General features: G+C 51.5%; 9 protein-coding genes and 1 long non-coding RNA gene across 24 annotated transcripts in view; 3 read left to right on the top strand and 7 right to left on the bottom strand.

Moving 5' to 3' along the window:
• Positions 1-3431, bottom strand: part of PGGHG (protein-glucosylgalactosylhydroxylysine glucosidase) — an 11956-nt gene extending 8525 nt beyond the window's left edge. For 2 of the 5 annotated variants that reach the window (XM_045892921.3, XM_045892923.3), the window contains exons 1-5: positions 3032-3157; positions 2253-2536; positions 1728-1938; positions 1217-1652; positions 187-306 (exon numbers count right to left, since the gene is read on the bottom strand). In XM_045892921.3, the coding sequence (XP_045748877.1) occupies positions 187-306; positions 1217-1652; positions 1728-1938; positions 2253-2511 (1026 nt within the window). In that variant the 5' untranslated portion in view covers positions 2512-2536; positions 3032-3157. Of the gene's footprint in view, positions 1-186; positions 307-1216; positions 1653-1727; positions 1939-2252; positions 2537-2769; positions 2792-2830; positions 3009-3031; positions 3158-3305 lie in introns of those variants that run through there. The other 3 variants (XM_045892922.3, XM_054511741.2, XM_064575907.1) reach the window with 3 other exon arrangements.
• A 2801-nt stretch (positions 3432-6232) lies between these two features.
• Positions 6233-11773, bottom strand: NLRP6 (NLR family pyrin domain containing 6). The gene is made up of 5 exons (XM_054511740.2): positions 11053-11773; positions 8981-10739; positions 7951-8043; positions 6629-6799; positions 6233-6506 (listed from the first exon to the last, which is right to left on the bottom strand). Exons 1-5 carry the CDS (start codon positions 11771-11773, stop codon positions 6335-6337), a joined length of 2916 nt encoding a protein of 971 aa, XP_054367715.2. The 3' UTR covers positions 6233-6334.
• A 31620-nt stretch (positions 11774-43393) lies between these two features.
• Positions 43394-45093, top strand: LOC123856800 (uncharacterized). Its single transcript, XR_006793744.2, has 2 exons — positions 43394-43561; positions 44922-45093. It is a non-coding gene; the product is annotated as an uncharacterized LOC123856800 (long non-coding RNA).
• A 327-nt stretch (positions 45094-45420) lies between these two features.
• PSMD13 (proteasome 26S subunit, non-ATPase 13) lies at positions 45421-58648 on the bottom strand. 5 transcript variants are annotated; one of them, XM_064575903.1, is made up of 13 exons: positions 58515-58648; positions 57318-57396; positions 53712-53791; positions 53571-53626; positions 53288-53331; positions 53019-53105; positions 50518-50689; positions 49247-49326; positions 49042-49167; positions 47396-47458; positions 46701-46781; positions 46420-46536; positions 45421-45965 (listed from the first exon to the last, which is right to left on the bottom strand). In XM_064575903.1, exons 1-13 carry the CDS (start codon positions 58607-58609, stop codon positions 45756-45758), a joined length of 1290 nt encoding a protein of 429 aa, XP_064431973.1. In that variant the 5' UTR covers positions 58610-58648; the 3' UTR covers positions 45421-45755. The 5 variants fall into 5 exon arrangements, with proteins under 5 accessions (XP_064431973.1, XP_064431974.1, XP_045748875.1 ...); XM_064575904.1 differs by having other exon boundaries at positions 45421-45883; XM_045892919.3 differs by having other exon boundaries at positions 53712-53746.
• Positions 58649-58662: 14 nt separating this feature from the next.
• Positions 58663-80235, top strand: SIRT3 (sirtuin 3). 5 transcript variants are annotated; one of them, XR_010406735.1, is made up of 8 exons: positions 58663-58927; positions 63397-63544; positions 64544-64735; positions 64833-65065; positions 67319-67419; positions 73739-73900; positions 74562-77035; positions 77461-77594. XR_010406735.1 is itself a non-coding variant. In XM_045892914.1 (8 exons), exons 1-8 carry the CDS (start codon positions 58663-58665, stop codon positions 79709-79711), a joined length of 1332 nt encoding a protein of 443 aa, XP_045748870.1. In that variant the 3' UTR covers positions 79712-80235. The 5 variants fall into 5 exon arrangements, 4 of the variants coding, with proteins under 4 accessions (XP_045748870.1, XP_064431971.1, XP_045748873.1 ...); XM_045892914.1 differs by lacking the exon at positions 74562-77035 and adding an exon at positions 79691-80235 and having other exon boundaries at positions 77461-77670; XM_045892917.1 differs by lacking the exon at positions 74562-77035 and adding an exon at positions 79691-80235 and having other exon boundaries at positions 58739-59281; positions 77461-77670.
• On the bottom strand, positions 66173-66922 carry LOC123856795 (ATP synthase F(0) complex subunit C2, mitochondrial-like). The gene is made up of 2 exons (XM_064575878.1): positions 66909-66922; positions 66173-66758 (listed from the first exon to the last, which is right to left on the bottom strand). Exons 1-2 carry the CDS (start codon positions 66920-66922, stop codon positions 66251-66253), a joined length of 522 nt encoding a protein of 173 aa, XP_064431948.1. The 3' UTR covers positions 66173-66250.
• A 671-nt stretch (positions 80236-80906) lies between the features above and the next one.
• On the bottom strand, positions 80907-86722 carry RIC8A (RIC8 guanine nucleotide exchange factor A). Its single transcript, XM_045892912.2, has 10 exons — positions 86508-86722; positions 86187-86234; positions 85512-86099; positions 84976-85067; positions 84266-84416; positions 83083-83178; positions 82855-82999; positions 82635-82779; positions 82105-82224; positions 80907-81693 (listed from the first exon to the last, which is right to left on the bottom strand). Exons 1-10 carry the CDS (start codon positions 86589-86591, stop codon positions 81573-81575), a joined length of 1590 nt encoding a protein of 529 aa, XP_045748868.1. The 5' UTR covers positions 86592-86722; the 3' UTR covers positions 80907-81572.
• Positions 86723-88118: 1396 nt separating this feature from the next.
• BET1L (Bet1 golgi vesicular membrane trafficking protein like) lies at positions 88119-92298 on the top strand. Of its 2 annotated transcripts, none has more exons than XM_045892911.3 (4): positions 88119-88274; positions 89352-89443; positions 89723-89779; positions 89925-92298. In XM_045892911.3, the coding sequence occupies exons 1-4, from the start codon at positions 88256-88258 to the stop codon at positions 90090-90092; spliced, it is 336 nt and encodes a 111-aa protein (XP_045748867.1). In that variant the 5' UTR covers positions 88119-88255; the 3' UTR covers positions 90093-92298. The 2 variants fall into 2 exon arrangements, with proteins under 2 accessions (XP_045748867.1, XP_064431976.1); XM_064575906.1 differs by lacking the exon at positions 88119-88274 and adding an exon at positions 88291-88570.
• Positions 92299-93703: 1405 nt separating this feature from the next.
• CIMAP1A (ciliary microtubule associated protein 1A) lies at positions 93704-96987 on the bottom strand. 2 transcript variants are annotated; one of them, XM_045892520.1, is made up of 6 exons: positions 96879-96987; positions 96176-96376; positions 95640-95741; positions 95326-95447; positions 94398-94538; positions 93704-93793 (listed from the first exon to the last, which is right to left on the bottom strand). In XM_045892520.1, exons 1-6 carry the CDS (start codon positions 96985-96987, stop codon positions 93704-93706), a joined length of 765 nt encoding a protein of 254 aa, XP_045748476.1. The 2 variants fall into 2 exon arrangements, with proteins under 2 accessions (XP_045748476.1, XP_045748477.1); XM_045892521.1 differs by lacking the exon at positions 94398-94538.
• Positions 96988-98659: 1672 nt separating this feature from the next.
• On the bottom strand, positions 98660-99980 carry SCGB1C1 (secretoglobin family 1C member 1). Its single transcript, XM_045892519.2, has 3 exons — positions 99926-99980; positions 99095-99294; positions 98660-98692 (listed from the first exon to the last, which is right to left on the bottom strand). Exons 1-3 carry the CDS (start codon positions 99978-99980, stop codon positions 98660-98662), a joined length of 288 nt encoding a protein of 95 aa, XP_045748475.1.
• Positions 99981-136696: the final 36716 nt, after the last annotated feature.

The following is a 136696-nucleotide window of genomic DNA, read 5'->3' as shown; positions in this document are numbered from 1 at the left end:
CACTGAGGCTGTTGTTCTTACCTGTACAGTGCAGGCTGGGGGACGCTGCTGAGCCCCTATAAGAATCCAGGAATCCCAGCCCCACCCAGAGAGGAACCTGCGGTGATGGGTGCAGGCCTAGGAGGGATGTGGGGACATCAGGCCCTTCAAGGGGCTCTGTAGGGGGCGTGCCCAGGTCCCCCTCACCTGGTAACCCAGCTTCTGGGCATTGTCTTTGGCCCCACCCAGCGTCCGGACACGGTACTCCAGGAGGGCCCTGGCGGCCTCTGGGTGGAACATCAGGATATTCGGGAACATCCAGAGATCCTGAGAGCAAGGAAGGGCCCCTTGTTCGGGAGCTCTCACACCCTTCTCTCTTGTCTGCCTGCCCACATTCTGCTTTGGCCAGAGCTGGTGCTGCTCATGCTGCCTCCCTGAGCGCCCCTCTGTCGCCTTCCAGCTTCTCCCTCTGCTGCCCACCCTGCGTCCATCCTGGGCCCTCCACACCTGCCCATCCCACGTCCCGGTCTCCAGACTAGATGCTCCTCGGGTCTGGTCCCCAGCCCAGTGCTTCACCTCCCCAGCAGGCATCTGGGTGCCCCCGGCAGCTCAGGCTGGAAGCTGCGCGTGGAGCACCATTGCTCACTAGCTGCCTGAACTGGAGTGAGTGACTCCGCCTCACCAGAGTGGCCACAGCACTGGCTTCTGGAGGCATCTGATGAAGAGGGGTAGCATCCCGGGCCCGTCCCACGCTCAATGGACACCAAGTCCCAGTCTCTCCTGGCTCCCACTCCTGTCCGAGGCCTCAGCCTCTTCCACCCATGCTCCCCTCAGCAGCTGCAAGGGTCCTCCCAGAGCACACCTCTGTTAGTGTCACTCCCCAGTTCAAGTCTCCATGGCTCTTACAGCCCCCCTCTAGCTGCTCTTCTTCCTTGGTGAGGTGCCGTTTTGCCCCTGCAGATGCCACACACCCTCTCAGCTCTGCTGTGTGTACCCCCTGGTCCATCTGCCTGAATCACTCTTTTCCACCAAACTCCTATACATTCTTTGGCTGAGATCCCACCTCCTCCAGGAAGCCTTCCCTTCTGCCATGGCCTCTGTGATTCCCCAGCCACAGCCCCCATCCCTGGTAGGGCAGAGACAGCAGCCGTGCCCGTGCCCTCAGCCACGGCGTACTCCACGCCTGTGTGCTGCCCCATCTGTGGCTGCTGTGTGCTGAAGGGGGGATGGTGCATACCTGGTCCCAGAAGACGTGGCCCCAGTAGCATTCCTCTCGGCTCCCATTGGACAGGCCCCCGGGGCTGAGGCCATGGCAGGTATATCCTGGGGCCCCAGGCTGGGGCAGGGCACTGAGCAGGTAGTAGAGGGCGCCACGCAAGGCCTGGCGCAGGGGCAGGGGCCCCACCACATCCAGGCCACAGCCAGCCCAGAGCTGGGCCCAGGCCTGGGCGTGGGCCGTGTACAGAGTGCCCTCTGCCTGCAGCTGCAGGGCCTCGGTCAGGCAGGCTCGGGCCTCAGCCTGGCTGCCACCCACCACGGTCAGGAACTCCCAGGTCTGGTCTTCCTCACTTTCCCCAAGGGTCAGGGCTGGGGGCACTGGTGTCCACAGCATGTGTACTTCCTGCTGGGACCCCTCAGGTTGCTCCGGGGTTAGTGTGTGGCCATAAAGGCACCTGCAAGAGTGAGGCCATGTCTGAGGGACCCGCTCCCTCCTTAGTCTACCTGGCCAGCCCTGGCCCCCTCCTCACCGGGCTCCTTGGAAGTCAGGACCCAGATGCAGGTCGAGGTCTGGGCTTTCTGGGGAGAAGGTTGACCGCAGCAGCACCGTGATGGGCCAGTTCCCCACGGCCACACGGGTGATGGACACACTGAAAGCCATGACGTGAGGCAGCGTGCGGTGGGCGTAGATGCGCTGGGAGGCCCGGAAGCTGGGGCCCTCTAGGGTGTGCAGAAAGGAGCCTGGGAATGGGCAGAGGGGGTCAGGGCAACTCGCATGCCCCACTTAGGGCCAGTGAGGACAGTTACAAAGCTACCAGCCCCTCAGGGGGGTGGATCCACCCTCTGAGCCCCAACTGCCCTGTCTGGAGAGCTATGGTTGCACAGAAGACCCCAATCTTGTAGCAGTTCAGGAGGCCCGCAGGGCTGAAACCCTGCTTTTCTTTGTGAGTCAGGCACCCTGAGTTGGAAGGTGTCAGGATGGGACTGCTGCTGTTGGTTCCCCCACTCACCTAGAACAATGGCTCACATGGGGGGAGCAGGACAGTGGTGGTTACCTGTGTTAGTGTCCAGGACAAAGGTCTTGGTCAGCTGATCTCCTGTCTCTGCAGGGACCTCCAGCTGGACATTGAGGGGACTCGGCAGAATGGCCCGGTGTGTGTCCCTGCAAGCCCCGTTGTACACGCCGCTCACATGCAGTGTGTCATGATACACACGTGTGCCCAAGTATGTGTTGGTCATGGTGGCCAAGAGCCGGGGGTCACTGGGCAGAGAATGGGCAGTGAATATGGTGGGGTCCTCAGTGGCATCCTCCATGGAAAGTCTTGCTCAGCAGAGTGGCCTGGAAAATGGGGAGTCAGTGGCCCCCACAATTGGCTGGGCCTCCCTCTTTTGACTGTTAAAGCCCTAAGCCTCCCGCCCCACGAACTTGGCTGATGCCTCTGACAGCTGGTGGGGAGGGTGTGGGCCACCTGGGCAGGCCCGATTTTTCACAGGCCCCACTTTCAACGCTAAGAGATGCTCAAACTCCTAATACTGATCTCCAGAGACCCAGCTGGGTCCCCAAACTCCCACCTTAGGACCTCAATTCGAGTCCTTCCAGCTCTTTCCAAGCCGCACCCCCACGGGCCCCGACCTGTTAGTGGGGAGTGAGGAGGCCTCAGTCGTCCGGACAGTAGTCCTCAAGAAGGCTCGCTTGGGGGAGGGCTGGGGCGTGCGCCGGAGCGCGGTCCGGGGCGGTGGGGGCGGGGGGTTGCGGAGGCCAGCGACCCTGGGCCGGGGCGGGGAAGGAGCCGGAGCTCCGGGAGGCAGGCCGGGGAGGGTCTCTGGGGCTCACCGCAGCCCTGCGTGTCCCCAGGCTCCAGCCCGCTCGGCGCTGCCCTTCCTTGGCCAAAGGGAGAAGTAGCCTGCGGCCGCCCCGTCCCCGAAAGGCCTTGCGGTCCCCGCCCCCAGGGCCGCGCAGGGCGGGGCAGCTGGGCCCCCACCCCCGGGGCGGAGCAGCTGGGCAGGCGAGCGGGCCGCGTGGGTCCGCGTGCACACCGGGGGCTGCGGATGTGCACGCGGGAGGTGCTCGCAGCCAACTGCGGGAGGAGCACAGTTTGAACGCTGACCTCAAGGACGTGTCCAGGGATGGATACGAGGCGGGTGGGGGCCTTTGGTTTGCGGTTGCCCCTCTCCGGTCTCGGCTTCCTCTGTCTCTGCGTGAGCTTCCGTGTCCCCCCTTCAGAGAGGTGGCGCTGCCGGTCCCCCTCCAGGAGAAGTCCCTCCCTTTGCTCTGGCCCCACCTTCCGGCTCTCCCCAGCCGCTGCTCTCAGACTCCGTTTCCCCACCTGCCCACCTGGACGCTCCAGGGCTGGGCCCTGGGCCTGTCTCCTTGCCTCTCTGGCCCTGGCCTGACCCACACGTCTATGCTCTGACCACTGGGCCCCGCCAGAGACACTCAGATTCCACGTGTCCCTCAAAACCAGCTCTTCTTGCAACCTCCCGCAGGAGACTCCTCCTGTCCAGCTGCTCAGGCTCCCTCTGTCCCCACACCCACTTCCAATGCACAGGTCCTGTTGTTCTGCACTTGCCAGATCTCACCATCGCCACTGCAACCTCCGAGGTCAAGCCGTCCTTTTGGATAGACACAGTCCACACTCTGTGCTTCTGCTCTGCCCTCTGCAGTCCTTGTTAACACAGCCACAGGCACCCTTCTGCCCCGAAGCCTGTGGTGGTGCCCACCTCACTGGAGGACCGACCGGCAAGCATCCCTTGCCCCCCCTAACCCCTCCCCTAGTCCACTGCTGCCACTCTAGCTTCCTTGCGGCTTCTGCAACAGTCCAAGCATGCTCCCTGTTATGGACTGGGTGTGTGCCCCCAAATCCATCAGTTGAAATCTAATCCCCAGTGTGACCGTATTTGCAAGTGGGGCCTTTGGGAGGTAATTAGGTCAAGAGCTGTCAAGAGTGGGATTAGAGACCTTACAAGAAAAGGCCCGAGAGCTAGCCTGCTCTCTTTCCACCATGTGAAGAGACAGCAAGAGGACAGCCCTCTGCAACCAGGAAGAAGGTCCTCACCAGATGCCATATTGACTGGCACCTTGACTTTGGACGTCCCAGCCTCCAGCACTGTGAGAAACACATTTCTGTGTTTGATAAGCGCCCCAGTTTACGGTATTTTGTCATGGCAGACGAGCTGGTAAGACACTCCTCTTCATGGCCTTTGTACTTGGCTATTGCTTTGCCTGGAACACTTTCCGTCAAGATATTCTCAGGGCTTGATGCCTCACATCCTTCTGTTTTCAAATGCCCTGTCCTCAGTTAGACTTCTCCAGACCCAGTACTTGTAACTGGAAAGCCTTGGCTCTGTTGTCTCCCTGCATTTTGCCGTACTTTATGTTCCCCCAAAGCACTGGTTGGCCCCTGTCTATGTCTATACATGTTTATTGTCTGTCTTCCTGTCAGGTTAAGGCGGGGGGGATTTTGTCCGTTTTGTGGAATGAATGCCTGGATTTGAAAGGTGAGTATGGAAGGGAATTTCCCCCGAGAATTGAAGGCACTGACTCCCGTGGTTTTCATCTACCTGGACTGAGGTCTCAGGAGCCGGTCAAGCCCTGAAGCTTTGACCAGAGACCTGAGGATTCGGGGGCTGTCCACTGCTGGCCCTGTTCGTCAAACCCGGGCCTCGCCTCAGAGCTTCCTGCAGTCAGTCTGTAACCCTGAGCCTCAGTTCCCTCATCTGGGAAATGGGGAATACAACCCCACCCCATACAGGTGGATTGGGGACCAAAGGAAAGATTGTGAGCGCTTGCTAGGATGCTTGGCCACGTGCAACAGAAATCAACAGAAGTGAATCCAAAGGAGAATGTATTATCAGTGCATGGGGTGGGGGGGCAGGCTGCCTGCTGCCAGAGTCCCAGCTGCTACTCCATCTCCCTCTCCCCTGGTCTCCATCCCTGAAGACCTAGATAGTGAATGGACCCCTCTGGACTGGGCCCACACAGCCTCAGGGATGGCTTTGCTCCCAATGCCAAGATACAAATTCCTGGGGTGGAATGGTGACCTGCCCACCTTTGGTCAGGGGTCAGCCCCTGCTCGATGCCCTGTGACCAGGGGCAGAGTTGTTGGGGCTGTGGGGCCCATAGTGCAGATGGGGATGGGATCAGTGCAGGGGTCGCTCTGCACTGAAGAGACCAGGTAAAGGCCAACACATGGTAGGTGCTTGATGCCTGGGAGCTCTTGACATCATTATTGTTGCTGGAGGCATCTGCAGGGGGAAGGCTAGAGGGCCTTAGGAGAGGAAGGTGGGTGGAGGAGAGGTCCCTGGGTTTCTAAGACAGAGATGTAACCTGTGCCCAGGGTGTGAGGGGAGGGGCATATCCTGGGACCTGTCCCTGGCCAGGTAAGGGACCCTGTGTGTCCTCGCCTCCCGTCTGCCTGCCCCCAGCTCCTCAGGCTCAAAAGAGCTGACCAGAGCTGAGAGCAACATCCTCCTGCCCTTGGGATGAGGAAGTCTACTCCGTAGGGCTGACTAGAGTCCTCCCCCTGGCCTTCGGGGCCTCAGAGGGCACTGATGAATCCTTTGGGAGGCTCAGGGGGACTGTCCAGTGCCGGGTGGGTGATGACCAGACCTGGCTTTGCCGTCTTCACTGTCTGCAGCTCCTTCAGTGACTGCTCGCTCAGCTCCACGGAGGTCAGACTGTAGCCATGCACACAGAACACAAGTGGGAGTAGGTTGGGGAAGCTGAGGCCAGGGTGGGGGGGCAGTAACAGGGCAGCGGGGGGGGGCAGTGATGGGGCTGTTGGCCTGGGCTGTGCTAAAGCACACAGTGACAGAAGGTGTTAGGGGCGTCAGAGGCTGGGAAGAGGGGTTAGGGGCTGGGGGCCAGAGCCTTTCGGGGAGTAAAAGGGTATTGGGATCACTGGCCCAGACTTGCCATGGCACCAGATGACAGATGGACATTTGGTCTGGTAGAGTGGCTGAAGCCGAGAGCTGGGGCCAGCGCTTTGGAGCACGGGTCTCCAGGGGCTGGGTTTGAGTGTGGTCACTCGGGCGGCCTGAGAGGGGCTCCACTTCAGGGCCCAGGGGAAGTCCCCAGGCACCCAGCCCAACCCACGGTTGAGGGGCTGAGTCCCCAGCACGTTTCCCGCCCCTGCCTCTACCTGAGGCTCTGTAGGCGGCATCCTGGGTGCTGTAGGGCTGCACACAGGTAGGTTACCATGGGTCCCGACAGTTGACAGTCACTGAGATCCAGGGTAGTCAATGCTGGGCTCTGCCTGAGCATGCTGATGAGGTACTGAAGCGCTTCCTGGAGGCAGGGCTGCTGCACCCTGGGGGCGGGGTGAACCTCAGGACTGCTGTGGACAAACTGCAACCCCCCCCCCCCCCCCCGGCCCCTGGCCCGCGGCCCTGCCCTTGTCCCTCCCTTGGTCTCTTCCAGGCCAGGTCTTACCGGAGCTTCTGCACCCGGCACTGGGGCCAGGCCAGGCCCTCACTCAGCACACGCAGGCCTGCCTCGGTGAGCCAGTTGTGGAGGAGGCCCAGCTCCCTCAGGGCAGGGGCCTCCTTCAGGGCCCCAGAGAGGTCTTGGCAGACGGAGTCAGGCAGTTTGCAGCGGCACAGCCTGTGGTCAAGAGGCACACGGGTCTGTCTTCAGGCCCCCTGGCTGCTTTGCTACACCCCGGCTCCGCAAACTGCCCGCTCCTTGGGCGGCTGAGGTTCAGTCTGGCGATATGCTGGCTCCACAGGAACAGAGTTTTCTCCGTCCTTTGTCACCACATGTGTTCCTGAGGCGCCTTGGCCATATATGCAAGTGCTGGACTGCACTCCACTTTCCCTTAGGACACAATTCTCTACCAGCTTTTTGATGAGCCAATTTAGATCTTACTGTCCACATGTTTAATTGCATATCATTGTCCATCGAGTTAAGGTAGGCCATAGTTTATTCAAGTAGCCAGTCCCTAACAATCGGGCAGTTGTGTTGTTACTACTTTTTTGCTATTATAAATAATGCTGTGATGAACGTCTTCATGCATTCAGTTTAGGGGCAGAATCGATGGGCCAAATGTGCCGATCACCTTCTTGGCCCCCTATGTTTATTTCCAGGTTGCTGGAATACCCTCCTGTCAAGCTAAGTAACCATGTCACTATGCCCCACCGGTACTAGTTCCTACAGTTTCTCTTACCTTCTGCTTACTTGGTGATAGGTCATAGACTCAGTGTTGCCACATTAATTCTCATACCAACCCTCTGAGGCAGAATCTCTTGGCTCCATTTCATAGGGGAAGAAACAAGCTCAGATAGACTGACTTGCCCAAGGGCTCAGAGGCAGGCAACCTGGACTCAAAGCCTGTGTCCTGAATACTCCCTTCCATTGCTTGGAAGAGTTCAGAGGGGCTGCCCAGCACTTTCCAATAGCACCTAGCAGCCTTCCTTCCTTCCTTCGTTTGTTTGTTTCCTTTCTTTGGAAGGAAAATATGTTCTGGTCTTCTTTATCCCTCCCCCAGAATGCTTAGCCGCACCATGCTTTCCACTCAAACTGGGGCCAAATGCTCCTTCCTAACTAACACCGAAGCTGATGATGGAGCCCCTGCCCCCATCCCCTCCTCCGTTCTGTGTGGGCACAGCCTGTTGACCCCAGCCCGGGACACCAGAGGCCACAGGCTCTCAGTCTGTCCCCTCAGCCGTTTCCAGACAGGGCTGTACCTCTGTCCCTGCCCAGAGTATCCTGCTTTGCATCCCTTCCAAGGGAGGGGTGGGGGCATGGTCACTCACGTCAGGCTGTTCAGACCACAATGTTGGTCAGTCATGGCCTCAAAGAGTGAACGTAGTGGAGAGGCCTGGGGTTTTCTCATGGTGGCTTGTGAACTGCTAGGAGAGAGAGCAAGGTGAAGCCCACCTGTCCCCTTCCGGCTCCTCGGCGCCTTCCGGAGCTTCAGTCTCTTCGGCCCCCTCAGGTGCCGCCCTAGGGCGGCCCTGGCCCTGTTCCTGCACCCACCGCAGGACATCCTGCTTCACGCGCTCTGAAACCACGCCGCCCAAGTGGCCCTACCTCTTTCCTGTGGTCCTGAGGTGTCGGAGCTGCCTCTGCCCTCAACCCCAAACTGAGCCAGGACCCCTCCACCCTCTTCACTCTAAACCCAGTGTGAAACCACTCATCTGGGGCCCCATGCACCTCCCCGCTGAAGCAGTCTATGTGAGTCCAGCCGGTGGGGGAGGATGTCACCCGCATTCCGAGGTGGGTCTACCCTTGCACGTGCAGTGGGCGTCCCCAGCCCCAGCCCCTGCCAACATCCTGACTTTCATTATCTCAACAGATGCTGAGCTCTGGGTCAAGTGCTGGGTTGGAGCTAAGGCAACTCTCCCTGAAGGAGCTGAGGGTCTAGTAAAGGGGATAGACATGGGTAGATGTCATGGCATACAGTGGTCTATGGGGCACTTCTGGGGCCAATGGGGTCTCAGGCCAGCTGGGGGAGCCTGGCAAAGCACTGAGCAGGTACAAAGCTCAGGGCACAGTGGGCATAGTTATTCCAGAACTTACTAGAAAGCTGGGCCTGAGCCACACAGCCATGCTTGGAGGTTTGCCTCACCTGTGGACAGTTGGGAATTGGCATGGCAAGGGCATCCTGGGGAAGGAGATGGACATTGGGAGGCTGCCTTGCAAGGGGGTGGGCTCCTCCTCTGGCGGGGGTGGGGGGGGCAGGCGTCCGCTGTGGACGTGCTCCCCCTGCCCACATGGATGCACGGGCACACATTCCCCCACGGAGGGCCTGTGAACCGGGGCCATCTTGCCCTGTAGACTCACGAGCTGCCGCCCAGGCTGCCATGCAGTCGCTTTATCAGGCTCTTCCTCTTTTTCTTGTCCTGTGCGGGGACCAGTCCACAGCTCACCAGCCGCAGGGCCTGCCCGGCGGGGCAGCACCTTATGCAGTAGCTCAGGACGGCCAGGTCCATGCGGCTGAAGCGCACGCGCTCCAGCTCCAGCTCAGGCCAGCCGCGCAGGGCTTGGTGCACGAAGGCGCCCTCCTGCGTCTCGTACAGGCAGTACAGCAGCTCCAGCGGGTAGTTGAGCTCGCCCTCGTCCTCTTCCGGCTCCTCGGCGCCTCCCGGAGCTTCGGTCTCTTCGGCCCCCTCAGGTGCCGCCCTAGGGCGGCCCTGGCCCTGTTCCTGCACCCACCGCAGGACATCCTGCTTCACGCGCTCTGAAACCACGCCGCCCAAGTGGCGCTCGATGTCGCGCATCCGCTCTGTGTTCAGCAGCCCGAAGAGGAAGCGCGTGGTGAGCGTGAGGTGGCAGCGCCGCTCGGTGTCCCCCCGCAGAAGCGCTCCTACGCTGTCAGCCGGTGCCGTGAGATCTCGCTCATCCTCCAGCAGGTAGGACAGCGCAGCGAAGAATTCCTGGAAGCTCTGGTCCATGAACTGGTAGGTGACCTCTGTCTCCAGCACGCCTGGCAGCTCCTTCTTGCTGAGAAACAGCGTCTGGACTTTAGAGCCGCGGAGTTCCAGTCGTTCCAGATCCTTCTCCGCGAACTGCGCCCTGTGCTGGAGGATGCCTTCACGGGCCAGGCGGCACAGCTTGCGCAGCTCGCCCTGCATCTGGGGACCATCTGCCGCAGGCGCCGAGCTCAGGACGCTGGCGGTGAAAAGCAGGTACACGGACGTGGTCGTCTTGGAGGTGCGCGACAGGTCCTGGCCGAGCTCGATCTGCTGGCGCAGAACAGTGCACACGATCCAGCACACAAAGGGCACGAAGCACAGGGCGAACAACGTCTCATTCTCCTTCACGAAACGGTAGGCACGCTCCGCCATCCGTTCGTCCCGAAAAAACTTGTGGAAGTACTTCTTCTTGTCCTTGTCGGAGAAGCCGCGCACCTCCGCGCACTGCGGTGAGCACAGGAGGCCCTGCAGCCTCCCCGGGGCGGTGGCGCGCGCCGTCACCAGCAGGCGCGCGTCGGGCAGCAGCGTCTTGCTCATCAGGCCGCCCAGCACCCGCGCGCCGTCTGCCTCCTCGAAGGGGTCTGTGCAGGGCCTGGCCTCGGAGGGCCCCGGCGGCGGCAGCAGCTCGTCCGCGCCGTCCAGGATGAAGAGCAGCCGCTCGGACCGAGCGAGCATCTGCCGCAGGGGCGCACTGCGGTGGGGGCACTGGTCTAGGATCAGGCCGGCCAGGCTGCGCGTGCCGGGTCGCTCCAGCAGCTCGCGGCAGGGCAAGAAGAAGGCGAAGTCCACCTGGTCGTGGTACAGCTTGCCTGCCGCCCAGTCGTACAGGATTTTCTTAGCCGCCATGGTTTTGCCGATGCCCGCGGGGCCCTGTAGCACTACAGTCAGAGGCCGCTGACCTTCTCCGTCGCGGCCGAAGAGGCGGTTGAAGGTGTGGGTGTCCGAGCGCCGAGCGCGCTCTGGCCCCTGCTCCTCCGCGAGCCCCGGAGCCTCGTCCACCAGCGGGGCGCTCTCGCGCGCGATAAGCAATTTGGTGAAGCGCTTGTTGATCTTCACCGAGCGGCTGTTTCTCTCCTTCACCTTGGCATGCTGCTGCAGGACATGCTCTCTGTACTTCTTTTTGTACTCTGGTGGGGGCCGGCAGAGGGGACCGGAGGGAGTAAAGGGAACGCGGTATGTGTGTGGGGAGGACAAGGATGGGACGGGCTGCGTCACTTGACCCTCTCGGGCCATTCCCCAACCCACTGTTTCCCCAGCTACACCCCAGCCCCTCTCCCCTGCAGCCTTCCCACACACTCTCCTCCCTGGGACCAGCTGTCGGGAACCTCCAAGCAGTGTAGAGGACACTCGTGCTGCAAACCTGAGGGTCACCGTCGTGCCCCCACCCCCCACCCCGCCCCGACAGCTTGGGGCCCGTGTTTCGTGCCTGGAGAGACCTACCGGACACGGAGAGCAGAGCGGGGGAGCTGGGGCCGAGCCCTGGAAGGGAGACCTGTGGTGAGGCCCTGCTGAATGTGCAGGGGCGGGGCGGGGGCCGCAAGAGGGAGTTGGGGCCACCCTCAAGAGCGCCCAGGATCCGAGCCCTGGGGCTGGTGAATCTGCGGACGGGGAAGCGGGAAGGATGGCGGCTCGAGGCCCAGACTCTGCCCAGGCGGGAGCGAACGGACAGGCAGGGGCCCTGGCAATCCCCGACCCTGCGCTCACGCTGCAGCCGCTGCTCCTTGAGTCGCGCCGCCACGTCGCGCACGTCCGCCCTCTTCAGGGTCTTCCGGGTCACGTCCAGCGCAGGCTCTGGCCCGTAGAATTGGGTCAGCTGCATCGCGAGGTCCACGGCGTCCGCGCGCTCCAGCCGCCCCCACGGGATGCTGCGGCCGTCCAGCGGCGCATCCCGCAGCTTGAGGCGGAAGCGCTTCAGCTGCTCCTGGCTCAGATCCTCGAGCGCGGCCTGAAGCAGATCTCGCGCGGCAGCCGCGCGGGACTCCGTGCTGGGGGCGGTGGGAGTCAGCACGTGTGTGGCGACGGTGACCCCAGCCCTGCCGCGCCCCACCCTACCCGACCCCGGCGTCGGGGCGCCCAGGACAGCCAGCGAGTCAGAGGCGCCCCGTTTCCCCGCGTGACTCCAGGCCAACGCTTGGTAGCGCTCCGCGGGGAGGGAAGTCATGGAGGAGGTGGGTGGGCTTTGCTCCGAGGCTTTGCTGCCTGGCGGTGAGTGGGGTCACTCCGCGGCAGGCACTGGCCACCGCTGACCCGAGCGCTAGGGGGTGCCTTCCTGCTCTGTACCTCCCTTCCTGTGTTCCTCCCACACACATGGCTAGGCCAGGTCAAAAGTCTACGATGAGGCATCTACAAGGGCCTGCGCTCTCCCCTTTCGTCCCTTTCCCCCTTCCCTTCCCTGGGAGCCTCGAGCAAAGCTGGCCTCAGCGGAGAGCCAGACTCACCACTTGGCCCAGACTGTGTTCCTCAGTTCCCCATGATACTCATCGCCCTGCACCCTTTGGTGGGGTCCAGGCGGGGGGCCTTACACCAGGGGCTGAATCTGAGCCGCTCCTAGGGAACAGACCCACCGGATGCCTTCTGTGCAGATGGAGTCCCTAGAATCCTGAGCCTGGGGGGTGCTGGGGGAAGGTTGTGGATAAGGGGGTGTGAAGCCCAGGGAGTCAGCAGCCTTAGGTGAGGCCTTAGAGGGCTTCCCAAGTGACCACCCTGAAAGCCAGCACTCACCTGGAGCAGAAGGCCTCTGGCTGGTCCATGGAGTCTGGGCCCTAGGACTAGCACTTAGGGGCAGATGCAGGGATCAGAAAGGTGACCTCTCTCCAGGTTGCCTGGAGCCAAGTTCTAGGGGAGCTGTCCAGTCTCAGCCATGCCGTAGGCCCAAGAGCTCTAGCTCAGCCAGCACTAAGATGTCCGTCTACTAGTCACCAAGCTCCCAAACTCAGGCACTGGGGCACGTGCACACAGCCACCCTTTAAGAGTTTTGCTGGGTGACCTTTGATTTTCTTCTAATCTTTTTTCCCCTTTACTGTACTCTGAAAACCCATAGGGTGTGGCCTCGAGGCAGAGCTGTGAGCAGGTGACTGCAGAGCAGGGTGGACTGTGTGGAGGATGTGGCTGTCTCAAAACGAGACCTTCAGCTTTAAGGCCTCGAGATAGGTTAAATTCTGAAGGCAGCAGTGAAGAAGGGCTTCTTAGGCAGAGGGGACACTGGGATTTGCATGATATTATCAGGGAAAGGAAGGCTGTCACATGGGCCAGGGAAGAGCTCTGTGGCTTCCCAAATCTGGCTTGAGCAGGCTGATGAGAAGAGGTTTGAAGATGAGGAGTGTGTGTGACTGATGTGGGACCATGTGTGGCCAAATGAATGTGGGGTTCTACTGACAGTATCTGCCTGTGTGAAGTGTGTGTGTGTGTGTCTCGGTCTGTCTATGTGACCATGTTTGTTTGTTTTTTTTTAAAGATTTTATTTATTTATTTGACAGAGAGAGAGAGAGAGAGAGAGATCACAAGTAGGCAGACAGGCAGGCAGAGTGAGAGGGAGAAGCAGGCTCCCTGCTGAGTACAGAGCCCAATGTGGGGCTCAATCCCAGGACCCTGGGATCATGACCTCAGCCGAAGGCAGATGCTTAACCATCTGAGCCACCCAGGCATCCCTATGTGACCATGTTAATACTGTGTTTGTGTGAGGGTATCTGTGGTCAGCTAAATAAAAGACCCCAAAGATACCAGGTCCTAATCTCTGGAACTCTTGAAGGTCCCCTTGTATACCAAAAGGGGCTTTGCAGATGTGATGGAATTCCAGGTCTAGAGATGGGAAGATTGTCCTGGATTATCCAGATGGGCTGTAAATGTCATCTCAAGTCTCATGGATAGAGGCAGAGGGGGATTTGGGCCAGAGGAAGGTAATGTGACACTGAAGCAAGATGCTAGGCTGCTGGCCTTGAAGTGGGAAGAAGGGGCCAAGAGCCAAGGGAGCGCAAGGAACACAGCACTTGAGGCTGGAAATGCAACTCGAAAAAAGCAAGGTGAGGACATGTCCTCTAGAGCCTCTGGAGGGAGTGTGGCCGACCCAACCCATGGAACTCAGCCCAGTGAAACTGATTTTGGACTTCTGGCCTTTGGAACTGTGAGAGAATAAACGCGTGTTGTTTTAAGCCAGGTTTGTAATAGCTTTTACAGCAGCCACAGAAAATGAACACAGTAGCTTTCTGAGCATTTCTGGGAAACTGTCCGCAAGAACAGGTGTTCTGGGATTGTCACCGCCTTTCTGGCCATAAGCCATCCTGTGTTCAATCCTGCGTCCACCAGGAGCCCTGAGAACGGCCCCCTGGGGAGAGAACCCAGAGTCCTGGGATCCTCTTTTCTGGTTGCCCCCTCCACCAGGAGGAGGGGACTCACAGAGATGCCCATTTGTCTCTGATTTTTTTTTCTACTTAAGACAAATAGACCCCATGTCTCCCTGAGGTGGGCTCAGGCTTTCAGAGGTATGGCTCTGTTAACCACACTCACATCTACCCCAGGGTAGCGCCCTCCTTCTCTCCTACTCCCCAAATTCCTGACAGGTCCCCACCATCTAACTTGACTGCCCTCCACACTGGTAAGCCTCCTGGACACAGGGCAGGGTTGGGAGCAGAGACCCTGGAGGGGCTGCTGCCAGCACAGAAGGGCAGGGGCCACTTTGTGCTTTGAAAGAACTCTCGTGAACATGAACACGGCTCACTGTCCCCACAGAGCACTGAAAGGTAGGGGCAGTGCACCTGCCCTATGTGGTGAAGCGGCTTCACCTGGGGCAGGCCCAGAGTGGGGACAAGACCTTTATTCCAGGCCATGGTGAGGGTAACACCCAGCAAAGCAGAGGAGTGGACTGAGTGTCCTTGGAGTCAAGGTCCTAGGGACAAACCCTTAGCAGAGTTGGGCCTCAGCTGCCAGGAGAGGTTGGGGGTGGGGGGTGCTACTGTCATGAGCTCTCTACGGGGTCCCAGCTCCCTTGACCTACTGGCTCCTGACTTAGCTCCTCTGACATGGCTGGGATTCTGCAGAGGGAAAGCAACAACAAATGGACAACAAACGTAGGCGTGTCAGGGCTCAACCGTGGACAGAATGTGGGCCTTGCTCAGCTCGGTGGGCATTGCAGGGCCCTGGGCCACAGGCCCACTTCCAAAGACCCCAGTGCACCCCTCATGGACCCCTCACTGAACCCCGTTCCAACCCCGAGACACTCCACACACCCTCACTCCTCCAGGCAGAGACAGATGTCCCACGTTGGCTGGTGTTGTGTTTCTCCGAAATGAACATTCACTTTTCCTCTCCACAGGATAATTTCTTGAAAGCAAGTTCTCTACAACTGCACTGTCTCCCTTCCATTGTTTCAGACAGAAAGTGCCACCATCAAGAGCACAATCTCCTAGCCAGAACTTCGGGGATCAAATCCTGCCTCCACCATCCAACAGCTGGATCACCTTGGACAAGTTACTTAACCTCTCTGTGTCTCTGTTTCCTCATCTGCAAAGTGGCATGGTAATGGCACTCCAGCGTCAAGGGTGGAGAGGAGTGAACCTGTAACACATGCACTTGCCCATTCTAGGCATTGGTTGTTACCACCTCTCCAGTTCTGTGAAGTTCTGTTTTCTGGGTCACCGAGAGCATCCTGATTTCTAAACCCACTTCAGTTCTGAGTCCACTCACCTCTCCCTAGCACTTAACACTGCTGACTATGAACTTTTCCTTGAAATGCAAGCTCTTTTCCTTCTGTCAAAGGAACTGAGAGGGGCACGTCAGAGATAGCATAGGGTTGGAGGAAGGGTGTGCATCTGCTCTGGTGTGTTCTGCCATAATCAGCATGGGAGGGGCCCTGAGGGCTGTGATTTCGGGATGTCAAGGTCATCCCCATCTCCTAAGATGGACCCTCCTTAAGTGGACTCTGTGTCCCACAAATTCTCAGCAGCTGCTGATAACAGCCCTGGAAAAGGCTTTGATAATGGGAGCCAATATCAGGGAGCCTTGCCGTGAGCTGAGTTGTGGAAGCATGGGGATGAGGCGAGGAGGTTGGGAGCAGGTGGAGGGGTGCACTTGGGGGGTGGAGAAAGCCAAAGGCTTTCTTTCTTAGAAGGGGTAAGCAGGCAAGGAAAGGAATTGGGGAGTGGTGTGGCAAACAGTGCCTTTTCACTCGGATTTGTGTCATCTACAGGTGTAGCTGCTGAGCAGGGCCACTTCCAAAGTCACAATCTTGAAATCTTTTCCAAGTAATTTAGACTGCACTCTGAAATCCCTCAAACGTTCCTCCCACAGGAATTTGCTACCTAGGAAAACTTGAGGAAAACCTTTGAGCATTTCATCCTCTCTCAAATTTTGTCCTCATGGCGGCTGCTAATGAGGTCTCTCTGGTGTCTTCAGCATCACCCACTCCTCCTTTGGGGGTTCCCTTCCCCTCAGTTCTCCTGCCTTTGAAAAGCCTCATTCTTGAGTGCTTATACCCTCAGCAGAATGCTTCCTTCCCTGTTCTGAGCATTCCAATTCACCTCTTGACCTCAGAGAAAGGACCATTTCTGGAGGAGTGGGAAAGATGAGGAAAAAAACGGACTTACAGCTGACCCCCTCCTCTGTGTGCTAATATTATATAACTTGGCTAAAATGGACAAATTCCCAGAAAGACACAAACTACTGAAATGGACTCCAAAGAAAGAATCTGAATAAATCTTCAAGTAAAGAGAATGAATTAATAATAAAAAAAAATTCCTACAAAGAAAAGTCCACACCCAGATGGCATCACTGTTGATTCTATCAAACATTTAAAGCATTACAAACACTCCTTCACAAACTCTTACAAAAAATATAAATGAGAAGAATACTTTCCCAACTCATTCTGTGAGGCCATATTACCCTGATCCCAAACGAGGCGAACACATCACAAGAAAACTAAAGACCATTATCCCTGATAAATATAGACACAGAAAATCTTCAACAAGCTCCTAGAAAACAGAATCATTAACATATAAAAAGAATTACAAGCCATGGCTAAGTGGAATTTATCCCAGTAGTGCAAGGTTGGCTTGACATCCCAAAATCAATTAGTGTAACTGGGAAGTCCTTGCTGTGCCCACCCAGTAGGAGCTGGCCAGGCAGCCTGGGTGGTTCTCATTCATCTTTTCTCTGATGAGGGTTTTCATTGCAGTGATTCTGTTCCTTTTATACTCTTTTTTCCCTGTTCCTTTAATACTCTTGTATACTGGGAGTTTTGGAGGTAGATGTCTGGGTCTCTTAGGCTTCAGAAGGTCTAGTGGCTACAAGCTCAAGATCAAGGAGTCAGCAAGGGTGGTTTCTTCTAAGGCATTTCTCTCACCCTTGTAGACAGTTGTTTTCTTCCAGTGTCTTCACATGGTCTACCTCTGGGTATCCAGTATGGATTTTAATACATCCTAACCTACTGAGGGAAGGAAAATATTCAGTCCCAACCCTCTCCAGCCTTCCTGTCTCATTCAAAGAAGAATTTTGAAAGAAACCAGAGGGAAAGAAAGCCCACTAGTAGAACAAAGATACAAATTACATCAGACCTTTCTTAGAAATCATGCAAGCAAGAAGAGAGTGGAATGGGATATTTAAATTGATGAAAGAAAAAATCCACCTACCTAGAATTCTGTATCCAATGACATTATATTAAAGTGAAGGAAAAATAAGAACTTTCTCAAACAAACAAAAATTGTGGAAATTTGTCACCAGAAGATGAGCCCTGCAAGAAATGTTAATAGGAGTTCCTCAGAGAGAAGAAAAAGAATATTGTGTAGATTCAGATCTACATAAATGAAGAGGATTATTGAAGGAATAAATGAAGGTAAAATAAAATATTTTATTTTTCTTATACTTAACTGATCTATTAGTTTGTTCAAGATAATAATAGCAATATATTGGTTGAATATAGCTTGTGAGTAAGGGAAATGTGTGACATCATGCCATAAGGAATGGGAGGGAAGACTTGGGAATGGCCTGTTACAAAATACTTGCACTGCCTAGGAAGTGGTACAGTATTATATGAAAGCAGACCTAGAGTAATTGTAAAGGCAGATTACAAATTCTAGGGCAATCACCAAAGCATTTTAAAAAAGAAGTATAATTTGGGTGCCTGGCTGGCTCAGTTAGTTAAGCATCTGACTCTTGATTTCTGCTCAGTCATGATCTCAGGGTTTTGAGATCGAGCCCTGTGTTGGGCTCCACACTGGGCCTCAGCCTGCTTAAGATTATCTCTCTCCCTCTCCCTCTGTCCCTCCCTCCCCGCTTATGCTCTCTCTCTCTCTCTCAAAAAAAGAAAAAAAAAAGCATAATTGATATGCTAAGGGAAGAGAGAAACCAGAATAATATAAAATACTCAAAACCAGAGAAAAAGCAGAAAAAGTTTGGAAGAAAAAAAGAACAAGAAAGTGAGACAAAGGGACCAAATAGCAAATGGTTACAAATATGATAAATACTAATTTAACCATATCAATAATCACTTTAACTGTAAATGACCCAAATTCCTTGAAAGACCTGTAAATAGCCCCAAATGACCTAAATCACTTTAACTGTAAATGACCAATTAAAAGAGAACGACTATCAGAGTGGATAAAAAACATGACCCAACTGCATGTTGTTCACAAGAAACCCACATTAAATATAAAGACACAGATAGGTTAAAAGTAAAGGGATGGAGAGAGATATACCAGGCTAACACTAATCAAAAGAAGACTGGGTGGATGAAGGTGGTCAAAAAGTACAAACTTCCAGTTATAAGATAAATGAGCACTAAGGATGTAATGGACAACATGGTGACTGTGGTTAACATTGCTGGATGGCATGCATATGTGAAAAATGTTAAGAGAGTAAATTCCTGAGAGTTCTCATCACAAAGAAAAAGAAGGACCTTTTTCTTTTTCCTTTTTTTTAACGATTTTGTTTATTTATTTGACAGAGAGAGACACAGCGAGAGAGGGACACAAGCAGTGGGGAGTGGGAGAGGGAGAAGCAGGCTTCCGGCAGAGCAGGGAGCCCAATGTGGGGCTCGATCCCAGGACCCTGGGATCATGACCTGAGCCGAAGGCAGACGCTTAACGACTGAGCCACCCAGGCGCCCCTTCTTTTTTTTTTTCTTTTGGTATCTATTTGAGATGATGAATATTAACTAAACTTATCTGGTAATCATTTCACAATATATGTTAGTCAAATCATTATGCTATATACCTTAAACTTATACAGTTTGTATGTATGTCAATTATATCTCAATAAAACTGAGAAAAAAACCAGAGTAACTTATTAATTTCAGACAAAGCAGATTTTAGGGCAAAGAAAATCATCAGAGATAAAGAGGGGCATACATAATGATAAAAGGGTTAATTCTCCAAGTAGACATAACAATCCTTGATGTGTATGTACCTAACAACAAGAGTGTCAGATACCTGAGGAAGAAACTGATAGAATTTTAAGGAGAAATAGATGAATCCACTTTTATATTTGAAAACATCAATACCCCCTCTCAGAAATGGACAGATCCAGCAGGAAATCAGTAAGGACATAGTTGAACTCAATGCCATCAACCAACTGGATATAATGGAGATCCATTGACTACTTCAACTGACAGCAGCAGAACACACATTCTTCTTAAGCTCATATGAAACATTCACCAAGATAGGCCACATTCTGGGCCATAAAACACGCCCTAACAAATTTAAAAGAATAGAAGTCATACAATGTCTGTTCAGATCACAATGGAATTAAACTGGCATTCAATAACAGAAAGATAACTAGAAAATCCCCAAATATTTGGAGATTAAACAACATACTTCCAAATAACACAATGGCCAATGAAGAAGTCTCAAGAGAAAATTTAAAATAATGTTAACCAAATGAGAATGAAAAAACAACTTATCAAAATTTGCAAGATTCATCTAAATCACTGCTTAGAGGAAAATTATAGCATTGCGTGCATATATTAGAAAAGAAAAGTGCTCTAAAATCAATAATATAAGAACTACCCTAAGAAAATAGGGGGGAAAAGGCAAATCAGATCCAAAGTAAGCAGAAAAAAAGAAATAATAAAAATTAGATCAGAGGGGCGCCTGGGTGGCTCAGTTGGTTAAGCGACTGCCTTCAGCTCAGGTCATGGTCCTGGAGTCCCGGGATCGAGTCCCGCATCGGGCTCCCTGCTCAGCAGGGAGTCTGCTTCTCCCTCTGACCCTCCTCCCTCTCATGCTCTCTGTCTCTCATTCTCTCTCTCTCAAATAAATAAATAAAATCTTTAAAAAAAAATTAGATCAGGAATCAGTGAAACTGAAACCAGGAAGTTAGTAGAAAAAAAAAATCAAAGAATGAAAAGCTAGTTCTTTGAAAAGAACAATAAAATTCATAAGCCTCTAGCAAGACTAACCAGGAAAAAAAAGAGATAAGGGGCACCTGGGTGGCACAGGTGGTTAAACGTCCAACTCTTGGTTTCGGTTCAAGTCCTGATCTCAGAGTTGTGAGATTGAGCCCCACATTGGGTTCTGTGCTCAGTGTGGGGTCTGCTTGAGATTCTCTCTTCCTCTCCCTCTGCCCTTCCCACTTGTGCTCTTTCTCTCTCTCTCTCAAATGAATAAATAAATCTTTAAAAAAAAGAGACAAGGTACAAAGGTACAAATTATTAATATCAGAATGAAAAAGGGGCTATCACTACAGATCCCACGGATGTTAAAAGTATAATAAAGGAATATTATGAACAACTCTATGCTTACAAATTTGACATTTTAGATAAAGTAGATCAATTCCTTGAAAGACACAATACATCAAAACTTGTACAAGGACAAGTAGATAATATGAATATGTCTGTATTTACTAAAAAAAATTGAATTGCAAATTAATAATGTTCCAAAACAGAAAGTACTAGGCCCAGATGTGTTGACTGGTGAATTCTACAGAAGAAATAACAGCTCTACTATCCCTTCCAGAAAATTGAAGCAGAGGGAACACTTCCTAACTCATACTATGAAGCCAGCATTATCTTAATACCAAGACCAGACATAGACATTACTAAAAAAAAAAAAATCGAACAATATCTCTCATGGACATAGGTGCAAAAATATTCAACTAGATATTAGCAAATTGAATCCAACATGTGTAAAATTAATTATACACCGCAACCAAGTGAGATTTATCCCCGGGATGTAAGGCTGGTTTAATATTCAAAAATCAATTAATGTAATCTATCACATCAACAGGCTAAGGAAGAAAAATCACATCATCATATCAATAGATATAGAAAAAAATTTGACAAAACCCAACACCCATTCATGAGAAAAACTCTCAGCAAACTAGGAATAGAGGGGAACTTCCTCACTTAATAAAAGAGACCAGGGGACACCTGGGTGGCTCAGTCAGTTAAGCATCTGCCTTCGGCTCAGGTCATGATCCCTGGGTCCTGGGATCGAGTCCTGCATCGGCCTCCTTGCTCAGCGGGGAGCCTGCTTCTCCCTCTGCCTGCCACTCCCCCTGCTTGTGCTTGCTCTCTCTTGCTCTCTCTCTCTGACAAATAAATGAAAAATATTAAAAAAAAAAGAGAGAGAGATCGGCTAAAAACCTTACCACTAACATCATACTTAAGGGTGAGAAACTAGAAGCTTTCCTCCTAGGATTGGGAACAAGACAAGGAAACTCCCTCTCACCCTCCTAATCAACAAAGGAAGCCTTAGCTTATGCAACAAGACCAGAAAACGTAATAAGGGTATACAGATTGGGAAGGAAGAAATTTACTCTTTTCCACCCCCCACACATGACATGATTGTCTATGTAGAAAATTCCAAAGAATAAAAAACTCTTAGAACTAATAAGCAGTTATTGTGAGGTTGCAGGATACAAGGTCAATATACAAAAGTTGCTTGCTTTCCTATATACTGGCAATGAACAACTGGAATTTGAAACTAAACAGAGCATCATTTATATTAGCACCAAAAAAGGTAAAATACTTAGGTATAAATCTAACAAAATATGTACAAGATCTGTATGAGGAAAACTACAAAGCTCTGATGAAAGATTTAAAAAATATGAATCAATGGAAAAATATTCCATGTTTATGGGTAGGAAGATTCAATATTATTAAGCTGTCAATTCTCTCCAAATTGATCTATAGATTCAATATAATCCCAATCAAAATCCCAGCAAGTTGTTTTGTGACATTAGCAAACTTATTCTAAAGTTTATACAGAGAAGCAAAAGACCCAGAATAGCCAACACAATACTGTGTTAGAACAAATACTTCAAGACGTACTATAAAGCTACAATGATCAGGACAGTGTGTTATCGGCAAAAGGCTAGAGAAATAGATCAATGGAATAGAGTAGGGAGCCCACATATAGACCCACATAAATAGTCACTTATCATTGACAAAGGAGGAAAGGAAATTCAATGGGGAAAGGATAGTCTTTTTTTTTTTTCTGGTTAAAAGGTTTACATTTACTTTACTTCATTGATGTATAAATGACATGCAATATTTTATTAGTTTCAGATATACAACATAGTGATTCAACATTTACATACATTATGAAATGCTCACTACAATAAGTCTAGTTACCATCTGTCACCATACAAAGTTATATTGCAACATTATTGACCATATTCCTTATGCTATACTTTATATCCTTGGGTGTATTTTCTTTTCTTTTTTTCTTTTTTTAAAGATTATTTATTTATTTATTTGACAGAGAGAGACACAGCGAGAGAGGGAACACAAGCAGGGGGAGTGGGAGAGGGAGAAGCAGGCTTCCTGCTGAGCAGGGAGCCCGACGCAGGGCTCGATCCCAGGACCCTGGGATCATGACCTGAGCCGAAGGCAGACGCTTAACGACTCAGCCACCAGGTGCCCCTGTAGTTTATTTTCTAATTGGAAGTTTATACCTCTTAATCCCCTTCATGTATTTTGCCTAGAAAGGATAGTTTTTTTTCAACAAATGGTACAGGAACAACTGGGTATCTACATGAAAGAAAAAAATCTAGGCACAGACTTTAACCTTTCACAAAAATTAACTCCAAAATGGAACATAGACCTAAATGTTAAGTGGAAAACAGTAACATTTTTAGACTAGAACATAGGAGGAAATCTAGGTGATCTCGGGTTTGGCAATGGTGTTTTAGATACAACGCCAAAGGCATGATCCATGAAAGAGAAAATTGATACATTTGACTTCATCAAGGTTAAAAACTTCTGTTCTGCAAAAGACATTGTTAAGAGAATGAAAAGAAAAGCCACAGACTGGGAGAAAATATTTGCAAAAGATATATCTGATAAAGGAATGTTATCCAAAACATACAAAGAACTGTCAAGACTCCCAAAGAAGACAACCTGCTTATGAAGTGGCCAAAAGATCTGGACACTTCACCAGAGAAGATATACAGATGGCAAATAAGCACAAGAAAAGATGCTGAGCATCCTATGTCATCAGGGAAATGCAACTTAAAATAATGATATACCACTACACACCTATTGGAATGACTAAGACCCAGAACACCAACAACAAATATTGGCAAGGATATGGATCAACAGGAGCTCTCACTCATTGCAAAATGGTGCAGCCACTTTGGAAGACAGTTTAGTGATTTCTTACAAACTCTTACCATACAATCCAGCAATCATGCTCCTTGATATTTACCTAAATGAACTGAAAACTTATGTGCACACAAAAACCTGCACACAGATGTTTATAGCAGCTTTATTCATGATTGCCAAACTTGGAAGTGGATGTTCTTCCATATGTTAATGGATAAACAAACTTTGGGACATCCACACAATCAGTGATAAAAAGAAACGAGCTATCAAGACATGAAAAGACATGGAGAATCTTAAGTGCATATTGCTAGATGAAAGAAGTCAGTCTGAAAAGGCTATGCATTATATGATTCCAAATCTGTGACATTTTGGAAAAGGCAAAACCATGGAGCAGTAAAAATATCAGTGGTTGCCAGGGGTTGGGGGTAGGGAGGGATGAAAATGGAGCTTAGGGGGTTTTTATGGCAGTGAAACTACTTGCATAACACTATCATGGTAGACACATGACATTATGCATTTGTCCAAACCCACAGAATGTACAGCCAAGAAAGAACCCTAATGTAAACTATGGACTTTCATTAATAATGATGTATCAATATTGGCTCATCAATTGTAACAAATGTACCACACTAATATATGGTGTTAATAATAAGGGGAGACATATATATATAATATATATTATATATATATAAAATTTCTCTACCCTTTCTGCGAAGTTTTTCTATAAACCTAAACGTGCTCTAAAAAATAAAGTCTGTTTAAAAAAACCACAATGTGATACCACTTCACATCTGGTAGGATGGTTTTAATTAAAAGGATGGACAATAACAAGTGTTGGTGAGGATGTGGAAAAATTAGAACTCTCACATGTTGCTGGTAGGAATGTAAAGTGGTGCAGCCATTTTGGAAAACATCTTGTCAGCTCCTCAAAATGTTAAACATGGTATTACCATATAACCTAGTAAAATACCTCTGAGGTATCTTCCCAAGGGAATTGAAAACAGCAACATCCACACAAAAACTTCTATACAAATGTGCATAGTGGCCAAGAAGTGCAAGCAACACCAATGTCAACTGAAGAATCGATAAACAAAATATGGTCCATCATGCGATGGATGGGTGCAGCCACAAAGAGGGATGAAATTCTGACACATGTTACAACATGGATGAACCTTGAAAACACTGTGTTCGGTGAAAGAAGCCAGACCCAGAATGACAAGTATTGTATGATTCTACTCATATGAAATGTCCAGAACAGGCAAAGCCATAGAGATAAAAGGAGATTAGAGGTGGCCAGGGGCTGGGGGAGAATGGGAGTGACTGCTAATGGGTAAGAGGCTCCTTTTTGGAGTGATGGAATGTTCTAGAACTGACTGTGGTGATGTTTGTACAACTCTATGAATTAGAGTTCTCAGGACCATTGGATTATACCCTTTAAGTGGGTGAATTTTATGGTATATAAATTATATCTCACTAAAGATTTTTTGGGTTTGCTTTTTAAATATTTTATTTATTTATTTATTTGAAAGAGAGTGATCGAGAGAGACAGTGTGAGCAGAGGGAGGGGCAGAGGGAGAAGCAGACTCCCTGCTGAGCAGGGAGCCCCCTGTGGGGCTCGATCCCAGGATCCTGGGATCATGACCTGAACCAAAGGCAGATGCATAACCGACTGAGTCACCCAGGTGCTCCTCACTAAAGATATTTTAAAAACATTAATTCCAGTTTTTGACCTCATGAAGGGTCTTCTAAACAGCCTTGGTTTGGTGAGCATACCCAGTGTGGCTAAGTTTGGCTCTGTCTGTGCCTTGGATCCCCTCGGCTCAGGGTGATGGCCCCTGACAGTGCCCTAAACAAGATAGAAAGAACAGGGCCTGAGCAGTGACTGGCGGACTGCCAGGGTTTCTGGGGCTGCCCCCTCCTACTGTTGTCCTGAGTAACCAGCCCGTGGGAAGTGGGAAAAATGAGGTAGCGGGCATGCCCCCTCCTGCCAAGGGCAAGACCAGGTTTTGTGCATGTCACTTCTCACTCCCTTGGCCACTTACTTGTGGGGCCACATTCAGCATAGGGGAGTTTGGGCAGTGTGCCAGGCATAAATCCCATGACAGAAGACACTCCATCCTAAGTTTGTTCTTCCAAAAAATTATGATTCCAACCCACTAGGGTTGGAGGGGTCGACCTTGAGTGTGTTCCAGGAACCACGATGGCTCGTGTCAAGTGATTTTCATCCAGATCCAGCAGCTGGTGGTCCCAGCGCTGGTGTTCCCTGGCTCAGGTGCAGGACGATTTCAGGTCAAGGTGCAGCGGATTATCTAAGGAAGATCCAATTTTCCAAGAATCCCTTAATAAGACCCACATTAACCTGAGCAGCCACATGACTCAGGGCTCACACACATTCCAGAAACCATCTGTTCAGCCCTGGAAGTCTCAAAAAACAATGTTATTCTGTGCTTCAGCTTCTCCAGAGGAGCAATACAAAGGTTTATCCCATCACAGAGCAACCTTTTCCTCGAAGAAACTCTTTGGGTAGTCCTCGCTCTGCCTGAAGTTCCATGTTCATGGCAGTGGGGGAAAACTCCCCCACTCTTGCCCTCTTTCCTTGCTTCCCCCGCTCTCCTGGTCTGCAGCCCCCCAGAGCAGGTTCCTTTTAAGTCCACTTCCTCATCCTTCCCTCCCCTCACTCTGCCCAACACACTGATATCTGCACCATTACCCTGCTAACTGGCCACCCTCTCCTTGGACTACATTCTTCTTGAGAGGCACCTCCAAAGCCCCCACATCACCACACCTTCAGCCACCTCTCTCAGCTATCCTTCCAACATAGTTCCCCCCCACCCCAGGGCCTCCAGGGGTCCCAAATGGAGCCAGAGGTGGCCCAAGACCCGTTCCGCCCTTCTTCCTTACCCACAGAGCCCCACTTTGTGTGGGTTAGTTAAGTGCCTTCCTAGAAGACTTGATTTCCCAGGAGGTGACCATGGGGCACAGTCTTGGCCAATGATAGAGAAGAGGAAGCCTGCCGGGTGAGCTCAGGAGAAACCACAGTGCTCCTGCTAAAGAGGACGGATGGAGTAAGCACAGCCTTTTGCTCTTGGCCTCCCTCCCACTTTGTCCTGCACAGATGTGGACATAGGGCCTGGGGGTCCAGGAACAGTGAGCATTTGAGGAGGGAGACCGCTCACTGAGGGGGAGAAGGAGACTGACTCCAGGATGACGCCACGACCCCAGGCCAGCTCCTAGCCCAACTCCAGAGCCCTTGTTAGGTGAGGAGTCCTGCCCTGTTCCATGTGGCCCAAGGCAGTCCTAATTGAGGCCCATGGACTGGAGACTGAGGCAATTTCTGCCCCATTTCTCAGCCCCATTTCTGACGCCTCCTCTCCCAGCAAGGCCCTTTGCTGCTCCATCTCCTATAGAAACCAGACCAAGCCCTCTGTGCCTTTGTGTCTACAGTTCCCTTAGGAACGCCCTTTCCTTTCCCCCATGGATCCAGAGAGGAGGCTCCTTCCCCAGGAAGCCTGCTGCTCAGATGCTCCCCTGGTGGGCACCTGATTTATCAAGAAGTCTGGCAACGCAGCCAGAGACAGAAAAAAGGTTTACACTGTCTTTAAAGTAAGACACAGAAATATTACTCAGCCTTAACAAGGAAGGAAATTCATGGTACAACGTGGATGGACCTGGGGGACGTGATTCTGAGTGAGATAGGCCAGACACAGAGGGACAAATACTGCAGGATTCCCCCCACATGAGGTCCTTAGAGTCTCCAGATTCACAGGGAACAGAGAGTGGACAGTGGGCGCCAGGGGAGGGATGGGGGTCGGTGACTCAGGGGGACAGAGTGGACAGTGGGCACTGGGGGAGGGGCTGGAGGTTAGTGTCTCAGGGGGACAGAGTCTCAGTTTGGGAAGATGGAAAGTTCTGGGGACAGGTGGTGGGGACGGCTGCACAACAGTGGGAATGTGCTTAGTGCCCCTGAGCTGTGGGCTTAGAGACGGTGAAGACAGTACATTTTATGTTCTGTGTATTTTACCACAATTTTAGTAAAACAACGAAAGTCAATGTATCTATAATCTGATTGATTATTAGCTCAAGTATTCTCCCCAGATAGGTCAGGAGCCATGGCCTCTGTTTGTTTAGGGAAGGGCTGTTAGCAGGTCCTTGAGAGTAGCAGTGCTATCTCCCTCCTTGGGAGAACAGGGCCCATAAACTTTTATCAGGCTTTTCACGCACTGACCCTTACCTTCAGAGAGCGGGAGTCCACTGGGTGCTTGCCCCATGCCTGCCTCCCTCTCGGAGCCCTGAAATCCTCTCAAGGCTGAATTAATCATTGCCTTGCTGGCAGCTAGTGGGGCGCCTTCTACAAGGCTAGAGCTCCAAACCTTTGGCCACAGCACCACCTGAGGGGAGGGAAGGGCAGCTTCCCACTCTTGCCCTGGGGACTCCTGTGGGCAGGGTTTGGTAGAGGATGGAGTGTGATGGGTGAAGTTCTTCTATGAAAGGTGGCCTGGACCCATAGCTTCAGGGGACAGATCCCACCTTGTTGCCTCACCAGACGGATGAGAGGGGTGCCCACCTTTGCAGGAGGACCAGGACCAAGAGGACAGAAGGCCTGGCAGGAGCAAAGAGCTACGTGGCACCTGAAACACAGCTGCATGAAGCTCTTCCTTGGGGGGTGGGTGCCCTGAGCATCCCTCTTCTCTTGCAGCTTGGGGGCTTTCATGACTGCTGAGGCCATGGAGGGGACTAGGCACAGGGAAGTTCCTGGGGCCTTGCTGCTGCACATGGGGATCCCCTCTCAAGGCTTGGTTCTTGGCCTGCTCCTATCACAGATCCATGAAGGGCTCTCGCCTCTCTACTTTGTGCCCAACAGCCCTGCCCCCACCAAGGATTACACTTGGCCTGCTGCCTACGGTGAAGGGCAGCTTGCTCACCCCTCTCCTCTCCCATGACAAGACCCATGATGCATGCACACAGAGAGTGGACAACGCTCCTTACCTCCTCTGCTCAAATGACACTCCCCAGAGGCTTCTGACTGCCTGCCTGAGACTAGCTGCCACTCCTGGCCAGGCGGGTCTGGCCCTCCAATGTCGTGGTCAGAATTTTGGGGAGAGAGGACATGAGTAGTTTGAAGAAGCAAATTCAACATTTTATTATGCTATTCAATAATAGGATGCAGTTCAACATCACACTTGTGGCTTGTGGGGGCAAAAGGAAAACACTCTCCTGGGAGTTGTCAGGGTTCCCAGTGACCCCTGCTATGACAGTGGGGGGTTCTTCTCCTCAGGAGTAGAGGGAGGTGGGGGACAGTCCCCAGATAGGTCTCCCCACACCCTCGGCGCCCACCCTATAGTATAGCTGGGCCTGTCCGCTGTTCCACACCCAGGGATCTCCTTGCTTCTTTTTTTTTTTTTTAAAGATTTTATTTATTTATTTGACAGAGAGAGACACAGCGAGAGAGGGAACACAAGCAGGGGGAGTGGGAGGGGGAGAAGCAGGCTTCCCGCCGAGCAGGGAGCCCGATGCGGGGCTTGATCCCAGGACGTCCTGGGATCATGACCTGAGCTGAAGGCAGACGTTTAACCATCTGAGCCACCCAGGTGCCCCTGATCTCCTTGCTTCTTGCCCCATCTCCCAAATAGCCCAGCTCTGCACTTATGGGAGCACACACCCTCTTCCCAGTGCTCACTAACCTCACGCCCCTCCCCTCTGTTTCTTGGACATTTTGCCTCCTGACCGCTATTTTCTCCTGTGTAACTTTTGTGATTTCGAAGTCAATGCAGACCATCTTTCCAACACTTTTTCCTCCACCAATTAGACCTCTCTTTCAATGGTCCCATCTTTGGTCCTCAGCCTTCAGGTCCCTGGTAACCCTCAGACTAAACCCACAGCCACTCCCATGGCCACTCAGTCCCCACAGCCCTCAGTGTCCCCCCCCAGCCCCCACGGCCCTCACAGTGTCCCCCCCAGTCCCCACGGTCCTGACAATGTCTCCCCAGCCCCCACGGCCCTCACAGTGCCCCCCAGTCCCCACGGCCTTCACAGTGGCCCCCCACTCCCCATGGCCCTCACAGTGTCCACCCCCAGTCCCCACAGTCCTGACAATGTCTCCCCAGCCCCCACGGCCCTCACAGTGTCCCTCACCAGTCCCCACAGCCCTCACAGTGTCCCCCCGAGTCCCCACAGTCCTGACAGTATCCCCCCTCAGCCCCCATGGCCCTCACAGTGTCCCCCCCAGTCCCCACTGCCCTCACAGTGTCCCTCTCTAGTCCCCACGGCCCTCACAGTGTCCCCCCCACGGCCCTTACAGTGTCCCTCCCCAGTCCCCACGGCCCTCACAGTGTCCCCCCCAGTCCCCACTGCCCTCACAGTGTCCCTCTCTAGTCCCCACGGCCCTTAGAGTGCCTCTCCCCAGCCCCCAGGGTCCTGACAGTGTCCCCCTCCAGCTCCCACGGCCCTCACAGTGTCCCTCCCCAGTCCCCACGGCCCTCACAGTGCCCCCACAGTCCCCATGGCCCTCACAGTGTCCCCCCCCAGTCCCCATGGTCCTGACAATGTCTCCCCAGCCCCCACGGCCCTCACAGTGTCCCCCCCCAGTCCCCACGGTCCTGACAGTGTCCCCCCCCAGTCCTCACGGTCCTGACAGTGTCCCCCCCCCAGTCCCCACTACCCTCACAGTGTCCCTCTCTAGTCCCCATGGCCCTTACAGTGCCTCTCCCCAGCCCCCACGGTCCTGACAGTGTCCCCCCCAGTCCCCATGGCCCTCACAGTGTCCCTTCCCAGTCCCCACGGCCCTCACAGTGGCCCCCCCAGTCACCACAGCCCTCACAGTGTCCCGCCCCTCACCCCCTGAGTCACCATGGCCAGTTCACTCCCCCTGGACTCCACCCACCAGGACCTCTGAGCCACGTTTCCTACAACCTGCCCCTGTCCCTTGTCCCTTGTGTCCCCGCATGGCTCACACTCCATGACAGTCAATGCAAGCACCCTGGCTCTCCTCTCAATCCATGGTTCTCACCATGGATTGGTGAGAATGTAATTGACACCCCGTCTGACCAGTGCGGCCAAGTGTGGCTGGGGACCGATTCTGACAGAGTCACTATAGTGACCATGAGCCTTGAGAGCCCCAATGCTCATTTTGAGACTCAACGGCCCTAGGCTTCTTGCCCACACCTGCCGTCTGCACCCACTGGCCTCAGCCCTGCTCCAGGGCTGGGCTCCTGAAGCCAGTCTGACTTCGCCACAGTGACCTCCTTGCTCTCCTGGGCCACCCACTACTGGGCAAATGCTCTGCTGATTCTCCTCTCCTCTCCACAGCTATGAACACCCCACCTCCCTGCCTCCTGTATACGTCTCCAGGCAGAGCTTCTGTGAGCCTCCCCACCATCCCTGAGCTCACCCCACCCTTTGTGCCCCCTCCCCTGGTTGCCCCTCCCTGTTCTCACTCCCCCTGGACTCCCACCCAGACTCGTGCCTTAAAACACCCCCGCACATTGAGGACTCCCAAAGGTGAGTTTCCACACAAATTTCATCCTCTCTCCTAAACTCCAGCCTCAGCCCCACCCCTGCATCCCACAGACACTGCAAAGTCATGTCCCAAAGCCAGTTCTGAGTCTTCCTCCCCAAATGTGCTTCATGTGTAACTTTTGCCATCTCGTGTTTTAGTCACTGGGTGGGAGTCTGGCTTCATCCTGGACCCCTCTCACTGTCCAACCCATCGTGACATTCTGCTGGTTCCAGGAACCCACCACCCTGCTACCATCCTCATGCTCATCCTCATCCTCATCCTCATGTCCCAGCTGATGCCCCAGTGGCCTGTGTCAGGACCCCTGTGCTCCAGCCACAGTGGTCTTGTGAAAGCCCAGGTGAGGTCACACCCCGTCTTTGTGGTCCCCACTTTGCCCAGAATGGAGCCTATGAGCCCACGGGTCCCTCTGCCATGTGCTCTCCTCTCTCCCCACTGGGTGCCCCGCTCCTCCTCTGACTCCAACCTGCTGGCCGCACTCCCTCCTGAGGGCACTCTCACCATGTTTCCTTCCTGCCTTTGCTCAAACACCACCTTCTCAGTGACCAAACCCTGCTTGTTGTCCTGACCTGGTCGCTGGCCCTGTTACCCCATGGCATGCATCACCTCTAATGCACTGCCTACCTTCGTGTTCCTGAATTTAGCACTGTTTATCTCCCTGTGCTGAAGTGCGAAGTCCACACGCGTGAGAATTGTCTGTTTTGTTCATGCGAGTCCCGAGCATCTGGAACAAAGAATGCGGGGCACATAGTAGGTGCACAATCAGTATTTTCTGAATGAACGAGCACAGTGATTTTCAACAGGACTGAGGGGACACAGCTCTTTCAGGTTGGCTTCTTTCTCTTATGCATTTAAAGTTCCTCCATGTCTGTTTGTAACCTGACAGCTCATTTCTTTTTAGCACTGAGCAGTATTCCCTTGCGTGGAAGTTCCGCAGTTGCCCATTCAGCTACGAAGGGCATCTTGGCTGCTTGCCGGTGTTGGCGATTATTAATAGAGCTGCTGTAAGCATCCACGTGCAGGTTTTTGTGTGGATGCCGGCTTTCATCTCATTTGGGTGCAACGAGGAGTGGGATGCTGGATCCCATGTGTGAGAGGTTGAGTTCTTGCCCTCCCGAGCAGCTGCCTGCCCACCAGCAGTGAATGACAGCTTTTGGTGCGCCACAGTGTTCTAAGGGCGGTGTGACCGTATCTCATTGTTGCTTTGGTTTGAAATTCTGTAATGACACACATCTTCTCTTGTGCTCATTTGCCACCCACACATTTTTGATGAGGTGTCTGTCCCATCTTGCCTTTCGTAGGTCTTGTCGTGGTCTGTTGATAGCTGGACATGGGGGACGGGGAGATAGGCTGTGAGTGACCTGCTGGTGGGCTGTGTGGAGGGGAGTGGTCCCGAGTGAACCTGTGCCTCTGCCCTGGCAGCCTCATCTACTTTAGGTGGGGCAGGAAGGCTGAGGGGTGGCTCATCTCCCTTCCCTCGCCGTTAGGTCCCACGACGCCCGCCCCCGTGAGGCTCTCCTGCCCCAGTCTGGCGTCCTTCAGAATGGTTCCTTTTCCCTCCCACTTTCCTGGGACAGGCAGGAATTTCCTTCCTTCAGTGACTGGGTCCACTAGAGTTTCTGACTCTTACACTTGTCCCCGCTGAGCCTCCAGGGATTCACCAACTCCGCTTCAGAATCTCTTACCCTGGCACTGGGTCCCACAGGGGTTTCTGTTTGTGGTTTTCTGCTGCGGTAAGCTGTGGGTCTCTGCATTTGCCTCTCTGTCCCTCCAATTTGGGAATTTGGGGAGGGCAATATTTTGTCCTGTTGTCTCACTTGCCTTATAGATCTAAGAAGAATTGTTGGGTTTTCAGCTTTTAACTTGTTGGGGTGCAATGGTGACTTTCAAGCTTCTTACATGCTGGACTAAAAACCAAAGTCCATTTGTTATTTTTATGATTTTTTTATGCTTTGTAAAATATCTTTGTTTCGCTTTCTAATTGCTTAATGATAGTATGAAGCTACAACAGATTTTTGACCTCGTATCCAGGGGCCTTGGTAAATACATCTATTAATTAGAATAGCTTGTTTGCAGATTCTTTTGGATTTTTGACATCCACAACCATATTGTCTTAAATAATTATACTTTCATTTTTCTTCTTTCCTATCCTTATAACTTTTACTTCTTTTTCTTGTCTCATGACTTGTGTAGGGCCCACAATGTGATGTCGGCTTAAATTGGTGATAGCAGACATTCTTTTCTCATTCTGATTCTGAGGTGGAAAGCTCTCAATATTTCACCCTTAACTAATGGTGTTAAGTTGTAGATGCCGCTTTAGGCAGCAGACTTGAGCAGTGGAAATCTGAGCTAGGCTAAAGGGCCCCCGCAACCCTGTGCTGCCGGAAACAGGCTCATAGGCCATCGGCCCTAACTGACCAGTGGCTACTCACAACCAGGTACAGTCCCTAAGATGCCCAGAAAAGGGAACATGCCATCCATCCCATACTCCTTCAGGCCGTCCGATAACTACAGCCTCTCACCACCGCCTCCTGGGAGACAGTGTCCCCTCTGGTGTCCTGCCTGCCACCCCGCTGCAGTGCCTTCAGGAAATGTCCATCCCCTGTGTTCTGCCCTGGGTGAACCCTTTCGCAACGACGCTGCCAGCCCCCTGCCCCATCGAACACCCTACATGTGGGCCAGTCTTTTTCTTTATTTTTTTAATTTAAATTTTAGTTAGTTAACATACTCTCTTTTTAAAATAAACACTAAGGAATTCTTTCTATGCCTAGTTTGCTACTTAAAAAATGATGGATGGATGTTGATTTTTATCACATGATTTTTTATCAGTTGAGGTAACTACGTTTGCTCCTTTATCTGCTAATGTAATGAATTTCAGCATTGCTTAATTTGAAGAAAAGTAAACAAGGTTTTAAACCCAATTTAGTTATAAGAGCATATTCTTCTTGTATATTGCTGGATTTGATTTGCTAATATTTTCTTGAGAATTTTCCTGTCTATGTTCATGAGAGAGATTTGCCTGTACTTTTTAAATCAATGTCCTTATCAGGTTTTATTAACAAGGATGTGTTTGCTTCATTAAAAAAAACACAACACAGATGAGACACATTCCCTCCTTTGCTTTTTCTATTCTCTGGAAAAGTTTGTGCAAGATTACTATTATTTCTTTACCTAAATTTTGGATGAACGGTTAGGTAGAATTCACTGGTGAAGTCATCTGAACCTCAAATTTTTCTTTGTGGGGAGGCTTTAAATTACAGATTCAATTTTTTAGTAGATGTCCAGATATAAAACTATCTAGATTTTCTATTATTTCTCACAACAAAATAATTTGTTAAACTTGCATTTATTTCTGGGAATTTGTTGAATTTCATCTATATTTTCATTTTATTAACATAAAGTCCATAATATTCTCTTATTAATTTTTTATTATATGTAAGATCTATAGTAATACCCCCTTTTCATTCTTTTTATTAAATTTGGGGACTGGGGTGCCTGGGAAGCTGAGGTGTCCAACTCTTTGTTTTGGCTCAGGTCATGATCTCAGGGTCATGAGATCAAGCTCTGTTTGGGCTCTGTGCTCAGTGGGGAGTCTGCTTAGAGATTCTCTCCAGCGGCACCTCCTCCCCTCTCAAATAAATAAATAAAATCTATAAAAATTAAAATTGGGGACTATAATGGGGAATGAAGGTTTACAAAAGATGCAAAGGGAAAAGCTCAAAGTCTCTGGAATAACCCTCGTCTCCTCACGCCTGGGATAACCCTGTTCTTCCCCCACCCCTCCTCTTGCAGGTGGGAACCTGGGATAACCCTGTTCTCCACCCCGCCTCTTGCAGGTGGAGGCCTTGGCTAACCCTCTTCTCCCCCCACCCTTCCTCTTGCAGGTGGGGACCTGGGATAACCCTGTATCCCCCCACCCCTCCTCTTGCAGGTGGGGACCTGGGATAACCCTGTTCTCCTCCCACCCCTCCTCTTGCATGTGGGAACCTGGGATAACCCTGTTCTCCCCCCACCCCTCCTCTTGCAGGTGGGAACCTGGGATAACCCTCTTCTCCCCCCACCCCTCCTCTTGCAGGTGGGAACCTGGGATAACCCTCTTCTCCCCCCACCCCTCCTCTTGCAGGTGGGGACCTGGGATAACCCTGGTCTCCCCCCACCCCTCCTCTTGCAGGTGGGGACCTGGGATAACCCTGGTCTCCCCCCACCCCTCCTCTTGCAGGTGGGGACCTGGGATAACCCTCTTCTCCTCCCACTCTTTCCCTTCAGGTGGGGACCTGGGATAACCCTCTTCTCCCCCAACTTCTTCCCTTGCAGGTGGGGACCTGGGTTAACCTCTTCTCCTCCCACCCTTTCCCTTGCAGGTAGGAACCTGGGATAACCATCTTCTTCCCCCACCCCTCCTCTTGTAGGTGGGGACCTGGGACCGTCTTCTCCCTTCACCCCTCCTCTTGGAGGTGGAGACCGAGGTCCCAAGAGCAAGAGTCAGTTTCATCCAGGGTTCCATTTTTTTCATACAGGTAAAATCAGGAAAGAGGACTTGAAGTAGAAGAGAAAAACAAAAACAAAATATGGGGTAGTAAAATGAGTGAGAAGTGGGAGAGACCATTCCTTCCTCCCTTTATCTTGTGGATAAGGTAGGATTTAAATAGTGGATATGTTTTTGTTAGTGATTTGTTATAATTGTTGTTGCTAGTTTGTTTGATTGGTTTTTAATGCCCAAGATCCAGGCAACAAGTAGAATGATGCAGTTAAGCTGATTGTAGGGATGGGATTGGGCTAGGGAAACACTGGGTCATTTTTTAAAAGTTATAATTGACTTAAAACATTATATTAGTTTCAGGTGTACAGCATAATGATTTGTTATTTGTAAATATTGCAAAATGATCATCACCATAAATCTAGTTAACATCCATCACCACACATAGTTACAAATTGTTTTCTTGTGTTAAGAATTTTAAGATCTACTCTCTTAGAAACTAACAGATACATAGTACATAACTATAGTCACAATAACTGTCACCATAATGCTGTACATTAAATCCCAATGACTTATTTCTTTCATAACTGAAAGTTTGTACCTTTTGACCTCCTTCACCCATTTGTCCACCCACCATCCCCCATCTGTGGCAACCATTAATCTGTTCTCTGTATCTATGAGTTTGGTTTTTGTTTGTTTCGATTTCACATATAAGTGAGATTGTATGGTATTTTTCTTTCTCTGTCTGATTTATTTTACTTAGCATAATGCCCTCAAGGTTGACCCATGTTGTTGCAAATGGTAAGATTCCCTTCTTTTTTGTGGCTCAATAATAGTCCATTGTGTATATATATCACTTCTTTATCCATTCATCCATCAGTTAACATTGTTTCCATGTCGTGGCCATTGTAAATAATGCTGCAAGGAAAATGGGATGCAGATATCTTTTCAAGTATTTTCATTTCCTTTGGGTAAATACACAGTAGTGGAATTACTGGATCATCTGGTAGTTTTATCTTTAAGTTTTAGAGGAAACTTTGTACCCTTTTCCACAGTGGCTGCATCAATTTACATTCCCACCAACAGTGCACAAGGGTTTTCTTTTCTCTACATCTTCACCAACGCTTACTTCTTGTCTTTTTGATAGTAACCATTCTGACAGGTGAGAGGTGATATATCATTGTGCTTTTGATTTGCATTTACCTGATGATGAGTGAGGTTGAGCATCTTTTCATGTACCGTTGGCCATCTGTATGTCTTGTTGGGAAAAATCTCTGTTCACATCTTCTGGCCATTTCTTAATCAGATTGTTTGCTTTTTTGCTTTTGAGTCATATAAGTTATTTATTTTAGAGAGAGAGGGAGAACACAAGCTGGGGGGGAGGGGCAGAGGGAGCAGGAGAAGCAGACTCTACGCTGAGCGGGGAGCCCAATGCAGGGCTCCATCTCCAGGCCTGTAACCAAGAGTCGGACACTCAACCAACTGAGTCACCCAGGTGCCTCTAGTTATTTATATATATTTAAATATTAACTCCTTATTACATGTATGATTTGCAAATATTTGCTCTCATCCAGTAGGTTTCCTTTTCATTTTCTTGACAGTTTCCTTGGATGTGCAGAAGCTTTCTAGTTTGGTGTAGTCCCACTTGTTTAGTTTAGCTTCTGTTGCCTTTGCTTTTTGTGCCAAATCCGGCACTCATCACCATGACCGGGGTCAAGGACCTTACTGCCTGTGTTTTCTTCTGGGACTTTTATGGTTTCAGGTCATACATTCATGTCTTTAGTCCATTCTGAGTTGATTTTTGTGTGTGGTGTAAGAAAGTGGTCCAGTCTCATTCTTCTGCACTTGGTTGTCCAGTGTTCCCAGCACCATTTGTTGAAGAGACTGTCCTTTCCCCACTGTGTGTTGTTGCCTCTTTTGTCATTAATTAATTGGCCATATGTGTATGGATTTATTTCTGGACTCTATTCTGTTCCATTGGTCCCTGTGTCTGTTCTATGTCAATGCCATACTGTTTTGACTACTATAGCTTTGTAATATAGTTTGAAGTTAGGGAGCATGGTGCCTCCAGCTTTGTTTTTCTTTGTCAAGATTGTTTTGATTATTCAAGGTCTTTTGTGGTTCCATACAAATTTTAGGATTGTTTGTTTTATTTCTGTAAAAAATGCTATTGGAATTTTAAAAGAGATTGCATTGAATCTGTAGATCGATTTGGGTATTGAGGACATTTTAACAGTATTAATTCTTCCAGTACATGAGCATAGAATGTCTTTCCATTTATTTGTGTCATCTTCACTTTCTTTCATCAGTGTCTTATAGTTTTCAGTGTACAAGTCCTTGGTTAATTTTATTCCTAGGTATTTTATTCTTTTTCATGCAATTGCAAACGGAATTGTTTCTTTAGTTTGTCTTTCTGATAGTTTGTTATTGGTGTATATAAACACAACATATTTTTTGTATGTTGATTTTGTATCTTGCATCTTTGCTGAATTCACTTATTAGTTCTAACAGTTGTTTGGTGGAGTCCTTAGGGTTTTCTATATATAATGTCATGTCATTAGCAAATATTGACAGTTTAAATTCTTCCTTTTTTTTTTTTTTAGATTTTTAAAAAATTTATTTGACAGAGAGAGACACAGTGAGAGAGGAAACACAAGTAGGGGGAGTGGGAGAGGGAGAAGCAGGCTCCCCGTGGAGCAGGGAGCCCGAAGCAGGGCTCGATCCCAGGACCCTGGGATCATGCCAAAGGCAGACGCTTAACGACTGAGCCACCCAGGCGCCCCTCTTCCTTTTTTTTTTTAAGATTTTTTTTTATTTATTTGATAGAGAGAGCACAAGCAGAAGGAGAGAGAGGGAGAAGCAGGCTCCCCGCTGAGCAAACACCCCGATGTGGTACTCTATCCCAGGACCCTGGGATCATGACCCAGGCCGAAGACAGCTGCTTAACTGACTGAGCCACCCAGGTGTCCCAATTTACTTCTTCCTTTTTGATTTGGATGCCTTTTATCTCTTTTTCTTGCCTAATTGCAATAGCTAGGACTTCCAATATTATGCTGAATAAAAGTAGCAAGAGTGGGCATCCTTGTCTTGTTCCTGATCTTAGAGGAAAAGCCCTCACGTTGAGTTGATGTTAGCTGTGGGCTTGTCACCTACGGCCTTTCTTATGTTGAGGTATGTTTCCTTGCTACTCCTGTGTTGAGAATTTTTTTTTTAAAGATTTTATTTATTTATTTGACAGAGAGAGACACAGCGAGAGAGGGAACACAAGCAGGGGGAGTGGGAGAGGGAGAAGCAGGCTTCCTGCTGAGCAGGGAGCCCGATGTGGGGCTCGATCCCAGGACCCTGGGATCATGACCCGAGCCGAAGGCAGACGCTTAACTGACTGAGCCACCCAGGCGCCCCTGTGTTGAGAATTTTTATCGCAAATGGTTGTTAAATTTTGTCAAGTGCTTCTTCATCTATTGAGATGATCATATAATTTTTATTCTTCATTTTGTTAATGTGGTGTATCACACAGATTGATTTGTGGATGATGAACCACCATGGAATCCTTGGAATAAATCCCGCTTGATGGTGGTGTATGACCCTTTTAATGTACTGTTGAATTTGGTTTGCTAATATTTTGTTGAGGATTTTGCTGCTTTTTTAAAAGAAATTTATTTATTTGACAGACCAAGAGAGACAGCGAGAGAGGGAACACAAGCAAGGGGAGTGGGAGAGGGAGAAGCAGGCTCCCCGCTGAACAGGGAGTCTGATGCGGGGCTCGATCCCAGGACCCTGGGATCATGACCCGAGCTGAAGGCAGACGCCCAACGACTGAGCCACCCAGGCGCCCCATGTGTTCTTAATTTTTTAATAATTTTTAATTTAATTTAATTTATTTATTAGAGAGCGAGCGAGAGAGAAACAGCATGAGAGAGGAGAGGGTCAGAGGGAGAAGCAGGCTCCCCGCTGAGCAGGGAGCCCGACGCGGGGCTCGATCCCAGGACCCTGGGATCATGACCCGAGCTGAAGGCAGTCGCTTAACCAACCGAGCCACCCAGGCGCCCTAGAAATGGTTCTTAAACATGTCTGTGCATCACAGTTCCTTAGGAGGGCTATTGTGACAGTGGACTGGGACTGCCACAGAGTTTCTAATTGATTTCTAACAAGTTTCCAGGTGATACTGCTGGTCCAGTGCTTTATGGGATGAAATAGATTTGCAATAAAAATAATATGCAAATGTTTGGGGTGCCTGGGTGGCTTAGTCAGTTGAGCATCCGACTCCTGATTTCGGCTCAGGTCGTGATCTTGGGGTCGTGGGATCCAGTCCCATGTCGGTCTCTGCACTCAATGTGCAGTCTGCTTGTCCCTCTGCTTCTCCCTCTGCTCGTGCTCTGTCTCTGTCTCTAAAATAAACACATAAATAAATACAATCTTAAATAACATGCAAATGCTTGCCTGCATGTGCATTTTTTCTGGGTCCCTGATGCTGAGAACTTGTGCTGTCTGTCAGTGCCTCTCTGCTTTCTCCAGCAGTTTCTGTGCTTCCAAGTATGGACACAGGGTGGTGCCATGTGCCATGCTGTCACCCAGACCTTCCAGGTGGCCTGGCAGCTGTGAGTGGGAGGATGTGTGCAGGTGGCTGGTCTCTTCTACCCAACCCCCAGGGGCAGTAGCGACAGGTCAAGGGCAGAGATAGGTATGTGCTGGGTGTGCGTGGATGAAGGAGATGATGGTGAAGATTCAGGTGACAGGGGTACTTCTGTCTTCCAGAGCCTTCAGGAGCTCTTCCTGAAGCCACTCCTGTCCAGAATAGGCCGGAACAGGCCTGGCTCACCCTGATCCCTGGGACCTGCTCCCTCTCCAAGCCTTGGTTTCTCCTGCTGTTACAGGGGACTCATCTGACGCTGCACCCCTCAGAGACTTTCACTTTCTTGTTCATTGTGACGCCCTGCCCCTCGGCCACCACTCCTTTCTCCATGGGTCATCTCATTTTCCTTCCAGGTGGAAGAGGAGAATAGTCCAGGACACAGAGCAGTGGTCTGTGGAGGCTCAGTGTGGCCTCAGAGCAATGAAAGGAGAGGCCATGCCATCTGTGTCTGCTGGAGGCAGCAGGGATCTGCGTAGGATTTGGTTTGAACAAGTGGTTCTGGGGACTAAAAACCCAGTCAGGTTGAGGTCTGAAGCTCACCACTGGGTGGTAGAGCCCCCGGAAGCTATGTGAGCGTGGAAACAAGGAGGGTAGGTTTGTGCTCAGAAAGGTTGGAAAGGTTAGGCCTGTGGGAATGGATGAGAAGGAGTTGAAAGCAAAAGCTGGTGTAGCATAGAAGTTTGAGGGCGAGGCCTGGGACATTTCTCTCCCTTGGACCGCAGTCCCCAGGCCCCTTGTCCTGGCCCTCACCAAGGCCTCTTCCATCTAGTACCCCCCCCACACTCCTTATAACCCTGCCCCCCCAAGCTGGGAAGGGTGGAGAAGGCCTTCCTTAGAACCAGGCCTGGGTGGTTGGGGACAGCAGTTCTTTTCTGTGAAAAAAGAAACACTGTAGGCTGCACAATTGATCGTCTGACCCACAGTCTTATTCCTGACCGGACCCCAAAGCTATAATTAAAGGTTTAGGCGGAAGGGATTACTCTAGAGGAGGGGCAGAGCCCCCCACGGCCTGAGGCTGGCATTGGGACTTGGGACTCAGCATTGCTGGAGATAACATTCAGGACACACTCCCTCCTCCAGCTTCTGAGGGCTTGCCTCCTCTCTGGAAAACCAAGACGAAGGAAGACGGTGGGAGGTGGGGTGGGAAGCCCAGAAATGAGCCTCACATTTAGAACAAGTGTGGTTTCCAGGGAAGAACAAATGTAAAATCACGTCTCCCATGCAATGTATTCAGATCATCAACTCACCATTTCTAAACAGGCAGACGGGGGCGTGATCGTACCCCGTGAGGGTGGTGACCGCGGCTGAGTCTGGGGTCAGGTGCCCTGCTGCTCCTCAGCTCTGGCCTGCACCCACGCCGATCAGGTCGGAGATGGCTAAAGGGTGCACTCTGGGCTGTGAACTTTATCACTGTGCACAGTAATCTAGGTCATTTTGACAGTAGAATGAAACCCTGCCGAATTCCTTCTCGTCTGACTCAGGTGTGTTCTCCTCAAGCCAAGCCAGTGCTGGCCATGCGATGGAAACTGTATTTGTCCTTCCAACCCCAGCCAGTCAGCCACCTCCCCCCCAACTCTCCTTCTTTCCCTCCCCAACCAGCCTTCCAACACAGACTGAAAATCTGCCAGGCGCCAACAGTTCAGTGATGAATCCAACAAAGTCCATGCCCTCATGGGGCTTATATTCCAGCCATGAAAGCGGACTGTCAGTAAGGTATGTCTGAGGAGAGGTCATTGGAACAGGACCTTGCAAAGGCTGTCCAGGCAAAGGAACCAGTGTGGGGGGGAGTGAGGTGTGTCTGGAATGAGGCAGGGGGCTGGCATTAGTGGGTTGGGTGCAGGTGAGGGCAAGGTCAGACCGTTCAGACCTGGGGAAGCCAAGGGAGGGAGGTGGGCCGGGCCTGTGGAGGAGGCTGAACTGCCTCAGTGGTGGGAGCTGGTTGTTCCCCAAGGGCTGCTCTGGCTACTGGGTGGCGCCAGAACGTGGCCAGAGGACACGTTCAAGGTTGGACTGGGCGAGGGTGGGGAATCAGCTTGGTGGGGTGTGGTGATGTTGGTGACCTGGTGTGGAGTGTGAGCACCAGAGGAAAACGAGGGTGGTGCTCAGACATTTGACCTGAGCAGCCGGGAAGGGAAAGAGCAGGGGGACACACTGCAGGGCCTTGGGAACTCCACCAAAGGTGGGGATAAGGGTCAGCATCAGTACATCCTAAATATCATGATTGATAAGCAGCTGGGGTGTCACAGCCAAATGAGGTCTGGAGAAGGTGGATGGAGAGATTGCAAAAGTCCTGGGGCTGTCAGGGGTCAGGTAGGATCTGGACAAGCTGGAAGGAAGACCAGGGGCTCGTCATCCAGTAACCAAGGACAGAGGGGCTGGAGAAGCTGCTGGGGACTTGAGCTTGGCATCTGACTCACCCCAGGGGCTCAGGGTCGCTGCTCTCCTGGAGGACAGTAACTGGGGTCGACAGTGGGTCACATCTGGTCACTTCCATTATCTCAAGGAAATCAGCAGCAGGTCTCCGACGAAGGTGTGTCTGTTATGTGTAGGGGGTTGTTGGTACAGAGAGAAGGTGTGAAATAGTCTCTCAGAGAGCAGGAAAACAAATTTACTGGTAGATGTTTGCTGTGGGAAGAAATGAGTAACTCATTTTCTGTAGAAAAAGAAGAGAGGCGGGGAGGCTCTGAGCTCACACGTGGCATGTGGGCGGGTTACACGCCGATTACCCCAGGGCTGGTGGGTACCGTGGACCCAGCACATTTGGCCCTGGGAGCCTTTACCCGAACGTGGGCCCAGAGGCAGGGGCCTAAGTGCCCCCTGCCCCTGAACTCACACTCACAAAGTGTCTGCTGACCTTCGGTGCAATCGTGAGGGTCTCCCCTGGGAACTAAGGCTGTCATGTCCGTGGCAGCACTGCCAGAATCAGCGGGGGGCTGTTCAGACTCACCACGTGCTGCGCCTGGGAGGAGCGGGGCTCCGAGAACACCCAGCTGGACCATCAGTTAAGAATCAGAAGGCTAGGGCGCCTGGGTGGCTCAGTTGGTTAAGCGACTGCCTTCGGCTCAGGTCATGATCCTGGAGTCCAGGGATCGAGTCCCGCATCGGGCTCCCTGCTCGGCGAGGAGCCTGCTTCTCCCTCTGACCCTCCCCCCTCTCATGTGCTCTCTGTCTCTCTCATTCTCTTTGTCTCAGATAAATAAATAAAATCTTAAAAAAAAAAAAAAGAATCAGAAGGCTGGGCAGCTCAGCCAGGAATTCCTAAGTGAGAGAATTTTAAAATAGCTCTACACAGCGCTGCCAGCTACACTCCAGATACTTAAGACTCACTCTTACCTTAGGTCACGTTCCCCCTCTTGCATTCTCAAACTCTCCAACTCCCCTGGTCCTGCTTCTTTGTTGAGTGCCTTTTTCACAGAGAAATGAAGGCCCTTTGAAGAGAGGGCCAAGCCTGCCTGCACTGCGAAGGGCTCGAAGCCCCTCGGGTGCTACAGCAGGGACAGTGCCTGGAGGCTGCTGGCCCGAGGCTGGCTCTCGCCCACTTCCAAGCGGGCGTCCTCTCTGCCAAGCACCATGACAAGAGGGGACAGCTGCAGCTCCCCGCCTTGAGCTATAAAAAGCCCCAACACCCGAGTGAGCAGATACACGAACTTTGCTGGACTCCAGGAGGAGCTCGGCTCAACTACCATGCTGAGATTAGGCTGTACCACCAGGCTGCTGCAGGCCCCTCTGAGGGGCTGGGTAGTTCCCAAGGCGCACGTCTCTGCCAAGCCAGCCCGGACACCCACTTCTCCCACGGTGAGTACCTCCAGTGCCATAGGAGCGCTGACTCGAGCAGGGGGCGTGGGCAGTCCTACATTGTGTAGAAGATGAGGTGGGTTTGGGGGCAGGATACAGAAGGCCAGGCTGGTAAAGGGGAGGAGGAATATATTCTCAGGCCTGCAGCTAGAGGTGGTCCTCGTGCTAGAATGCAGTCCTATGGCTGGGACACTGTCCTTCCTCCAGGAAAGAGGTCCTTGCATCCATCTCCTGGAGGTCAGGCTCCCAAAGCATCCAGCAGAGTCAGTGAGGGGATGGTGGTCTCTCTGTTTTCAGGCCCCCTGTGTTCTGGCAAATGAGGGGTGCTAACAGCTGAGCTTGAAGGGCACTCAGTGTATATTCCAGATTTGCTGCTCATTGAAGGGGAAGAATGGGTTGCTTTGAGGGTTCGTGAGAGCACAGGCAAAAACACAGACCTCAGTCACTCTCGTGCTCCAGGAGAGCAGACAACTACCTCTGTGTTAAGCATCAATAACCCAAGGTCTCGAAGGTCATTTGTTCAAGGTCATATGACCGGTGACGCTAAGATCTGAACCCAGCCTAGGGGCCCAGTTCTGGGCAACGTTGCTCTGAATCCGCTGGAAGGCCAAGTCAAGAGGAAGAATTGGTTTCTGACCCGGCATTGGACTCTGTTTTAGGGAACAGGGAGGGATGATTGGGCCCGGGCTCTGTTTCAGGAGGAATCCGAGTATAGCTGGTTCTTTGGAACCTGGCTCCAGGTGAGATGGCCTTCGTGTGCTTGTGTGTGCGTGCACATAAATGCACACGCAGCACGGGGAGTCCTATTTCCTCCAGCCAGGCTTCTGAGCAGGACCGCCATTTAGGGAAAAGGCCCTGCCCTTGTTTGTGGGACCCGAATCTCAGCTGTCTCTTCTGTCCTGCACAGCACCTGACACACACGTCTGCCAGTATCCGGAAGGGAGGGCACATGTTGCGTCTGGTCAGGAGTTCAAGGTCGAGGGACACATGGCCTGGCCAGGCAGGCTCTTGGGGGAGGAGGGGGCTATGATAAGAGGTCCTGCTCCACAGAGACTGGGGCCCAGGGCTGCTAGTCTGGGTCTCTGCAGAGGCTGTCCACACTGATGATTACAGTAGTCCTTGCTCGTGCATTGCAGGCTTTCTCCACCTGACAAAAAAGAAGTCTGGGGCTGGGCTGAGGGTCCCACAAGAGCAGAGGGGGCAGGGCAGGATGTCTCTAACTCTGGACGGCTGCTCTGGTTAGAAGGCATCCCACGCCGCAGGGACAGGGGACAGAGGGGCAGATAGACAGCCTTCCTCAGTGAGCCAGGAATGACCTGGTGATGGTCTGGTGGACTCACATGTGCTTTCCTCAACCCAGGAGCAAGCCATTGGGCTCTCTGTGATGTTCCTCAGCTTCCTGATTCCTGCGGGCTGGGTCTTAGCCCACGTGGACAGCTACAAGAGAAGCTCTGCAGCATGAAGGCTCTGTACCTTGGGCTCGGGCACAGGGCCAACGGTCCCATTAAACCCCTCCCTCCACCCAGTGTTCACTTGGTGGCTGTCATTTGTGTATGAGCACCCCCTCCCTGGACACTCAGCACTGGGCTGAGGGCTGCTGACTGGGGCGCTGGGGCACCGGGGCCCCAGAAGCCCCTGGCTGGGTGGTAGTGGGTGGACACCATGTCTGAGCCACAAGAGATAGGACTTGCTTCCCTGGCCCCGTGCCCTGTATGTGCAGGGCTGCCCTTTTCCCAGGGTAGGAAAGGAGGGCTGAGGCCAAACCCCCACCAAGCCCTACCTCCCATCTCCTGCTTTCTAATCTCTTAGGCCCAGGTTTGACCTGGAAGCTAAGACTAAGAAAACAGAACCACAAAAAGGACAAAACAAAGGCGTTTATTATAGGAATATTCTCATATGACACCAGAGATGTTCACACAGGTGGATGTAATGGAGATGAGCCTCCAAGTGGTGTCCCCACACACTTCAGAGCTACTCCTTCTCATTCCTCGGGGCACATGCACACTCTTGCCCGCCTCGTCACCGGAGACCCGTGACCCCTCCCCACTGTGGGCTATGGGAGAAACCCACAAAGGAGGCTTCTCTCTACGGCCAGGCCCCCTATCAGTGATAGTCCTGTTTTCACAGCAGGAAGAACAGTCCCCACTCCACAAACAGAATCCCACCCCCCATCCCCAATTAAATGCAGATCTTCTCAGCTGCCACAAATGGGTGAGGTGGGGGGCACTAGGTGAGGATATCGTGGGCCTGGTGCTCCACCAGCATCTCCATGCTCCTCACATCGGTGCACCAGAATTCCAGGCGGTCCTTCATCCCCTTGATCTGAGGCAAACCAGGACCACACGGGTGTTAGGACACTTGGGAATCCCAGGCGTACATCTCCAGCTAATTCTTTAGGGCAGCACTAATAAAAAGGACACCAGAGCTGGGGGAGTGGGCTGTGTGAGAGGGGATCATCCCAGTCAATTCTTATCGCAAGGACATTTAAAAAAACTTGCATGAAAGAAAACAGGTAAGAATAGAGGAAATCCACAGGATTAAATTTCCAGCAAATATGGACAAGATGGATCTGAGCTCAAACCACAGAACTAGGAACATATTTGATCAGAGTACCAATTTTAAGATTAAAAGGCATCATCAGCACAACCAGCACTGTAATTATGATAAGCTTTTAAATGCAGGGTTCAAACCCCAGGCCTAAATTAGGTTCTTTGAAAAACCCTTAGTCCCCACAGCAATAATACATTCTCTGAAATCTCTCGTCAATACTGCTTTCTTCCTAAATGGCATCCATCCAAGCGAAACTAAGACAGCACAGATACCATCCGAACCACCCACAGAAGTGAACTATGTGTTACCTGCTGCAAATCCAACACTCGGGGCTGCACCCAGGTCATGTGAACCCGTTTATCCACCTCATCAATGCTGCCTTTCACCAGACCCACCGAGAGCGCCTTCATCACCAGCAACTCCACCTGCTCAAAGAGGGGCTGATGTGAGTCACCCGAAGGCCCTAAAGTGTGGGGGAATGAGACAGTGTCTTCTGTGGTTTGGAGTCTGGGGAGCAATGCTTATAGGAGCTCCAACCCCTCTGGGTGGCAGCTTTACCACTGGACCGTCCTGAGTCCAACAACTGTACCTCGTTCACAGTGATTTTAGCACTCTTGGCAATTTCTTCAAAAGTGAGTTGTCTGTGATTGGCAGGTCGTGTGAAAGTCATCTGAAAAAGAATTTTTTGTCAACTATTTTTCCAAATAAAAATTGTCAGAGAACGAACTGATAAGGATGTTTTTGTCAATTCTTGCTCTGAAAATACAGATCTTATTACTATCCCACATACTAAACTTTTCCTTAACATTAGCCATGTATCTTATCAGGAACAAGCTTCTCATGCTCAGATACTAAGGTGAAATGAGCTTCACAGCAGTTGTTGGCAATGGTCAGTATTCATGCCCCGAGCAAGTGCTTGAGGCTGCTGTGTGCCAGGCCTGTCCTTGAGCTGGGAACAGCGTGGTGGCCCAGAAATGTAAGGTCCATTTCCTCAAGAAGCTTAAATTCTAGTCGGGAAACACAGAAGAGCATGTCAAATGGCACATATAATGAGGTGGCAGCTACTTCAGCTCAGACTGGCAGGGAATACCTCTCTGAGGAGGCATTATCTAAAATGAGACTCAAATACAAACTTAAAAAAGCCAATGGTGGCAGAAGATAAAGGAAGGTAGTGGAGATGGGGTGTAGCCAAAATATCCCTACAGGAGGCTTGGAGAGTTTGCAGGACCCCGTGGGCTCACCTGCAGGGTCTGAAATCAGAGTGGTTCCTGGGTGCTTGCTTACCTCCATGAGGCACAACAACTGAATTTTCCTCAGAAGCTGGGCTTCGTTGGCTGCTAAATCAGGCTGAAAAGTAGAAAAATATCAGTTACCTAACCCGGGCTTTGAAATTCTTTCTACAACAGATCGAACGAAAAGAAACTTGGCACATCCAAACACCTTACACTGTAGGGTCACGGAGGCTCACTTTTCTTAGGACACCATTAACTGGTGCTTCCCCAAAAGGCTATGCTCCCACAAAAGGCATTTACCAGGTAAGATGCCTACTAATGCCGCAGACACCAGGGGGTAGGACCCAGGTGCAGGCGTTTCAAGGAGACTCTTGGCACAAAGAAAGGCAAGGAAGGACCCGTCCTGTGCCTGAGCAGGTCCAAGTGCACTGCCTGCTTGCTCAGCTCCATGTTAAGTGGGGCCTCCGAGGAACACATTCCTTAAGTTCCAGGGAGCTGTTCTGAACTGGAAGAGCAAGTCATTAACTTGTGATGAAACCAGCACTGTTGTGAGAACCAGAACATGCCCTTCTGCATGACCTGCACAGTCGCCTGGCAGGTAGGTCACGGGTCACTGCTGAGCAGAGACAAGAAGGGAGAATGGGTTCCCTGATTCAAACATTTAGGAACTCACACCCCAACACAGGCAGTCCCCCCAGGGACATTTCTGCCACAGGTATGGGACAGGTCAAACTCTTCACCAAGAGCCCACTCAGCCCAAATGGGCTCTCGCTTAGACAGATACTGCAGACAAGGCACCTCTGATGTTCTTTCTTTCCTTACGTTTCTACAGCTAGCCATCTTTCTTTCCATGTGGCACATTTGTTTTTTTCAGAGATCAACACACGGACTATAGTTAGGGTTGGCTGGTCTCGTTTTCTGCCTCTTCACAGCCCATTTACATCTACTCGGCTCCATTATGTGTGAATTCTACAAGTTTATTTTGAAAAGTACAAAAACAATAATTCCTATCACTATGAACAATTTAGTAATATTTGCTTCTAATAATTTCATTTAAAAAATAAACTTACTATGAAAGCTCAGGTCCGTGTTAACACCTCTTCTCCCTAATTCACACCTCCCAGAGGCTCCTCTCCTAGCCCAGTGCCCTCTCCCCTGCTGACCCCTTTCCCTCTACACTGACCATCCCCCTCCGCCGCCCCGCACTGACCACTCCCTTCCTGTACAGACTGTCCTGCCTTCCCGAATCCCAGGCTCTCCCTGGCTCTCATCACTCACTCACTCTGGCCTCACAGACCCTATTTCAGTTCAGCAACATGCTAAAAGCTTCATTTCCTCTGTTGAATATACTCTTCTCATATTCTTCACTTGGTTAAATTCTACTCACACCTAAGAGCAGACACAGAGCATTACTCCTTTTGGGTCCTCTGTGACCCCGTCACCCAGATGACACTCCCCTATCATATTCTGTTAGTAGCACTGAGCACTATCATAGTAACTGAGTTACTACTGTAACTAGCCACTTAACCACCTGCTCTATGAGAGCAAGACTGGCCTGTCTTTATCTCCTGTCTCCCCAGTGCCTGGGGTGTAGAGGGAAGGTGCACAGAAAACATCTGTTAAATCAATGAACGGACGCAGCATGACGGAGAGCCAGGGGCTCTGTAGGAGCGCTCAGCCATCCTTCCCATGACTGACCTGCTGGCCCCAGGCGGTCTTCAGCGTCTGGAATCTCTCTACGTTGCCACTGTTAAAGGCATAAAGGGTGTCAATCAGCCACTGCCGGTCGGTGCTCCTCAGTGATTCCAGCACGGGGTGCATGAGCTGCGAGGAGGAGATGGTTAGCTGGCAAAAAAAATCAGTCTCCCCCTTGTACAGAAATCTGTGCCCAGGGTGCACTTACGAGTTCTCCAAAGTTAAAAACTCCCTCGCCAAGAAGTCCTGCTAGTCCCAGCGTGAACGCTCTCTCCTGCTGCTCAGACACTGCGGCAACAACATACCTCCAGTGACACCCCAGTTACGAGAATCAGTCCTGTCTGCCTTTAAAAATCCCCCCAAAAGTGAAGAAACCACTCCCTGTAATGGTTATATCACAAAGCCTTAACACGTTTCTTTTTTTTTTAATTTTTATCTTTTCAATTTTTATTTTATGTATTTTGTTTTTTAGAGAGGGAAGGTGGGGAGGGACAGAGGGGGAGAGAGAATCTCAAGCAGGCCCCATGTCCAGCGCGGAGCCCGACGTGGGGCTCGATCCCCTGACCCTGAGGTCATGACCTGAGCCAAAACCCAGCGTCGGATGCTTAACCGACTGAGCCACCCGGGCGCCCCATTAGTCCTCTCTTTTACAGTACTGGATCAACTCAAATTATACCTGGAACCACATATACAGGTTTTGTGGGAAACACATTCATTCGTTTACTTACTTCTACCTAAATACATGACTATATTTATATTTTCTATTTCTATTTAAGTAGTTAATCTACTTCCTGGAAGCATTACCTCTTATTTCTCTTAAAGTCAACTCATCAAGCCTCTTTTCAGAATAGAGTGAACCTACTTCCTGTTCCCATACAACAATTCCCCACTCTCCTGACCGCGTTACTTGCTTTTTCCAGTATGTTTTTCTTGAGATGCAGGAATTAAAACTGCACTACCATTTTTAGGAGTTGCTGGTCTCCATAGCTTCAACAGTGTACTGTGAGAAACATCTAAAATGGGTTCATATTTCTAAACACCCTCCTTGCACTTTCCCCAAAACTATCATTCATTTTTCTTTCCATTCCTCAGATACTTGGAAGATTTTTCTAAGGTATTCCCCTGGGTCTTGTTCAGTTTCCGGCACAAGATTCTCAGGTGCAGGGTTTCACCATGCCCTTCATGCTGCAGGGGCCAAGACGCTGACGTCGCGGTGCTTCTCACAAAGGCCTCTGATTCAGAGAACAGGAAAGACTGGAGAAGGAACAGCGAAGGACTACGGGGCGCGGCCTCGTTTTCACTTGAGCTAAATGCTGAAGGCAGACCCGGGGAGAAACTGATGCTTACACGGCTCTTCCCACCCTCTACCACCTGGGCTTTTTTCAATGAGGGATGGATACACCAGAGTAACTTCTGAGACCTGCTACCATGCCTCAAGAGCGTGCTCCCCCGACATGGACTTTAATGGCTCCATGTTACCTGGCAGATCCTTGATGTCGACACAGCCCAGAAACCGCAGGGCATCTTTGTAGTAGGCCGCGTGGTTTCCGACTGTTTGATAGTATTTACTGGAGAGGTCGTAGAAACGACTGTGAACTGATGTCACACCAGGGAGGTTGTTGAGCATCTCTTCAACATCTTCAATTGTTTCCTACATGCAGGAAGCAAGATCGCCTTTCTTTTTAACTTAAAGCACTTTTAAGGAAATATATGACACAAAGACTGATAGACAGGACTATGTTAAAATGGAAAACTTCAGTTCATCCAAGACACACACACAAAAGGACAAAAACAAGCTACAGACTGGGCAAAGGCATTTACTGCACATGTAACCCACCAGGGAGTATGACCAACACTGTATAGAGAACTCTTTTTTTTTTCCCCAAAGATTTTATTTATTTATTTATCTGACAGAGAGAGAGACAGTGAGAGCAGGAAGACAAGCAGGGGGAGTGGGAGAGGGAGAAGCAGGCTTCCCACCAAGCAGGGAGCCCGATGTGGGGCTTGATCCCAGGACCCTGGGACCATGACCTCAGCCGAAGGCAGATGCTTAACGACTTAGCCACCCAGGCACCCCTATATAAAGAACTCTTACAAATCAACAGGAGGAAAGCAACACAGAAAAAAATGGGCAAAAGGAAAGATATTAACAGGCAATTTACAGAAGTGGAGACATGAATGGAGTGGTCAATAAACCCCCAATGAGATGGCATTTCATCTCCACCAGACTGGCAAGAATTAAATAGTCTGAAAATACCAAGTATTGAAGACACGAGCTTTGGAAGTGTTTGTATGGTGCTAGGGGAGCGTGAGCCATCCTGGAGAAAGGTTTGACCACATCTGGTAAAGGCGTAGAGCATACACCTTATACCTGTAGCCTCACCTCCAAGCACATGTGCTGGTGAGATTCTGCCCACATACACAAGGAACCAGGCACAGAAACAATGATAACTAACAGCACTGTTCGTAATAGGAAAAAGTCCTGAATCCCTTCAAGAGGAGACTGATGCATAGGCTATGAAACAGTTGTAACAGTAAAATACCAAATAACACTAAGAATGAATGGTCACAGGTACCTACATGATGACTCTCAGGCCTCACACCGAGCCAGTAACTTAAAACAATACTACATTATCACTTAGACTTACACACCCCTATCTAGTGAGCATCAGGAACCACACAAGCACGAGGAACACCAAACACACGCACGGGAGCACTGCTGGTGCACGAATGTGCTCTGAGGGCCCAGCAGCTCCAACTGTGCAGTGCTGCCTCATTCCTAAGCCACGTGGGGTACGTGGATACCCATGACAGAATTCTTTATAGTGTTTTATGGCTTTCAATATGTCTTAAATATTCCAAAGCAAAATGTAGTTAGGTATGCATGCAGGATAAGACTGGGAAGCAACAAGAAATAAGAAATGTTATTTTAGGGCAATGAGAACATCAGCACTTACCCCAGTATTTTTTTTTTTTTTTTTTTTTTTTTTTTAGATTTTATTTATTTATTCATGAGAGACAGAGAGAGAGAGAGAGGCAGAGGGAGAAGCAGGCTCCCAAGGAGCAGAGAGCCCGATGCGGGACTCGATCCCAGGACCCTGGGATCATGACCCGAGCCGTAGGCAGACGCTTAACCATCTGAGCCACTCAGGCACCCACCCCAGTATTTTCTTAAATATTATGGTTACCAAAAAACCCAAACCCAAACCCAAAACAAACACAGGTAGTCTCTGGTTCAGCAAGGTGGACTGACCACATAAGTTGGTCTTACTGCCACCCATACCCACATCTGTCCCCCAAATTACACTGAAATGGAAATAAGAAAGAGACAGGAAACTTCAACAAGGATTAGGAGGCAGAGAGGGTGGAGGAGCAGCCTGTGACCTGTCATGGTGAGTGGGCTGACCCTGGTCAGTGAGGGCCCATGTGGACAGTCTGGGGCTGTCTGGAACCCTCCTGCTGACAGATGTGCTGTGCTTGCCCAGGGCAGTCCTCTTATATTAAAGGATAACAGGCCTCATAGCAGCAACTGACTCTCAATGGTTTTGAAAACCAAAACCAAAACTTGCACGCACACACGCACGCATACACACAGAATGATGGGGCAAAGAAATGTCAGCAATGGGAGTGTGAGAGAGGATATATCAGAGTTCTTTGTGCTATGTTTGCAACTTTTCTATAATTTAAAATCACTTGAGGGCGCCTGGGTGGCTCAGTCGGTTGAGCGACTGCCTTCGGCTCAGGTCATGATCCTGGAGTCCCGGGATCGAGTCCCGCATCGGGCTTCCTGCTCGGCGGGGAGTCTGCTTCGTCCTCTGACCCTATCCCTTCTCAGGTGTTCTCTCTCTCTCAAATAAATAAATAAAATCTTTAAAAAAAAAAAAGTCACTTGAAAGGGTAAACTGGAGAAATAGGATTTTCCCCCCATAACCATAAACCACTTTGTAAACCAAAGACAAACCTGTACTATGCACGCTTACCTTTGTGACCTGTAGGTCCCCAATGTTTAATTTTAGAGCTCCAATCGCAGTTTTACACAGGATCACTGCCTCGTCACTACTTTTCACCTACAGATGTCAGAAACAAGGGGACCTGAGAAGTGTGGGCAGGAGATGAACTAACACCTGCACACTGGCTTCACTTACAGGATAAGAGACACGCTGGTCTCTACAAAGTGTGTACAGCAAGTGGAGACACAAAACCATAAGTCACGCACATTCTAAAGATTTGGCTCAGACTTCGTATTTACCTTTTCGCGAGTCTTTTCCAGAAAAGTAAGAGCCACATTAGGATCTAGAAACGGCAGAAGAACAATGTCAGAAGAACCACCAACAGAGTATCTTTAGAGATTGGTTCCTACCAATCACAATACAGGTAGGATAATCTTTATGTTTAGATCATAAAATATAATAAAAACGTAACTTAGAATCTGGCATTTTCTATCAAAATGTAAAAGTTCAATTAACTTATATTTCAAAATCACTTTAATTACCATTTGGATCTGCTCCTTTATGACACAAAATGAGACTCACCAGTCATCTGTCTAACTACATGAAGAATGATTTCTACCAGGGACAAAGGATTCACCCTGAAATAAAAAACACCGGTCTTTGAGTGTCATTAAGCATCTATGTTTTCATGTTCAAAGTAAAAAACTGACAAAGGTGTTTTACCTGTGTTCAAATTCACTGATGAAGTTTTCATAAAGCTGTGGAACCAAAACACGTAGAGTAATTACAGGATGTCTTTCAATCTGCAAAATTAAACGTGACCGCAATGCCCACCACATAGCAGGCACTGCAGAAATATTGGCGGAATGACACAAGACCCATATTTGGGTTTATTAATCACCAATGGATTACTGAAGAAAGCTATGGTTTTCTTCCTGGGAATTAGATCCCTGACCTATACGAATCTCCTAGAGACCAATTCCTATATTTTCTCCAAAGTATTTTAGGGAAAACAGACTATCAGTTTGAAAGATTCACTAACCTTCAGATTTTAGAGGGTTGCAGCCTACACTACCAAATTTATTAGCCATTCAGCAAACACTTCAGTACGTACGCAGGCTCTTTGCTAGGTACTAGACACAGAATGTATAAAATAAAAGTTGGGCTTTCAAGGGTTCCTGGCCTAGTAGGGCAGACTTGTAAACAAGTAAGTGACAATACTGTGAGTTTACAGCGAAGAAAAAAAACACATGGCTGGATCAGCCAAAAGGAGAGGTTCCATAAAAGATTATTCCAGAAATGGTGATAATTGAGTTTTAAGTAAGGAAGAACGTAAGAGAGCTGGACAAATTTGGTATGCGAGAGGAGGTATGGAGTTGGGAGAACATTCCAGACAGGAACAAACATGTGCAAAAGCACTGAAGACACATTGCACTGTGTTTTAGGAGCATTTCTGAAGGACAAAGACAGTGGGCGGCACTGGCGCTTGACCTTGTCCTGAAGGCAAACCAGTGCCAGTGGAAACACATGGTCACACTTCTACTTTATAAGCATGACTGGGGGCAGGAAGGACAGAGAGGGAACAGAGGGAGGGACAGAGACCAGCTGAGGCTACTAGTCAAGACAGGAGAGTGAGGGTAGACAAAGGGTCTGAGAGGTTCGCTGGTCACAGGAAAGGAAAGGGGAACTGACAATGACCTCTGAGCTTAGCACCGGTAACTGGGCAAAGTGGGGAGAGTGAGCATCCAGATGAGCTTATCGCTGGGTAACTGGGCAAAGTGGGGAGAAGGAGCATCAAGATGGGGTCAACTTGGATAAGGAGAGTCTGCGATTCCTCTGGGATGTGAAGACAGAAAGATGGAAATGTCCCTGTGAAAGAAAATGTGGTGCATATGCACACAGAGTGTAGGATATTATTCAGCCATAAAAAGAAGGAAATCCTGGGGTGCCTGGGTGGCTCAGTCGGTTAAGCGTCTGCCTTCGGCTCAGGTCATGATCCCAGGGTCCTGGGATCGAGCCCTGCATCGGGCTTCCTGTTCAGTGGGAAGCCTGCTTCTCCCTTTCCCACTCCCCCTGCTTGTGTTCCTTCTCTCACTGTCTCTCTCTCTGTCAAGTAAATTTTAAAAATCTTAAAAAAAAAAAAAAAAAAAAAAGAAGGAAATCCTGCCATTTGTGACAACACGGATGAAACCGGAGGGCGTTTTGCTTAGTGAAATAAGTTAGACAAAGAAAGACAAATACTGTATGACTCACTTCTACGTGAAACCTAAAAAAACTGAAGTCACAGATAACAGAGAACAGATTGGTGGTTGCCAGAGGCAGGGGGTGAGGGGTGCAAGAAATGGCTGAAGGTGGTCGAAAGGTACAAATGTCCAGTCATAAGATAATTAAGTCCTGGAAACAGAATGTACAGCACAGTGATTATAGTTAACAATACTGTGCTGTATATTTGAAAGTTACTAAGAGAGTAGATCATAAAAGTTGTCATCACGAGAAGAAAAAAAAGCATAACCGTGAGATGGATGTTAACTAGACTTACTGTGATCAATTTGCACGTATGCATATACCAAATCATTACATTGTACACCTTAAACTAATACAGTATTATACGTCAATTATTTCTCAGTAAAACTGGGGGGAGGGTACAGCAGCCAGTTAGTTATTTAAATCTGGCATCCAGCATGGGGCGCCTGGGTGGCTCAGTCGGTTAGGCGTCTGCCTTCGGCTGAGGTCCCGATCCCAGGGTCCTAGGATTGAACCCTGCATCGGACTCCCTGCTCAGTGGGGAGTCTGCTTCTCCCTCTGCCTGCCACTCCCCCTGCTTGTGCTCCCTCTCTCTCTGTCAAATACATAAATAAAATCTTTAAGAAAGATAAATCTGGCACCTAGCAGAGAGCAATCTAAATAAAATGGCTTTTTCATTACAAAGGACTATTTCAAAGATATCTTCTTCATTAAGAGGGTATTCTAACTTTTCTGATATCCATTACAATTTATGTAAAAACCCCTCCAAAGAAAAAAGAAACTCAAAATTACTACTGGTCACTGCAGATTCATGAACACTATGTATCTGAAAGTTCTGTGGGCTGAGTCCCAACAATTTTTAAAGGTTTGCTTGCCCACTGAAACAGTAAACGCCAGTCTGCTGACCTAAGTGTTACGTTACATGGGGTTGAGGTAATATTTTGCTCTGTGTAGAAAGTGATTTAAAGACAAGAGAGCAAAGGATAGAGATGAATAAGCATGAATTATTCATCGCTATGATATAGAACCTTAGGGAACAAATACGAAGATAGCTCTAATTTATCATTTTTCCACATAATCCAGAAGACAGAATGCCCAGCAAAATCTTTAGGTGTACAGATGAATACAAGTTCCTTTGAAGTAGTGAAATGTCAAACTGGTGGGTATAAAACACAAGAAAATCTTAGGGTCCCAGGTGGTGGGGTAATAAGGTGATAAGCTTCACTGTGAGCACATATAAAGTAACGTATCCAGGGCAAATAACTCAAGCTATCAAGAACTAGTTTTTGGTTCCAATGCAGGTATATATCTCCGATTCATTCAGAATTTGAAAGAGAAAGGCATCAAAGATGTCAAGAAAGATTTTAAAAAGGAAGCTACCAGTGAACAAATTGGTGGGGGTTTGCCAGGGAGTGTAGGGAAGGCTGGGGCAGAGAATGTTCTTTTTCCCCCTGTTAACAAAAATTCTAAAAGTGCTCTACCACAGAGGATTTCTCCCTCCAAACCTCCCCACCTCCATGTGAAGCACAAAAGAGGCCCTATCTTCCACGCTACCCAAGAGAAAGCATTTGGGCAAGTAAGCAGAATCAGTGGGAGTGAAGAAAGAGTGGTGATGACGGTTATCTATAAGATTCCTATGGTTATCTTCCACTATATCCTACCCCCACCCCCACTGATTTTGCACTTTCAATTTTGAACAACAGTTTCCAAAAGTACAGTACTGGAAAAAAAAGTCTATGAACAATAAGATACAGGGCCTCCTATGCTATAAGACAGGATTTTAGGCAGGGATTTCAGAAGAATCCGGACTGTATTTGAAGCTTCTTCTACCACCTATCAGCTGTGATCCACGGCAAGTTACTCAATCTCTTGGTGTTAACTTCTACATCAAATGAATAGGATAACAGTAGTGCTTATCTCCCAATGTTGCTGTAAAGAGTAAATGAGTAAATATACAAAACCCTTAGAACAGTACCTGACATACTGACTGCTGAGTAGGTATAGTGTGTTACTAAAAAGCCCACCTATTAATTTTAAAAGTTATTCATATTTATATAATCTGACCTAGCATGGCAAATCATTTACCTTAATGAGGCCATCTCCTTGGGCAAAGCATGGGTCCTGCACAAAATCAAGCACCTGGAGTGTCAGCTGATGCCACAACCTGAAAAACATAAGGCCCTTAAGACCTATAGACTGATATCCAGTCACAGACACCGCCAGCCTTGGTGGTCCTATCAAATAACAAACAGTAGCCAGTTCCTGCTGTGTAACGGGAAGAAAGCTAAAGCGGACGCCAATAAACCTGAGCTCTTTTCCTGGCTCTGCTAGTCAACGGTAGGCCACCCTGGAGGACGTCTTTTTAGAGTCCCTCAAGAGTTACGGTGAGGTCTGGCTGAAACCAAGAATTTGGAATCACCCATATCTAAGTTGAAATCCTGGCTCTTCTACTTATTAGCTGATTATCTCAGGGAAGGAGCTTAAAGTGAGCTTGTTTCCTCCACTGTATATGGGACAAATGAAGGATTAAAGGGGCAAAAGAATAAACCCTCTAGAAAAATGACAGTACATTTGAAACCAAAGTCTAATTTTTAAGAATGCAAATAAAAACGCTAATAGCAGAAGGCTGCTGAACGTCATCCAAAAATGTATTTATTTTCTGTGTAAAAGGCACAATGCTGAACGCTAGGGCTGTTACCAGGGAAGTTATTACTAGAGGTGGACTTTCCCATGGAACAATGCTGGCAACTTACTGTTTTCATTTAAAAAGAGGTCGGTGCTTAGCCACAGACAATCAACGGGGGGAAAACAGAACTGCACTCGGTTCTGCTGTATCCGCTCCAGACCGCTGAGCAGGGTGGCGCAGACACAGCCCCACGACACCAAGGCTAAGACACCAGAATCTGCTATTCAAAAGGGCCTGGCAGCCGGACCTCAGAAAGGGCGCTTGCCTGTTTGACCGGAATCAAGAGCGAACATCCTTTAACGCCCCGAACCCTCTTCGAAATACCGGGCGGAGGGGAATTCAGAACCTCAGTCACAGCCCCTCGGTCAGGATGGCAGTTAACCCCAGGCCCCCCACTCTGCCTGTGGCTCTGCTCCTCAGTCCCCGTGGGCTGTCACGCCCTCCCTTCTCGGCGCACCCCCGGCCTCGCCTGCTCCCGCTCTCCGCCCGCGGGGCGGAGCACCCTCGGTCCGTCACAGTCCCGCCCCTCCCCCCGTCGCCCCCTCTGCCTCGCTCTCCCCGCCCTGGGGCCCGCGGGCCCTCGGCTGGGCGCTCACTTCTTCGTGTAGAGCTCCTCCAGGCGGTGCCACACGGCGGCCTGGCCGGGCCCGGAGCTCTGGCTCTGCTGTAAGAAGCCAGGAACGTCCTTCATGACGGCAAGAAGGCCCTGCGACAGCGGCAGTGTGGAGGTGTCAGCGCGCGGGGATGGCCGCCGGAAACGCTCACTCACTTCCGGCGCCGCGTCGCGCGAGGCAGGCCGGGAGCGCCCGGCGGCCGGCGCGCCCGCTGGTTGTCAGGGTAACCGCGCCCGTGCCTCGGAAGAAACGCTGTCCCGGGTTTGCACCCGATTTCCCGCGCAGTCGGCCCTGCCATTCGACAGTGCGAGGGCCTGGAGTCGGCCCGGCCATCGACTGGCTTTGTGGCCTCGGCCTTTGTGAGCTGCAGGTTCTCTTCTCAAGCGGGGCCCATGGTAATAGTAGCTTCTTAATAGTGTCTCGCGAGGACTGAGTGACAATGTGATGACTGGCCGTAGTGGGTGCTCGCAAAGTGTTCGCATCACCGTCTCTCTTGAAAAAGGGGGGAAAGCAGGGTAGAGAAATGCAGGCTACTGGTTTGGTCTTCAGGGCGAGAGGCGGCACCCCAAGGGGCTAGAAAGCCGCTCCCACCTGGCGTCCACCCCAACCTGGGCTCGCGGGGCGCGGCGCGCGCAGCGGCGGACTCCTGGCCTTTGGGGACAAGGTCACGAGCGGGCGGCAGAGGAGCTGGGACATGGCTCGGTGGGCTCGGCCTGCTCTTGCCGCCTTCAGGCCCTGGGGCCCGGCAGGTGAGTGGGCCTCTTGGTTCGGCAGGGCGGGCTGGCAGCCGCGGGGGGGAGTCGGGGCAGGCGGCGCCCGGGGCGGAGACGAGCGCTTCGGTGCCCGCGCCTTGCCGGGGTTGGAAAGCAGGCCGGATTCAGTTCAGTCGCGCGCAGGGGTCAGGTTTTTTCCTTGCGTGGTCGGTGGGACACTGGAGAACCTGAAAATGTTGAGTCCCTGTTCACGCAGCTCATAGGATATTCCAGAGGCCACCATGGCAGCAGTTTCTTGTTTCTTAGGGATATTTTGGATGAGTACAAGCAACACTTGTATGTTCATTGTTGACACTGTTTAGTTAGCTTTTTTTACTTAACAATACGTCTTGGACTTACTTCCATCTCAAAACATAAATGCTTTCTTAGTCTTTATACTGATCTGTAATTCCTTTTTTTTTCTTTTTCTTTGCATGACTGTTTTTATTCGAACCACCACATCTACCGCAACGAAGAGCTCCCCAGGCCCTGCCTCACCTTACAGGAAAGGGCTTAGAGTCAGGGAGGAGGGACCTGCTGCTCCTGTCCCCGCAGGGGGAGGTCAAGATGGAGTCTGAGCTTCTTGGTTGTAGATCATTCAGACTCCTCCCATTGTCTGTCTCTGCGGGGAACTGAGGATGCCCCCCCCCCGCCCCCTCCCCAACTCTCAGTTTGGGGGTGGGATCTGTAGGATTCCATTCTATTGATGTTTCATAATGTATTCAATCATTCACTTATTGAAATAGTTTGTAATCTTTAGTTATTACAAATAATGCTGAGGTATATTGTTTGTACTCACTTTTTGGATAAACTCCTCGTAGTGGGACTCCTGGGTCTAAAGGTATACGCGTTTTTATTGTCCCCGATAAAGTTTGTGCAATTAATACTTCTACTAGCATATGTTCATACCCTTCTATGCAGTACGTGTACATTTTGGGATCTTTGCTGTTAACCTTAAAAATAAAACTTATTTTGCCAGCAAAATGGGTGTATTCAGGAATAGCAGAGAACTGCAATCCAAGACAAGAAAGCTATGGCAAAACCATAGGCAAGTTCCAGAAACAGAGGACAGAAATGCTCTTTCATTTTTATTTTATTTTTTAAAGATTTTATTTGTCAGAGAGAGAGCACAATCGGGGGAGCGGCAGGCAGAGGGAGAGGGAGAAGCAGGCTCCCCGCTGAGCAGCGAGCCCGATGTGGGGCTCGATCCCAGGACCCTGGGATCATGACCTGAGCGGAAGGCAGTCGCTTAACCGACTGAGCCACCCAGGCGCCCCAGAAATGCTCTTGGGAAGGCTGTAATATGCAAAAACCCCTTAGGAATAAACTGGGAACTGGAAGTATAGTGGCATCTCGTTGGCTGAGCTGTGCTCTCATTTGCTGGGCTCCGACCATCTCTCATTGGCTGGGATCTGCTCTCATTGGCTGGGCTGTGCTCTCATTGGCTGGGCTGTGACTAGCTCTTATTGGCTGAGTTGTGCTCTCATTGGCTGGGCTCTGCTCTTATTGGCTGGGCTGTCCGAATGGGAGGAACCTCTCCTTCCTCCGCGGCGCCGTGAAGCGCAGGGTTCTTCCCGCTGGGAATGCAGAGGGCTGCGAGGAGGGAGTGGTGGGCGGGAGAGCTCGCCCTGCTGACCTCCACTGCGTGTTAGTGAGGTGTCCTTTATTCCGTTTCATTGCTTAGGAATTGAACATACATATGGGAATATCTTAAGACCCATAGTTGTTAAGAAACGTAACTTAAGGGGCGCCTGGGTGGCTCAGTCGGTTGAACGGCTGCCTTCGGCTCGGGTCATGGTCCCAGGGTCCTGGGGTCGAGGCCCAGGTCGGGCTCCCTGCTCAGTGGGGAGCCTGCTTCTCCCTCTGCCTGCCGCTCTGCCTACTTGTGCTCTCTTGTCAAATAAATAAATAAAATCTTAAAAAAAAAAAATAAAAAGAAACGTAACTTAAATGTCCAATAATGGATTAATACTTAAGTAATGGTACATCTACTTGAGGCCATCTTACACAGGTACTAAAAGTATTGGTGAAGAGTTTAATAGATCCAAGGGATCTTTCCTTCATTCCAGAAACCTTTATTGCAGTGACCAGGTGTCCCAGCAAATGAACTCAATTCTGACTCTACCTGCCTGAAGAGAGCACCACAGGTGAAGGACTCAGTTCCACAAGACAGCCCCCAGTTCAGACACCAATCCAGGTTGTCTCCTGTGCTTCTGACAGACCAGCTACTAATCGGAGGTCCCCACGATCCCCTCCTCTGGTTCCATTCATTTGCTAGAGCAGCTCACAGAACTTGGAGACTGGTTGACTTAGTACATTACGGGTGTATCACGAAGGATGTTAAAGGAAATGAATGAATGGCCAGAAGTGGAGATACATAGGGTGAGGTCTGCGAGGGTCCCTGGTCCCTTCTGCCTCATGGAGTTTGGGGCCCAGGGCCCTGGCATGTGGTTCACCAACCTGGAAGCCCTCTGACCCCCCCCCCCTTCTTTTGAGTTTTTATGGAAGCTCCAACCCTCTAATCACAGTTGGTCCCCCTGGCACCCAGCCCCCATCCTTGGGGCCTTTCCAAAGTCCCCTCATGAACATAAACCCAGCTGTGGTGGAGAGGGGCTGGTTAAGCAGAACAAGACACCTGCTTCACCTTCATGGCTCTGAGGGGAGTTCAGGAACTGAGGACAAGAGACCAACCGTGGTAACAAAAGATGTGCCCTTTGCTCTTAGAAATTCCAGGGGTCTGTGGATGAAGACCAAAAAACATATCATAATATCACAACTTCCCTTTAATTCCTTTTGTGTTTCTCATAATAACTTGCATGTAGGAGGAGTTCAGTAAATGTTTGGGTGAAGACTGTAGGGGAAGAGTTGTTCTAGATGCGGAGTGACTTGGGCATTTAACAGCTGTGGCTGCAGCCAGAGCATCTTCTTCTCTTCCTGACCATCCGGCCAGTTTTCACTAGAAAATTTCTTTTGGAGACTTAACAGCTTGCACTCAGAAGAACTGCTTGACAGGTGCTTTTTACACAAGTCTCTGATGCGGCAGAATTTCCTTCAGGATCTGTGGGCATCTCTGCAGGAGTGTGGGGATGAGGGAGAAGCACTGTTTTCCCTGCTGTATTTCCTGTACTTTCTGCTGGGAAAGATCTACAGTTGTAGGTCTTCTTGAGCAAGACTTTAAGAATCATTTCTTGCTCTTGGCATTGGCAGCTGAGGCTCAGGGTGTTTGAGTGACTTGATGAGACTGGCAGTGAGCTAGGGCTCTGACTCTCCTTTGGGCGCCCTCGACCGTGCACGTACACCTTTCTTTGTCATGTTCCTCTTTCTCTTGTACATACCCTTCAGAAATCTGTTCTTTTGAAAACCAAGATGACTCTGTGTGGTGGGAGAGGCAACAACACAGAAGCAAGTGGACCGTGAGCAGCAAGGAAGTCCCTGACCTGAGGGTGGAGTGTGCAAGGTGGTGTGCAGGGTCACTGCAGGAAGGGAGGGGGTGTCAGCCTGCCTAAAAGGAGCAGGGAATCAAACGAGGGCAAAGTGGTTGCTCGCTGGGGTTCAGCAGTGGCTTCACGAAGGAGGTGGAATTTGGTCCTGGCCTTGACTATGGGAGATTTGGACATGCTGAGGTGGAGAAAGGTCTTTTCAGGCAGAGGACGCTGGGTTTCGGACATACAAGAGCTAGGGAATCCTTTTGCTTGGCTGAAAGGGGGGATATATAAGAGGGCAGGGTAGGGGTTGAAATTGTCACTGGGATGGGATATGCTGTGCTAGGATGGGGAGCAGAGAGCTTCAGGGGAAACCTCACTGACAGTGTGTCCAGTGGGTGGGTCTGTGCAGAGAGTTTGCAGTGTTGGTTTTGTAAGGAGCAAAAGAACACAAAAGACAAAGAGCAAACAGGAGAATGAGTTAGGGCCATACTTCTAGAAGATGCATACTCCTGAATTGTTTTGATGTGTATGACGATGTGCTTTTAGGGTGTTTACTTCTTGCCTGAATCATGAATGAGTAAAAGAAATGCTCTCAGTTTCCTGTTTTTATGTCTGTATTCATTTTAGATTCATCACTCATTTGAGGAGGGTTGTCAGTTTCATTTGTTGAATCTCTTTTCCCATCAGGGTGGAGGAGTCTCTATACTGAAGTCACAGATGTCCTGGGGGAGGGTCATCAAGGGCCTTCTCCTGGAAGAACGGACATGGTGGCCACCAGTCTTTGGGGTGTGAAAAAGGCGCCCTGTGCAGTGGAGCTGGCAGTACTGAACTCTGGGTGAGTTGTCAGCATGATATCAAGAGATGAGAAGTCACGCAGCTTGGTTAGATGCCACACAGGGGCCCTAACAGCAGATCAGTAAACCCAGGAAACCTTTCCAGGCTCATGTGAGGTGAAGCTGTAGCGCTGCATGCCTCCCACAGCTGCAGACTACTTCAGTGGGGTGTTCAGTTAGTGCTACAGGCTTTGTATTATTCATACGGCTTTTGTTTCTTCCTGTTGCTTTCCTGGGTGTTGAGTCATTTTCTAAGTCCCGAGGTCCTGCTGAAGCTTGTGACTTGTACATTGTGATTTGCTTTTTTTTTTTCCTGTGGAAGACCATCTCATATCCCTAACACTTAGCCTTGTGAATGTCTCGGCTCCTGGCTTCTGGGGGTGACTTGAGAAGCCTTCCAGTGCTTCACAGAGAGAGCCTGAGCTGAGTCTACCCACTGCCTTGTCTTGGTTGTGGGATTCCTTTGGCTGCTGCATAGTATGAGCGGCTGTGAACATTGAAGATCAAGTTTCTGCAGCAGTGTGAATCTCAGGGCATGCGTGTTTCTTTCTGGAATGGTCTCTAGAACCCACTTTTTCTCCTGATAGTATTTGGTGTGAAGTCTGAGACATCTGGCTTTCTTTAAATGTCACTGCCTGTTTGTCACATCCCAAGTATGCTACAGTGTATGTCTCTGCAGAGAGCACACCCAGAGCCCCCACAAAGCCCCCACACCTTTGGTGTGGACCCTGTTCTCTTAGCACTGGGTAACAGGAATTAAGAGATGTTACATCCCTTGTTTGCACAGTTCCAACTGACCTGAACTTTTTGCTCCCAAATAAGTTTTGATTTCTGAGTTAAGACTTCTTTCTCTTGTAGCCCAATAGTCATCCATGATGAGAAGGGTGGTCATTTGGGGGGACAGGAGGGAAGTGTATGATCATTCTAAGTGGTGGGGGTGGTCAAGTGCTAGCAGAAGCTTAACTGTCCCTGGTCACCTGGCCACTCTCCTTTTCTGTCAGCATTACAGGTGGAAGAAGACCCATATCTTTTTCTGCTAGTGCCTCAAGCATCTTTGGAAGAGGAGGCAACAGTAAGAAGGAGAAGCTTTTTCTGCAGGATATAGCGGAGCTGATCCAAGCCAGAGCCTGCCAGAGGGTGGTGGTCATGGTGGGGGCCGGCATCAGCACGCCCAGCGGCATTCCGGACTTCAGGTGCCCTGCAGCGCCCAGCTCCTCCCTTGGCACCCTGGTCTGCCTCACGGTCCTGCCCTCTTCCTCAGGGCTCAGAGCCTCTTGCTCCTTTTTGCAGGTCTCCCAGGAGTGGCCTCTACAGCAACCTGCAGCAGTACGACCTCCCCTACCCTGAGGCCATTTTTGAGCTCACTTTCTTCTCTCACAACCCCAAGCCCTTTTTCACTTTGGCCAAGGAGCTGTACCTCAGGAGCTACAGGCCCAACGTCATACACTACTTCCTGCGACTGCTTCACGACAAGGGGCTGCTTCTGCGGCTCTACACACAGAACATCGATGGGCTCGAGAGAGGTGAGCCGTCCTCCTGTCGCCACCTCTTCTTCTGCAGGGAAGGCTTTGGGTGCCTGCTTCCAGGCAGTGCTCACCCTGTCCTCTGATTTCAAGCCAACTCCTTATGCCTTTGTCCCTGACAGAAAGTCCACTGTGTGTTTAAGAGTCACCGTTGGGATCTCATTGGTGGACTGTGAGTTTTGGATAGAACTAAAGTTGACATTGGGAGCTTCTAGTTTTGCTAATCTGATATGATGATTTCTTTTTTAAGAAATTTATTATGAAATTTTTTGAGTGCATAAAAATAAAGAGAGGAAGTAATGAACCCTCATGCCCTCATCATAGCCAGTCCTTGCTTTATCTGTCTTCCTACCCCCCACCTTCTCTCTCACCCCCAGTTATTTGGAAGCAAATCCATGACATCATAAGCCTAACCTATAAACAATCTGTAAGTGTCTCTAGAAGATAAAGACTTTTAAAACATAACTACGATGTCATTGTCACACAAAGAGATCACTATTCATACCTTAGTATTTCAAACTCTCTGTATAATCATCTCCTGGCTGTCCCGATAGTGGCCACAACCAGTGATGCACAGATGGTACTGACTGCTGACTGTGCATCTTAGCGAGGCATCTGCTGAGCCTTCCTCTCACGGGCAGCGACGCTGATAGGTGCTGATAGTGCTGGCTCTTAGTGAGCCAGCCGCAGCTCAGCCAGGCTGCAGACGTCTTGTGGTTTGTAAAAAGGAGTCACTTGGACTCCAGGAAAATGATTCCTTGCTGGAAGGACTCTGCAGTTTGGAACCACTTAGGCAGCAGTGGATGCCCCATGGGGATGATCTCTTCTGGAGGTGCAGCAGGACAGGCCTTGTGGGAAGGTGGGAGTATCTGGCCGTGGGCTTTAGCATATGGAGATTTATGACAATAACGGGAACAGTGGAAGCCACTTGCAGCTGGGGCTGTCTGCCCATCCATAGCTCAGAAGCTGACAGTGGGAACAGGTAACTGTCATAAATCAGTTACCTGTGTTTGTTTTTCTACGGTTTTTTTTTTTTTTCTTATTAATACAGTATTTATTTGTCTTCCCTCTGTCAAACCCTGAGGCAACCACTTTCCCCAGGCTGCCTGGGGAGGTAGAGGAAAAGGAACATACAGGGCAGACAAGACACAGGAGAAAAACCTATGGGATGTGGAGACGGCTCCTTCACATGGCGAAGATGAGAAAGGCCACCATCAAGCAAAAGAGCCCCATGGCCTCTGAGAGGTCAAAGCCCAGAATGGCGTAGGAGAAGAGCAGTTGCCTCAGAGAGGGATTCCTGGCATAACCAATGATGAGGCTCCCAAACGCAGTCCCAATTCCAGCCCCAGAGCCAGCCATCCCTACCGTGGCAGCCCCAGCCCCAAGGCACTTGGCTGCTCTGTGGATGTCCCTTGAAACGGCGCTGGCTCGGAAGCTGCCGCTAGGAATAAGTGAAATCAGGGGACGTGGGGCTGCCAAGCTGCTGAGGCTCTCGTCTGTCAGTGTCTCTGGTGGTTTTAGCACCGCTGTAGACAGTGATCGGCTCAACAGCTGACAGGTGCTCCTGACCAGGAAGGGGGTGGAGACGAACTTTGCACAGGCGGACGTTTTCCGGGGATGAGGGGCTGTGGCTGGAGAACTGCTCCCAGTGCAGAGAAGACAGAGAGGGGCCGGGGTGGGGTGGGGGGAGGCTCTACATTTTTTTTGAACCTTACTGTCTTTATATAGTTGTTTTTTTTTTTTTAAGATTTATGTATTTGAGAGGGAGAGAGTGAGAGCACGCACACATGTGCCCATGGTGGGAGGAGCAGAGGGAGAGGGAGAGAGTGAATCTCCAGCAGACCCTCCGCTGAGCATGGAGACTGCCTTGGGGCTCGATCCCATGACCCTGAGATCATGACCTGAGCCGAAATCAAGAGTCAGATGCTCAACTGACTGAGCCACCCAGGCGCCCCTATATAGTTTTTTTGCTTTTACTTGGTATCTGTAGAATAGAAAATATTTTCCTAGGTATCAAATATAGTTTTATTTCAACTTAATCAAACTTGTTGACAGGCTTTGTTTAACCATGATTTGGCTCCATCTGGGGGCCCTGATCCCTGTGCTTATTCTGGTCAGTGGGACATTATCTGTAGGTGGTGGAGGCAGGGGCACCAGGCTTGCACTGAGGGCTGTGACTCCCTCTGGGGGCCTGCCAAGCTCAGAGCTCATGCTCTGGGAACCAGCAGCACTTAGCTTTGGTTTGAATTTCAGTATCTGGCATCCCTGCCTCAAAGCTGGTTGAAGCTCATGGATCCTTTGCCTCTGCCACGTGCACTGTCTGCCGAAGGCCCTTTCCAGGGAAGGACATTTGGGTGAGTTGTCTGCACTTCTCTCTCTTCTGCACTTTGCAGTGGGAGTGATCTGGAAAAGTGGCATTTTATAAGCATCGTATTAGAAGGACAACAACAGTAATGGTATGAAACGTTTTTATTTTTAAATTGGAAAAGTAATACACACTTGTAAAATATTAAGAAATATGTAGGGAAAAATGTATCTCCCTTCAACCAGTTCCTATAGCCCACTTGTAACAGTTTGGTGTATAATGTTCCAAGGCTTAAAAAAACAGGCATATCTAAACATACATGCCCATATCTGTGTACCTACACCACACAGAGTGACAGTTTTTTTTGGAATAGGGTAATTAAAACTTTTTAAAATTTATTTGAGAGAGAGAAAGAGAGAGCATGAGTGGGGGGGGTGCAGAGGGAGAGGGAGAGAGAATCTCAAGCAGACTCTGAGTGCAGAGCCCGATGTAGGGCTCGATCCCATGACCCTGAGATCGTGACCTGAGCTTGAAACCAAGAGTTGGACACTTAACCGACTGAGCCACCTAGGCGCCCCAGTATAGGATTATTAAGTTTAATATTCTACAGACTGCTTTGTTACAGAACAAAATTTTATGGGTATCTTGTGTCAGTAACTACAGCTCTGCTTACCGTTTTTAGTAACTGGAATATTAAATTTAGACATTCACCTACTGTGGGATATTTTTTGATGTTTGTGATTTTTACTATTAGGAATAATGCATCAATGACGCTTGTGCTCATACCCCTATGTACTTCTGGGGATAGTTCTGTAGGATGGGTTTCTTCAAGCAGAATAGGATAGACTGAAAAATCTTAAATAAAGATGAAACTCTGAAATATTGATGAGGCATAGGACCCCATCTTTTATTTTTTAATGAGGTCAAATTCACATAACTGTAAAATTAGACATTTTAAAGTGTACAATTCGTTGGCATTTAATATATTCACAGTGTTGTGCAACCACTATCTCTATCTGATTCCAGAACGTTTATATCCCCTCAAAGGAAAACTCTGCACCCACTAACCGGTCATCCCCCTCACACAACCCCTGGCAACCATTGGTCCTTTTACTGTCTCCATGGTTTTGCCTTTTCTAGAAGTTCAGAGTAGGATTCATACATATGCAGCCTTTTCAGACTGACTTCTTCACTTAGTCAGATGCCTTTAAGTTTCCTCCATGTCTTTTCATGGCTTCATAGATCACTTCTTTTTAGTGCTGAATAATATTCCCTTGTTTGGGTGGACCACAGTTATCCATTCATCTACTGAAGGTCACCTTGGTTGCTTCCATGTTTTGGCAATTATGAACAAAGCTGCTATAAACATCCACACGCAGGTTTTTGTGTGGACGTGAGTTTTCAACGCCTTTGGTAGATACCAAGGAATGCGACTGCTGGATTGTACGGTAAGAGCATGTTTCGTCCTTCCAATGTTTAGTGGCTGCACTGTTTTGCATTTCCATCACCGATGAATAAGAGCAGCATTTGGTGTTGTCCGTGTTCTAGAATTTGGCTGTTCTGATAGGTGTGTAATGGTATTGTTTTGTTTTAATGTGCATTTCCGTGATGACGTATGATGTGGAGTATATTTTCAAATGCTCATTTGCTACCTGTACATCTTCTTTGGTGAGCTGTCTATTCAGGTCTTTGGCCCATTTTTTAACTAGGTTGCTCATTTTCTTATTGTTGAGTTTTAAGAATATTTTTGTATATTATGGATAACAGTCCTTTATCAGATATCTTTTGTAAATATTTTCTCCTCATTTGCAAATATTGTCTTCTCATTTTCTTGACAGTGTCTTTCACAGAGCAGGGTTTTTAATTTTAATGAGGTCTAACGTATTTTTCTTTCATGGATTGTGCCTTTGGTGTTACCTCTGAAAGGTCATTGCCAGCTCCTGCTCTGGCCCTTTGTAATAGCAGCAGAAACAAGGGGTGAGGGCTGGTTGTTTAGGGGCCTACATTTGCTGGAGTTGAAAATTGAGAGTGGTAGTGATCTTTCTTTTAGGTGACTTATCTAGGATGCCAATGAGCTGGTTTGCCAAATTAACTAAGTCTGGAGTGGACAAAGTTTCCCATAAGATGATGGTTCAGCTCATTAATAAATGGAGTTAAATGGTGGATTTAGCATCTGAAGGAAGAATTTTCTTTGAAGACAATGTGGAGTCGAATGTGATAGCCCTGAATTGGTTCATCAGGCTTCTCTGTGCAAGTCTGAATCTTGTTTTGATCAGCAGGCTTAGGAAAAGGTACTGTAATTGCTTGATGTTGGCTTGCAGCCCTCTCGGGAGCTCCTGGCTGTGATCTAAAGCCGGCCCCCGGTGGCAGAGGGCTGGGAGAGACCGAAGAGGCGGCCACTCCAGGTTTGTAGGTGTCCATTTTAATCATCAAGGGAACTGACATAACAAGGCTTGTCCTGGGCAGCAGCAGGATGGCTGGATCCCCACACCTGCCTTCAAATCTTAAAAATTTATAAAGAGGCCGTTAACTGGGCTCAGCCCCATCTACTCTGCCGGTGTTCTCAACACCACACCACATCACCATCTCAAGGCTGTGTCCTTGGAGCAGCCTCTGGGATGGGAGAGGCAAGGGGAACCCACATTCCAAGGACAGGGGAGTGGAGCGAGGAGCCTCCAAGCACTGGGGTCCAGGTCACAGGTCAACTGGTGGTCATATCTTTTTGATGACCATCTCCAACACTCAGTGGAGATTTCCAGCGAGTGTTCTAGCACCTTGCCAAAACTCAGGCATCTGTTTCTCTAAACCCCTTTCAGGATGCTCCCATTGGGCTGGTTTTATCCAGCGTTTGGCCTGACCCTCACCAACAAGCATGGGGACCAATTGATATAAATCTGAGAAATCAGATGGGTAAGTTTGAATAACTGTGTTACATTCTTCAGCAAATTTATGGGGTCCTCAGTCACTTTAGGAAACTCTTTCACTATGGCTCGAAATTCAGCCTTAGTCCAGGCAACATAAGCAATTTGACGTTCATTTGGACCCCCAGCAGAGTTATCTTTAGAGGGGTAGCTATTAATAGGTTCAGGAGAAGGTGGGTGGGGAGAGGTTTGGAGGTAAAGGGAAGCTCAGCGAAAGGGTTAGAATGAGTGGTGGGTATAGGGGAAGTGGGGACAGTGCTGAGGGAAGAGGGAAATGGCACCAGAGGCGGGCCTGCGCGCAAGGTCGCCCCACCTATCTGGAGACAAAGGAGATGGGGAGGGCAAGACTCAGAAGCTGCGTTGACTTCTTTCAGTTGTTTGCCTCTTTGCAAAGTACTATTTCTAAATTAACAAATGAACCAAAGAGGCGAACAACCTTTGAATCCTAAAAATGTTTGGAAGCCTCAAGGTACCAATTAAAATAAGCATCCAATTCAGTTTTGACAGTTTTAGAGCCATGGTTGTCCGATTGAGTTGTGAGAAAAGTAAATTTGGGGAGATGGAAAGTTCCCCATAATGGCCATTGAAGTTGTAAATTACTTTCGGTTGAGTCAGTCCATTTAGTTAAGAGTGCACATGAGGAGGGACCACAGTTTTGACACATAGAACAGGCTGGGGTCCCAGAAATGTGGGAGGGTAGGGGCAGGGGCGTCCTCAAAGCATTTTGATCACTAGGATCCCATTTCCCAGAGGCTTTTCTCTAGAGGGAAGAAAAAAATTTCTAAACAGCACAGTTCCAGTAGGAACAGCCTGGCTCTAGAGAGGAGTCAGACCAAAGGCCAAACGAGTACTCTGAGAAAGGACAAAGCCTTAAAAAGGTCTTGAATAAAGCCTGGAGAGCTGAAAACACAGAGAGTGAAGCTCAAGTCCCAGAGAAAACTTACCCTCAAACCCCAGGGTCAGAGAGAAAGCTGCAAGCCCGACTGGGTCTGTGGTTACTGGCGCCTGTTGGTTTGCTCACCAGCCTCAAAGTCTCTGAAGGTAGCCCCCTGCATCCCCTTCTGACACCAGTGATGTTTTCCTTAAAAATAAAACTGCCAGTTATTTTACCAGCGAAATGGGCTTATTCAGAAATAGTAGAAAAACGCAATTTGGGAGGAGCAAGCTACAGCAAAACTAGGCAAGTCCAAACAACAGAGAAGAGGGACATTTGATGGAGAGGAGGGAGGGAGTTGGGAGGGGCTGGAGGAACAGTTCGGGGGAATGATGGTGTCTCGCCAGCTGAATCGCTGGGGTGGTCAATTTGTTGTAGAGGGTGGTACACATCTTCCCCTGTTGGGGCCTGCCTTGATGGTTCTTTCCTGTTGAGGGTTCTTCTGTTGGGTCTGTAGTTTACAATTCTTTGTGGGATTGATGGTGAGTGGTAGGGTTCCTTCCAACCTCCTGAACCCACATCAGCAAGGTCTCCCTTTATTAATTTTCACAATGTCCAGCACCATTTGTTGGAGAGACGAGATTTGCTCCTTTGTCAAAGATCCGTTGACTGTGTTTGTGCGAGTCTACTTCTAGGCTCTGTGTTCTGTTCCACTGATATGTTCACCTCTTCCTACGGTAGTGCCACATCCTGGTTCCTGCAGCTTTTTATAGTAAGTCTTGAAGTTGGGTAGTGTCAGTCTTGTTGTTCTCCATCACTATTGTGTGTTGGCTCTTCTGGTCTTTTGCTTTGCACAGAAACTCTAGAATCAGTTTGTCACTATCTGTTCTCTGCATATTTTTAAACCTTTTCTCTTTGTCTTTGGAGTTTTGCACTTTTGCTGTGGTCTATCTCCATATGGACTTCCTTTTGTTTACTTACTCTGCTTTAAATTTGTAGGGCCTTCCGAATCTGTGGTTTGAGATCTTTCATCATTGCTGGAAAAATCCTTTGCCCTTGCCTCTTAGATGTTGATTGCCTCTCCCACTCCCTCTCCTCCCTTTTGGAGCTCTCCTTAAACTCCCATGAGACCTTCTCAGGCTCCCACCCGTGGCTCTTCTGTGTGTTCCATCTTACTTCTCTGTGCTGTGTTCTGAATAATGTCTTTTGGTCTGTTTTCCAGTTTATCAACCTTCTATTCTGTTGTACAGAATAAAGCTCTTCCACTGAGTGCTAATTTTTGTTACTTTTTGTTTGTTTGTTTGGAAAAGGTTTAATGAGATGCAAAAAACCTCAATCACAGTAGGCTCATTTCCAGATCTGAATTGCTTGCCCCATTTTTTTCTTCCAGATCTTTATTTAAATTCTAGTTAGTTAATATATAGTGTAGTATTGGTTTCAGGAGTACAATTTAGTGATTCATCACCTCTATACAACACCCAGTGCTCATCACAAGTGCCTTCCTAATTTTTGATACTTTTTATTACTGGAAGTTCTCTTTGGTTCTTTTTCAAATCCACTACATTATTTTTTATAGTTTTCTTTCCCCATCAGATACTTTAAACCTGTCTTTTTTTTAAACACTGAACACAAATTGGCCTTAATCTGTATTTGATAGTCTCTGAAGTCTTTGAGTAGTCTCTCTTTGGTCCATTTGTCTCTGCTGGTTCTGGCTGGGCTCAGCTTGCTAAAACGAAGCCAGGAAGGTTTGTCTTAGAAAATGGTGTCCTCTTTCTTAGGCTCCCTCCTTTGAAACCCAGCCCAGCACATCAACACAGGCATCTTAGGGCGTAAGAATGATTTGTGCCTGCCTCACCTTGTCCTGCAAGGAAGCGGTCTGTGGTAATGCTACTTATAACTTCAGCCTGAATGTCTTCCAGGGCTAAGGTGATGTCGTGATCACTTCAGCTAAAATCAGGGACAAATTTTATACCACTTTTCTCATTGAATTACGCCCAGGGTAGGCCAAATGCCTACAGAGTACCTCCTGAGGACTGTGCCATCTACTGAGTATTTCCTTAGCATCTGAGTGTCTCAGAGAAGCACCGCAGGTGCACGGCATGGTGTTACATGTGCTCTTCAGGGTCCGTTCTCAAATACTCCAACCTGTCCCCAGTCGTAGGGTGCCATATGAAACAAAACCGGCAAAATGTCAATAAATGCCAAAGCTGGGTTCATTATTCAGTTGTTGTGAATGTTTGAAAATTTCTTAGTAAGAGCAATCCTTTTTTTTTTAAGTTTTTATTTAAATCCCGGTCAGGAAACATACAGTGTTGTACTAGTTTCAGGTGTAGTTTAGTGACTCACACTCCGTACGTCGCCCAGTGCTCATCACAGCAAGTGTAGTCCTCAGTCCCCATCCCCTATTCAGCCCGTCCCCCGCCCCCTCCACTCTAGTAGCTGTAAGTTTGTTCTCCGCAGTTAAGAGTGTTCCTTGGTTTACCTCTCTCTCTCTCTTTCCCCCAGTATTAAGAGCCGTGTTTAGGGTATGTTGTGACATCGCCCTTGGCCCATTTTCTGTCTGTGTTATACAGGCTGATGTGACCGTGGACAGGATCCCCCGCTGCCCGGTCTGCACTGGCGTTGTGAAGCCCGACATCGTCTTCTTTGGGGAGGCACTTCCCCAGAGATTCCTGATGCATGTGGTTGATTTCCCCATGGCAGATCTGCTGCTCATCCTCGGGACCTCCCTGGAGGTTTGTCAGCAGGTCCAGTGGTGGACTGAAGTGTGTGTGTATATGTGTGTGTGTGTGTGTGTGTGTGGTGGGGGGAGGCTGGAAGGACAGGGCTGAGGAGGTGGGGCTGGTGGGGGTGGCACCAGGTGCTCTCGGAGCCTTCTGGCATCCTGTCTTCGGAAGACAAGTAGGTTCAACTGGTGAGGAAGCAGAGGTATCCCTGGCCTAGGGAGCGACAGTCTGGGCAGAATGGGGAAGAGGGAGGACGCTCAGCTTTGGAGGTGCTGCCAATGTGGGTGGGGCACAGTGTGTGAGGGGCAGGGAGAAGGGAGGGACATGGAGAGGTGGGGCAGGACAGACTTCCCAGGCCACATCACAGAGGCCGATTTTGTGCTAGAAGAAGTGATGGACTTGAAGGGGTTGAACCAGGGACATTGCTCCTCGGAGTCACAGAGACTGTTGGGGAGTGGGGATTGAAGCAAGATGTCCAGGAGGCTGGTCCTCATGAAGGCAGGGCTGTGGGCACAGTCAGACCATGTGACTAGGAGAGAGGGTAAGGAGAGGGACTTGGGGACAGGAGAGGGTGTGGTCTGGCTCTGTCTGTGGGCACTCAGGCCATTTGTTGGTAAGGAGGTATTTAGAGGGAGGGTGCCAAGCTCATTTCTACACGTGTGTGTTTGAGGTGCCTGGGACACACCCATGGACACGTTCCAGAAGCTGTTCTCCATCTGGACCTGAAGCTCAGGAACTTTGCAAAGGATGTGACAAGAGCAACGAATGAGCCCCTGCAATGAGCTCTGCCTGCTTGGATATAGGCACCAAGGGGCAGAAGGCCAGAAAGGCCTGTGCTCAGAGCCCCTGTCAGCTACAGAGGCCGAGAGTTAAGTGTGTTTATTCAGCAAATGTGTCTCCTGTGTGCTGGGCCCTGTTCTAGGGCTTTGGACGGACACAGTAGGATGTTGTAAGCAAGGGACACGGTGTTAGGTGATGCACAATATGGGAGAAAGAACACGTGGGACGGGAAGGCTGGGAAGGGTTGTGAACTGGTTGTGATCTCAGCTTGTTGGTTTGCGTGGCCTTGTCGGGAAGGTGACACGTGTCAGCTGAGGGTGTGTGGCAGAGGACACTGCACAGTGGCCTGTGGCCACATGGAGTGAGTGAGCAGAGGGCAGCAATGACAAGGTCTGACCTCCTGACCCCGCACGTGTTGTGGTGGGGAGAGCTGGTAGAGACCCTGCAGGTGGCAGTCCAGGTGGTGATGGCAGGTGGCCAGGTAACACTGCAGAGGGCGTCGGATCCCAGGTGTGTGAAGGGACGGTAGGTGGGAGAGTGTGGACTCCTGCAGGGCTCCAGGGTTGTGACCTGAGTGGCTGCAAACATGGAGCTGGTTTCCTGAGACCGAGAAGCCTAGTGGGCACGTTGGGGGAACTTGGCCCCAGAGACACTGATTCGAGTGCTGTTTCAGGCTGTCCAGTGGATGCGTGGCACAGGCGGGTGGATTCCCGCATCTGGAGTCCAGGCAGGAGCAGAGGTGGGACCTGGGGTGCCAGAGGGAGCAGACAGAAGAGCCCAGAATGTGGACAGACCAGTGATGCCCACACTGGGCCTGGAAGGAAGGGTGGATGTTGTGTGGGGGGGTGGGCAGAGGGGCCAGAGGGCCGTGGTGGTCAGCGGTGAGTGGTGTGGAGTCTGGCAGCTGCCCTGTGCCGGCCCCAGCAGTGGACACTGGGGCCACCAGGCCTCTTTATTTCTTTAAAGTGAAATGAAACTAGCCTTTTTCTCTGATTATAAAAGTACTGTATGCTCCCACATTATATAAAGAAGAGAGTGAAGTAAAGAATCCCTGCAAGTGTTTTGCTGTGTCCTCACAGGCTGCACAGATGTGGTGATCTTTAACCAGAGCTGGGGAAGCACTGAGCACAGAGACCTACCTGGTTAGCGCCCACAGTCTCCCTGACAAACATGGATACTCGGTCCCTGCCGGGACCTCCAAAGCAGAGCGCTTGTCTATAAGCACTGAGTAAATCTGTGGTGTTGCTCAGACTTTACCTCATATGCTGTGTGGGAGAAATATTAATGCACTTGGTTATGGATCACCCCTCCGGATCCCACTGAGGGGTGACATATATCAACCATAGGATGTTTTCTAAAATCTGAAATATTCTGAATTCTGGAACATACCCAGCCCCAAGAGTTTTAGGATGACGATGTATAACAATTTATTTAAGCAACTTTCTATTGATGGACAACAAAAATAAATAGTATAGAGATTTTATATTCAGGATAATGGTGTAGTGAATAATCATGTGTATACATGTTTGCACATTCATGTGAGTACTTCAGTAAATATTGAGAAGTTACTTCCCAGAAAGATATACTAATTACACTGCCACCAACCCTGTATGAGTGGCCATTTCCCATATCCTCACCAACACCAAACATTACCTGTCTTTAAGTTTTGTTTTTTTTTTTTACCTATCTTTAGGTTTTTATCCATCTGAATGGTTAGAAATAAATGTGTGTGTGAGAGAGAAAGAGAAAGAGAGAAGAAGGAGATCTAACATTTCTGTAATAAAGAGTGAAGTTTATCTTTTCATGTTTATTAACCATTGTGTTCTCTTTGGATTACATATTATATCTTGCTCATTTTTCATTGGGTTATTTTCTTAGTCTATTTATAAATTAGCAGTATAAATCCATAAATTATATAAAGTGTTTATAAATTAGCTTAGCAATTAGAAATATAAACTGTAACATGTTGTAAATATGTTTGCAGTTTATGGCAATGAGGTTTAAAAAATTATTTTTCTACAGCATATTTTTATAGATAATAATGTGATAGTATTATGTAGTCAAACCTATCATGACTTTCCTTTGTCTTATCTCACTTATCAGGCCTAAAAAGTCCTTCCTTACCTTTATTTGTGAAACCTAAATTTTCCTCAAGAACTGTTTTGTGTACATTTGAAATTTTTTCAGCGAAAGCAGGAATTGAGTATTTTCCTACCAGATAATGAGCCAGTCTCAGTACCATTTATTAATCTATTTCTTATATTTTACTCCTGAATGGAAATTTCACTTGGGAGCTGGATGAAGAAGCCCAAAGGCACCGAGTTAGGACTCCCTGGAGGTCTGGATGGTGGAGACTGTGGAGAGGTGGGGCCTCCACCCCTGTGGGCAGCCCAGGAACCCTCTGTGGGCCCAGGCCCTTGCTCCCAGGGAGCGAGAGCAGACAGGCGAGATGCTGCTGGGAGGGGACGGTGTGTGATGGGGCAGGACGGGTAAGAGTGGGCACAGTTGCTGGAGCCCAGATGCGCCTGGCGGGGAGACCTGCAGAGGCCAGGACGTGTAGGAAGCAGAAAGATGTGGACCAGAGGGAGGCTCAGGGAGGGAGGAACCCAGGCATTGAGACCGAGCAGACCGCATGACTGGAAGAAATGAAATAGCGGTGTGTTTTCTCTGTATCCAAGGCCTCACCATCAGTCTGAGCTGCCCTTTCAAAGTCTCAGGCTGTGGCATGAAGTGTCCTGAGGGGCTTGGAGGGTGGGCACTGTGCTCCTCACATCTGGGCAATTTTTCAGGTAGAACCTTTTGCCAGCTTGTCTGAGGCCGTGCAGAGCTCAGTGCCCCGACTGCTCATCAACCGGGACTTGGTGGGGCCCTTTGCTTGGCGTCCTCGCAGCAGGGATGTGGTCCAGCTGGGGGATGTGGTTCACGGCGTGGAGAGGCTGGTGGAGCTTCTGGGCTGGACAGAAGAGTTGCAGGACCTCATCCAGCAGGAAACGGAAAAGGTACAGACTGTCAAGCAGGGTCCTCTGAAGGGCTGTCTTCCTCACTGCTCTGGGGTCTGGGTCCACCTGATGTGGAGTCCTGGCTGGGTGAAAAGTGACAAAAATAGCTAATATTGGCTGTTAGTCCTGTGCCGCCACTGTCTGGGGCCTTCTGTGTGCTTAGGAATCGGGCGTTGTGACTCGCATTATCTTCGTGTGGGAGTGAAGACAGGGACTCCAGGTGCCTGCTCTCTAGACTTAGAGCTGTGACTTGGTCCAGGCCCACTGGGCTGCTCTCTCACTGAAGCCTTGCCTTTTGTCCCCTAAAGAAAGCAGCACAAACAGCTCCAGGCTAAGGTGTGGTTCTGAGATGAACTTTGAGGAGCTGAACTTGTGTGTGCTGCTGGTGTGGGATGAAGCCCAGCCTGGGGATGCGTTTAGGAGATGATCAGCACGAGTGCCGTTGGCCTATGACCATCTGCTGAGGTAGAAAGCCAGAGACCCTTGGTGCTCTCGAGGTTTCAAAGCTGTTCCCAAGTGAAGTTTCCCGTAAGAATCAGCATGGGTGGCCCTGGTGTGAGTGGTTATTTTCTAAAGGAGGCAGCATTAAGCATTTGAAGTCCAGTCATCTCAAAGAGGATCATTATGTGACACTGCCCAAAGGGGATAGGGCAGAGGTCTCGGGAAAACCTCGCCCTTTGGCTGTGAGTGCCTCGGGGCTCAGGGCCGTGGGGAGGGCCTTTCCCCTCACCTCCACTGGCCAAAGCCCCCAGCCTCTGGCTGCAGCCTGGTTTCTTACCAAGTTGAACTGAAGAAAGAACACGAGGCCTATTAGGCCAGGAGGCTTCGCGCTTACTGTTTCCACACATTTTAGACATTGTGGCCACTGTTTTTTCTAGCTGTCCGTTCCAGAGTTTAGCTCTAATGGCTAAGATGTAGGCTGGTATCACTCCTTATCTCATAAATGTCAGTTATGTTGCTGGTCATTTTATGGAAGTAGAGAAGGCAGGTGGCACCCAAGCCTATATTTTGCACCAGGTGCCTTGGTCAGATCCGCCTGGCAGCTTCCTGGCCCTGACGTCCTATTTCCATACAACAAGACTAAGTCATGTGACCCCCCAGGGATTTTTGGAAGTAGTCCTACAGGATTCTACCTGTGTGATTTTACAGTCTTACAGAAGTTTATATGAAGTGGGTTCTGGTTTTAGGGGTTTATGAATATAATAAAAAGTTGCTATCCAAGAGTAAATATTTTTTTTTAAGATTTTTTTTTATTCTTATGTTAATCCCCATACATTACATCATTAGTTTTCGATGTAGTGTTCCATGATTCATGGTTTGTCCATAACACCCAGTGCTCCATGCAGAATGTGCCCTCCTCAATACCCACCACCAGGCTAACCCATCCTCCCACCCCTCTCCCCTCTAGAACCCTCAGTTTGTTTTTCAGAGTCCATCGTCTCTCACGGTTCGTCTACCCCTCCGATTTCCCCCGCTTCATTCTTCCCCTCCTGCTACCTTCTTTTTTTTTTCTTAACATATATTGCATTATTTGTTTCAGAGGTACAGATCTGAGATTCAACAGTCTTGCACAATTCACAGCGCTTACCAGAGCACATACCCTCCCCAGTGTCTATCACCCAGTCACCCCATCACTCCCATCCCACCCCCCACTCCAGCAACCCTCAGTTTGTTTCCTGCAATTAAGAATTCCTCATATCAGTGAGATCATATGATACATGTCTTTCTCTGTTTGACTTATTTCCAAGAGTAAATATTGAGGGATGAGCTGCAGTCCAGCTTGGGGTTACTTTCCCAAATAGTGCCTATTTTTGAGCACGTGAGCTTCAGCACATCTCACCTGGTTACTTAAATGAAGCTTTCTGGTTAGCCACCCAGTTTTGTCCAGTCCTGCTGGACATCGTGTTACTTTGGCTCGACAGCAGCATGGCAGAAGCAGAAAAGCTTTTGTTTTATGAAATAGTTTGAACCCAGGCCCTGAGATCTGTGGGACTGATTGCCATTCTCCTCCGTGTTCCAGCTTAACAGACGGGACAGATAGAGTGATGCCTGGTCCCCGCCCTCCCCACCCCACCCTGGACCAGAAATGGTTCCAAGGAGTCACTGCCCACCTCTGAGAAAAGTTTTGGCTGAATCAGAACCTGTGGCCTGAGGAAGAGTATGAGGCTGCCTGGGTCCTGAGCTCTGTGCTGACGGATCATGCCATGCTTACGCTGCGGGCCATCCCAGTCATGGGCACCAAGTTGCCCAGCGCCTTTCTGCTGTTTGACTCTTCAGTCTGCTGAAGCTCTTGATGCCGAACAAAAGCTTTCTCCTGACAGTGACCCTCTGGAACTCCAGCAGACCAACGGGAGGCCCAGACTGGATCTGCTCTGTGTCTGGGTCTCCATCTGAAGGGCAGGCTCAGCACCTGTCTGTTAGAAAAACCGTCTCGGGTGGAGTGGCCACAGCCACTCCCAAGGCATGGTCCTGGGCCCCACGTAATAGGATAGGGTCCCGTAGCACGTTGGCCTCCTTAGTAGGGTTATTTTTAATTAGAGAAACTTTGTTCTTCATTTCTGGCATGAAATAAACTCTTTGGTCTCCTTAAAGGGAATGTGGGTGTTGACAATGAATGTGAAAAGGGGACCTTGCATGTGCATGGACAGTCCCCCCACTGGAATAACCTAAGGATGGAGAACATGCCCCTGGATTCACCCTGGAGACGGGCCTAGTGCCGTTTCCCATGGAGCCCCGGCACCCCTCACTGAAGGGCATCATGCCCTGTTCACTCTACCCTGATGCCTCTCGCCTCAACCTCTCCCCCAGAAAGTCCTCTGCTCGGGCAGCTCTCCAACCAGCCCCCTGTCCCCACTCTCCCCCTCCAGGCCTTCCCAGCAATGCCCCCAGGATTAACCTCTATGTTGTGGAAGGCATTACTCACTTAGAAACCTTGGCTGGCCTCTGGCCCACCCTGTACTCAGCCCATACTTCCTGTGCCTGCACAGGCCCTTTCTGCTGGGGTTGCTCCAAGGCCCAGCTTGGACAGCACCACCCAGGCACACCTTCCTGATCCCTGGCTCCTACCCTGTGTGTGTGCCCTCCTTGCAGGCATTGTTTCCCCACCCGTGGCACAATTAACAGACAGACTGCTCAGAGGGGGTCTGGTGGCCTCCTCAAGAACAGAAGACATGACTAATGATCTAGGAAAAGGGCCGAATTCTGAAAAGAATGAGATTAATCCCCCATACACACGCTTTTGCTTCAAACTCTTTATTCCAAGATGATGTTTTTGTGATGCTTTGTGGCACGTGATAGAAATCCAGACTTAGGGCTCTAAGAGGTGCACTTCCCTTCATCTATTTATGGTCAGGATTCCACTGTCACAACCGGTGAGAGCTTGGGTGCTGTGGATACTACAGCAGACGGCCGAGCGAGGACCAAGGACGCCTAAGAGGCTACCAGTCCTGAGCTCAGTGGGGACAGAAACAGCAGAGCATACCTTGGAAGTATGTTCCTGACATTAGTACACACAGTTCTAGCAAGTTCTTTTCCCGTGAACTGCAGCGCTTGCTTGACACGGAAGCTCTGGGCAAGCGTGCCAGACCCAGACATGCTTGTGTGTGCCCACGCTCAGCCTCTGCCCCAGGCATCAGCCTCTGCACACATCCTCTTGGCACACACGTGAGACCTACTTCATCTGTGGAAATCAAGGCTGAGTTCCCAGAGCTGCAGCAGGACAAGGCCCTCACAGTCCTAAAGGTAAGAAATTGGACCAGAGACAAATCATTAACAGAACTTTGGAAGTAAAGAGAAAGGGGTCTCTGAGCTGGAGAGAGGGACATGGCTTCCCCGGGTCACAGTCCCAAGGACATCTCTGGAAGCAGCACCAGTTCTGAAGGGGGAACAGAAGACTGCTGTCCTCAGTCGGGGTCTGAGTCGGGTTCCGAGGAGAGCGGCCCCTCCATGGTCTCACAAATGGCATCCTGCAGGGATGTCAGCTGACCCCGGGGACTCATCCCCATGGGCTGGATGACTCTGTGCCTGTGAGGGAAAAGCATGGTGAGGCTGGGGAAGGGGTCTGACTGGGGGGGCGGGGGGGGGGTGCACGGTGGGTGGTGGCATAAGTCCTGTTCAACCCTGACTACTTCCTTGTGCTCCACTCAGTTGTTCCTGTTTACTGGGGAATCCCAACTGCTACCCGGTGGCTTTGGGACCTTGTGCAGACTCTTAATTTATCTAGATCTCAATTTTCATCATCTATGGAACAAACATAATACCAATCTCAAGTCTAATCCTTTCCTGGGGCGTTTCCTTTGTTTCAAACCTTAGGAATGCAGCCTTGCCTAAGCCCACCTCTGACCTCACCTCCTGGGGCTCACAAGACTGGACACAGGCCGGGGATTCTGTTCTCCCTTCTCCCAGCCGTGGGCCCCTCCTTGACACACCACGTACCTGGAGAGCTTGTCAAACATGTTCACCAGCTTCATGGCCTCATGCTCCTTCTGCTCTTCCGTCATGCCCTCCATGGGGTTGGGCGGCTTTTCCTCCACCCTCCCGGTCACTGGGTTTATGCTGCTTCCCAGGGGAGGGGGTGTAGGGAATGCATTAGTGACTCTCTAGGACAGGAGGCCTCTGCACAGGGTGGGTGGAGTCCCACACGTCCTGCCTGGGCCGGGACTGGCAAGAAACCCATTCTCCAGGGGGTGGCACGAAGCAGGGCAGCTGCAGGAGGCCTCCCTCCAGGAGCAGCAGTGAACCAGCTCCTGCCACCTGGATCTCCTGGTCCCCGAACTGCCTGGCCCCCTTCAGTCCATGTTCTCAACGAAACATCCTGACCTCAGGATATATCGCTTATGGGACCAGGGTCTGACTCCCCAAGTCCTACCCACCTGTCATCCTGTCCCACCCACCCCGAGGGTCCACATGGGTGTGGGAACAGGGACCAGGCTGAGTGAGGGGACTGAGGGTGTAGGGGCACACACCTGGCCTTGGCTTCCTTGTACTCATCTGTGTCCGTGTCCTCGTCCTCCGAATACTGGCCCTCAGGCCGGCCCCCCGCCATGAGGCCCCTGGCAGCCAGGAGGCCGGCGGCATTCCCGTAGCCCGTGTACTTGATGAATCGGGGCACTGAGGGGCAGGGCAGAGGTCAGTGTGCGAAGGTGGCTGGGAGGGACAGGCGTTGGGCTGGATCCCAGCACTCACCACTCTCGGAGCACAGGACAAACAGGAACTCAGCGGCCACTCTCTTCACATCAGTGTCCAGGTGTGTCATGAGGCGAACGAGCTTGTTCCGCAGCAACTCCCCAACCTCGGGCCGGGTCCTCACGTCCCGCAGTGGGGGCAGCACCTGGGGAGGCAGCCGTCCCTCAGCCTGGGCCTGAAGTGGCTGGGGTCTGACCAGGGCCCTACCCCAGCCCCTCTGCCCCATACCTGGGACTTCAGGAACTTCCTGGCAGGGCGGTGCATGCGGGCACACTCTGTCAGCACGCTCAGCACCGGGGCCACGCTCTCTTTCAGCCTGTGCGTCTGCAGAAGAGCCTCTGTCACCGGGGCTGTGCCTCCACCTGGCCTGAGGTCGGGGGTGGGGTGGAGGGCGGCCTACACACACACACCAGACGCTTTGGTCCTGGTCGGAGGCTCTCAGGAAGAGGCCTTGCCACAGTTAGTCAGCTGAGGGGCCAAGAGCGGGCAGTGGGTGTCTGTGTGAGCTTCAAGAGGGCCGCAGAAGGAACTTAGCTTAGGAGGGTTCGCACGTGCTCTGCGACGTGGGGCAAGTAACTCATCTACTCTGACTTCCTCACCTAACCACAGTTGTGGGGGAAATACAGAGTGTTCACAGCCATCAGCACACCAAGAAGACATGACCTGTCCTCAAAAAATAGTGGCCAAAACACAAGAAAAATCCCTACTATGTGGGCTTCATGGACCCAGAGAGCAAAGAGCTCCTTTTCTTCCCTGGCCTGCCCCCACTTACCTCCCAGGACCCCAACCCTAGCCGCAGTAGTGGTAGGGACAGACAATCACAGATACCACGTCCAACGCAGGTGACCCAGCTCACAGCGTACGTGACCAAGTGGATTCCCAAGGGGTCCACCTAATCTCACTCCACTCCCATCTGCAGCCTGCGTGATGTCTGCGAGCTCCCAGAGGAGCAACTAGAGGTCTGGCCCCCCAATGTCCTGTGTGCAGGCACAGGAATCAGGTAGCCTCTGGCTCCAGATGCCGGTGGGTCCCCTCAGGGACGCCAGGAGACAAGTGATGCTCGTTCCCAAGGGCTGCCTGTGTTACAGCACTAAGACCCTGACGGCCCGAGCACGGACTCAAGACAGACCCACAAAGAGCTCTGAAGAGTACGCTCTTTGACTTTGAAAACTCGTTACAGTAACCAGCAAAAGTAACACCTTCAAGTGTGTGTGTGAGAGGGTCCACGTGTTTCTCAGGGAGGAGTCTGGTATTCTGCAAGCTGGACCACAGAGCAGCTGGAGAAACCGCCCGAATCACACTTCCAGGCTGATGTCCACTTACCAGTGTGGACTGTAAAAAAGCAGTGACCACGGCTGCTTGGGAAAGTCAGAGCCACCGAGGAGCCCACACGTCAGGTCCCTCTGCCCACCTGGTGCAGACGCTTCTCCAGGAAGCTGAGAAGGACATGAATCACATCCATGTTCGCTCCAAGGAACTCCAAGGAGCCTTTGCGTGGCTCCAGGGCAAAGAGGACATCCAGACACTTGAGGGGCAAGTTCCCCAGGAGGTTCACTGTGTGGCTGAGGATAGATGGGGAGGAGGGCTTGATAAGTCAGATCCCCTAGCACAGGTACAACCCTTGGTGTCCCCAGCAGAGGCCACACATGACATGAGCTAGTGTCTGGGGGCTTGACGACAGGAAGCAGAGGCCAGAGCTGAGGGTGGGACCGACCTTGGAGGTGTTTCCACTTAATGGGGTAAGTTCCTAAGGAAGGGGGCACTGTCTGCAGATGCCCTCCCTGCCAGGCTCTGTCTGGGTTGAAGCACCACAGACAATCTCTGGAAAACCAGAACCTGCCTAGACACAGGTCACTGAGACAAAGATGAGTAAGCACATTACCCTGTCAACACCACATTATTCGTTACTACTACCCCAGTTCCAGAGAGACATTCCCATCCTCAGATCCATAGCTCTTGTCCTAGCCACATACTGACGTACTGTAGAAACACACCGATGTCTGGTCCCACCTAGAAAAGTGAGGACGCTCTAGGGTTGAGCCTAGCCCACAGCCAGGGCTGGGAACCACTCTCCAGACAACTGAGCACACTTCCCTTCCACCTATCAGGCCCCACCCTCACCCGTGGAACTCCTCTGTGCGGTCTCCAGCAGCAGCAACCATCACACAGTGCCGCAGGATGGTCCCCAGGTGCCGATAAAGGGAAGCATCTTCCTGACCAAAAAGAAAGGGGTCCCTGTGAGAGGAAGCCCCACTCCGGAATCATGTGCACGGACCACACATCTCCTCCACTGCACACCTAGCCCCTTGGCCTCTGCTACATACCTTCGAGAGCATTTCCTTGACCAAGAACGTCACCAGGTCCTCCTGGGATGAAGTCACAGTGTCCTCTAGCCCCATGCTCATGGCCTCCCCACGCACCAAACAGTCCTCCTGCCAGGCTGCAAGAGCCAGATATGGCCTCCACCTCTCTTAGAAACATTCTTTGAGGTCCCCTGCCCAAAACGTGCATCTCCTCGCCTCCTCCCGATAGGCTAAGAGCTCTGCCTGTCCTCTCCCCATCTGATACCCAGAAACTTGCAGGTACCCTACAGGCAGACAGATCCAAGAAACATCCACACCGTTAAGCCCTACCCGTGGCCTCAGGTCAGTCCTCACCTCGTCCACCTCTCTCTTGATGGAATCGAAGGTGATGTTGAAAAGCACTTTGAGGATCTCCATGGCCCGCTCAGTCTCCTGGGGAGGAAGGAGCTCAGGCGGGTTCTCTTCGGGGGTCATTCCCAGCGTCAGCTCCAGCGCATTAGTCAGCAGGTGCACTCCCCGCAATTCCTGAAACAGCTGCTGGCGCACGTCGGTGCGAAGTGCCGTTAGCAAGAAGAGGAGGCGCAAATCAAAGAACTGGATGTCGTGTGGGAAGCTGCTCTTGTGATACAGCCCCACGCGCTCTGCGAGCCTCACCACCAGGCGGGCCTCTGCTGCCAGCACCTGTGCCACCGGGCTGCTGAGCACGAGGTTGCACAGGCACTTAAGGGACTCGAGTACAACGTCCATGTCCAGAGGCTCCGGGGCCGACTGCTCGAAGGCGATGCCAGCATAGCGGGCGAGTGCCTGCAGGCTCTGGCGGCCGGTGAAAGGGTCCAGGCAGCTGCGGTCCCTGGACAGGATGCGGATGCTCTGCAGCCAGGTGACGCGGCGGGAGGGCGGCAAGCCCTGCTCCAGCACCGAGACCAGCAGCTCCGCCAGTCTCTGTGGGCAGGGAGAAGAGCGGCTCCACCAGGCCCCTTTACCCGGGGCCACCCACGCCTGCCCCTTTCCCCCTCGGTCAGCACCCACCTTCCTGTCCTCCTGTTGGGCATCATCAAACGTGAAGCTCTGGGAGTTCTGCAGAGAGACCCAGAGGCTCAGGGGGCTCCGTGGGTGGGGTCCCGAGTCCACAGGCCCCCTCTCAACAGATGGCGCTCCACCCCCGCCCCTCAGTGTGTGCACGCAGACTCTCTCCCCCTAGCAACTCCTCACGGACTCGGCGCCCCTCCCGCTGCGCTCCACCGCCCGCAGGCCCCTCGCCGCACACACGATCTCAGGACCGGCCACAACGCGTGCCCCACCCTGCCCCACCTCTTCCGTGCATGTACCACGTTCACGGCTCTCGCTCACCTCCCGGTTGTACGTGCGCAGAGCCTCCATAATCACGTCCTCCTCTCCCGCCTCCACAGCATCCGCAACCACCCGGGGCTCCATGACGCCCCCGGGCTCCCGCGCCGGGCAGGCGGGAGGGGCTTCGCTTCCCGGCTCCGGGCGGAGTCCAGCCGCTCCGCCCTGCCTCGGCGCGCTGGGGAAGCCGGGACTGGGTGCGCCGCGCCGCGCCGCGCCGCGGGGCGGGGCGGGGGCGGGGCCGGGGCTGCGCGCGGGGGAGGTCGGGACTGTGAGCGCGCGCCGGGGAGGCGGGGACTGGGTGTGGCGTGCCGCGCCGCGGGGCGGGGCGGGGCCGGGGCTGGCGCCGGGGAAGCCGGGACTGTGCGCGCCGCGCCGCGGGGCGGGGCCAGGGCTGCGTGCGGCGGAGGCGGGACTGTGTGCGGCGCGCCGCGGGGCGGGGCCAGGGCCGCAGGCCGCTTAAGGTGGCGAGACTTGGGTCGGCTGACCGGAACTTGAAGGTTTTGCCCGGGAGTCGGCGGGCATTTCCAAGGTCCTACTAGGTGATTGTTCGACCTCGGGGTCGAGTCGCCTCCGAACCTAATAGGGACCTCTGCTTCTTGGGCTGGAATCCCCAGCAGGCGAGGACCTTAGCCCACCCCACCAAGTCCCCCACCCACGCCCCTCTGGATGCACAGAACAAGTGGAAGTCGAGGGGAAAGCCGAGGGGGAAAGGACTTTGCAGCCCCGGGACTACCTGGTGTGTTCAACAGGGGTTTGAGTGCCTACTGAATGCTAGGTCCCTGCTTTCGTAGAGCTTGTGTTCCAAAAGTGAAGGCAAGGAAAAACGGACAAATAAGACGGCTTGAGGCAGTCATAGCGCTGTGATTAGAAAAGAAAAGGGGCCTGGTGGGCTGCAGAGGGATCTGAGGAAGTGCCATTTTTGCTGAGACTGGACGGTAAAAAGTGATCCGGGGGAAAGTCGTTCAAAGCAAAAGGCGCGGCCAGTGCGAAGATGGGAACGGCCGCGGTGGGAGAAAACAGACATCCTCGGAGCTTAAAGAAAGGGGAGAGTGGGGAAGGGTCAGGATGAAGTCAAGCCTGATCGTGTGTAACCCACATACAGTGTGGCCTGGACTCAGTTTCCTCTTCTGAAAGGCAGAGGTGATGCACGTTCCCGTTTCAGGGTGTTGTCGGAGGACTAGACGACACGCAGCCAGTGCTCCAGTACGCTGGGTCGGTATGCACGGTGCATCAAGCCTTTGTTGAACGTCCCCTCCCATTCCCAGTGCCCAGCTGCGGCGGCGAGAAGCACTGGCTCCTACTGTCCCCGCTACCCCCACACTCCCGCCCCTCGTTCTGGCCACGTTTTCCTTCAGAATGCTTCACCGCTGCATCTTCTGCAGCGCTCGCCCGTTGCAGGCGCCGGTCTCCACCTTGTCCCACAAGCAGTAACTGGGGCCCGTCGCGCCCCCTTCCAGCCTCTCGCGCGGGAGGAGGGGCCTGGGAGCGCTCCCCAGGGAGGACCTGACCCCGCCTTCGGCGCGATTGGCCACTAGAAGTGTCTGTCCTGCCGTCACTGGCAGGGACAGCCCTAACGGCCCGCCCCCTCCCGCCGTCCGGAAGTGAAACCGACCTCGGACGGAAGTCGGCGGGCCCGAGCGGAAGAGGCGGGGACGGGGGGTCTTCCCTGCGACTGTGCCACGTCTGCCGAGGTTGCGGCCGCGCGGCTGACGGAGGCCGGGGCAGGGGCCGGGGCCGGGCCGGGCGCGATGGCGGACTGGGCTCGGGGTGAGCGCGAGGGAGCGAGCCGGATGGCGGCGCGGCCGGCCGTCGCCGACGGGGCTGCCCGCAGGAGACGCTGCCGGCGGGCGGAGCCGCGCCGCCCGCGCCAGGGCGGGGTCGCGGGGGCCCTCCGAGGTCGTTCTGCCTGGGGCCTCCGGCGGTCCACAGATCCCGGAAGCTAGCGCTGGGGGAGGGGGCTTTACGTCCTCTGAGAGCCCCTGTTCTCACCCGGGAGGTGGGGTGCTGATGCCGGTGTCGCTGGGCTCTTCTGACTTAAGGAATGAACGAACGTGAAGTGGTTGGTAGGATGTTAACATCCCTTCCTTTGGGGTGTGTACCCATCAGTGATTCGTAGAGCTGTGCCCTGGTTGGATCCGTCCCGTTGAGGCGTCCGGCCCGCGGGGGGAGGTGGTTCTGACCCACCTGATGTCACAGAAATTCGGAATCACCTGGCTTAGTGCTAGTCACGTGTCAGGTCTCAGCATGGATCGTGCTCTGGGGGCCGTGTAAGGTGTAGGGTGCAGAGGTGAGCAGACCTAGATCGACCTCAGCCCCTATTTTTGGGTGTTGCGGAACTCTGCTCAGTTGTTTCCTCCTTGGTTACGTGTCAGCTGTTCAGGACCCAGTTCACGGGTCGTCCCTGCAGGGGCCTTTTTGTCCCCCCTCCTCCCCCGTGCTCTTCCTAAATCGTATGTCCCTACCAGAATTAATTGTTTTTCTGAGGACAGGTCCCATGTATCCTGATGATATCTGTGGAGGGACCTTACAGGTTCTATCACAATATCAGAAAGTGCTGGTAGGACTGAACCCTTTGGGGTGCCTGTCCATTCTGGCTGGCGTATGTTCACAGGACAGGTGCTCACATGGCAAGTGCTCACACAGGCTGTCATGTGTGAAGTCCATGCGGCTGACCCTGGCTTAGGGTTGGACCTGCTTAGCAGACGTGAGCCCAGTCCCCTGAGACTTCCAGCTTGTCCGGATAGAATTGGAGTGAGAGCCCTGAGGCCACAAAGGGCTGATGTGCAGGGATCAAGGGCAGTGCTCACAGGTAGATGCACCCCCTCAGACTCTCCCTTCTCACAGCTCAGAGCCCCGCCGCTGTGGAGGAGATTCTAGACCGGGAGAATAAGCGGATGGCCGACAGCTTGGCTTCCAAGGTCACCAGGCTCAAATCGGTCAGTGGTGGTCCTCCCTTCATCTCTACCTGGCACTCTGGAGTGGGGACCAGAGGGAGGATAGAGGCTGGGAAGGGTTTCAGGTTGTTCCCATCTTCCCTGTCTCATCCATGGCAGCACTGGTGTGTGGGGCCCAGGTGACACCTGGATCTCCTGATCTCTGCTGGTGGCACTATGCCTGGCAGAGTTGTTGGCAGGGTCTGCTGGTCTCCTGGGGGGTCAGGTGCCATCCAGTGTGTGTTCTCTGGCTTGACCTTGCCCCCTCTGTGTCCTGACCAGCTGGCCCTGGACATCGATAGGGACGCAGAAGACCAGAACCGGTACCTGGACAGCATGGTAAGGGTCTGCAGTGTGCGCGGGCATCGCGGTCAGCTCTGCCCCACGCTGCCTGTTGTGCAGGCCCCTGGTGTTGCTTTTGGCACCTGCGTGGCAGTCGTGGAAGTGCTGCCCCTGTGTGACCTTGGTGGGATTCCTCCCTCAGGACTCGGATTTCACAAGCATGACAGGCCTGCTCACAGGGAGCGTGAAGCGCTTTTCCACAATGGCGAGGTCTGGGCGAGACAACCGGAAGCTTCTATGTGGTATGGCCGTGGGCCTGATCGTGGCCTTCTTCATTCTCTCCTATCTCCTGTCAAGGGCAAGGACATGAGCCACCAGGAGCTGACTTCTGTGGGGCCTGGGGCAACCAGGGTCTTCCCCTGCCTGGTGTCCTAGGCTCCAGAGGACCTACCTGCAAAATACTCCTTTGAAATGATGATCGTGGCTTAGGAATTTTCTTCCTCTGTGACTGGCGTTCATGGCTGCCTCTGACCGAGTGAGCTCGTATTGGCTGGTCCCGTGTGTGTAAGGGTCTCTTTCCCTTGGGGAAACCAAGGCCCAGGCCCTGTGCTACTCTGGGTACCAGAGGCTCTGGAAATCCTGGACATGGCTACCTGTGGCCAGCAGCCCTTCCCTTGTCCCTTGGGGCTCTGACGTCTCAAGGCTCTGCCCTATCCATGTCTCTGGGTAAGGCCACATCTGATGCCTGAGGTGCCTGGAGCTGACATGGGATGGGGGTTTGGCTGTGAAGTTTGAGCACCATCTCCTCAGCTCGGAGATTGCAGCTACTCTTGGCTAGGGCTGCTGAGTATGGGCAGATGAGCCTCGCCTGCCCTCCAGACCCTCGGGGAAGGGCAGGGTATTGTGGATGAAGAAGTGGACCGCAACCTTGGCTGGAGGCATTGGGCCCTGATCCTTTTGGATCTCACAGTCTTGTATCCAGGAGCAGAAACTCCTATTTTCTCAGGATTCAAGATCTAGCCAACACCAAAGATGTATTTCTGGGAGACCAGACCTCTAGAAGCAGTTCCCTCTGGCGTTTCAGAGTTAGGCGGAATGTGTGTTGGGGAGGCGCCTTCTGTGGGTCAAGACAGGAGGCTTCCCTACAAGGACTCTCTTCATAGGACCCATGGGTCACTTCCTGAGGGTCACCAGGCAGCTTCCCCTCCACCATGTGAGGCCCTTCAACAGTGAGTATTCCCTTACTAAGGGAACTCTTAGTCGTTCCCTCATCCCCAGCCTCTGCAGACTGCTCTCCGTGCCCGTCTCTCCCTGGGCCCTCACTGCCCACTTGGCCAGCCCCACGTTCACACAAACCAAAGCACAGGCCCAGCTGGGCCAGCGGCTTCGCACCCCACGGTGAGGTGTCGGCACCCTCATTGTGCATAAATACGTCTTCTGCCAGCCCAGTCACTCCCGCTTACTCCCAGAGGACTGTTGGCTCTGCCCCACACTGTGTGCTGTGCAGGCCCCTGGTGTGACTCACACACACTGACCGCACGTCGGCCGCGGTCTCCAACTCTGGTCACCTCACCGTCAGCACTGCTGCTGTTCCCTGTTCTCCCTTCTGCGTCCCTTGTCTGTCCAGCAGGCCTGGCCCCTCCTCACATGGTCACTGTAGCACTCTTCTTGCGTTGGACCTGCTGGGCTGCTCGGCCTCCTGGAGGAGGGGGAACCTACCTTCCTACTTCTGAGTGCTCTGTTCTGACATGCCCCTACCCCTCCAGAGGCTAGTTTCTCATCCAGGGAGGTCTGCTCACCTGCCTCCCTGTCTGTGGGGCTTTGGTGTTTCCCCTGACTCCTTGACATTCCTTCTCAGGCCCCCATGGTCCTGCTTCCCTCCCCAGTCCCCATGCACTGTGGCTTTGAGTTAGCCATCTCATGTTAAATCTTGTGACGGGGGCATGTCCACTGGTCACCAAGCTTACTAGACCTGTGTAGTGTCTCCGTCTGGTGGCATTGCAGATGGACCCACACCCTGCATCCCCCCTGGGCCTGTGGTGCTGACCTCTTCCTGAGAACATGGCTCAGTTGTGAGAGCTTCACCACACTACGGATTCGATGCAGGCTGGTTTAGATTTTGTGTTTCGGGTAGTCTTGATGAGTGCTTTCTGCTGTTCCCCTGAGACCTCAAGCCGCAATGTTCTCTCCTAAAGCCCCCATCTCTGCCTCCCCGCCTCCACTTCATAGCTCTTTGTGGCCCTTCCAGCTATTTTGGGGTCTGGGTTTTAGTTACTTTTGGTTTACCATTTTGTTTCTCATTGCACTGGGATGGATTCCATGATGGGGGCATGGCAGCTCTGCTGCCGACCTGTCAGAGCCTTTGCCCTCCTCTTGCCCCGCCTCGGGCGCTCAGCACCTACTCCTGTGCGTAAGCGCGGTTTGCTGACGTTGGTCCCTGAAACCACTAAAACAAAAAGGACCTGGGGACCCGACCTGTGCCAAGTGAGGAGACGCTGCCAGGCTTTATCCCACAATTCAAGAACAAGGCATTTAACAATAAAGATTTGGAATAAACAGCTTCATGAAGTAAACAATCTTTGGTGTCGTCATTTTCTTGGGTGCTTGAGGGTTTCATCTGGAGCTGACCCTGGTCCCCAGACTGGCCATGGACGCTGGTGTTCTGGACCCTACTTCCTTTCCCCTCTGGTTCTATTACGTCTCTGCACCCTTCCTCACTTCTCCCTCCCACCCCCGGCGGGTGGTCTCTGTCAAGTTTCTGTAACCACCCCTAAGGGTTAAGTAAATAGACGTGAGGTACGCAGAACACAGCCTCGTGGTCCCAGCTGAGTGAGGGTCAGTGGCCATACTGTACTTCGTACTGCTACAGCTGGTGGGCTTACAGGGATGACCCTCGGGGCCACCCACCCTGCGGGCTTCACAGCAGCCTTTCCCCAGGGCTGAGGTGAAATCCACACTCCACTCTTCAAGGCCTGGCCTTGGACTCCAGGCAGCCTCTGGAAATGCCTGTCTTTGGCCTTACTCAGATGCCCCCTTCCTGGCCCACGTCCTTGTGCTTCCTGTGTGGCCTTTGCTGTTAAGAGATCACCTTAAAAAACTTAGTCACAATTAAAATAATTTATGTCTTATGGTCAGTGTGGTTGGAATTCGAGACCAGCATGGTAGGGACGGCCCTCTGCCTAGAACGGGCCTTGGCTGGCAGACCTGAGCCTGGGGCGGCTGACACCTGAAGGCTTGGTCATGTGCCTGCAGTTGGTGCTGGTGTGCTTACTGCCTGGATGCTGATGCGGCCTCACCAAGTGTTGAGCTCACACCACGGTGGCTGGTGTTGGAATGAGCAAAGGGAGGGGGTTGTCTAGCTCCACAAAGGAGCTGTTTCCTTTGTATGTTGTATGGCCTGGCCTCAGAGGTCATGCAGTATCACCTTACTGAGGGTGGTCACAGGTTCTAGTCCAGATTCAAGGGGAGGGGCACAGACCTCATGGGGGAGAGTCAGTCACACAGGGACGAGACTATGGAAGGGGACGGATGCTGGTGTGACCATTCTTGGAGTGTACAACGGAATGTGAAGTGCAGGGCCCAAGGCGGAGTTAGGCGGGCCGACATGGCAGGGTGTCCAAGGATCCCAAGCCCCCCTCTCTGCTCAGACCCCAGGCCCTGGAAACCAGGATAGGACCCAACCACCTAGGCAGGAGCCCCTTTCTGGGAAAGCTTGATTCTACTGCCAAGACAAACTCATTACTAATGCAATCTGTGATTTATTAAATATCTGGGCACAGCAGGAAATGAGATTAGCAAATGGGAAAGCATCATAGAAAAAATAACTGGCCACAACTGTCCAAACAAGTATGCTCTGCCCTGCAGGGCCAGGCTGGCCACAGCCCAGCTGGTGGAGGTGTCCCGAGCCCACGACCCAGGGCATCTGTTGTGGGAGCATGATGTGCAGAGGCTCTGGGTGACGGGGTAGGGTGGGGGCCAGGGCTATTCTACGTCCACCACCAGGGGTGTCATGTAGTCGGAATGTTTGATGCCAAATGTGACGACGGGGGCGCAGGGCTTGGTCACTGTCACCTGGGAGAGGAGAGGCGGTGAGAAGAGCTGGCACCCCTGCCCCGCCCGACGGGCTCTGCCCTCCCGGGGGCCAGGGCTGCTGACAGTGGCTTCCCCATGCCTCCTGAAGCTGGGCCAGGCTGACAGGCAGCAAGACCACGCTGCCAGGTTAGACACAGAGGCCCGTGTGTGGTGAGTGCCCTACATACTAACTGTCACCGGTTTCTGGGGAGGCAGAACCTGCCAGCTGGGGCAATGGATGTGCCACGAATGCCATGCTAGGGGTGCATGGCCACTGTGACCCTCACAGGCCCTTCCCCACCACACCCACTCTGGGCTTGCTCCCCGGCTACTCCTCTGGCCTGTGCCCGCCCCCCCCCGGCTCTGCCCCTGCCAACCCCACCTCCCTGGGATGTGCCCCCAATAACTGAACCACTCTGGCCCGTGGTCCCTGCTCTCCAGGCTGTGCCCCCCCACCCACTCTGGGTGGTGCCCCTGCTACCCTTCCCCACTGGGTCGTGACCACCCCCACCTCCTCTGGGCCATGTCATCCCCATCCCCACTCCCTCCTCACTGTAACCCCCCACCCCTCACCCCACCCCTCTGGGCCCTGCTCTTCCTAGACCTTCTCAGGACTGTGGGCTCCTGGACCTGGCTTGAGGGTCTTGTCCCCTGGGGGCTCCACCCGGGCTGCCATGGTGTACCGTGGAGCCTTGAACTTCGTCACCTGCACATCCGTTTGGCGGTAGGCTGCAGGACCTGGGGTCTAGGAGGCAAAAGAGGCTCAGACAACCTCAGCTGTCAGGGCATGACTCCAAAGGATAGGGGGCCAGCATCGGGCAGTGGATTTCCAGCTTGAGCCACTGTGTGTCTGTGTGTCAGGGGTCCCTTTTGTCCCCAGACAATAGTCGCACTGTGGGGATGACCTTCTCTGTGCGGGACATCGCCCTTCTACAGAAGCCTCGCTCTGGCAATGACACCCAGTGTGTGCCAGTCCCAGGCTTGTCCCTTTGGTGTGTGCTAGAGAGGCCCCTTTCCAGCTGGGACTCTGTCCTGCGGGACTTGATGGCGGTGGGATGGGCGGACAAGGTCAGCGGTGCTGTGACGCCACCTTGGCATTCTCCCCAGGCTCCTCAAGCTCCCGGGCATGTGCCCACCTCAGGGTCTTTGCACTGGCTATTTCTGCAGCTGGAGCCCTCCTGCCCCAAATATCTCACAGCTTTTCTTCTTCTTCCCATCTTCCCGCAGGCCACTTTATCAAAGGCTGCTCCTTGCCCTCCCCGCAGCATTCTATAAAGCCCCTTCCCTGCTCAACCCTCCTCAGCACTGTTGCTGTCTGCATCTTTGTCCATTGTCTGCCCCTCCTCACCCCTAGACTGTAACCTTGTGTGTGTGTGTGGGGGGGTGCAGGGTGGTCCCAGGCATGTGGCAGGCACCCAGACCATGAAGAGCTGACAGGCTTTAGTCTGGTGGCACCAAGGTCTGGGGGAAGGGGCCAGACGGGCCACCTCTGGGGGATGAACAGTGCTGCGCCCTGGCCGGGGGACCCTTGCCTTGTGCAGGTCGTCACTGAAGCTGCCCAGCTTGCTGCGACCCTTGATGGAGAAGGAGGGCTGGGAGGCCTTGCCGACAGTGTGGGGCCCCATTACCACAGGCAACATGTAGGCGGCAGGGCCTGCGGGGTGCATGGGCATTGAGTCTCAGGCTGGACAGAATCCTGCATCCAGAGTCTCAGATGGCTCCTTCCCTGGGGCTTTCCACTTCCAGGAGAGCAGCCATCAGGCTGCCCTGTCTCCCCCACCTCCCCCACCGCCCACGTCAGGATCCCCAACCCGGTCGGATGGTGGCTGTCAGGGCTCCTGCATACCTGGGGTGCTGTCCACTCGAAAGGTCTTGGTCCGGGCAGAAATGGAGTGGCTGGGTGCCGAGTCAAACACGTATTTGGTAGATTTCTCTGGAAAGTAGTCACCTGGCTCGGGAAAGGAGTGGAGGGTGTGCTGGGAGGGAAAGGACCATGCAGACAGGCTGCTGGCCTGCTCAGGGGGTCAAGGAAAACCCCCAACACTGCAGGTCAGGGCTTCCGACCCCAGTACAGATGGTGACTGAGATTGGTCACGGGGTGTCCAGGGACTGCAGGAATCAGGGGGACAGGTGCAGCTTTGGAGGAGGAAGGGCAGGCTCTGATGTAGGCCTGGTGTAGGGACTCAGGCCAAGAAAAGTTCAGGTCAGAGCTGGGCCTGAGGGTCTCCAAGGCTGCTTTGGGCCTGATGGCGCCCCTTGTGAGGAAAATGAAGGGAATGGAGGCCCAGGATGCCTGTGTTCCCTCACACCCTCACCTTGACAGGACACGCAGTAACTATCAGCAGGGTTGGGCACGGTTGCGGGTGGGCCACAGTCACTTACCAGGGCCAGGGGTCATGATGGTCTTGGTGCGATAGCGCCCCAGGATGGAGTAGGCGGGGCCAAGGTCCCTGCCAGTCCTCAGTATCTTGGGGTTCACACTGTAGCGGGGCCCTGGGGAGCAGTTCTCTGCCAGGAGCATGGGGGCCCCCCGGAAACTGTAGGCTGGTGCACGCAGCTTGGTGGGTGTGTGCTTCACAAAGCCTGTGGGGCAGGGCCTCTGAGCATCCTGGAGCCAGACACCATCCTTCTCCCCACCCTATTGTCCCCAGAGGGGTTCATGGGCTGGGAGTCAGGGATGTGCCCTCAGCCTCCCCAGCCCTATCCCACACACCCACCCCTCAGACCCCCTCCTGACCGTCCCTAGACTCTCCCCAGGCCTGCCGTAGCCTCATTCCAGGCACTCCCCCAGATCCCCCAAATCCTCCCCAGACCCATCCCAGGCACTCCAGGGCCAGCCCATGTACCCCCAGACCCTCTTCAGGCCTCCTCAGTGCCCGCCCCAGGCCCCCCACCCCCCAGACCTTCCTCAGACCCACCCCAGGCCTGCCCCATGCCCTCCCCAGACCCCCATCAGACCCTCTCCAGGTCCTCCCCAGGCTCAGACCAGGACCCCTCCCCAACCCTCCCCAGGCCCATCCCAAGCCCACCTCAGACCTTGCTCCTGTCCCCACCCCAGTCCCATTCCAGGCTCCCAGGCACTTACCCGTGGTGGGTGGAATCAGGTACTTGGGTCCTGGGCTGCTGTAGAGGGCCATGATGGGCCCCCGGGGGCGATGGGGCCTCCAGGTGCCCACCCATACTTCCTCTGCCATGGCTGGCTCTGTCCATGGACGGGAGGTTGACCAGGTGCTGGGAAGACCCAACTCCTCACCCCATCCCTGCTTTGTCCCCACTGATGGGCAGAACTTCAGGCCACAGTCTCCTCAGTGAGGTCTTGAGCTGGGGCCCAGACTTACGGAACTTCTGCTTGGAGTAGTGGGCTTGCTCTGCCCCCACCAACCCCAAGAGGAGGAGGAGCTCCAGACACTCGTGTACATGCCCAGAAGGGCTGTCTCTTCCAGCCCTCAGAGACCACCCCTCCTTGGCTCTAAGGGGGTTCTGGGCAGGTTTCTCCTACTCAGAGGACCCTAGGCACTACTGGGCAAGGAGCAGTGGGCAAAGGTGGGAAACTTCTTGGCTGAGACTGTGCCATGGGGCGGGGGGTGGGGGGCAGGCCGCTCCAGAGGGGCCCTCACCTCTTTGGTCCGGGAGCTGCGCTCAGAGCAACCTATGGACCAAGCCTCCTCAGAGGCGGTCCCGTCACTCCGGCCTCAGTGCCAGGGAGTTCCCGAAAAAGGGGCATGGAGAGGTAAGCTTCTCCCTCTCTCTCCTCTCCCCAGGGGGCTTGGAGAATTGGGGAGGGGCCCTAGCCGCCAAGCTCTAGAATGTGGCTCTGTGGGACAGCAAGTTCTAGATCACTATGTGTGATGGAGACAATGGCCTCTGCCCAGGGAACCCCCACCCTCACCACGCATGGTTCAGGTCGGGACTTTGCTCCGCTCCTCATTGCAATGGGTGGGGCAGAGGCTCGGAGGGCAGGAAAAGGGACAGCAAGGTTCTGTACTGGACAAGGAAGCCGTGGGGCCCAGAACTGGAGTGGCGGGGGACCGAAAGTTGTGAGGGGCAGAGAAAAACCTAGTCAGCCCTGCCCCCATTGAAGACCACTGATCTGGGGGAACTGAGACACAGGAAGGCTCTAGCAGTTGAGATCCTGGGATCCAAGGTGAGGGTTGGGGAGTTGGGGTGGGGAGCTGATGCTCTCCCGTGGAACCTTTCTCAGACCCTGCTCTCCCTCCTGGGCCACTGCTGGCTGTGCCCACCCCTCAGAGCATGGGTGTCCTCAAGAGCAGGTGCACTCTCTTCTTGACTTTGTCAAGGTTCCTCTTGGGGCTATGGCTCAGGTCTGCATTTCTTCCAGGTAGACTCTTTTCTTGGGTGACTTTGGGGAGATTGCTTTCAACCCCTGGAGCTGTGCCATAGTGTATATTTATTATCTCGGAATGACAGCCTTCAGATGCAGAGCGCCCCCAGCCTGACCTCCCAGTCTTGGCCATGTCCTCTGCCTGGGGCACTTTGTCCCTGCCTGCTCTGAGTCACTGCTCCTGCGCCCCACCACTGCCTCTGCAGGCCTTCCTGTGTCCACCCACCTGCCTGTCTGTCTTGCTCCGTCCACATGGGTATCTGGTGGGTCTGCCCTCTGTGTGGGGCTACTTCTATGTGCATGCTCTGTGGATGTGACCCTGTGTATGTGAATCTCCATGTGCGTGTAGTTGTGCCCTGAGTGTGGGGAGAGAGAGAAGCCAGAACGGGAGCTGCAGGAGGCTTTATTGATTGAACAGTTTTAGGATACATTCACACATGGGGAAGTGGTAATGGGGCGGCGTGGGTCCTGTGGCTGCTTGTGTAGCTGGTCCTGTGGCTGCTTGGAGCCATGACTGGGGTCTGCTAGGCATCATCTTCACTGCCCAGCACTTGCACCTGGAAGGCAGACAGGTGTGGGCCCAGAGGGGTCCTATCCTTGGTGACCAATAACTAGAAAGCCCCATTTCCATTGGGCAGGCAGCTCCAGGCCAGCCCCTGGGGGACAGTAGGCTCTAGCACGTTTCGGCCAGTCCTCTCCTAGCAGCTGGGGAAGTGGTGTGTGCACCTGCGTGGATGTGTGTGTAGGGGAGGCTAAGGGTGCTCTGTGGGGAGTGAGGTCTGGGATATCCACTTCTGCTGACTGCGGCAGGTCGGCTGTCTGTAGGGGTGGTAGGCTGCATTGGGGGGATAATCAGGAGCCATGGCATTTGGTGGAGGGCCAGTAGGCCAGAGCCGTGGGTCCTGCTGCAGCTGCAGGCATTTAGGGAATTGGGTGCCCCCACCCCCCAGCCACAGTACCAGCAGCTTGATCAGCTCCGCCTTGTGCATGGGCTGTAGGCCATCTATGCAGGACTTGAGCTCAGTCAGTGCTGCCTTGGCATCTGCATTGACGTTGTACTTGCCCAGGGGCCCCTCATATAGCTCCTCTGGGGACCCCACCAGCAGCGTTTGCAGGAATTCCATGAAAAACTCACTGCTGTCCTCCCCGGTGGCCAGCCCTGTGTGGTGGGAGCGGGATGACACCAGGACAGGAGGATTGCATTCCAGCCCATGACCCCGGACTTCCCAGCACTCCAGCCTCGGCATCCAGACCTTCTGCATCAACTCCCATCTCACCTGCCCCTCACCTCCCATCGTGCCTGCACGATGATTACCCAGCCTCTCCTCCCCCAGATCTTCCTCCCTAACACCACCCAACACTACCGGCCCACAGACTGCTCCTGTCACCCGGAACCCCCCTCCCTCCCTCCACTCTGGGTTTCCTGGCATCTCTAGGGCAGGAGTCAGACCCCTAAAGAAGCTGGAATTTCCCCTCCATGCGAGGCTGGCTGACATGGGGCTTGGAGGGTTGGGCTCAGGCTGGGCTGGGTTGGTGACATCGGGCTTGGTGACGCTAGGGCTGGGGCAGAGGTTGGGGCTGGGCTGGGTGGGGGTGGGGCTGGGTGGGGACTGGGGTCGGCGGGGGCGTCAGGGTCGTTGCCCACATCTGTGTTCTGTGGTGGAGGCCAGTCGGCACCTCACCGGCTGCCGCCCATCACTGTGAGGGGCCTAGTGCCTGGGTTTTCAGCTCCCCAGGTCCCCATCCATCCCCCAAACAGGGACCCTGCTGAGAGAAGCACACAGACTCACCGCAGGAGCAGAGCAGGGTGAGGGCCCCCAGTAGGAGGGTGCTGCTCCCCTTCATGGCAGATGGCAGAGGTCCCTCAGGAGCTGCCCTGGCGGGCTTTATGCCTCAGAGGTGGCGCCCGGCCTGGGGGCGGGGCCCACCTGCCCATCAAGACCTTGGCAGGGAGAGCATAGGTTGGGCAGTGGGGGGTGGGGGGTGAGGGGTGTGTCCTCACCCCAGGCTCCCGGGGCGCGGGGGGGGGGGGGGGGCAAGCAGCAAGAGGCTTGGGGCACTGTGTGAGGGGTGGTCTGCACATGGTTTTGGGTTGAGTGGACGTGGGAGAGGGTGAGATGTGAGGTCGGTGGGGAAGAACAGTGGGGGCCAGGACGCCACCGGCCTCTGGCCATGCCTGCTTTGTGGCTGAGAGTGGTAGGCTCTGGGGTTGGGCTCAGGCCTTTCTTTTGTGGGGGGATCCTCCCTCTGCTCAACATGCCTGAGGGTCTCCACTGGGGCAGGTGTGGGGGCATCCTGGGCCTGTGGATCTGGGTAGTGGAAGATGGGCCCAGTGCTGCAGGAGGCCAAAGTGGACAGAAGGGTCCAGGGGGAGGAGGTGGGCCTCAGAGAGACTGAGGGGCCAGGAGCCAGGCCACCCCTGGGGCCTGGTGGAATTGTCCCACCCCTGCAGGAAGCGAGGAGGGGCCACGGTCTGAGACACAGCTTCCTTCTGTGGCAAGGCCGGCCCCAGGAAGTCTAGGATCTGGGGAAGATGTTAGAATGGAGATAGGGGGCTGAGACACCTGGGTTCCCAACCAGACCTGCCCAGGAGCAGCCATTCCTGTGTGGGACCCGGGCCCTCTTCTGTCCCCTGCTGCCATCTGGTGGCTGAGGGTGTCCTCAGGGTGCTCGTGAGGGCCCAGGGGTTTTAGCCCTTGGCCAGCCCTAGGGGGTCCTCAGTCAGCATCTGGGGACGGTTTCCACCTTCCCCAAACTGCTCTGGCTTGATTACTGTGTTGTCTTTGTCATCCTTTGTCACCCTGTCCCTCACTCGTCTCTAGCTGGCCCTGAGTCTGTCACAGACAGCAGACCCTTGTCCTGTTCTCAACCACTCAGGTGCCTGTTTACAATGAGTATTCTGCAATTCTCTTTGCTAACATGTAGTAAGATCCAGAGATGGTATATCCTGCTCACACACAGAATTCCGAGAATACAGGACAGAGAATGTGTGCCCAGACCACCTGTAACACAACAGTGTGGCTGCATTAGTGAGACTGTACTTGAGGCCATGTGGAGCCCCTGTCCCCAAAGGCCCCAGGGGTCGTGGGTTCTGGGATGGCCACAGCCTCCCCCTTTGCTCTGATGCACCCATCACCTTCTTTACTTAACTAGAGAACAAAATTAAGTTCTCCATGTGCAAATACATGAGGGCCACCTGGGTGGCTCAGTCGGTTAAGTGTCCGACTCTTGATTTCGGCTCAGGTCACGATCTCAGGGTCATGGGCTTGAGCCCTGGGTCCAGCTCTGCACTGGGCACAGAGTTCGCTTGGGATTCTCTCTCCCTCTGCCCTCCCCCTCCCCCACCGCACTCTCCCACACATGCGCTCTAATCAGTCTTAAGAAAAAAAAGATGCTCTCTTCCCCTCTCACCCACCTCTCGCCTTCAAAAAAAAAAAAAAAAAAAAAGATGGCTACACAAATTGTTACGTTAGCTTCAGGAGCGCTCCACAATTCTGTACCGTACTCAGCCCTCCCCACGAGGAGTGTAGCAACCATCTGTCCCCGTACAAATTTACTGCCACGTCACTGACTCATTCCCTATGCTGTGCCCGTCACCATCCTTCACCCATCGGTCTCTGGCCGCCTGTTGCATCACCTGGGCAGATGTCTACAAATGCCAGCCCCAGGCTCCCGTGTAGCTCAGAAGCAGTGTTCCCGGGGGTACGGCCTGGACATCTGTTGGTCTGAATCCCTTCCGATGATTCCGACAGTCGGGGCTGGCCCTACTGGAGACCAGCCTGCCCAGCTCTTCTTCTCCTCCATTTTCCTGCCATATCTCCAGAGTGCTGTCGCTACTGGAGGTGGACTGGGTGCCCCCTTGGCTGCGTTTGGGTTGTGGCTTTTCTTCTTCTCCAAACCGCAGCCCCTGGAAGTGCAAGCTATTAGCGGTTGCCCTGTAACCCTTCCCAGCACCGTCTGAGACACGCTCTCCAACTACCTCACAGCTGAGGGGTAGAGTCAGGCCTCCCCCGCTGGCGACTCGGGTTACCAATTGTGATGACTTTGCTCGCACATACCCAATCCACCTCAGGTTCTGGCCCCTCCCCCGGCCACCTCACCTGCACCTGCTGCAGTCGGCCACTGCCAGGCCGCGTCCTGGTCTCCGCAGCACCAATGTCTGCACTCCCCCCTTTCTAGTCGGGCGAGCCTCTCATGCCCAGCAGGCACTCAGGGAGCACCCTGGCTGACTGTCACGGTCCCCACGCACTTCCCGGCCCTGGCTTACTGCACCATCGTGACAAGGCACCCCTCCCTTGCTCACAGACGCGCTTCCCGCCCCCTGCCCCCACCCCCAGCACTGGGTGACCCCTGCCCACCCCCTCTCTTCCTCCACCTGCTGCCTCAGCGGATCTCACGTCCAGAACTCACCTTGGGTGCGTCCTTAGTGCTGCTCACGGCCTCCAGGTCTCCAGGGTGGGGGTCCTCACGTCCTTTGAGATGGCTACTTGTCACACTGCCAGTCTCGCCTTACCTTCTGGGCCTCGGCTCTTACTTCACCGAGAAACTGAAGAAATCAGAAGACAAACCACACACAGTCACAACACTACATCCACCAGCGTGCCTTCCTTCACAGGCATATATTTGTGTGTCCTCCTGTTGTGTGAGAGGACCTGTCTGCACACACACACACCAACGGCATGTGTCCCTTCTCCCCAAGGAGGCATTCGCTGCCTCCTCCTGCAACATCCAGGTAGTATCTCTACTGCATCATCCTTATGAGCATATATTCATGCTGTAACATGACCCGACTTCAAGCAAAATACAGCCAAACACAAGTGCCCCTTGACACGGTGATGGAGGCCTGCCCTTGGCTCTCCAGACTCTCAAGACACCACTGTGTCTTCCTGGATGTCCTGGGAAGCTCCTGGTCTTCTGTTTCCTGGTCGGGTTTGGCTAACGATGAGGGACCAATACGTTCAGCATCCATTAACTTTATAGGGATGGATCTTTATTTGATGGAAAATTATATTCAAAACATTCTACCAAAAAAGCCCACATTCTATTGATTCATAAGGTGTTTGGTTACAATTTTCACAGATGTGCAAATACCAAGATAATATTTGTTAATTATGGAATTCATGATCACAATTTGCAGAGCCTCTGTTCTAGTTTTTGAACATTTATTTGTGTCCTATGGTCTTCTGTGTCCTAATGAAGAAAAGTGGTATTCTGTTCTTGCACAGAAAGATTAAGCTCATTAGATATTGAAGATGTCAGACTGTCTGACTTGTGGTGTTAATGAGCTGGGGCCACCATGGCTTTGCTTCTTGCAGAGACACTAGGAGCTCATCTGTAGTGAAACATTCTCAGCTGGACTCCTCCCCTTGATAACCACCGTATGTAAAAATCTATCAGCATTTGCTTATGATGAGGTTCATTATGACACACAATAAAAAGAATAATTCTAGGTTTAACCCATCAGTTGTTACACAAGCCACAATTTTACCGCCTCTCTAAGCACACTGCTTGGGTCAGCTGATGTTTTCCGGGAAGGGCATGGTCACTAAAGAAAGCAGGGCGTTGACTGAGGTCCTGGGGCTAGCTCATCACTCTGGGAGGCTGCTCCAGAGCCCTATTCTCATTGATGATGGCTGTGCCATCAGGACACACAGCACAAAACTCAGTCTTCAAATTATACTGTTTGGCAACGTAGCTGTGCATGGTTTTGCATGATTCAGAGCGAACGGTTTTGTTGGCAATGAAGCTAAAAAGAAATTTCTAAGTTTGCATCATCCCCATATTCAAATCACACATATGCATGTCATCCATAACTGGATTCATCAGGTTTTGATGAAAAATATTCTGGTAGTTTCACTTGTTCTGAGTTGGACTTCTATTTCATTTACCAGCTCCTTGAAATGTTGAGCGGTGGTGTCTTTGGAAAGCGGTACCGAACGAAGCTCTTTCTCTGCTGCAGACACACCCAATATTTTCAAGGAATGACTCTGGTGCTTCCAGTCCATGCTGCAGCAGCAATTGTAAGTCCTTGTTTGGTCTTAGCAACCAGAAGTGCCACTTTGTCAAAAGCCTGCAAAGTATTTAAGTTTATATGTGTGAAGTATTGAAAATCTGGTTCTGTCAGCTTCTGAGCTCAATACCCTTTCTTTCAAGCAATTTATTTGGTTTTGCACTTATTATGTTTTATACGTAAATGCCCCTCGGGTTCTGATAGTCTCAACACCTCACCAGCTAGTCTGTCACTGCAAATCGCACACAGAAGTTTTAGCCTTTCACCGTTAACTAAAATGGAACCAAGGCAACAAGAGCGTATACTTCCAAGTTCTAAGAACATGAACTCTGTCTTCATTTCCTTGTCGTCAGGGTGTTTACTGATACAGCCCCATTCAGAAGAGCAGCACCTTTTCTTAACAATGGCAATCCCAGGGAAGAATGCTTCCTAAGTCAGTGTTAAACTATGAATTAAAAAACCACCTGGGTGGCTCAGTCGGTTAAGCATCTGCCTTTGGCTTGGTTTGGGTCATGATCCCAGGGTCCTGGGATGGAGCCCCACGTCAGGCTCCCTGCTCTGCAGGGAGTCTGCTTCTTCCTCTCACTCTCCCTCTGCACTCTTTCTCTCTCTCAAATAAATAAATAAAATCTTAAAAAGAAAAACACAACAGAGTAGACTAGGGTTAGGGTCATGGTTAGGAATTAGGGTTAGGATTTGTGTTCATGGGGGTGCTGAATGTGTGCCTTGGCTAAGGTTTTCATTCAAAATCCTCCTGCTCTAGTTCCATTCCGGTCTCCCAAATGGCAGGATTTCCTTCCGTGTTGCTGGCTGAGTCTTCTGGTGTTGGTCAGGTGTCCCAGACTCTGTTTTTCAGACCTAGGCTTTGGGCAAGGGTAGCGTCAGAGTGATGACTAAGGTTAGAGTTAGGACCCTGGAGCTTGGAGGGTCCAATCTGCCAACAGGGTGGAAATCTCTTTGGAGGACAGAATTGAAGGCGAGGGTAAGATTGAGGGTCAGGTTTAGGGTTTGTGCTCAGGTGGGTGCTGAATGTGTGGGTTGCTTTAGGTTTTTATTCAGAATCCTCCTGCACTAGCCCCATTCCTGTCTTCCAAATGGCATGATTTCCTTCTGTGTCACTGACTGAGTCTTCTGGTGTTGGTCAGGTGTCCCAAATCCCTTGTTTTTCAGACCTAGGCTTTGGGCCTGAGTAGTATCAGAACCATGATTAGGGTTAGGGTTAGGACCAGGAGCTTTGTGGGTATTATCTGCCAGCAGTGTGGAGACCTTCCCAGAGGGCTGATTTGGGGGAAGGGTTATGGTGAGGGTGAGGGTTAGGATTTGTGTTCAGGGGGGCACTGAATTTGTGTGTTAGGGTTAGGCTCCAGGTGCTGAGAACTGGGAGCATAGGGACATGAGGGCCTGGGGCGGTGGGGCAGGGGTGGTGGTGGAGGGGCCGGGGACCTGGGGTCCAGGCTGGGGGCAGTGGGGACAGGGCCCAGAAGGGCCAGGTGCAGGGGGTGGGGACCTTGGCTTAGGTCGGTGGGCGTGCAGAGTCATGGCCCCTCTGTGCTCCTAGAACCAGGCGGCCCGAGTCAGAGCGGGCAAGGGGGACAAGCCGGTGACGTACGAGGAGGCGCACGCACCGCACTACATCGCCCACCGCAAGGGCTGGCTGTCGCTGCACACGGGTGAGGGGCCGCGGTGCTGGGGGGGGGCGGCCCGCGGATGAGGTTCTCGGCCGTGGCTGCCACGCAGACACCAGATAAACACGTGCGGAGGCCGGACTCCAGTCCTCCTCATTCAGAGGCCTCCGTTCTCAGATTTCGTTCTCCCGAGTCGCTGTGGGACGGGGGCAGAGCCGGCCCCGCGCCCACACCTTCCCCGCCGGGGCGCTGCCGTCCTCATGCCGCTCCTGCTGTGAACAGGTGTTCTCTTCGAGATCCATTAGTGCCCCATGTTTAGTTTTGCGCTTTTGGGGGAGACTTCGCTGCCCTAAAATAGCCCTGATGCTGAAGTGTGAAGCCCAGGAAGGGTGTGACGTACCCTGGGGGGAAAATGTGCATGTTAGGTAAGCTTCCTTCAGGCACGAGTTATGATGCTGTTAGCAGAGTTCAGTGTTAATTGGTCATGTGTATTAAACAAGGGGTCTTTAGGCAGAAACACACATGAAACAAGGTTATGTATTGATGTGTCTTAACCAAGGGCATGCAGAAACCAAACCCCTTATATCCCCTAGGAGCAAGGGTTCAGTGTTCCCTAACTCATTGCTCATGGTGACCTTATAGAACATAACTACTGGAAAGTAAGGAGAATCAGCTGTGTTTTGTTCAGTATGAGGCTTCTCAACTTGGGTGTTTTGAGATCCATCTGTCTAGAGAACTTAAAATACAGATTCCTGTCCCCCACCCTTTTCAGGTTCTGGTTCTAAGGTCTGGGGCTGGGTGTGGAGACTCTTAAGGCATACTGTAGGAGATGTAGGAGTTTCAGGATCTGGGGATCTGGGGCTGGGTGTGGAGGTCTGGGGCTGGGTGTGGAGACTCTTAAGGCATACTGTAGGAGGTGTAGGAGTTTCAGGATCTGGGGATCTGGGGCTGGGTGTGGAGGTCTGGGGCTGGGTGTGGAGACTCTTCAGGCATACTGTGGAGGTGTAGGAGTTTCAGGATCTACACTGAGAATCCACTGGTTGAGGCCATGGCCCTGGATGGTGAGAGAGCTCACATCCCCAGTCTCAGAAGTAGCTGGTGGCCTCATCTCTCTGGGCCAAGGGACGGCCAGTGCCTCTATAAATGTCCAGAAAGAGTGGGAAAGGTCTAGACAGGAAAGGATCATCTGAGTTTTGTGCCCTGCTAAGGCCTCAGTCTTCCCTTTTGTAAAACCAGGATAACCGATAATACCTATTTCACAGGATTTATTTGTGAATGTAATGAAATAATGTACTTTGAATTTTAAAGTGTTATTCCTTTTATTCCACTTGTAGAAGAGCGAAGGAGCCAGGGTGGGGGTGGAATTGAGTGCATAGACTTTTGGATGTTACTTCTGGAGTTTCTCCTGAGTCTTCAAGGTGCCCTTCTCCTTTCAGGTAACCTGGATGGGGAGGGCCATGCTGCCGAGTGAACGGTGGAGGATATTTTCCTCCGAAAGTTCATGCTGGGCCCCTTCCTAGGGTGTCTGGTCGACCAGCTGATCCTAAAGCACTGGGCTAACCAGCTGGAGATCCGTGCCCTGGTCCTGAGGCAGCTGCCTGCACACAAGTTCTACTTCCTGGTGGGCTACAGTGAGACTCTGCTGTCCCACTTTTACAAATGTCCCATCCATCTGCACCTCCAGACTGTGCCCTCCAAGGTCGTGTATACGTACATCTAAGACAGTCACCTTTTCTGCATCAGGCTCTAGACTGCGAAGGACAGAACCATGTGGAAAGAAGTGAAGTAGAAATGGGGAAATACATCCCCTCACTGTCTCAAGGATTCCTTTTCAAAGCTGATGTTGAATAAATAGACCTTCCGTGTTGTCTTGCCTCTAGGTTTGTCTTTCCTCCTTAGAGAAGAGAACTAGAATAGGGTTTCTTCGAGGATGCTCCAACGCTCCCCAAAAGGCTGCCAGTTGTTTGAGGTTTGGGTAATAGCTACAGTGCAATGAGTCTCTTGTCACTTTACCAGGAACTTTACCTGGAGTTCTTTGTTGTCTCTCAAAGTGGAAAAATCCATTTTTGGGGGCGCCTGGGTGGCTCAGATGGTTAAGCGTCTGCCTTCGGCTCAGGTCATGATCCCAGGGTCCTGGGATCAAGTCCCACATTGGGCTCCTGACTCAGCGGGGAGTCTGCTTCTTCCTCTCCCTCTGCCTCTCTCACTGCTCATGCTCTCTCTCTCTCTCTGTATCTCTGTGTCTCAAATGAATAAATAAAATCTTAAAAAAAAAAGAAAAATCCATTTTTGGTCATTATAAAATAACCAACATTAATTTTTTAAAATTTGAAACAATATGGACATGTGTCAAGTCAACCATGAAAGTTTCTTGTCATTCTTCCACAGAGAGAACTATTGTGAACAGTTTATTTTATTTCCAGGTGTACTTTTTTCCCTCCAGAAATACCTTAATGGATACTCATTGCTTATTAAACAAGCTTTCAATTGAGCACCTACTCTGTGCCACAGATTCTTCTGAGTGCTTGGAATCCATCAATGGACAAAACATTCTGTTCCAAGATCCCTGCCTTCGTGACACTTGTATCCTCGTGGAGGTGGACAGGGAGGATTAGGCAGCCCTGAGGACTCCAAGCAGGTGAGGGAGGTAGACCTACAGCTCAGTGTGGGAGAGCATTTCAGGAAGGGGCATCTGCAAAAGCTGCACATGGTGCTGGGCCGTGGGGCTGAGATTGCTGACCAACTTCACTCTGACACTGATCTTGACCCTCACCTTGGCTATGATCCTGGTACACTTAACCCTGAACCTCAACCTCACACATCCTAATTTCAACCCTGACCTTGACTTATTCCTTCATCCTGTAAAACCTTGCTCATTCAATGTTTACAGATCATTTTATAGATTATTAAAAGTGCGACTTTGTTGAATTTTTAAAAAACCAAACTAATTCTTTTCAACTGTTAAAAGTATAATATATTTTAAAAATTCTCGGAGTTACTCTTAAGGCGAGCAGAGGAAGACCCAGGAGCCTGGAAAAAGGCTGTTATTATTGAATATGTTCAGATCTACTTAGGAAACAAGTATGATTTATATTCCACTTATTTTCAGAAAGAATTTGTGTCAACTAACAGTATTGAACCCCTTGGGCGCCTGGGTGGCTCAGTTGGTTAAGCGACTGCCTTCGGCTCAGGTCATGATCCTGGAGTCCCGGGATCGAGTCCCGCGTCGGGCTCCCTGCTCGGCAGGGAGTCTGCTTCTCCCTCTGACCCTCCTCCCTCTCATGCTCTCTGTCTCTCATTCTCTCTCTCACAAATAAATAAATAAATAAATCTTTAAAAAAAAACACAAAAAACAGTATTGAACCCACACAAAATAGCGCAGTTCGGAGGAAAACAAAGTGAGAATCAACAGCCTCAAGAAGCAGAGAAAGAGCCACACCCAGGAGCAAAGAAGAGATACTACAGAGGCTAGGCTCAGGCCGATTTGCATTCTGTAGATTCTCTGGAGCTAGAATGCCCCCAATGCCCCTGAGGGTCGTGGGTCAGGCAGAGCTCAAACCCTGATGCTGCACTGTTGTAACCGGTGACAAGTCTCCTGGTCACTTCCTCCATGAGACACACCCCACCCGCTGACTACTCCAGCCTGCTTCTCGGAACTCCCATTCCTCTTTTTGAGCCTCGTTTGCGCTAATGTTTACTCACTGTTGCCCCCGTGTGGCCACTCTTCAGATAGCACGTGGCGGAATGCGTTTGAACCTATCAAATTCAAGGGAGAATAAGACAGAATAAGGTTGGTCCTTGGATCCCCTCGCTCCTAATAACCATCAAATAATTTATGAGCCATATTCTAAATCAGAGTATATCTAAACTTGATATTAGGGTTAGGGTCAGGGTCAAGCTGAATACATTAATTATGTACAGCTTTTTGTATGTCAATCATACCTCTTTAAAGTGTATTAAAAAAAAAAAGGGAGAGAATATAGTCACTCAAAGTACTGAGCACCTTTCCTGTCACAGTAAATATGTAACTAAACATAATTATTGCTTAACCTTAGCTGAGGACCGGGAGCTGGTCCTACAGGTACTTGGCAGGTAACATCTGTGGCCAGCTGCCCATCTCTCCCCCCGACACCCACACCCAGCTCAGCACATCCTCTGCTCTGCTCATGGGCAGCCCAGAGAGACCAGGTCCAGGTGTCGCTCCCTCCTGTCAGGCATGGCTTCCTTCTGACGGGTGGAGAAGGTGGTCAGCTCACAGACACACGACATCTTTTGGTTACTTGCTATTTGCCTCCCCTTTGTGTCACCCTGGTCCTTAACCTTTAGCTCCTGTGAGAACCTGGGTTTGCAGATTTCTGTTGACATTTCAAAGTGTGCAGATCTGTGCTGACTTTGTTCCCTGTCCTTGGGTCGGATATAAAGGCAAGAAAAGTCATCATACTGGGAAAGTAACAAAAATAAGTACCAAGTGTGCTCTGCGCCCCCTACCTCGGACTTGAAAGAAATGGCAAAACGTACTTCATGTTATACACAACCAGCTTTAGGGACTCATATAAGCATGTAAAATGAAATTGTACGTGAAGAAATCTCATTACTGAATTTTTGCTTTGCAGAAGAGAGTTCAGCGACACCCCCCCCCCCATTTCCTGTCTGGCCAATACCCTGTCACACTGACACATGTAGCCACAAAGGACACAACCGTGATCATCCTCCTGGAGCATTCCCGGTCCCTCTGCCCCTGCTCCAGCCAACCCTGCACACCCCCAGTCCTCCTGAGTGTCCCTTGTAGTGACACAGCTGTGATCATCCTCCTGGAGCATTTCCTGTCCTCCTGCTGGTTAGGTTTATTCCAAGGTATCTTATGGTTTTTGGTGCTATTGTAAATGGAATCATTTCTCTAATTTCTCTTTCTACAGATGCATTGCTAGCTCATCATCATTAGCCATCAGTGAAATTTAAATCAAAACCACACTGACATACCACCTCACACCAGTTAGAATGGCAAAAATTGACAAGGCAAGAAACAATAAATGTTGGAGAGGTTGTGGAGAAAGGGGAACCCTCTTACACTGTTGGTGGGAATGCAAGTTGGTACAGCCACTTTGGAAAACAGTGTGGACGTGCCTCAGAAAATTAAAAATAGAGCTACCCTATGACCAGCAATTGCATTACTGGGTATTTACCCCCAAAACACAGATGTAGTGAAAAGAAGGGTCATATGCACCCCGATGTTCACAGCAGCAATGTCCACAATAACCAAACTGTGGAAAGAGCCGAGATGCCCTTCAACAAATGAATGGATAAAGATGTGGTCCGTATATACAATGGGATATTGCTCAGCCATCAGAAAGGATAAATACCCAACTTTTACATCAACATGGATGGGACTGGAGGAGATTTTGTTAAGTGAAATGAGTCAAGCAGAGAAAATAAATTATCATATGGTTTCACTTATTTGTGGAAAATAAGGAATAGCATGGAGGATATTAGGAGAAGGAAGGGAAAAATGAAGGGGGGGAAATCGGAGGAAGAGATGAACCATGAGAGACTATGGACTCTGAGAAACAAACTGAGGGTTTTAGAAGGGAGGGGGGTGGGGGCATGGGTTAGCCTGGTGATAGGTATTAAGGAGGGCATGTACCACACGGAACACTGGGTGTTATGTGAAAACAATGAATCGTGGTCACTACATCAAAAACTAATGATGTATTGTATGGTGACTAACATAACATAATAAAATTAAATTAAAAAAAAAAGAATATGAAAAAAAAAGAACCTCTCCAGCAGAGAACATGAGGAGAACATTTTCAAGACCTTAGACAGGCAGAGATTTCCCAGAAGGCAAAGTATACTAACGATAGGAACAAACGGGTAACTTAGAAACTACGGAAATGAAGAACTGGTTCTCCTTCTTCCATTTCTGGCTAGTGTGCTGGTCTGTGGCTCGATCCCACCTCAGGCAGCTGGAAGGTTGACCTCCCAGGTCAGCTGCCACTGAGATGGCTACTGTTTCCAGAAATTCTTCAGGGTGTGGCCAGCTTTCCGCACCTGTGCACAGATCAAGTTGGCGACCTCTGACAGTGGAGCCACGGGTACTCCAGGCATGGTACCCCCCAGTCTCCCAGTAAAGTCATCCCCCTGAGGGTTTAGGGGGACGGGAGCTGCCCCTAGGCAAAAACACTGGAGATTCTCACTGTCCCTACCTGGCCTTCAGATGCTCCTCAGTTACTCCTGTGCCTCTGGTGTCTTCTTGGAACCCTGACCTGTCAGTTTTCAGACAGCTAGTCCAGCAGTACCCTCACTTTCTGGGAGGGGATTTGTTGGAATCTGCAGTGTGTCCTGCTGCCCCACCTGGATCGGTTTTTGTAGGCACATCATTTGGGCCATCTGAGGACCCAAGACTGTGGGTCTGTGGCCTGGAGGGATTCTGAGCAGTGCTGGTGGGATGGGAGGGCTGCAAGGCCCAGAGGCAGTTTCCAGAAAGCTGTCTGGGGTCCCTGGCATCGTACTGTTTTTGAATCAAAGCCCTGAGATCTTTAAAATGCCAGCAACGTTACAGCATGGGCCAGAAAAACAAATGTCGCTGTGCACCCAACACCACCTAAACTATTGGCCATTTCTTGTCACTTGAGCTGAGCACAAAGGATTGGGAGTCGGGGCTTGAGGGGGGGTCGTGGGCCAGACTTTGTGTTTGGGGGACAAAGGCCATCCAGACAAGCTTGTGCTGAACCTGAGAAGGGGGTCTGTGTGGAGACCCCAGCTGCAGGCACTGCTGTCCACTGATGCCCCCTCAGCCTGCCCAAGTGCACCTGCTGCTGGGGGAGCGCCTACCCCCTCCTCTCTGCAGAGGGCTCTCTCCTGCACCAGGTGCCTCCTCTCCTGCCAGTCACTGCCAGCCTGCAGCCTGGGAGGCTGGTTACCCCGAGTTCCTCCAGCTGCTGGGGGAGCGCCTGCTCCCTCCTCTCTGCGTGAGGGCTCTCTCCTGCACCAGGTGCCTCCTCCTCTGCCAGTCCCTGCCAGCCTGCAGCCTGGGAGTGTGGATACCCTGACAACCTCCAGCCCTGGGGACAGAGTCAGTGCGACGTGGTCTCCCAGCAGGTCTGAGCACCAGGTCCCCACATTGCTCACTGTCCTCCTGTGGGCTCACTGTGCCACGTCCTCCCTCAGGCTCCCTGGGCCCAAGTCCTCCTCTGCTCAGGGACCACTCTCGGCCCAGGCTCCACATGCTGGGACTTGGAGCAGGTCATCTGGACCTTCTGGACTCGCATTTCCATGCCCGTGACATGGGCACAGGCCAGCCTCACAGACTGCTCAGAGGAGACTCAGCACAGGAAGATGCAGGTCGCTGCAAGGGAGATGCCAAGTGACCCCAGAGGGAGCACACAGGCCTTGCACAAGGCACTGGGCTCATGGGGCTCAGTGTGGGATGTGGGCGCCCAGCCAAGGGGCTTGGGGAATCCTGGTGAGGGCGGCCCTGGTGGGGAGGGAGGGGGAAGCCATGGAAGGGTCCCAGAAGAGGCAGGAGACAAGGAAGAGGACAGGACAGAGCTTCCCAAGGAGGTCGATGGAAGGATCAAAGGATGACAGAGACCCTTGGGAAAACTCGGAGGCCCTGGAGATGTTGACTGAAATGCTGTCATTTGGTCAGAAAAGTTGTGTCACAACCCCCCAGTTGACACTGGATGATTTACTCTTTGTTGGTTGCAGGAATCAGTGCGTACCTGACATTAGAACTCACATTGCATGAAGTCTAGGATATATTTACTTTTCATCACTTTTCAGGACTAGATTTTTCTAGAGGAAGTGCTGAACATGGGTCTCTCCATTCTTTTCTTTGTGCAACTGGCCTGTTTTCAGGAGCAGATTCCTGGTGCTCATCACCACTGCTAACCCTGAGGACTGCCCCCCCCCCCCCACTGTGGACATGACCATAGTGGACATGACCACGTGGGTTGGGGGGTACTCACTGATGAAGCCCCAGTGCTCAGTACAGAGCAGGGACCCCAGATCCTCTGCTGAATGAGGGAGGGCATGAGGGAGGATGGGAGTGAGGGAGGGGAGAGAGGGAGGGGGGAAGGGAGGATGGGAGGGAGGGGGGATGGGAGGGAGGCAGGAAGGGAGGGAGTGGGGGAGGGAAGGGAGGGGTGGAAGGGAAGGGGCGGGAATGAATGAGGGAGTGAATAAACGACGTAGGGAGGGAGGGAGTCAAACCACAGAAGCTGGATCCATACCTCAGGAGCTTTTATTTGGGGTGAGTCCAAGGGCGTCACAGCCCGGGCCCTGGATGGTGGCTCAGGGCACTTCCAACTGTCCTCCTAGTGCGGACCTTCCTTCTCCTTGGACCCGGTGTCATCCTGGATCCTCTCCACCTCCTCCTCAAACAATTCTCAATGTTCCCAGGAACAAGGTGGCAGGAGGGGTCTCAGGAGGGGCTTCCCAGATCCCGTGACCCTGAGCAACAATGTGACAGTCGCTACAGGGCATTCTATCATGAGGACTGGGACCATGGATCCCATCCATCTCCTTGGGCATTAGCATTGTTCCATTCTCTGGTCCCTCCACCACCGCTGTGATGAACACTCCTGAAAATACATGTGTGAAAAACCGAGCCAGAGTTTCCGGGGGTTGGTCAGAGGCTGAGCATGCCAGGTGATGGGTGCACCTGTGGCCTGGGATGGGTGCTGCTCACTGTTCTCCCAGACAGGGGTGGGGTGCCCTTCACCCTTTCCTCCAGCGGATCTGCACTGGACCTCCGCTTCCTCACGTTCTCCCCAGACCAGACACCTGCCAGTCTGAGGGTGATGAGCGCTGCCTCCATAGGGTTTCCTTTGCCGGAGTCCTTCCCCGGGAGCTCCACATCTCTGACACATATTCCCTGCATGCCTATCCTCCCCCTTGGACTGGCATGTGTTTGGTCTCCATCCCTGTGGAACCCAGTGACTTGGAGCATGGTTTGGATCAGAGTCAGGTGAAACCTTTCTCTGGCCTTGGGTTGTGAGCAATGCTTTTGCCCTTTGTGGTGTGTCTTCCAGCTTTCTGAGTTTCCCTGGTTTCTGTGCCACAGGAGGAACCAGCCCTGTCCTGTCTGGGGTCAGGCTGTGGTGTCCCAGCAGGAACAGGGGTCTCGGGCCCGAGATTGTGCCCATAATTCCTAAAGCGGCCTCTCTGATAACATCTGATCTGTAATCCATCGGGGATTTCAATATCGAATAAGGGAAATTTTATGACAAATAAACACAGAAGAAAACAAGTCCCCTTTGAAAATAGGTGGGCAGGGCGCCTGGGTGGCTCAGTTGGTTAAGCAACTGCCTTTGGCTCAGGTCATGATCCTGGAGTCCCTGGATCGAGTCCCGCATCGGGCTCCCTGCTCGGCAGGGAGTCTGCTTCTCCCTCTGACCCTCCTCCCTCTCATGCTCTCTGTCTCTCATTCTCTCTGTCTCAAATAAATAAATAAAATCTTTAAAAAAAAATAGGTGGGCAGACACAAAGGCACCTATTGCGTGATTCCACGTACAGAAACATCAGGAATAGGTAAAGAAACAGAGAGAGAAAGCAGCTTAGGGGTTTTGATGGTGTGGGCTGGGGGAGAAATGGGCAGGGAGGGCTTCTGGTTCGGGGACTCCTTTGGGGCATGAGATATTCTGCAGCAATGTTCTATGGTGTGGTGGCACAGCGTTGGGAATGTACTTAATGCTCATGACGTACTCAAATGAAAACAAGTAATTTTATTTAAAACAAATCATAAACAGTATATAGGACATGGAAGGATAAAATAACAGTTAATATGTACCAGAGAGAAAGAACATAAGGGGAAGGGATGAAACAATCTGGTGGGGCATTGGGGTCCGGCGATGGAACTAAGGGTAATTGTACAAGGAGCTCTCCCCACAGGGCTGTGGGCTCTGGATGTGGCTCTGGGAGCCCTGCGGGAGCAGGAGCAGGGGCAGGGGTTGGGATAGGGGCAGGGCCTGGGGCAGGGCCAGGTGTAAGAGCAGGGCCAGGGGCAGGGGCAGGGCCAGGTGTAAGAGCAGGGCTAGGGGCAGGGCCAGGTGTAAGAGCAGGGCCAGGGGCTGGGGCAGGGACAGGTGTAAGAGCAGGGCCAGGGGCAGGGGCAAGGGGAGGGACGGGGTCAGCAGTAGTGGCAGATGCAGGATCCAGGGCAGGACCTGGGTAAGGAGCAGGAACAGGAGCTCCGGCAGGCGCAGGGGCAGGGGCACCAGCAGGAGAAGGAGCAGGAACAGGAGCTCAGGCAGGGGCAGGGGAAGGGGCAGCAGGTCTGGCAGGGGAAGGGCCAGGAGCAGGGGCAGGGACAAGAACAGGAGCCCAGGAAGGGGCAGGGGAAGGCGCAGCGGGTCTGGCAGGGAAAGGGGCAGAAGCAGGAGCAGGAGCAGGAAAAGGAGCAGGAACAGGAGCTCAGGCAGGGGCAGGGGCAGGGGCAGGGGCAGCAGGTCTTGCAGGGGAAGGGGCAGAAGCAGGAGCAGGAAAAGGAGCAGGAACAGGAGCTCAGGCAGGGGCAGGGGAAGGGGCAGAAGCAGGAGCAGGAACAGGAGCTCAGGCAGGGGCAGGGGAAGGGGCAGCAGGTCTTGCAGGGGAAGGGGCAGAAGCAGGAGCAGGAAAAGGAGCAGGAACAGGAGCTCAGGCAGGGGCAGGGGAAGGGGCAGCAGGTCTGGCAGGGGTAGGGTTATGAGCAGGAGCAGGGTCAGGGACAAGAACAGGAGCCCAGGAAGGAGCAGGGGAAGGGGCAGCGGAATCTGGCAGGGGCAGGGAGAGGAGCAGGAGAAGGAGCAGGAACCGGAGCTCAGGCAGGGGAAGGGGCAGGGGAAGGGGCAGTGGCTCTGGCAGGGGCAGGGGAAGGGGTAGGAGGAGGGGCAGGAGCTGGGTTGGAGCAGTGGCAGGTGCAGGATCCAGGGCAGGAGCTGGGTCAGGTGCAGGAACAGTAGCAGGAGCTGGGTCAGGGGCAGGTGCCAGTTCTTCCTGGTCAGCGTCAGGCTGTCCGTGGGTGGGTGCCGGGTCACCTGCCGGCTCCTGGTCTCCTCCTGAAGTCGCTGCAGGCACCACCCCTCCCTTCAGAGCTGCCGATGGAGTTGGAGCCGGCTCTAGCTCCTCAGGTGGTGGAGCAGCTGTGAGAGGAGAAAAGCTCACCCTGTGCCTGCTCTCCGTGGGCCTTTGCGGAGACAGAACCCAGCCCAGGGCCTCCCAGAGAAGCCGCAGCCAGGAAGGAGCCCTCCCTGGGGTGTCTCCCCGACTGCAGTCCACCCGCTGGATGCTCTGCGCCCAGTCTTTGCTCCAGGCCCCACACCAGCCTCTGGGGCCTCGTCCCTGTGGGGCCAGCACCGACCCATCCCCACACACCACAAACACCCAGCCCCAGCCTTCTCACCCTCGGGCTCGGTCTCCGTGGGCTCCGGCTCCTGGACCACTGTCCGGTGACCAACCACCTGGGACAGTGGTCTGGGTGGTGTTGTAGGTCTTGCCCAGCAATCCCCAGCACTTGTTTTTGGGGATGCCTGTGGGGTCAACCCCTCTGTCAGGGAGGAGGGCATGTCCGCCAGCTGCCTCTGGAGGTCATCCGTGGCCTTCTGCAAAGACAGGGATGGGTAGCCGGCTGGAGGCATCACAGCCCTGCCCGGCCATCCTCACTGTCCTCCTGCCCAGTCCCCCTGCTGCTCCCAGATCAGACACAGACCTGTGTGTGCACAGCCCTGCACCCGGGATGCAGTGACCCATCCCTGCAGGGCTATCGGGATAAACCCTGGGTAGAAGGGGCAGCGCCCGCGCACCCCATCCCACACAGCCAGCCTTGACCTTGAACATGAACTGCCCACTGGGAATCTGACCCCTCATCACCCTGCTCCTGCTCAGGGTGGCCCCACCCTGCATGACCCCTCTTTACACACACACACGCATGCACACACACACTCACACACAGACACGCACAGACACACACACACGGAGGGGGGCCTGGGGCTGCACAGGTCAGATCAGAGCGTGTGGGGCTGGGTGGCTGGCTCTGGGCCTCCTGGTGTCACCTTTCTGTCCTTCCGGCCAAAAGGCCAGAGGCGGTGGGGAGCCCTGATTCGACATCCCCAGAGGGGGACAGCGTTTGCTGGGCGCTCCTTCTTCAGCCTGCAGCATCCAGATTTGGGGAAGCAGCACCCGAACATGCTTCTTGTTGGAGGGTCTCCAAAGAAATGAGCTGGGCAGGGGGCTGTCTCTGGAATGTGGGTGCCTGGTTACCGGGGTTCCAAATTCTGTTGGGTTCTGTTGTCAGGGAAGTGAGGTCACCACTGTCTGGGGTCCCCTTATCCAACTTCCTCCTCACACAAGAGCCCCCGAGGGCCCCCCTTCCCCAGCTGCTCAACGTTCACCCTCCCCCCATGCCCCATCCATACAGTGACACCCACACAGTCCATCCACAGCCCCCGGGAGGCCTGGGTGCAGCCGATGTCCCCGCTGTGAGGACGCAGAGCTGGGTTCAGACCGGGCTCCTGTGCGTGCCCAGGGCTGTGACCCAGGACAGACCCCGTGCCTCTCAGGGCCTCCCCAGGCTCCGCATCTGCACATTGGGGTATTCTGGCTTCTACTTCTAGGGACACCATCAGGGGTAGGACCTCTACGCATGTTCCATACCTGCTCTCACAGGAGGCTGGTGCACACTTGGGATTGCAAGGATGAGCCAGGGGCTGGGTGGGACATGGAGCACAGCTCAGAGGGGCCTGGGTCTGCTCTGGGGTCCGGGCAAGGCCACCCCCCTCCTGCCTGTGTCCCAGCCCCCGTGGGAAGGTTGTAATGAACTGATTCTGACCTTGTCCTCTCACAACACAGACTTCCAGGGGCTTCTATTAGGGTTAGGCTCAGGTCCCAGGGACTCATCTGTGCCCATGTGCTGAGCAGTCCCCACAGTGGCTCCCAGCATCCCTGAATCCTGGTCACAGATCCTCCAGGATGGATGGCCTCTCAGGAAGATAATGGGGCAAAATGCTGGGATGTCATTTCCAAGCTGATGGAGGAAAGTCTGTGACTTCTTCTGGTTCCCTCTGTCCTGTGTGCATTCTTTGTCTCCTTCTCTGTCTCTGTCTCTGTGTTTCTCACAGGAGCAGGATCTGCGGACTCCAGGGGTGATGTGAGAAACCTCAGAAGCCTCCCTTGTTCTTGTTTCCCTCTCCTGTCCTGGTGCTCCGTTCCTTCCTAAGGCCTCCTCAGCCCGACCAGAGCAGTGATTCTGGAACCTCTTCCAAATGGGGACCCTGAGGCTGCAACAAGGAGGGTCTTGACCTTGGTCCCCAGACCAGTGGTCCAGTGCTCTGCCACGTTCTGCATACCCAGGTCCTCAGCCTCCCAAGCCCCTAGTCTGTCCCCTGCTCTGAAGGACCTCGAGGGAGTACAAAGCATTTTCCCAGGACTGGGAGCACAGTGGGTCGGGGATGGAGATCCAAGGCCAACAGGCTCTTCCACAAGCCTGTGGGACCCTAGGGACCCTGCATCTCTATAGCCCAAGTGACAGAAGAGTAAGCTGAGGCCTTTGTGCTGTAGCCCCTCTGGACTTGGGGGTGGGTATCTCTTCCTGCTTCCAAGTGCCCAGGCCGGTGATGGACACCGGAACCCAGACCCTGTGCTCTCCCAGTGCCCTGGGAACCCTATGGGCCCCTTGGGGACCCGTGACCCTCAGCCTGGCCTGTCTCCCCTCCCCATGCTATGGATCTGGGTCCTTGCCAGGAGCCCAGATGCCCTGCCCCATGGCCCAGCTGTCTCCAACCTCTTCATTCTTTCTCCCTTGTGACCCGCCTCGCTCCCAGGGTGTCCTCCCCTTCTGACCCCCAGCTGGGCAGCCAGAGTGGTGTGTGTGTGTGTGTGTGTGTGTGTGTGCAGGTGCACATGCCTCTATGTGTCTGGGGATGCCCAAGGTCATGTCCCCACATGGGATGGGGTGGGTAGCTATTCCTGAGGATCTGAGGGGCTCTCACCCCCAAAGCGAATCTCATGGGAGGGTTGGGGCTGGCCTAGGACTGGAGAGCAGCCCTGCTCCTTGGACTCTGCACCCCTCATTTGTCCTGGGCCAGTCCCTGCCTCTCTTGACCCAGGTTCCCAACTGTCCCTGAAGGTCGGACATGGAAAGGCTTGAACGTGGCTGCTCCTCCAGGGGTAGGTGGGGGACAGGTGCACCAGGCATGCAGGCCTCCCCACCGAGAGGGCCAGCCAGGTGTGTCATGGCCAGGTGTGCACAGATGACCTGCCCACAGCTCCTGTAGCATGACCCAGCCCTGCGGTAGATGTGCACGAGACCCATGGCTCCGCACCTGACCGGTCCCCCACGTTCTCTCACCACCGCCAACTGCTCTGTGGCCCCAAAGTCCACTGATCCCTGCAATCACGCCCACCCTGGGCGGCAGGCCTCAGGGTGCAAGGCCAGGTGGGGTGGACATGTGCGGATCCAAAAGTCACTGAATACCCCCCACCCAGCTGGCCTGGAATGCAGATACCCTCTCAGGGTCCAGCTAAGTGCAGGGCTGGGCTAGAGGACCTGGAGGCATCCGTGGAGGCCAACTCAGGGCAGGGGGAAGATCAGTCCATCCCTTCCCCTTCTCCTCTCCTCCTTCTGCCTTGTCTTCCTGGCAGGACCCAGGACAGAGGTCCAGCCTGTCCCTGGCTGCAGCCCTGGCTGGAGTCAGAGGGGCGGGAAGGAGGCCGGGGAGGAGGGGCCCCCCAGCAGGATGCCCGAGTGTGAAGGTGGTTGTTACTGTAATCAGGGACCCCATGGGCATTCAGGGATTTCAGCCCCAGGACCCGGCCCCTGCCCCATCCTTCACCCTCCACAAGGCCCGCATCCTCCCCAGCCCAGTCCCTGTCTGCAGCCAGTCCTCCCTCCAGTCCCAGGAAATCCAGCTGTTCCGGGGGCTGCAAAATCATTACAAGCTGGAGCAGAGCCAGCCCTATGGGGCTTGATTCTGGCTCCTGCAGCCCCACAGTGAGGAGAGGTGAGGCCAGGCAGGAGCGGGGAGAGGGCAGAGTGGACTCTCCCTGGGGGCCATGGCTCCCTGGTCAGCGCAGACCCTGTTGTGTGCTGGCCCCTAGGGCACCCAGATTTCAGCTCCCGGGCAGGCTCTGGGAGGGAGACCAGAGTGTGGTTCCTATTAGCTCAGACGTGTCACTCTGTCCTGTATCTACAGCCTGTCTCCCGAGCTGGACTCCCCCTCCTAGTCGGCCAGCAACACCTTCAGGACCAAGAACAGGCCATCATGAAGCTCAGGGGCCAGTGCGTGGCTGGGCAGGCAGGGGAGGGCTTGCTTTCAGCTCAGGGAGTCTCTGGCTGGGCTAGCAGGGGCTTAGGAGGGCTGGCCTTCCAGCTTCTCTGCTGACCAGCCTTGGGACTGGAGCCATGTACCTCCCCTCTCTGGGCCTCACTCTCCTCCTCTGTGCAATGGGGTAATGGTGAATGATTGCTCCCATGGCAGGAACATGTGGGGTGCTGGGCACAGAACCTGGATTGCAGAGTGCAGTGGGGGATGGTGAGCCGTGTCGGCAGTGAGCACCCCTCCCCCAAAAAGCAATCCAGCCCTTCCATGCAGCCCCCAGGCCCCTGGCTGGGAGCCCAGAAGCAGTGGCCGACCACACTCCAGACACCAGGCCCCTGTGTGTGGCTCTTCCTCAGGAATGGGGATGTGGTGGGGACCCCGTGACACGGGGCCAGCTCTTGTCTCTGACGGAAGGAGAACAAAGACTTTCCCTGGGGTCCCCTAAGGCCACGTAAGAAGGGAGGAGGCTGCCCCTAAATGGTACATTGAAATTCTGCTTCTGTTAGAACCTGAGCGTTGGGGTTTGGTTCTTTCACTTGCTGGGCTGACGAGACACACACGCTCTCCATGACTCCTCCTCAGATGAAGAGCTCTTGCAGGTCCCGGGCGTCCTGGACCTGGGGAGGGGAGAGGGGCCAGTCCCCTCCCTGGCTCCTGAAGGAGACCTGTCCTCCCAAAGACAGGATGGTTTCGGGTCGTCATCCTGGGCCAGGGCTGGAGACAGCCCCTCACTGCTCCTGACTCTGGGGCTCAGTGGGCCTTTCTCAGGCACAGCAATGCCCACTGAAAGTGGGGGCTTCAGAAAGAACACACTCCTGGACCTGGTCCTGCTCCAGGACGGTGGCTGCCTTCCCCAGCTCCGGAGGAAGAGGGACATCCTCTGCTTCTTTGGGCGGTGGTCCTCTGACCCACGAGCAAGCACTGAAAAGTTTCTAGTCCGCCTCTGGAAGTGCACCAGCCAGTCACTGTCCACACACGAAGACGGACAACTTGCTAAGGAAGCGCGGGAGGTGATCCTGTGCAAATGGTCTGCGGGCCGGTGGGGCTGGCTGCTTCAGGGCACCCTTTCTCTGGATAGGAATCCTCCTGGAGTCTCGTCTCTGCTCTCGGAGCTCCCTTCCTGCTGGTTTCAGGACCAAGGGAGAGACTGTGGTGTGGCTTGGAAGGCTCCACCCCAGCCTCCTTCCTTCCGCACACATCACTGCTCCCCAGGAAGCAGGGGCTGTTGCTCCCACATGCCCTGCGCAAGGCTGGTTTAAGGCACTCATTCCCTCCAAGGCCCAGCCGCTCTGGCTCCATCACATACATCGTGGCCACAGCTGCCTGGCTGGGTGAGGAGTCCAGGAGAGCTCTCCTTTCCCAGGATCAGGGTTCATATTCCTGGCCAGAGTAAAAGTCCCATCTGTCCTCTGCTAGAGAAGGTGAATTCCTGGGCCGGGTGGCCCTCAGGTGCCTGAGGACATGGGGGTCCCCCACAGGTCCCCTGGAGTGAAGAGTGACGGGCACCCCTGTCTGGGAGAACAGTGAGCAGCACCCATCCCAGGCCACACGTGCACCCATCACCTGGCAGTGCTTGGCCTCAGACTCACCCCCGGAAACTCTGGCCCGGTTTTTCACAGATGTGTTTTCAGGAGTGTTCAGCACAGCAGTGGTGGAGAGAGCAGGGGATGGAACAACAGTAATGCCCAAAGAGATGGATGATGGCTCAGTCCGTTAAGCCGTTGACTCTTGATTTTGGCTCAGGATGTGATCTCATGGTGTGGGATGGAGCCCCATGTAGGGTCTGTGTTCAGGGCAGCGTGGGCTCACGATTCTCTTTTCCACCTCCTGCCTCTCCTACCACTCCCGTGCCACACTCTCTCTCTCTAAAATAAATTAATAAAATCTTTATAAAAATGGAATCCTACAGAATGTACTTTTAAAAAGTTGTAAAAAATCTGTCATATGATCTCACTGATGTGAGTAATTCTTAATCTCAGGAAACCAACTGAGGGTTGCTGGAGTGGTGGGGGGTGGGAGGGATGGGGCGGCTGCGTGATAGACATTGGGGAGGGTATGTGCTATGGCGAGCACTGTGAATTGTGTAAGACTGTTGAATCACAGACCTGTACCTCTGAAGCAAATAATACCTTATATGTTAAGAAAAAAGAAGATAGTAGGCAGGGAAAAATGATGTAATGTATGGTGATTAACATAATAAAAAAAGGGAAAAAAGTTGTAAAAAATCATAACATTGATTTTGCCATTTTAACATTTTCAGTATAAAGTCCAGTAGTGTTAAGTATATTTATACTGCTGTGATACATATCTTGAGAACATTTCATTTGCAAATCTGAAATTCTGTACCCATTATTTGTTTTTCATGTAGAAAGCATATTTATTTATTTACTTATTTAATTATGCTCAATTAGCCAACATATAGTACATCTTTATTTTTTGATGTATTGTTAAATGACTCATTATTTGCATATAACACCCAGTGCTCGTCAGAATATGTGACCTTCTTAATACCTATCACCCAGATACCCCATTCCCCCACCCCCTCCCTTCTGTAACCCTCAGTTAGGTTCCCGGAGTCCAGAGTCTCTCATGGTTTGTCTCCCTCTCTGATTTCTTCCCATTCAGTTTTCCTTCTCTTCCGCTACGGTCCTCCATGCTATTCCTTATGTTCCACATATGAGTGAAACCATATGGTAACTGTCTTTCTCTGCTTGACTTATTTCACTTAACCTAATCCCCTCCAGTTCCATCCACGTCAATGCAAATTGTAGGTATTTATCCTTTCTGATGGCTGAGTAATCCCTTGTATATATGGACCACATCTTTATCCATTCATCTGTTGAAGGGCATCTGAGCTCCTTCCCCAGTTTGGCTATTGCAGACATTGTTGCTATGAACATTGGGGTTCAGGTGCCCCTTCTTTTCACTACATCTGTGTCTTTGGGGTAAATACCCGGTAGTGCAATTGTCAGGTAGTAGGGTAGTTCTATTTTTAACATCTTGAGGAACCTCCATACTGTTTTCCAGAGTGGCTGTACCAGCTTGCATTCCCACCAACAGTGTAAAGAGGGTTCCCCTTTCTCCACATCCTCAGAACATCTGTCATTTCCTGACTTGTTCATTTTAGCCATTCTGACCGGTGTGAGGTGGTATCTCATTGTGGTTTTGATTTGAATTTCCCTGATGGCTAGTGATGTTAAACGTTAGTCATTTTTATGTCTTTTTTGGAGAAATGTCTGTTAATGTCTTCTGCCCATTTCTTGATTGGGTTATTATTATTAGTATTATTATTTTTTGGGTGTTGAGTTTGAGAAGTTCTTTCTAGATCTTGGGTACCAGCCCTTCATCTGTAATGTCATTTGCAAATATCTTCTCCCATTCCATGGGTTGCCTCTTAGTTTTGTTGACTGTTTCGTTTGCTGTGCAGAAGCTTTTTATCTTGATGAAGTCCCAAAAGTTCATTTTTGCCTTTGTTTCCCTTGCCTTTACAGACATGTCTTGAAAGAAGTTGCTGTGGCCGATGTCAAAGAGGTGACTGCCTCTGTTCTCCTCTAGGATTTTGATGGACTCCTGTCTCACATTGAGGTCTTTTATCCATTTTGAGTTTATCTTTGTCCATGATGTTAGAGAATGGTCGAGTTTCAATCTTCTGCATGTGGCTGTCCAATTTTCCCAGCACCATTTATTGGAGAGACTGTCTTTTTTCCATTGGACATTCATTCCTGATCTGTCAAAGATTGGTGGACCATAGAGTTGAGGGTCCATTTCTAGGGTCTTTATTCTGTTCCATTGATCTATGTGTTTTTGCGCCAATACCATCCCGTCACAGATTTGCAATATAGATTGACGTCAGGCATTGTGATGCCCCCAGGTTTGATTTTCTTTTGCAACATTTCCCTGGTTATGTATCCTTGGCTGCATGTTCTCATTTAGTACTGTGAATATGTCTTTCCAGCTCTTTTTCGCCTGCAAAGTCCCTATGGACAGGTCTGACGTTATTCTGATGTTCCTCCCTCCGTACATAAGAAATCTGTTCCCCCTGGCTGCTTTCTGGATTGCTTCCTTGGTTCTAAGATTTGCAAGTTTTCCATTTTTAATTCTAATAGTGTATTTATAGAATACTTTGGATTTTCTATGTACACCATCATATTATCTGTAAATAGTCACAATGATCTCCTCGCTTCTTATTCTTTTTGTTTCTCTTGGCTTATAACACTTGGGAGATTCTCCAATGGAATGTTGACCAGAGTAGCATTGCTTGAAGATTTTAATATACCTTTCTCAATATCTGATAGAAAAAGCAGACAAAACATTGGTAAGACATGTGACCTAATTGACATATATGGAACATTACAGAGTAAGTGCAGAATACATTATTTTCAAGTGGTGCTAGAATATTTATCCAAATAGACGATATGTTGGGCCATGAATCAAGTCTACACATTTTAAAAGCCTGAAATTAACTAGGTTATATTCTTAGACTACAGGGAATCGAGCCATAGTCATAATGAAAAGAAAAGCAGGAAGTCCCTCAATGCTTAAAACTTAAATGTAAATTTGCTACATATCCTAAGGGTCAGAGAGGGAATCACAATGGAAAGTCTCGATCTTTCCTACATCAGAGCTCACAGACAATGGCATTCTATCCGTGAAGAGCACTATAAATAAGGTAGACAGGAGTTGAGCCTTAAGTCCGAGTTCTGCCTGCCTCAGCCACACCTGGCAGCCTTGGCATGTGGTCGCCCCCAGCTGCCCTTTCTGGTAGCCCTGAGCTAAGGGGGACAACATAGCCATATGGAAATGGGAAGCTCCCCACTCCTAGTGACGATGGTGCTATTGTATTGTCCTCACCAGTCCAACAAGATGATCTCTGAGTGAAACATGACACAATAGCAGCTTCTTGACCTTCCTTAAGGTTTGAAAATAATCTTGCGAGTCATCTATCAGAAATATGGTTTCAACATGTGTCCTTTTTTCTGGAAAAGAAATAGATCCAAATAGTAATTATGGTTTCTGAGCACCTGCCCTTGAGCTCCATCACACTGCTCTTTGTGGAATTCTCCCTCTTAAACTTCTAAACTATGATGTAGGTATTTTTAGTCACATTTTCTAGATGGTTAGACGGGGGCTCAGAGACGATACGAGTCACGGAGGATTTTAGTGTCAGAGACCTAAGTGGGATCTCCAAACTGACTCCAAATCCCTTGTTATTCCATACACGGAACTCTTTCCCTGTTATCTCTGGTCTTCTCCATCTGGAAACATATCAAGTACCAGGATTTTCTTGTTGTGTGGCCAACTGGAATGAATTCAGCCGGCCTTTTAAACTATGCCCATCATGATCAGTGGAGGACCTTTGAGTATATGTGCTGCCGAAGCGAGCACATTGGAGGACCTTTGAGTAAGATACTCCAAGATCTCTAGGAATAGAGACATTATAATCCGCTTGAGATCTTCAAGTTACTGAAAGAACTATCTTTTTTTTTAATTGATTCAGGCTCTAGTATGTTCAGAGTGTGCTGTAAGACAGGTCTGAAATAGTATTTGAAAACACTCAGCTCAGCCTCTTCTACAAAGTGAGACAGTGCTTATAAACATTGCTAAAATAGTCCCTTAGCTATGATTACTTACTTCCCAACCATCGTAGTGTTTATATGGTATGACTATGACTTAACATTAGTCAAAATCTGCAAGGAAAGAACTGAGACAGTGTATGCAAGCTTTAGGGGCACTTCATGTTTCCATTAGTGTTGTGAAAATGAGCTACTCTGTTTTATTCTATAGTCCAAGGGAATGGTGCCAGACATCTCTGAGATGTCTAGGAGTTCTAAAATTCTGACTTTAAATTATCTGTGTGTTTCAGAGATTTGGGCAGGAGAAGGGGAAGAGCCCAGCATCTGTGAACACCTCTGTTACCTGTGTTGACCGTGGGATAGGTGAACTTCTCTAGGCATCATTTTGATTTTTTGGCACTATTGTTAAAGGTACTTTTGTCTCAAGTTCCTCCCTTTAGTAGCAATTCTAATGATAATGGAAATTTTTATCTTTTACCATCCGTGGGCCTGGATCCTGGGCTCCCAGAGAAGCTATCCTTTAACATTTTACCAAGGTCAAAATGACTGGGCCAAGCCTCAGAGTATGGGTCCTATTTCTGTCCCAAGCACATATTGTACATCTGGTTTGAGAAGAAAAAGATAATCCCAAAATGCCATTGCAAACATAAAGATAAGAAAAACAAAAGAACCTCTCTGGCTTCCATAAGATTAGAGTCATACCAACTTGTACAAACTGAAAACATAAGAGAAAGTCTGTCACTTTCTTGAATGTTCTTCCTCATGATGATATGTAACTCTGTATGTAAATCAACACAGAACAAATATATAAACCTGCCTCAAATGTTCCTTCCCCGGAGCACTCCCTTTTTTGTGAAGATTGTGTCTCCCAGGCAGCTGTCCTGACTTGGGTTTGAATAAAACTCTCTTCCTTTTTCTCTAAAGTGTTTAAAAGGGTTTGTTCATTCAGTGTCGAGAATAACAATATGTTTTCTTTTTAAGTGAAAAATAAATGTTCCTCGTTCACAACTCCAACAGCAGAGAAGGGCGGCTGTTCTTCATCCTGGAGCTTCCCTGCAGAACCAAGCATATGTATATATATTCCAGCATAAACGGGCTCATCCTACAAGGATGCTTTGAAGGTCCAAGAAGCACTATCCAGTCCATGGGTGAGACCAGAAGGCGAAGCTCTTCACGTTTAGAGCATTAGTTTTTGGGTTTAAAACTGCCTTGGAAATGCGTGAAACATTGCATTTCCTAAAGCCCAAAGCCTCAGAAGGTCCGAGCGCAGCTGATCTTGCCGGGAGCCGGGAACAGCTCTGCAGGCAGGGGTTGGTGCAGGAAGGGAAGGGGCAGGGCTCTGGGGGTGGTCTGCAGCCAGAGGCGGCCGCGGAATGGGCCGGGTGTGTGTGTGGGGGCGGACCCCTCCCATAGCCCCCGCCCACGCCTGCGCCGCCAAGCAGGTGTTGGCGTGAGGACGGGCCTCCTGGACCACCTGCCGTCGTAGGGAGCCGCGGGCCTGAGGGCGGGTTGGCCGGTAGAGGCAGGCGCGGCATCCAATGGGCTCGGGGCACCACCCTCCCCGACCAATCACCGCGTGGGGGTGGAGTTACCTCTCTGAGGGAGGACCCGGAGCGGCCCCGGATGCAGAGGTGGGGCAGAAGGCCAGCTCCCAGAGAGTTCACCTGTAGAGTTCCCGGCTGGGTGAGACCACGCTGTGGGCCGGGGTGGGGTCCCGGGGGTAGGGTGCACCTCGGGTGGGAGTTGGGTCCTCGAAGGAGGCGGGCAGCGAGCTAATCCCGCGAACTCAGATGAGTTTCCTAATCGTTGAAAGTCCTTCAACGGGCCGTATCCCCCAGCCCCGTGAACTCCAGGGCTCCGCTCACCCGAGCTTTTTTGGGATGGGTTGCGGACATTTCAGGGTTTCCCGTGTTCCCCTGGAAGAGTGCACGTAAGGACCGCACACAGTCCCCAAGTTCAGTGGGGTGCCCCCTGTCCCCTGGCAGAGTGCAGGTAATGGACCTTGAGTAGCACCCCGAGTTCAGCAGGGTGTCCCCTGTTCCCCCAGGCACAGGTGTGGCGGTAACAAGCCCCAGAGCCGTCCTCCAACTTAGCATTGTGCCCCATGTTCCCCGGGTATGGTGGTAATGGGCTGTCAGGATTGTGCAGGAGGGTCCTCCAGGTGGGGGCCTGGAGGCTGGAGTAAACTAGACCCTACTCAAGTTGCATGAGGAACAGATGAGTTGAGGTGTTGATTTGGAAGAGTCATTTCGCGTTTCCAAAAATGTCAAAGTCATTGGTCTACTTTAGAATGAAGATAATTAGTACTTAAAAAACAAGTATGTGTTTCCCCTTCTCCCAGAAACCGAAGCAGGTGTGCTTGCCATAGGTCGGAGGTCCTACTTATCCCCACCTGACAGCACTTCTCCCCTCTGGCTCCATGAGACCCGAAGTTTTGAACATCAGCATGTGAGTCAGTGATGCTGCTTGTCACAGGACGTCAGCATTCAGAGAGAGCAGCAGGTCCATTTGGTACAATGTCATCTTCAAGTCAGGACTGGAGGTAAAACTTCTGATTAACCCCAAACCTCCTGGGCTTTCCTCTTTTTTCTAGTTGAGCTACGAAGTAAAACTTAAGTAGCTCTCAGCATTCTCCATTTGGTTCAAGAGTTACTTTCCCTGCGGGTAGAACATTGCAGGGGATCCGATTTTCTCTGTTCATTTATTGCTTACAAAATATATTCTGATCATCTGTTTCCTAGAAGTAACTTTTATTAGAAAGAGAAGGTGAAATTTACTCTTTGTGTGTTTTTAAGATATCTTTTGTTCCTCAATCTAATAGCGTTTATTCAATTGGGCCTAGGATATGGTTGAGTGGCCAGCATCTAGAGTTAGGTGGCTTTTTGTCGTCATATACAGATTCGGATGATGTCTTGTCATTTGTCAAAGGTGATGTTTCATAATTGATTAGTGTTTTCATCAGAAGAGTTACAGTTAGGGTCAAGGGAAAAATCAAAATTATTCAAAGCAGGCTTTTACTGTTTAAAAGTTGAGCCTGAGTTTCTAGTTTTTCTAAATGTATCATCTAGATATTTTGACATGCTGTATTTTCTCTGTAGTTTCTTTGGTGGTGGAGTCAGAAGGAGAGTGTTTGGGAATTCTGGATGGAGGCATGCTGGTGTCAGGAGCACTGGGTTGAGTTCTGGAACTGCTTGCCTGAGCCTAGGTGCGTCAGGTTATCCCACAGAGCTTCCGTTGACTCCTTATGAAATTTGTGGAAGGTAATATCTATGGAACGTCTTTTTTTTTAAACATTTTATTTATTTATTTGACAGAGAGAGAGATAGCGAGTGGGAACACAAGCGGGGGTGGGGGGTGGGAGAGGGAGAAGCAGGCTCCCCGCTGAACAGGGAGCCTGATGCGGGGCTCGATCCCAGGACCCCAAGATCACCACCTGAGCCGAAGGCAGACGCCTAACGACTGAGCCACCCAGGCGCCCCTCTATGGAAAGTCTTTTTCCACAGAAACTGTTTTGCCTAATGAAGAGCCATTAAAATTGAGGTGAATGGGCTGAATTAGTCTGTAAATAATAGTTTTAATCCCCCCGTCATAGGATATGGTATTTTATTATACAAGGAGTCCTCAGAAGGTTGCAGTGAAAGAATCCGATCTCAGAGCATGTTCATATTCCATTGATATGTTACTTACAGTTTGCACAGGTAGGAAGGTAAATGGAGAGAAATACGACAGAAGGGGAAAGTAGGTGTGAACCATTCATTAAGTAGCCTTCTACCTTTGGGCCAGTGTCATTTTGGAAGAAGAGGGGGAATCCTGGAGCTCTGCAGCAGATGGGGGAGTTCCAGGTCTGGGTAAAGCTGACAGGGGCCTCAGAGGAGAGCTGAGTGCATTATGCAGGAGGGTGTGGGCAGGGCGGGCTCCAGGGCTGGCTGTGGGTCTCCCGTGTGAGAGTTGTGACAGGTGAGGGCCGTGAGCAGGTTCCTGGCTGAGGACAGGTGAGGCCCAAGTGGAGAGCTGGCCGAGCACCTTCTTCTTTGCCACTAGGCTCACCCAACACACACAACCTCATCATCTGTCCCTGTTAGTCCAGTTCAGACGTCTCAGAGTTGCCAGGCCGAGACGTTTGTTTGAGCTTCTTTCTTTGTGTGTGAAGTTTCAAAACTTTGATTATGGAAATGACGGGTCGTCAGAACATCTGTTACTCTTTCATTTCCTGCTCTTTTTTCTTTTTTAAAAATTTTTAAAAATTTTTTATTTAGCAACTTTTTTTTTTTTTATCCTGCTTTTTTTTCAATCACCGAAGAGAATCATTCCTGCTAGTGGAAGGGGCTATCCGTGTGTTTTTATTTCCCATTTTAATTAAACAATGGGAAAACAATCTTCAAAGATATTAAAAGAATCCTTTGTGAGTGTTCATGTTTTCCTGTTCCATGTACCACATTCCGATATTAGAAATTATGTTTTAAAGTAAAACACAGCCGCAGATCTGTAACAGGGTACGGTGCCCTTTGTGAGAGGGACACATGGAGAAGGAGTGTAGGTTCTTTAGGAGCTTGGGGAGTGTCTCGTCGTGCTCCCAAAGGAAATCGAGCCCCCTGTTAGCCTTCCCAATGGGGCTGCTTACCTGGTGGCCCATCTTGGGCTCTGGAAGCTTGACCCCGTGAGTCGCTTGCGACTTGAGCTGGGGAATTTATGAAGAAAACAAGGAATCCTGGAGGGTGCCTGCATCCTTTGTGCTCGGACAACTGCATGTCGCAAAGGAACCCATCACCCGTGAGGCGTGTCGGGATCCCTGAGGGTGTGGGCCTCGCTTCCTGGGCTGAGGTTGTGTCTTCCTCCTTATCTGGACCAGAGCCAGGGTGTGTGGCTATGGAGATCCAGACCCTTATGTGACCATGTCATTATTATTATTATTATTTTAAGAGAGCAATATAGACATTGACTTCGAGATACAAATATCAAAAGGAAAAACACAAGGTCAAATATACATATAATGACTCAACTCATGGCATGTCTCATTCGTATGGGTCATGTAGGGCTGCCCATATGAGAAAGACGAAGGAGTTATATTTTGATAGAAGTGTGCTGTGCACACATAGTGTTTTATTCTCTCATTTGCCTTATTTCTTTGAAGGGAAACTAGAGCGGTGACTGGAGCTTGGTTTCCGACTTTAAGGAATGGGAGACAAGTGAATTGAAAGAGCAGTGTTGATGTTGACATGGTGCTCAGTGCCCAATGAGCGAATGTTTGAAGCTCGGACTCGGAAGCGTTGGTGTTCAGCGAGGATGTTGTCCGAGTTTCTAGCACATGGAGTCACTTGGCTGGTGTGCCTCATCGGGCCAGTTCCTGCCTTTCTAAGGGCAGCTTGGAAGTGGCTTGAAACCCTAGGGCATTTGTGGAGTGGCCTGGATGGGACAGCTGTGTGGGCCAGTGTAGACACCACCCAGGGAATTCCAGAGGTAATGATGAGCACATATGTGAGGCTGGAGTTTGCTTCTCCGTGAGAAGCATTGAGCTGGAGTGGAAAGAAGTCGCTGGGTCTTATGACTCTCTGTGTGAGCAGGTCTGAGCCTGGCAGGGTAGTCGGATCAGATAGGTGGGAGGTTGTGACGCCGTGGTGGTGGACCATCGCTCACGATGGGCAGGCCAGCTTGCTCCAGGGATAGGGACTGGGCTCTCCTCCCTGGCCAGCCCTCCTGCTGCAGATGTGATAAGAGAGTTGCTTCCTGTTTGGTTCTCGAGCCCTCGGCTCAGCAGGGTGGTTGGTGGGAAGCAGCTCACTCGCAGCATTATCGATTCTTGTGCAGTGTGCCCCCTGCTTCCTCAGAGGAGGCACAGCAGATGTCCTGTGCAGCAAAGCTTGGTTTGTGATGACATCACAGGAAAGAGGGACAGGTGCACCACTCTGCTTGACCACAGGAGGATTCCGGACTTCAATCACAGGTGGTTGGTGCAGGGAGGAGAGATGTTTGTTTCCCAGGACCTTGGGCAAAGGGAGATTTGGGTCCTGGGATGGGTCTCTGCTCAGCTTTCTCAGATGAGCACCTCAGGCAAGGAGAGGACGTGTGTGTGCTCACCTGTAATCGAGGAAAGTGTCTGGTTTCAGGTCTCATGGGCAGGTGGAGTCCTCGTATGGCTCATTTTCCTGATGGTGTTCAGGGTGCAGTAGGTGGACCCCCTTGTCCCGGGCATCCTGGCTGTGCAAGAGCTCTGGGGCACCTTTTCCCCGGGGCTTTGGACCAGGAAATCGGAGGTAGTCCGTGGTGAAACCATCCGTGTAGGCCTCCGTTTCTGCCCTGCCGAGATGGACTGGTGACTGTGATAAGTTCTATATGTGGAAATATAGAGCAGGAGACAGGGCTGGCATGCTGAAGGGGAGGTGGGGGTGGTGCTTGCCATTCACGTAGGGGCCAGGTGGGACTTCACTAGGAAGGTGATCCTTGAGTCAAGATCTAAAGAAGGTGAGTGAAATCACATCAAGCGCATTCTAAACGGAAGGGAAAGCGTGTGCAAAGGCCCCAGGGCAGGAGCATACCAGGTATGTCCAGGAGCATCAAGAAGGCCCTGTGGCCACAGGAGACAGCTTAGGACATGGCCTCAGGGAGGGGACAGAGGGAGACAGAAAGTCACTGCAGGGCTGTGACCCCATGGGACCCTGTTTCACTGGGCCTTCCTGGCTACAGTGCTGAGAACAGGTGACAGAGGGTTGAGGATGGGCAAGGGAGGTCCATGATGAAGCTTTTCCAGGAATTCAGGCAAGAGATGGGCTCCAGTATGGGCCAGACAGGTGGTCTTGGAAGAAGTGGTTAGTCCTATTCTGAGTACATTTTGAAGATGGAGCTCACAGGATTTGCCAATGGATTAGATATTGGGAGTGGCAGAAAGGAGGAATTGGGGTAACTCCCAGCTGTGGTTTGTTGTCCTGAGGAAGGGGAAGGAGGAGGTTTCTGGGGGTAGGAGGTAGTCCGTGTTCCCCATGCTGAGGAAGGTGCCTCTCACGGTGGATCTGCTGATGCGTGTGTCCGGGAGAACATTTAACATCTCCTCCCTCAGCAACTTTCAAGTACAAGTATCCCCCACTTTTTAAAAGTTCATGGTAAGACATTTGGGTTTTTTGAAAGATCTACGTCATTACTCGGCTTCAGTAACAGGAAGAAACCTGAAGAGGATTTCCCTCTTATGAAAGAAGTCGAAAAGTGAGCCTCGCGTTCAGCATCTGTTTTGCAGGGAGCCACTGCAGAGGCAGCCTGCACCCCAACCAGCTCCTTCCTGGGAACTGCTCTCTGCGTCCAGCCCTCAGCACTTTGAATCGTGTCTGTGAGCATCTGCTGTGTTTCATCTCCATTTATTTTGGGCATCCCTTAGGAAGTTGTGCCCTGAGGCCTAGGAAAAGCCAAAGAGAAGTCATTTTTGGAGTGTGAGCACGCTCACTATTTTTTCTGTATAAATGAATGGTAATTCCTCCTTTGGTTTACACCATTTCTGCTGTGAAAGGTTTCCTAGGAACACTGTACTTTCAAATAGCGGGGGGACCTGTACCCCATCCTGCAGGGTTAGCTTTAGTCTCCATGCTGCAGAAAACATTCCATGACTTACGCATTTTATCACTCAAACATGTGCCTTTGACCACCTTCCCACGTGCCCCCCCATCCCCGAACCTGGCAACCACCCATCTGTTCTCAGTATCTATGCGTTCAGTATTTTTGTTTCCGTGTGGAATGTCCATGACAGCACCTGGTATTTGTCTTTCTGAGTCTGAGTTACTTAGCATAATGCTCCCAAGGTCTCTGTTTCGATGTCTGGTTACTGTGAATAATGCTGCAGTGAACATGCATCTGTGTTTTCGAGGTAGTGTTTTTGTGTTCTCCAAAGAAATCCACTCAGTAGAGCCATTCCTGGGTCATGTGATAGTTGTATTTATTTTTTCAGGAAACTCCATACTGTTTGTCACAGTGGCTGCACCAGTTTACATTCCCACCAACAGTGCACAGGGTCCCCTTGTCTACACACCCTTGACCACACCTGGTGTCTGTCTCTGGGATGATTGCCGTCCCTACAGTTGTGAGATGATAGCTGATTGCGGTTTTGACATAGGTTTTCTTGACGACGATTAGTGATGTTGAACAACTTTTTCTGTGTCTGTTGGCCATGCGGGTGCCATCTTTGGAAAGTATGTATTCACATATTCTCCCCATTCTTTGTACAGGTCTTTTTTGTTTGTGTCTTTTGATTTGTAGGAGTGTTTTGTGTATTTTGGATATTAGTTTCTTCTCCCACATATGATGTGCAGATTGTTTTTTCTCATTGGGTAGGTCGCCTTTTAAGTTTTGATGGTTTCTTTTGCCACATAGAAATTTTTGTTTGATGTCGTTCCACTTGTTTATTTTTGCATTTGTTGCCTTTGCTTTTGGTGTGCGATCTAAAAGACTCTTTGCCAAAACCAATGTGGAGACACTTACTACCTGTGTTTTCTTCTCGGAGGTTTATGGGTTCAGGTTTTATATTCAAGTCATTCATCCATTTAAAATTTTTATGTGTGCTGTAAGAAAGTGATCTAGTTCCATTCTTCTGCATTTAGTGTCCAGTTTTCCAGTACCGTTCACTGAAGAGACAGTCCTTTCTCCATTGTATATTTTCCGCTCTTGTGTCGTAAGTTAAGACCATATATGTGTGGGTTAGTTTCTCAGGTTTCTTTTTGTTCTTCTCCTCCTCCTCCTCTTCTCTTCCCCTTCCTCCTTCCCCTTCCTCTTCCCCTTTTCCTCCTTCTCGTCCTCCTTTATTTTTTTGTTTTACAGTTTATTTTTTGGGAAAGTATTTTTCTTGTTGGAATATATGCAGTGTGGACTTTATTGATTACATGTTCATACTATTTGTTAGGACATTTCTCTGACATGTGTGTTTTTGTCAATGAGTTGCTGGATCTATAGCTTTCAATAGGTTTAACATTTGGGTAGAACTACTCAATAAATGTTATATTCTTCCATCAGATAAGGGACTGTGGTCGTCTTTTGTGATGCAATCAGTTGTGTTGATTGATATCTCTGTTTCCTTTTCCATGATAGGTTTATTAAAGCGATTTTAATATTTCTTAAAAACATGGATTCTAAATCATCCTTATTTAATAATATATATTTATATAAAACAAGTTTAAAGAAATGCATTTATTGGCATCAGCTGTTGAAAGAGGACATAAATATTAATTCCCATTCAGAGTTAATAATAATTGTATCAGAACTAAGTTTAAATATACCTTTAATGTACCGACTCTATGAATAAACTTTGCCAAAAGTGCTATGATTATCATTTTCTGAGCTTTCTCTTCTGTTCCACTGAGCTTTGTTTCTAGGCCAGTACCATACAGTTTCGATGACTACAGCTTTGTCATCTTGCTTGAAATGAGGGAGTGTGGTGACTCCTGCTCTCTTCTTCTTTCTCCCGATTGCTCTGGGTATTTGGTGTCTTTTGTGATTCCATACGAATTTTAGGACTGTGTTCTATTTCTTTGAATAATGCCACTGGAATTCAGATAGGGATTTCATCACATCTGTAGATCGCTTTGGTTGCGATGGACATGCTAACATGATTACTCTTCGGTTAACGAGCATGGCGTATGCTTCCATTTATTTGTGTCGTCCTCCGTTTGTTTGACTCATCCATTCCCCGTCAACACACCCGTGTTTTTCCTTCCTTTTCCACCATGTGTTCAGTGTACCAGCTCTTTCTCATTCTTGGTTACTTTTAATCCTAGATTTTTTTTTTCTTGATGCAATTGTAAATGGCATCGCCTTCTTATTTTCTGTTTGTGAAGGTTTGTCATCGGTACACAGAAATGCAACAAGTTGGGGCGCCCGGGTGGCTCAGTCAGTTAAGCGTCTGCCTTTGGCTCAGGTCATGATCCCGGGGTCCTGGGATCGAGACCCACACTGGGCTCCCTGCTCAGTGGGGAGAGTGCTTCTCCCTCTCCCTCTCCCACGTACCCTGCTTGTGCTGTCTCTCTCTCTGTGTCAAATAAATAAATAAAATCTTGAAAAAAAAGAAATGCCACAGGTCTCTGTATATTGA

This window comes from Mirounga angustirostris, unplaced genomic scaffold (assembly GCF_029215605.1).
Source record: "Mirounga angustirostris isolate CCGP_5_RB_7025 unplaced genomic scaffold, mMirAng1.0.hap1 SCAF_13, whole genome shotgun sequence".
NCBI lineage: Eukaryota > Metazoa > Chordata > Mammalia > Carnivora > Phocidae > Mirounga > Mirounga angustirostris.
Note: the sequence above shows the minus strand (reverse complement) of the source record. Positions and strands in the feature narration are given on the sequence as shown.

Excerpts from the sequence above, each read along its gene's own strand:
- NLRP6 (XM_054511740.2), bottom strand. The coding sequence starts at position 11,773 with ATGACTTCCCTCCCCGCGGAGCGCTACCAAGCGTTGGCCTGGAGTCAC. Across the intron at positions 10,740-11,052 it reads CGCTCTGCTCTCCGTGTCCG|AGTACAAAAAGAAGTACAGA; the intron begins GTAGGTCTCTCC and ends GGCCCCCACCAG. Across the intron at positions 6,800-7,950 it reads TGTGGTCTGAACAGCCTGAC|GCTGTGCCGCTGCAAACTGC; the intron begins GTGAGTGACCAT and ends TCTTGACCACAG.
- PSMD13 (XM_064575903.1), bottom strand. The coding sequence starts at position 58,609 with ATGAAGGACGTTCCTGGCTTCTTACAGCAGAGCCAGAGCTCCGGGCCC. Across the intron at positions 53,332-53,570 it reads TGTAGTTAGACAGATGACTG|ATCCTAATGTGGCTCTTACT; the intron begins GTGAGTCTCATT and ends TGCCGTTTCTAG. Across the intron at positions 53,106-53,287 it reads TGGAAAAGACTCGCGAAAAG|GTGAAAAGTAGTGACGAGGC; the intron begins GTAAATACGAAG and ends TGACATCTGTAG.
- SIRT3 (XM_045892914.1), top strand. The coding sequence starts at position 58,663 with ATGGCCGCCGGAAACGCTCACTCACTTCCGGCGCCGCGTCGCGCGAGG. Across the intron at positions 65,066-67,318 it reads CATCGATGGGCTCGAGAGAG|TATCTGGCATCCCTGCCTCA; the intron begins GTGAGCCGTCCT and ends TTTGAATTTCAG. Across the intron at positions 67,420-73,738 it reads TTCCAGGGAAGGACATTTGG|GCTGATGTGACCGTGGACAG; the intron begins GTGAGTTGTCTG and ends TGTGTTATACAG.
- RIC8A (XM_045892912.2), bottom strand. The coding sequence starts at position 86,591 with ATGGAGCCCCGGGTGGTTGCGGATGCTGTGGAGGCGGGAGAGGAGGAC. Across the intron at positions 84,417-84,975 it reads CGCACAGAGGAGTTCCACGG|CCACACAGTGAACCTCCTGG; the intron begins GTGAGGGTGGGG and ends ATCTATCCTCAG. Across the intron at positions 82,225-82,634 it reads TACAAGGAAGCCAAGGCCAG|CATAAACCCAGTGACCGGGA; the intron begins GTGTGTGCCCCT and ends CCTGGGAAGCAG.
- BET1L (XM_064575906.1), top strand. The coding sequence starts at position 88,549 with ATGAACGAACGTGAAGTGGTTG. Across the intron at positions 88,571-89,351 it reads GAACGAACGTGAAGTGGTTG|CTCAGAGCCCCGCCGCTGTG; the intron begins GTAGGATGTTAA and ends CCCTTCTCACAG. Across the intron at positions 89,444-89,722 it reads AGGTCACCAGGCTCAAATCG|CTGGCCCTGGACATCGATAG; the intron begins GTCAGTGGTGGT and ends TGTCCTGACCAG.
- CIMAP1A (XM_045892520.1), bottom strand. The coding sequence starts at position 96,987 with ATGGCAGAGGAAGTATGGGTGGGCACCTGGAGGCCCCATCGCCCCCGG. Across the intron at positions 95,742-96,175 it reads CATCATGACCCCTGGCCCTG|GTGACTACTTTCCAGAGAAA; the intron begins GTAAGTGACTGT and ends TTCCCGAGCCAG. Across the intron at positions 95,448-95,639 it reads TCGAGTGGACAGCACCCCAG|GCCCTGCCGCCTACATGTTG; the intron begins GTATGCAGGAGC and ends TGCACCCCGCAG.
- SCGB1C1 (XM_045892519.2), bottom strand. The coding sequence starts at position 99,980 with ATGAAGGGGAGCAGCACCCTCCTACTGGGGGCCCTCACCCTGCTCTGC. Across the intron at positions 99,295-99,925 it reads CACCCTGCTCTGCTCCTGCG|GGCTGGCCACCGGGGAGGAC; the intron begins GTGAGTCTGTGT and ends CCCACCACACAG. Across the intron at positions 98,693-99,094 it reads CGGAGCTGATCAAGCTGCTG|GTGCAAGTGCTGGGCAGTGA; the intron begins GTACTGTGGCTG and ends TCTGCCTTCCAG.